The 121,896-nt window shown below is 32.8% G+C and overlaps 1 protein-coding gene, 1 long non-coding RNA gene and 1 pseudogene across 5 annotated transcripts; all 3 read left to right on the top strand.

Annotated features, from left to right (window-relative positions):
* Window positions 1-31,952: 31,952 nt before the first annotated feature.
* Window positions 31,953-119,534, top strand: TFPI (tissue factor pathway inhibitor). 4 transcript variants are annotated; one of them, XM_074215535.1, is made up of 9 exons: window positions 31,953-32,255; window positions 37,555-37,625; window positions 70,816-70,926; window positions 80,402-80,599; window positions 101,208-101,246; window positions 106,222-106,398; window positions 107,322-107,417; window positions 118,331-118,510; window positions 119,267-119,534. In XM_074215535.1, the coding sequence occupies exons 3-9, from the start codon at window positions 70,830-70,832 to the stop codon at window positions 119,362-119,364; spliced, it is 885 nt and encodes a 294-aa protein (XP_074071636.1). In that variant the 5' UTR covers window positions 31,953-32,255; window positions 37,555-37,625; window positions 70,816-70,829; the 3' UTR covers window positions 119,365-119,534. The 4 variants fall into 4 exon arrangements, with proteins under 4 accessions (XP_074071636.1, XP_074071635.1, XP_074071638.1 ...); XM_074215534.1 differs by lacking the exon at window positions 37,555-37,625 and having other exon boundaries at window positions 31,954-32,255; XM_074215536.1 differs by lacking the exons at window positions 31,953-32,255; window positions 37,555-37,625 and adding an exon at window positions 63,332-66,238.
* On the top strand, window positions 88,808-101,172 carry LOC141509282 (coxsackievirus and adenovirus receptor pseudogene; annotated as a pseudogene).
* LOC141507657 (uncharacterized) lies at window positions 112,602-117,313 on the top strand. The gene is made up of 3 exons (XR_012474223.1): window positions 112,602-115,955; window positions 116,064-116,088; window positions 117,261-117,313. It is a non-coding gene; the product is annotated as an uncharacterized LOC141507657 (long non-coding RNA).
* Window positions 119,535-121,896: the final 2,362 nt, after the last annotated feature.

Consider the following 121,896-nt stretch of genomic DNA (forward strand, 5'->3'; position numbering starts at 1 on the left):
ACTCCCCCCCCCAATTTAAAATGTATATGTAGAGAAAAATACTAAGTTAATATTGAATACTGATCAGAATAATGTGTTTAAATTATGTGACAGATAATGGAAATAACAATAGAAACTGAGGCAAAAGAGAGATTTTTATATAGGGTAAATATTTCCTCAGTAATTGGATTTTTACTAACATTTGATTTAACTGAATATAGAAAGAAACTATTATCTAATAGTTCACATTTCAGTGTATACATAATTTCTTTTTATGACTTCCTAGCAAAAGCTATGGGCATCTTAGTCAATTTACTTGCAGAGTTTCAAATTGTTTTTCAAAAAAGTCATGCAAATTCATAACACCAATAGCATTATTAGTGCACCTTTCTTCCCCAAATACTAAAATATTGAATATTTTCATATTTTTATATCCGTCAATTTTATGGATTGTTTTAATTTGCATTGCCCCTATAATTAGTGATTTGAATAATTACTTCATATGGTTATTTATAGTTTGAAATGCTTTTGAGAACATTTTTCCTTATATGCATACAACAAATTTCCTTTCTTTCTTTGGTTTATTAATTTTTAACAATGCAAAAACATTTTAACTTCATATAATCAAAATTATATATTATTTCTTTTCTCTTCATGTCTCATCTGATTAAGAATACATCTCTTACTAACACCTGTAAAATATTATGATCTACTCACATTTTTTTAAATGATAGGATTGAAAATATTAAGATTTGGAAATTTTGATTTTACTGTAGAATGCAGTATATATATTCTTTAATTAGACCTACTTTGCCACATAATTTTCCTATTTTCCAAACAGATTATATCAGAGGAACTTTTTCTTAAATAATTTATTTTATGATTTATAAAATGATGGATCCTTTGAGTTACATTTTTCTTAGTTTTGCTTTTCTAGTCTTTTCCATTAGTATACATTGCTTTTTAATCATTATCAAATGATTTGGGTTTATATTTTAAATATTTTAAATCTTTGATTTTGTGATAATTTTAATGAGTATGCTAATTGACACATCATTAAAACATAAAACAATTTTGATAATATTATGAAATTTATTACATTTACATTGCCCAGATTTGAGCATTGAATAATCCTGCATTTATTAAAACTATTATTTTTTTCCTAAGAATAATTTTTTATTTGAAATGAAATAAGTAGTTTGGGTGCTGATTCCCTAGGTTTTTCAAAATAAGCTATTATGCTGTCAGAAAAACTGAATGGTTTTATATCCTCTTTTCCTCTCTTTATTTCTTCTAATAATTCCCTTATTTTAGAGTAATTGGTAACATTTTTCAATTTATATTAAGTAATAACAGATAGAATGGAAAGCCTTGATTTTCATCTGTATTTATTGAAAAGGTTCATAAAATATCTCCATTAATTTTTAATACTTTCTATGATATTGCAAATATATCTCTCAAAGCAATTTTTTCATTTTTTTATTATGACTGCTATATTTTCTTTATTTTCTGCATCTATTGAGATTTTAATGGTTTTGTGTTTTAAATATGGTTATTTTAATTGTTTTGACAATACTGAGTCATTCTTGCACCTTTATGCAATTTAGACATAAGGAATAGTTTCTTGGATCAATTGATGCAAACTATGATATTGATCTATACTTCTCTGCTCCATGTTCACTCAGTTGGGGTATTAAAATATCCATCTGTTGCATAAAAGGATGCTAGTAGACTGCTCATATTCTCAGTTTTTCACAATGATTTGAGTAACATTTATATTAATAATTCTTTAAAGTTTTGGAATTTGTCTGAGTCCATTAGTTCTAATAGTGTTTTAGTCTATTAATTCCATTACAGTAAATTCTATGTTCTCTTCTTAAATTGGACTATTTTAAATCCCTATTTATTCTTCTATTTGGGCAATTTATATTTTTGAATAAATTATTCTATTTCTTAGCAAGTAGGTAGTAATAGATAGAGTTCTGGGAAGAGAGTAGGAAGATCTTAAGTCAAATATGACCATGGACACTCATTAGCTGTGTGTGACCTTGATCAAATCACCTAATTTTAGTTTCCTTATCTATAATAGAAGCTAACTTGCAGTGTCAAATCATATAATACTGAAAAAGTAACCACCATAAAAATGTTAGCAATTGTTTCTTATTATTGTTGTTACTGCTATTATTAATAATAATGGAGTTTCATTACTATTGCTTCATGCTCTCTTTTATTAGCAATAACCATATTACCAAATAACATATATATATATATATATATATATTTAGATATATAAATATGATTCTAATCATTCTTTTAAATTTTTTTTGTTTGTTTTTGATTTATTTATCCAAATACTATTTTTGATTTTCTGTTCAGTTCTTTTTAATCAGATTGGCTAAAGATTTAAAAATTTTAATATTTTTATTTAAGAATCAGCTTATTTCCTCATTTATTACTTCTATGGTATTTTTGCTTAAATTTGTCTATTCACCTTTTAATTGTCCATATCTCTTAGTTTTATTTTTGGTCTTTTTAATTTTAAAGTGTTCATGGAAATCATTGATCCTTGCTATTCCCTTAATATGTATTTCTAGGAATAGATATATTCCCCCTGAGGAATATTCTAGTCACATTAAAGAAAAGTTTATGATTTTATCATCATTTTATTTTACTTTATTATTTCTATGTATTGTTTTATAATCTCATTATTTATAAATTGGTATTTGGGTCTGTAGCTTTAATTTATGTTCCCTGTAATACTTACTATTTTTATTATTTTGCTGTATGTAAAGAATATCTTTAATGGTTCTACCTCTTGATATTTATTTGCAAAACTTTTGTTCCCTAATCCATGACCAGTTTTTGGAAAAGTTCCATGTGGTGGTCAAAAATTTTATATTCTTTAGTATCTCTAGTTAGAAGATGTCATAATTCATTTTATCTCTAGTTTTTCCAGTAATTTGTTCAGTTCCTTTCCCCCTTCTATTTATCTTTTTATTAGAATTAATTAAATCAGGGCAGCTAGGTGGAGCAGTGGATAAAGCACTGGCCCTGGAGTCAGGAGTACCTAGGTTCAAATCTGGTCTCAGACACTTCATAATTACCCAGCTGTGTGGCCTTGGGCAAGCCACTTAACCCCATTTGCCTTGTAAAAACCTAAAAAAAAAAAAAAAAAAAAAAAAAAAAAAAAAAAAAAAAAAAAAAAAAAAAAAAAAAAAAAAAAAAAAAAAAAAAAAAAAAAAGAATTAATTAAATCTGAGAAAAGGACAGTGAAATAGTCTATCCTATCTGTTACTGACCATGTATTCATTAGTTCAGTCAATTTTTCCTTTATGAATTTAGGTACTAAGACATTTGGAGCATATGAGTTTAATATTTCTGATGCTTTCATTTTATTTTATAGTGGGTTATCCCTGATTCACTGGGCACCAAAGCTATCTCAAATTCTTCCTATACTGGGAAATTTAAATTTATTTCACCATCTCTAGTCACCAGAAAATATATTATTGATCTCACCTGGATAGCAGTTCCCTTTCCTTTAGGTCTATACATACTGATTATCCCTATACATATGGATAACCTACAGTTTCCCTATTCTTTCATTTTCTTGCTAAGTCCTGCTGCTCTTTGCTGCATACCCTTACCTTCCATAACAATTCCTTCTCTACAAGGTCACAGGCCAAGATCTGCTGCTTGTTGCCACAGAATGGTGATCAATGGCAAGATATTCTGGAAGAGACTTCAAGAGCAGCAAGAAAAATTCTGAATAGATCCCAAAGCACAAGTTGGTGGGTTGAATGGTGCAAGAGTCTGGGTTATGGGCTAAGGGATGTATTTGACTGAGCACATTAGAGATTAGTATTCTCTGCTTTAAATTCGTAAGGTTTTTCCTTTGCTAGATTTCTTTATGTCTGAGCCTGTGGAGAGATTGGCAGTTGTTTGTTCTATCATGCACAGTTTCTCTATGGGATAATTTTGGAGAGCTAGTAAGAACTAGAGAAATTATCTAGTACAATATTTTTATTGACATGACTCAAAAGTAAATTCCATCTTCCATACTACACTGTATATGAAGTAAAAGCATCTTATGACTGTGCTTGAGGAGACCCATTTTTCAAAAATATTCTGAGGAAAATGTTTCTTTTTGAGAATTAAGGGAAGATTAACTAAAACCATTAAGAGACATACTGATCAATTCTTTTCTGGAAGACATTGAAAAAAGGAAATTCTATAGTATTGCCAGTAGTTTCCATTCTTATTCATTCTATTCCATTAACTGAGTCCATACTCCTAGTCAATTTTTCAGTTGTTTCAGTCATGTCCAACCCTTTGTTATTTCACTTGGGATTTTCTTGGCAAAAATATTGGAGTTGTGTGCCATTTCTTGGTGTATTTGTTTTATCAGACAATCAAAAGTTAAGGAACTTTGCCAGGCACACATAGACAAGAATATCTGAGGCTAAATTTGAACTAAGACCTTTCCTGACTCCAGATCCAATAATCTCTATCTTGTGCCACCAACTACCTCTAAGAGGTTGGCTTGTATGGCCTTTGAAATCCTTTCTAATTCTATGATTCTACAGGGAAGGAATCTTCCTTGAGTTCAACAAGTTTTACTTTGCTATTAATTGATATATAACAATCAAATAACATAAAAAATAGAAAAGTTGATATTATATAATCCTTTAAAATTTTTTCTATGTATCTGCTTACATTTTAAAGGTCCTTTGAGTTTTAAAATAGTAGGTACATCCATAATACATAGTACTTAAAGAAAGAAATATTTTAAAGGAAGGGATTAGGAGATTATCAGACTGGGAAAGGTCTTCAGAAAGTAGAATTTAAGCTGAGTTTTAAGGGAAGTCAGGGAAATTCATTATGCATGAGTCAGAATTTTCTGAGTCATATTCAAACTGCAAGATGGGTCTTTCTTGTTCTGTAACCATGATATATGACCCAGAACAAATAATTGTACTTAGCATTACTATAATGACATAACTTAAAATGCATTTCACTTGCATTAGACTCTACAGACATTATTTGTAATGTAGGTACATAAATAACTACCAGTTATAACTACCATTTATATGCAGGAAATTATTATTATAAGTCATTGAAACTAAAGTATAGAGCTATGAGAAAAGTTGTCACTTAAGAATCACACAATCTGAACTGATTTCAATCAGCAGGCTTCCCTTTAATAGCACTACCTATCAAATAGTGAGCTGCCAGAAAATAATAATCTATTTGTCCAGTTGTCTGGTCTATTTGAGATAGCTGCTAATCTTAAAAGGTAATCCTTTATCCAGAATTTGTATTCTGAGTAATAAGGAGATGATTTTTTTTTCTACTAGTCATACATAAATGCATTGTGGTAGGTCATAGTAGAATGATCCCTATACTTGAATCCATGAGTAATCTGAGCAGCACACTTGCCTCTGGTGCTTACTCACTGCGTGATCTTGACAAAGCATTTGTGATTCTCTGAAACTGCTTTTTTGAGAACAAATCATTACCAATTATGTCTCTTGAAAATGATATTAAAAGTTTAATACTGGTTTATCCTCTTCCTATTTTTATGGACTAAAGTTGCCTATCATCAGTAGTTCTGAAATGAAAAAATATAAATGAATGTTTAAACTTCCAATAAACATGTGGAAAATATTTGAAATGATTTATATTTCTTTTTCTTTTGTTTATTTTAACTTCCACTTACTGTAGCAATTATTTGAATAAAGACTGTCTTTTGTTGAAGACAGCATTATAGTGATCACAGCCAAAGAATCAACACTAAGTACTACTGTAAGACCAGTAGCTATCTGGTAGACTGCCACTTTAAAACCAACTTAAAGCATATTTCATTCTCTACTAGATAATTAGGACACACAAAATTGATAGAAATTTTCTCCCCCCCAAAAAATCTTTACATGGAAGAATTTTCTCCTCTTGCCTTCATGCCAATGGGATTGAATTTTTGTGTACTACCACATAACCTTGCATTTTAGTGCATGCAAAATGAACATCTGGTGTTCATCAACAAGTTGTTGTTGAGTCATAAAATACATAATTTTGGAATTGCATATTATGTTTGCATGCATATGTGCATGCAGATTAATCAATTATATATGTATGTGTATATATATATATATATATATATATATATATGTATGTATTCAGATTAATCAGCCAAATTCTGATAACTTCCAAATGTGATAATTCCTGGGGAGATAGGAAGGAGAGAATTAAAGATATATTAGAAAATAATTTAACTTGATTGAGTCTAAGGGTGTTTTCATAACTTAGTGGTCCTATTCAGTAAGAAGTAGGACTAGCCCTAGTAGGAAAGATGAGAACTTGAAAAACATGACTTCAACTTTGTTATTCTGTCTTCCTTTTTTTCCTTTCCTCACTCCCTTTTTTCCTTCCTTCCTTCCTTCCTTCCTTCCTTCCTCCCTTCCAGATTATTCAAAGAGAAAAAGAATAGTAACCAGTAGAGTGTTAGTAAATTCTTTTCATAGCAGTGAGTAATGGAAAAGCAAGTAGGTTAGTTTTACTTGAATTTAAAGGGTATTGGAGAAGAAAAATATGGATGCCTAGAATGGCAGATTGAACCAAATTATATAAAACTTTAAGAGCCTAGAAATCTGTACTTTATCAGAGAGGAAATAGAGATCCTTAAGTTTCTTCAGAAAAGGTGAGCTACTTCAACAAGTAAGATGTGCTTTAAGACTACTTTGGAAATCATGATTCTACTTTGAGGGACTGATACAGGACACAGATCAGACCTTCACTATCCCAATAACTTAAGGTAATAGGGAAGGACTGAGTTTGCTCTTACACATTGTGTCTCAGTTCTTTACTGTTTCAGGTCCAGGACTATGTGTTTATTTATGTTCTTTCCAGTAGGCAGAGTACAGATTCTTGCCTAACTCCACCAATACCTTTAACTCTTACTATTTCTTAGTCTAAGATATTTTGTAACTGTCTAATCATGTCATGGTCTAAACACTCTATTCTTATCTTTGGAAGATGAATTTCCAAATTTTCAACATTACATATTATCTATACCACTGCTATGCCCTACTACTACCTCTTGAAGAACATGGTTAAGAGTTTGTACCAATTACAACATGCTTTTTTCACTGCCTCTCCATACTTCAATTGCTACCATACACTAACAGCAATAGTTATGAGATTTTATTCTTTTCTAAGACCAATAATTAAAAATATCTGCCATCTATGACTGTTATAATACAACTTTGAGTTGAAGCTATAGAGGGAGATGTGAAGGTTTCATTCATGTCCAAATCACCAGGAACCAATATTTGTTCTTAGCTCTTTCCTTCTAATTACAACATTACCTGGACCAAGACTTAGAAAACTGTCATTCTTTGCCATTTAATCTTTCTCTATTGGCATATTGAAACAAGATACCAATTATCATTATACTTATTCAATGGTTTTAGAAAATTAGGAACTTAGGTGAGATATATATATATATATATATATATATATATATATATATATATATGGCATGCAAAGATATTGATACAGATGTGCATCAATTCCACAGGATTATGTCAATGATAGACTTTAAGAAAGAGTAGATTTAGGTGGAAATCATTTCAGAGAGGAAATTAAACTAATATAAGCAACATGTTTTGTTTTTTAAAACATTCATCTTAAAATGATCAAAAAGTTCCAATTTCATTAGGGAAAAGAACTAGAGAAGCAATGAAATATGTTTCCTCTTTCAGGGGTAATAGTGAAATGTAAATATGAGAGTAATTATGGAGCAATCACAAGGCGAGTAAATCCCACCAGAATCCAAATGCTTCAAAGTTCCTCTCAAAGGAACTCAACCAATTTATTTGAGTGTCCAAACGTGCTTTGAACACAAATTTAAATTCAACCCACTTCTCAAGATGTCATAGGCCTTCTGGAGTTAACAAATTTAAGTATTTGCTTGGAAACAGAGGTAATTATTTTCTAATGCCCTGAAGTTTTCTCCCATGCTGTTTCAATTTATGTTGCTTCTTGGATCATAGCCTTTAGAAAAGCAGAAGGTAAATATAGACAGAACTCTATAACTACCAGCTACTTTCTTTCCCTTTATTGAAAAAAAAAAACATGTTTCAGTGGAAAATTGAAATAAAGTGAATTATAAAAAATAGTATTTAACGGTTTAAAATTTCTAAATGGCTTCAAACATCAACATTCAATAATTTGAGAAATTAATGAAAAAAAAAAAGGTAAAAAAGGTCACACTACCTGTGCTAGAAACAAATGCATTAGAATTCATTAGGAAAAGCCAAAATAAAACTAAAACATAACAAAATGTAAGTAGAATATTAAGAATTCCAGTGATTCAAATTTTTTTTTCAGAACAGAGGTTGACTTATCATTCTATAATGAAGACTAGAATGAATTCTTCACTTCAATATTGAATTTATAGTTGATGAAGAAATCAACTACAGATATATATGTGAATTTTTAATGTCTATTAAAATGGAAGGAACTGTTTACCTATTTTTTTTTTTTAGGTTTTTGCAAGGCAAATGGGGTTAAGTGGCTTGCCCAAGGCCACACAGCTAGCTAATTATTAAGTGTCTGAGACCTGATTTGAACCCAGGTTACTTCTGACTCCAGGGCTGGTGCTTTATCCACTGTGCCACCTAGCTGCCCCTGTTTACCTATTTCTAAATGCCGAAGACTGGATTTCATAGAGAACAACTTAATATATTAATTTGATCAAAAGTGAGATAAACTTTGATATCCTCTGAAAGAAACTAAAAACTGCTTCTAAGTTATTTTAGTATTGCATATTATATCCAAACTATCTGATACATGATTGGTTCTGAAGTAATATGTTTGTGTGTGTGTGTGTGTGTGTGTGTGTCTTAAATCACTGTGGGTTATAAGGGTCATATTTCTGTTTGCTTGGCTTCACCTGATGGTTTTCTGGTATTTTGGGAAGCAAAAATGGCTCACTGACTTTTATTGGGCTGTTTGGGGATACTAGAGAATAATGGAATCAGATATCAAATAAAGCAAATTAAACTCCTAATAGGATATATAATTTCATGACTAAAATAACTGGACTACACACAAATTAATATGCACATGCATATGCATATATATGTGTGTACATCTCATTGTACAGGGTTTTTCAAAACCAGCAATAAATTATTTTAAAAAATTAGGGCACTACTGTTTGTAATAACAGGTATTATATTATCATGTTATATTATTACAACATGTTATATCATATTGTATGATGTTATATTATTATGTCATTTGATATTATTATATCACTTAATATTATTTATATATGCTCCATGTAATAAACATTTCTTTGTATCATATTCATTTAATTCTCATGAAATGTGAAACACTTTTCACATTTATCATACCAGGAATAATAAATTTCCCATGAATCTCCAAGAAGAAATCCTTTTATTTCCTCTTAGATATAGTAGTACTTCAAGTGAATCCAAAACCTCATTGATGCAGGCATGTACTTTATTGACACATATTAAAATTCATCTAAGCCTTTTCTTGCCGAATGATTCAGCCAATGTCCTCATAACAAAATTTTGGTAAACTCCAACCTATAATCTTTTAAGTATTTAATATTTAAAAGTACCAATTTAGTTCATGGACTTTTTATCTACTATCAATCCATCTTCCTACCTAATTTTTCCAACTCCTTTTTGGATCATCTATTTCTCACTATGCTGGCAAATGTTTAACAATCCGCTCTCCCCACCAAAAAATGCACCCATTACATAATTTTTAAGTTTAATCTGTATCATTAACATTTTCCAATAATTTCCTTAATTCTATACAATCAAGATAACAACATCCAATTTGTAACAATTACCAATTTCCATCATTTAAATAAATCCTTATACTGAAAATTTGACAACCAACTCTTACAAGCTGGATGAGCTAGCTATAAAGCACACCATTGCTTTTATGCCATTTCTTGCAAGTCAGGCAATATGTTGGTGCCTTCATATGCCCACTATATCTCCCACTATTGATATTTGATACTTGCAATTTCAGCTCTGTGGACAATAAGAATTTTCATTATTCCTAACTATATTGCAATTTGTAGAAATTCCTATTAAAGAAATGTGTTAAAACAAATGAGAATACTCATGATAAATTTAAATGGTATTGTACAATTTTTAAATGCACAAACATATGAAAGCAAAAAAAATAGAAAATATATGTTCACTGCCAATGTGCAAAACAATTTGAATGGTATAGTAGAGGTGAGAGAACATAAAAATTAGAATTTCTGTACTGTCATCAGGTAGAATCCCTACAGTTTATTCTCTTTCTCATCTTTGATGAATTTGGATAATGAATGTCCTCACATATTAATTCTAGTTCTTTTATTTGCCTTATTTTTCAGTTAATTGCTGAAACAGATTCCATTATGAAGTTTAAGCTATAATTAATAAAGTTAATAAATTTAAACAAATAATAATTTCTAAAAGCTGTCAAATTTTAAGATATTCAGGAATAGGGGTGGCTAGGTAGTGCAGTGGATAAAGCACCGGCCTTGGAGTCAGGAGTACTTGGGTTCAAATCCTGTCTCAGAACTTAATAATTACCTAGCTGTGTGGTCTTGGGCAAGCCACTTAACCCCATTTGTCTTGCAAAAATCTAAAAACAAACAAACAAATAAAAAAAGATATTCAGGAATAAAAATTTCAGGATCTTAAAGAACCTCTTTTTGTAAATCAGAAAATCATAATAACTCATATGTTTTGAAGTTGTAAATAATTTTCCTCACATCAAACCTATAAAGTAAGAATTTAAATTATTTATAATTTGGATTTCTAGTCAAACCTGGGAATTTTATATGAGACTTTTCTAATTGCTGGAGAGAATCTCAATGAAATTTTCTTTCTTCTTACTCTTTCCATCATTCAATCACACAAGAAAATATATGGTCATTCTCTGTAGTTATTAGGATTATCTCATTCAAAATGTCCCCAAAAGAAACCTTAAGTTCCATATTATTAGTTTCATTTTACAGATATGGAAATTGATTATCAGAAAGGTTTAAATGATCTGTCCAAGTTCACACAGGTACTACATGCATGAGGCATAAATCAAACCCTTCTCTTTTTGATTCTAGGCCTGGTACATCATGCGGGTGGGATCAGAATTACATGAACAAAGGTCCTCCTAGTGGTTAGTCAAGTTTTTTGGTTTGGTTTTGTTTTCCCCTTCAATATTTTGTTAAACTAGTCAAAACTGATTTTAGAGAGGAAGTGAAGAACTTCTTTCGTCTTTCCTATTCTATCTACACATTATACTGGTGTCCTAACCAGTCTTCCCCTTTCATTCTCAACTACTATACAATCTCCCCTTTATAATGCTTACAAAATAATCCTACAGAAACACAGATCTGTACTCAAATTTTTTCAGTGACTGCCAATGATGTCTTTAGAATAATTCAGATTCCACAGATTGGTCTTTTGTTTTTTTAGCTATTTAAGATATTTTTCTTTTTCTTTTTTTATCAAAATTTCATTTTTTCTAAATACATGTTATGACAATTTTTCAACATTCATCCATATGCATATGAATGTTTTGAAGTTACAAAATTTTCATCTACCCTTCCCACTCCCCTCCTCCCCTCCCCTCAGAGGCCAACAGTCCAGTTAATATTGTACATACACAATTGTATTAAACATGTTTACAATTACTCATTTTGATATGAGGAAATAAAATTAAGGGAAAGAAGTACATAAGAGAAATTTTTTAAAAAATGAATGTAATGTTCATCAAATTCTGAAGGGGTTTTGTGTTTTTGGGTTTTTTTTGTTTTTGTTTTTGTTTTTCTTCCTCTGGCAGAATGATCTTTAAAACCCTTATTAACTGATTCCAGTTTACAATATACTTTTTCCTATATTCCATATGGCTTCCATTCAAACATTCTATTTTTTTTTTTTTTTTGGTGGGGCAAGGGCAAGCCAACTAAGATGATTCAAAATATGTCCTTCCTGGAACCCACAAACAGGGATGTGTATAATAGAAAGTACCCTTGCTCTCAAGTTGATCCAATGATCCTTTGATTACAAGTCAGTTAGATTGCTCAATGGAAAGAGTGCAGTCAGGAAGATCTGAGTTCAAATTTGACCTTAGACATTTATTAGCAATGTGACCCTGAGAAAGTTATTTAACCTCTATTTGCCTTAATCCACTGGAGAAAGAAATGGCATTCCAAGCCCTTTGCCAAGAAATTGAACCATACTGTTTATGGGATCACAAAGAATCAGACATGACTAAATGAATTTTAAAAAAATCCTCTAATCATTTCCTGTTAGCTCATTTTGTAATGACAGAGAACATCAAAATTGGCTGTTGTACCAGAACTGAGTGCTTACTCAAGAATATCACTATACTAACTCTCAGAGCAGCAATAGGGTAGATAGAATCCCCATTTCCCAGGCATACACTGCACATGATATGCACCTAATTTTTTGGAATGGAATTGTTTATTTGAATACCTCCTTATCCCCATAAATGCTTACTTTCTTTCCACTAGCCTATTCCTCAGAAATTATTTTGTCTAGGCACCAGATCTTCTGAGAGGTTTTTTGTTTGTTTGTTTGTTTGTTTTTCTGTACAGTTGTTGTGAGGGCAGTTAGGTGATGCAAAGGAAAGTATGCTGGACCTAGAGTAAGTAGGACTTACCTTTCTGGATCAAATCTCAGGCACTTAGTAATCCTAGGCAAGTCACTTAACCTTGTTTGCCTCAATTTTTCCATTCAAAAAATGATCTGGAGGAGGAAATGAAAAAACCATTCCAGTATTTTTTAATAAGAAAACTCAAAGGGGTCAAACAGAATCAGACACAACTAAAAATGACTAAACAACAAAATTCTATGATGGAAAAAGCTTCATAGTGGTCTGTGGTCTGCTCTAGCAGATGTAAAGAGGGTATAATATGTAGGGAAGAGATATAAAATGTAATGGATTCTCTCTGTTCAAGGAAGAAAGTAATCTCAGAGTTCTGTTTCTTTTGAAATCATGTATAATTGCTACTACATGGATAATTGATGCTAGAATTTACCATTTCAATTCATTATAAGGAAAATAAAATGTCTTGCCAAGGAGGGCAACCAATCACACTAGTGGGTATATATTCCATAGGACATAATTGTGAAGTATGAAAATCACTTCTTCCAGTTCCTTTAGTCATAAGAATTGTGATTTTCTGATTCTTAGAGAATGAAATAGAAAGCATTAAAAATGAGACAGGAAAGGGAAAAGACCAATGTGCTTGAAGTCCAGAACCCTGGAGTCCTTGCTTTGTCAAAAAGAGATTAAGATAAATTGCATCACTTTGGAGATATCAATTCCCTCTCCTGATCACTAGATTTGGAGTCAGAGGATGCAGGTTAACATTTTGGCTCTACTACTTACTATCTGTGTGAATATAATCAAATCATTCAACTTTGCCAGGTTTTAATTCCTTCACCCAAAAAACAAGGGTGTTGGGCTACAGGATTTCTGAGCACCCTCTCAGATTTAAATCTGTGGTGTATAAAATATAGGGGTTTGTTGAGATCCTTTTCAACTTTAAAATTTTTATTAATACAAAAAACTTGAAAATGTTTACAAAATTCTGTCAACAGAGGGCAGTAGTTAACCATAAATAGCACTGTATGCTCGTTCATCAAATTATTAAAATTTTGTTAGCTGATGGGAAAAGAATGACAAAAAAAGAGGTTCCTCACCTCCACCATAAGGTCTTAGATCACACAATGCTTTTTTAATTTAAATTTATTTATTATTCTAATTATATGCCAAGATAGTTTTAAACATTCTTTGGGTGAGGAAATCTATCTTACACTAGAGAAAAATGAAAAGAAAGGGATAGGATGAGGGAGAATGGGGAGAGGGAAGGGGGAGGGAATAGGTGATAGAAGAGAGGGAAGATCAAGGGAGAGGGTACTCAGATGCAACACACTTTTGGACAGGACGAGGATGAAAGGAGAGAGAATAGAATAAATGAGAGTGGGGAGGAATAGAGCTAGTAATAGCAACTGTGGGAAAAATATTGAAGCAACTTCTCTGATGGACTTATGATAAAGAAAGCAACTCACCTCAGAGACAGAGCCATTGGAATCTGAACACAGACTGAAGTATATTTTTTTTTCCTCTCTCTCATTATTCTTGAGGTTTCTCATGTGCTGGGGCGGGGGGGAGTTATGTTTACTCTTATGTTTATTCTCATAACACTTTTAATTTTGATCACTGTATAGCATGGAAACAATGTAAAGACTATCAGACTGCCTTCTATGGGGGAGGATTGTAAAATTCAAAACCTTGCAAAAAATGATAGATAGAAACTACTATTGTATATAATTGGAAAACAAATAAAATGTTAACAGAAAAAAAAAGAGAAGTTTTTAGTACTTTGGACAAATTCACTTACCTTTGCAGTATCCTTTCCAGGGGGTACATGTTGACAATAAGGTTGGCACTCACTTTGCCAGAGCTAGTTCAGTATTTGGCTCCTAAGGAAAGTGTGGGAGAGAAGAGGTATTAGACTGTCTACCAAACTGAAGGTCTACAGATCCATTGTGTTGTCCTCATTGTTAAAAGCCTGTATAACCTAGACAGTCTACTAGTGCCATGTCAGGAAACCGAGTTGCTTCCATTTAAATTAGAAAGATTCTGAAGATCATTTGACAGGAGAAGATATCAGACACTGAGATCCTCTCTCAAGCTAAACTACCTACCATTCCAACATTACTGCAGAGAATGCAACTACAATGGGCTGGACATGTTAGAATGCCAGACACATGCTTGCCAAAAAAACCCTATTTTATGGAAAATGCACACAGGGCAAACTTTCACAAGGGGGTCAGAAGAAGCAATACTGAGGTATTCTGAAGGTCTCACTGAAGAACTTTAGAATTGATTATACAGCATGGGAGACACTGGCACAGGACCACCCAACATGGTGTGCTCTCATCCACAAGGAAGACAAAATTGAAACAATTCAAAGAAAATGCGACATATAAGTTTAGAGTACCCACCCCAGGTATACAACTGGACAATTTGTGTCCAAACTGTGGTAGAGCATTCTGAGTTCATATTAGTTTGATCAGCCACAGTAGGACACACTGTAATTTGTCTCAAAAATAGTGATTTCATATTGGCATTCTTCAGTAACGAAGGACAAGAATCAACCAACTTCATTCCTGAAGAGGACTAAAATGACATCATTGTGTTAGTATCAAAGTATAGTGTGTCCAACTGTGGTTGATCAGAACAATATGAGTTTTGAAAGCTCTTCCATAGGTTGGGCACAGAGAGTTCATATGAAGATTTGGATTGGAGTTATCTCCAAATTTGTGCATCTTGGGTTTCTTTTGACCTACTGCTATTCTGCTTTCTCCGTAGAACAAAGGACTTACTTTAAGGAAGATACCCCATGCTGAGTGTTCATGTTCCAGTATCTCCCATGCTCCCAAGCAATTCCAAATTTCTTCAGAAACCTTGAGAGTGTCCTAGTATCACTTCTTCTGACTTTTGACTTCTGATTTCTCTTATGAGGTTTCTTAGTAAAATAGACTTTTAGGCAAATAAATGTTTGATATTTGAACAATGTGGCCAGTCTAATGGAGTTGTGTTCCCTTCAGCAGAGTGTAAATGCTTGGCAGTTTATCTAGACAAATGACTTAGTTTTGGGTATCTTATCTTGAGTGATCTTCAAAATCTTTCTAAGATTATTCAAATAGAAGTTATTCACCTTCTTGGCATGGTGCTGACATACTATCAGCTTTCACAGGCTCACAACAATGTAGTCAGTATAATGGCTTTATAGACCTTCAGTTTGGTAGACAGTCTAATACTTTTCTCCCATGCTTTATTTTGGAATTTTCCAAACACTGAATTGGTCTGGCAATACATGCTTCAATCTCATCATCTATGTGGACATTCCTGAAAAGTATACTGTCAAAGTAAATGAATTTAACCACAGGATTTAAGATTTTTCTATTTGCTATAACCAGTATTTCCACATAAACATGGTGTGGTGCTTACTGGTGGAGAATCTCTTTATTTTTATATTGTTAGGTCAAAATTAGCAAAAGCAACAGATCTATTCTTAGTTGCATCTCAGTCTCAGAGGCTGCACTGAATGTATAGTCATCTACAAAGGAAAAGTTATGTAACAACTCTCCACTTTATTTTTGACTTTGTAAGCCTTTTTAAGTTAAATAATTTACATCAGTGAGGTAGCTGACCTTAATGCAATTTTTATCCTTATTGAAGGTGTCCAACAACATTACTGAAAACATCATGCTAAAAGCAAGGGGAGCAAACAAACAGCCATGCTTCACTCCATCGGTGAATAGGAAAGGCTGAGAGTTAACATCTATTATCCGGAAATCATGAAACTGTAATATCATATTAATGAAATTCTCCAAACAGGCAAATTTGGCTATGATTTTAAACAAGCTTATGAAGTAGCAAACACCATCTCAACTGTTCCTTGACCCTTTCCAGCTCTCGGGTTAATTATCATCCAGGTGAAGGAGCAATCTATTAAGGGAAATTCTGGCAAGAATCTTATCACCAATGACTAAGAGTGAGATCCTACTGTGACCATCATATGACCATCATATACCAATGGAGGTATTCTTGAGTTCCTGGAGGAACCAAAGAACCTGGAAAAGTTCTGTCAGGATTTGTATGAGTAGAGCATCTCCTACCTGGTAAATCTCAGTTGGGATAGGATCAGTATCAAGTGCTTTGCCACATGAGAGGAGTCTAATGGCATCCAATGCCTCTTCTTCAGTTGAACATTCAGCTAGAGAGGAATTGACTTCAACCCTGGGTATATGGTCAGTGACTTCAACATTGGTTGATAATAGTCTATGGAGAACATGATGAAAATGTTCAGTCCATCTGTCTAGGAACATATCCTTATCACTAATCAATGTCACTCCATCAGCACTGAGTTGTTGAGAGAATTATTCTCATTTTGTATTTGTCCAATTGATGATCTGAGAGATTTATTCTCATTTTGTCCTTGTCCAATTGTATTTTTTAAGGATTTGTTTTCTTGTTGCAGGGTATTAATTGTCTCTCCCAAGTTTTCCAGTTGATTTTTAAACTCCTTCCTCATTTCTTCAAGGAAGTCTTTCTGTGTTGAAGACCAGGTCATATTCTCCTCAGAGGTTCTAGGTCTCTCTGAGTTAGGGTCATTCCCTTCCAAGAATTTTTTTATGGATCCACCTTTTCGCTGACCCTTCTTCATTTTGCTAAGACCTTGAGTTGGGGAGGGGCTGGTTCACAGGGGCTTGATATCACTAGAGGCTTTGCTCACTGAGTGCAAGGTCTCTGACTGGCCAGTAGGAGGTGTTGATTGCTTTCTATGGAGTGTCTGTGACCTTGATTGAGCCTTTCTCCCTTAGCTTGAGGGGAGGAGTTGGAGCTAAAGAGTCCTTTTGCCTTCAATCAATGGTGGGCTTTGCCCTGGTCTGAGGTCAACAGCTGGGCTGTTTCTTCTGCTCACACACCTATGCCTGAGGCAGAAGTTCACTATTGTTTATTCCGGGAAGAGGCCTCAGCCACAATGGAGGCCTGGACTCAGAGTTCCTCAGACCAGAGGAGCCCAGGGATGGTGTGTCTGCAGCTATCCCCCCCAGCCCTGTTGGCAAGCTCCAGAGGGTCAGCGTGTCTCTGCTCCCTAGTTGACTCTAGCCCCACCACTGATCCAGCAGGTCTGGCTCTGGAGCCCTCAGACTCCCTGGCTCTACTTCAGCTGCTAATCTGGCTGATTGGGGTTGATCTGCCCTCTGGGCCCAGACTCACCCACCTGAATTCCTCCAGTGCTGCTGAGGGAGACAAATCCTGAGGTAGATGTTCTTTCTCCTCGTTTTTCTTTCTGGGTTTTATGGGTTGGATTTCTTTTAAGAGGTTTGTTTCATGTGATAGATGGGGAAATATCAGGAGACTTTAGAACTGTGCCTGTTGGGCAGCTAGGTGGCGTAGTGGATAAAGCACCAGTCCTGGAGTCAGGAGTACCTGGGTTCAAATCCGGTCTCAGACACTTAATAGTTACCTAACTGTGTAGCCTTGGGCAAGCCACTTAACCCTGTTTGCTTTGCAAAAACCTAAAAAAATAAAAATTAAAAAAAAATAGAACTGTGCCTATCTTCTTTCCACCATCTTGGCCCCGGAAGAGCACTGAGTTGTTGAGAAGTACCAAAGGTCTTTGGCCCATAAATAGTCCTCAGGGCATCATAAAAGTGCTTTTGATTGCTACTATCGGAGGTCTTACTCTTTCCTGAACATGGCTTCACCCTACAATGCTAATAATGCTAATGTAAATGGCAACATAGGATTCAAAAAATGTTTTTTTCTTACATGCTATGGAGTAGATCATACAAGTATAGTGAATTCTTTTTTTCACATAGGAACCTAGGGCCTAATCTAAGGCAAACCATTAAGCATCTATCAAACTCTTACTATATGACAAACACTGGAAATACAAATATATGCAGACAGAACAGCAGTACCTGCCTCAAGGAGCTTATATTCTAATGGAGTACTATAGCATTTAAGAGAAAGTTAAAAAGGGCAAAAGAGGGAGGGATTCACAAAGAGTCTGGATGGGCAAGAAAGTCTTGAGAGTGAGGAGCATAGTCTAGAGAAGAAAGAAGACATGGATTTCCTGGGTGTTTTCTTTAAATTTGAGATTCTCAGAAAAACTAGTCATTCATATGTCATCATGTTCCCAACATAAGAACAGTAGTAGTAGTAAACCTTAGATTATTTCATTAAAACTACTTTCCCTAAATAATGTTGCCTTTTCACCATGACAAAAAGGGTTCTAGAAAAATGAAAACCAAAATTTTAATTCAAAAACTACTGCCTACAATTCTGAATCTTCCTTTCTTTCCCCATCCCTCTCACCATAAGAACTTCTCTGTTTCACCTTTACCCTTCCATGCACATTCTTTTGGCTTCTGGAATTCCTTCTAATTGTAGATATAATTATGAAAATAATGATATAGTTATTTCTTTCCCACCTCTCATTCAGTATTTCCATCCTACCTGTTCTCATGCTTTAAGAAAGAAAGTAGATCTAATAATATACACATGTCTTAGTTGTTCCTCCAGAATTACTTTCATTTACAGAGAGAACTGTAGGGAAAGAATCCAAAGGAATAGAGATAGTCTAGTGTTGGAAAAATACTGGGTTTTAAATCAGATGATTTGGGTTTAGATCCTGTTTTTACTTTTGCATAATGGTGCTCTCTCTAAGCTTCAATTTCTTCATTTTCTAAATAAATGAATAGAATACATTATTTCTAAGTCCTTTCTAACTTTAATACAAAGAAAAATTCTCTATTTGTTAAATATCATGTGTTTTGAGCAAATACGAGATAGAAAAGACCTAGTAGTAAAAGGACATGCACTTTTTTTAAACCCAAGGCACGAGAATAGTTGGGATGGAAATACTGATTGAGTAGTGGAAAAAGAAATCACAAGCAAGATGGTTTCAGAAAAATCTTTGTAGACTTATATGAACTGATGCAAAGTAAAGTGAGCAGAATCAGGATAGCATTGTACACAGAAAATTGTAATGATGATCAACTGTGAAAGACATGGCTTACTCTGATGAATACAATGACAGCTACAAAGGATTCCCTGTGAAAAAAATGCAATTCATTTCCAGGAAGAAAAATGATGAATTCACAGTGCAGATAGAAGCATACCTTTCAACTTTATTTTTTTCCCAGCAAAGTTAATATGAAAATATGTTTCACATGATTTCCTGTGTATAACTGATATATTGCTCACTGTGTCAATGATTGGGGGAAGGTCAGAAGCAAGATAGAGAATTTGAAATTCATGTTTTAAATGTTAAAATAAATTAATAAATGAAAATAAAAGATTTATCTGGATGGAAATCAGGAAAATATTTTTGAATAGAAGTGTAGGCTATACTACTTATGTGGTTAGGTCTGACCTTGAACTTCTTCTATACCCATCCTAGATTTGCTAATTGGATATTTCTGTGACCATAAGCAAGTTGTTTCACCCCTTTCTAATACTCAACTTCAAAATGAAGAATTTGAGAAAGATAATTTTATTCAGGTATAGAAAATATAGGATATTGAGATATAGGGAAAAATGAACAAAGAAGTCAGTGTCAGGAGGCTGCCTGACACCCACAGCCTCTAAAGAGAGAGAGACCAAAAGCATCTTCTTCCATAAAAGAAAACAACAAAAACACCAGAATTTTATTAGTGAAGATTCCTTTGTCATTTTCTTTTTCTGTTATAAAATTACAATTACATTGTAAGATATTAAAAAGATGGAATATTGAATGTAAGAGAAATAACCTATCTCTAAATTTAAGTTCATATCAAAACCAAGTAACTAATTCTAGTTACTAAAGAATTTAAGTCATTTCTAAAACCATTTTGTCTAAAGAGGGAAAAAAAAGAATACAATTGAGAAGGTACTATTACTAATAGTAAATTCTGAACAAGTGCTTGCCATGTAAACCCACAGAATACTAGAAGTCTGCATGTTTCTATCAAAGGATAGGTAAGAAAGAGGAAAAGAAGAAAAAGAAAGAAAGAAACCACCTTCTTGGTGGAAACAACTGTTGAAAGGAATCAGTATATTTGAAAGGATGATAGTTAAGATAACATTTTTGGTTAACTGTTATAAATTATTAGGTTAATGAAGGCAGCAGTGAATGAATCTCAGCCAGTGAAGACATTTTGTAGCTATTTTTTGGAGTTGACTTCTATGTAGGGTGATTTTAGATTTTAAAAAATCAAAAAAATTATTGATAGATTCTGTCTGGAATTTTTCTCCCTTTTAAATTGAACAATTGAAATTCATAATTCAATATCTACTCTAACTAAATAATGATTACCCTGCTTTAAGAATTGTGAAGATATTTTCTTCTGTAAATTACTATAAAACCTTAAGGGAGAAGTGAAAATATAGTTTCAAGGAATCCACGAGCACATCAAACGTTGTCTCTCGTTTATTCCTCACTTGAAGATAACTTTAAATGTTAACCTTAGTATTTTTGTCATTTTTTAACTATCATTGGCAACAGGCATCAATTTGAATATTTATGTGCCCCTACTCAAACAAATATTTCCAGAAAATATTTTGGCAGTTCTCTGAATGAATGGAGAATAAATTAGAGATGGGGAAAAGTGGAGGGAACATAATTAGAAGACAATTGCAAAAGACTAGGTAGAGAATTTGATGGCAAGACAGAGGAGGATGGACTATGTGAATAAGTATTAGGGAAAGATGAGAGAGAGGTAAATCTAATTTATGAGACTTATGGGAATGTCATATGAAGATGAGCAAGGTGATCTTAAAGATATCCACCTGGATTACTAGAAGAATGATGACATCCTTAACAGAAAGAGGAAAGCTTGGAAGTAGAACAGGTTTAAAGAGACAATAACGAATTTAATCTTGTGCATATTAAGGTTCAGATACTTATGGAATATCTCCATGATTTAAAAGGCAATTAATGATTTGAGACTGAAACTCAGGGGGAAGGGGGGAGAGTATTTGAATTGGATATATAGATGTGTCACTCATCTGTACAAAGGTTATTTTATCACCTTTGTACCTGATATATAAATGAATAAAATGCATGATAAAATCATTTAAATGTATTTCATGGGCTAATCACTGAAGACACAATCCCTGCTCTCAAAGAACTTATTCTATAATGTAGGAAAAAAATAAAAAGAGAGTTCAGCTTCAGGAATAGCCTGATAGTGCTAAGACTACATTAGCAGGCAAATAACAGTGCCTAATAGGTAGAGAAGCAAGGCAGATGATAAAGAGTTAGGGAATATGCTCTTATCAAAGAAGTATAAAAAAGCATATTATTCTTCCCATATATATGTTCCATGATGTCTGGGTGACCTAGATTCAGTGGATTGGATAAAAGAAATAAGGAAAGGGTATTTTGGTTACAGATATTACCACGATCTGGACACCTCAGATGTGGGTCTGGGACAATCCAGGGAGAGAGCAAAGACATCATCATTAAGAGGAAGGGTATAGAGTGAGAAGAGAAAAAAGTCAGGAAGAAGCTTAGGGGAATTATCTACAGTTGAGAAATAGTAAAAGCAACTGAAAAGGAGTGGTCAGAAAGTTAGTTGTGAGAGAGTCAAGAGAAAACATATCTATTTGTTTGAAAGAAAAAAAGTTACAGAGAAGTAAATTAGTAAACAAACATTGTTCAAGCACCTACAATGTACAAGATATTATTTTAAGGACTCAAAATTGATGATGATTAAAAAGAGACCATGGGCATTAGTAGTTGAGATGGCAAAATGGTTTGCTAGGATTCTTGTTTAAAAAAAACTTCACCTTTCAATTGAGAGGTAGAAGGTAAGCTGATGGACTTGCAATCAAGAGATTGGGGTATGAATCCTATAAGAGGATCCATTAGCTATGAAAGTACATGAAAGTCATTTGAATTTTTTTGTTAGTTTTGTTCAGCTGTAAAATCTGTATTAAATGAAACAAAATAAAGCAAACAAAACAAAAACTTGCTACGTTGTCCAAAGAACCGTTACAAGGAAGTTATTGTATAAATGTAAATATTTTATTCTTGATATTCTTCTGAGTCAGTCCTTCAAGTATTGTGAAAGCCCTTATGGCTTCTCTTTTCTTATCTGTTCTATTTCAGTTCAAAAAGTATTCCTCATGTGACCAGTTTCCAGACTATCCTAGCTAGCTTTTGTTCCTAGACGTATTATGAATTTTGTCAATATTAAGACCTTTAAGGGGTTAGTCCATATCCCATTTATCTTTTTATCTTTCTAGCATAGTACCTAATATATTTTCAGTGAATATAATATAATAATAATTATAATAATAATAGCAATGATAATAGCTAATATCTTTCTAGAACTTTAAGGTTTACAAAGCACTTTACATATACCTAATTTGAGCCTCAGAACAATTCCATGACATAGAGGATGCTATTGCAATTTTATGGATGAGGAAACTGAGATTCAGAAAAATTTAATGATAAATTGGGTCACATAACTGTTAAATGTCTGAAGCAGGTTTATATTCAGGTCCCTCTGACTTAGCCTGATTGCTTATGCCACCAAACTATCTATGAATGTTTATCTTAAAATGTGATACTCTTAATTGTAAACAATGTCCCAGATATGGTCTGAGAATCATTGGAAATATCAGAACTACCACTTTCCTTGTTCTACATTAATATTTTTCTAGCAAAGCATTTTTTAAAGTCAACAATGCAAATAAAACTAATAATGTTACAAAGCCATATTGGTAAAGAACCATGCCTATCTCACAATACTATAAGGAAAGTAATTCAGAGTATCTATCAAAGCAGAGCAAATAGATTTGTTAATCCATCAATTGTTAATTTCAAATTTAAGAAATCTGAAAATATTATATTGAAGATGGTGGAGGATATAGTGAATTACCATAGTTCTCTCATGTTCACCATAGGAAAATTATGAAGCAAAACCTTAGGACAGATTCTGGAATAGAAGAACCAACAAAGTGGATTTGATAAGCAATCTTTTAGCACAGGAAATTCAGAGACTCCACAGGAGAGGTCCATTTTATGAGAGTGAAGGGGGAACTGCAGTCCAGGACAGGAAGTGTTCCAGTGGGCCAGCTGCAAACTCCACTTCAGCTAACCAGTGGGAAATCCTGAACCCCAGAATAGTGGAGTAAGAAAGTACCTACATCAGGATCTCCCATATGGGGAGCCAGAGAAATGAAGGACTCTTACTCCAAGTCACCCTGTGCTTCCTAAAGAATCACTTAGACTGCAAAATTAAACATGATACATTAAAATAGAAAGATCTCAAAGATTTCAAGAAGGATTTTCTTCTCATAAGGAGATCAGAATTAAATCAAATAATTAACCTCCAATATCAAGACCCAAGAGAAGCAGAAATAGGTTTAAAAAAAACCATTAGGTGTTCAACAGAGATAAACTGTGTACATTCCTACATGGGAAGAAAATATTTATAATTCTTAAAAATTATATCACTAATAGAATAGCTACAAAGAATATGGTAGGTTCTTGTGTTTCATTATCAAAGAAGATATTATCACTATGCTAGAGATGAGTTACAGTGTGACTGGCTATGACTGATCAGACCAATAGGAGCTCAGAATGCTCTATCACAGATAGGGCACAAATAGTCCAAGTAAATACCTGGGAGTCATTATTCTAAATTTACATATTTCACATTTTCTTTGAGCTGCTTCCATTCTGTCTTGCTCAGAGAGGGAAGGAATATACATACACAGGGATACAAGCATAAGATGAATTTGAGGGAAAGACATAAAAATAATTATGGGATTCAAAGAAAAAGTAGACTGGCTGCAGAAGGAAGGGGGTGATTACAAAACACTTTTCATACAAATAAAGTCAGATCCAAACAACTGGAAAAAATGTCAGATGCTCATGAATTGACTGAACTAATGGAATAAAAATGACAATTCTACCTAAATTAAATTATTTATTCAGGGCCACATCAATCAAACTAACAAAAACTATTTTACAGAGCTAGAAAAATTAGTTATAAAATTCATCTGGAGTAAAAAAAGTCAAGATTATCAAGATAATTAATGAAAAAAAAGGAAAAGGAAAGTGATCTAGCTGTACTAGATCTGAAGCTATATTATAAAGTGGCAGTCACAAAACTGTCTAGTACTGACTAAGAAAGAGTGGTAGATTAACAATATATTAGAAAAGTAAAGAAAAAATAGCAAGTGTCTATAATAATAATAAAAAAAGTTATGTCCAAGTCATAGATCAATTGATCCAATGCCCTTATTTTACATATGAAAAAATTAGACCCAGGAGGATAGAGAGACTGCCAAAGACACCCAGTCTATAGGCCCACCATACCAGATTGCCAATCCTATTTATGTTTTTAAAAACAGATATATATTGAAATAATTAAGGAACCTCAATTTTACCTGAATTATATATATATATATATATATTAGAAAATATAATCATATTGTACCAGTAACAATTGCGATTCGTCTAAAACGGCTATGCTAGCTTTAATAAATATGTTTAACTAAAAATGAATGCTAAAAATCTTCCCAATGTTTAATTGGTAAAAAAGAAATACTGTAAAAAAGCATAAAAAGAATATAATATTACCTTAAAATGCTCTTATTGAATAGAGACACATAAGCAAGTTATTTTATTCAATAAACTATATCCTATAAGTAATAGTAAAGTTTCTAAGAAACTATAGAATGAGCTTTCATAGAATTTATGATTCTAGAAGTTCATCATATCTACCCAAACAATTAAAACTGTTTCCAAATGGCAAGTTGAAATCTCAAAAAAATAACGTTCCATTATTTATCATATGTTAAAATTAAATAGTCAAATACTGTTACTAATTGCATAATCATCGTAAATAGGGTTTTTTGGTTTATTTCCCTTTTCCACAGAATATTTTGGCTAAAAGAGGCTAATGGCTCATCAAATATTTTCTTAGCATTAAGGACAAAATCAGGACTAGGATTTCTCAGCTTTCAGACTTTCAGAGTCTTTATTGTTTCACATTTATCAACTATCTATTAATTCACTTTTAAAAAATTGATTTCATGAAAATAAAAATACATTGAATAATTAAGAAAATAGTATTGTCCATAAAATTAACATATTGTATATTATAGCCATCAGAAAGAGAAAGGGTTTTTTTGTTTTGTTTTGTATTTTTAGGTTTTTGCAAGGCAAACAGGGTTAAGTGGCTTGCCCAAGGCCACACAGCTAGGTAATTATTAAGTGTCTGAGACAGGATTTGAACCCAGGTACTCCTGACTCCAGGGCCAGTGCTTTATCCACTATGCCACCTAGCTGCCCCAAGAAAAAGAATGTTTTGAAGGTTAGTCTTTTATTTTTTCCTTTTAATGACATTCTGAAAATATAGTAGTTTTATTTTAGGGTTAGTCTTTTAGAACAAGTATAAGTTCACTTGTGATTGCAGAATTCCTGAGTCTTCTCTAATTGCTTAACTAAGGATACACACATATACACACATTTATAAATGTATTTCTCATAAAAATGCACACATATTTATAACCCACATACATATATAATCTGAGATGGATTTTATTTTCTTTATTGCTTAATTTTGTTTTAAAACATTGATGCTCATGAGCGGTTGCATAGACCTATGAGCTCACCTGAGGCTGTATTAGCTCAGGAATACTGAGTTATAGTTCAACTAAAGTTGATTCTTGTCTGCATTAAATTTGGCATTAATATGACGATATTCATTGGAAGGGAAAAGAGTAGAGAAGAATCAAGCTGCATAAAGAAGAGTTAATGATCTCAGATCAGAAAAAATGAAGTAGAGGGACAACTAGGTGATACATTGGATAGAGCACAGGCCCTAGATTCAAGAAGACCTGAGTTCATATTTGACCACAGTCACTTAATAATTAGTTGTGCACTAAACCCCCATTGCCTAGCAAAAACCAAGAGAGGAAGAGAGATAAAATAAAGCACAGTAAAACTTCTATATTAGCATTGGAACAAGTCCATTTACCTTCATTCAAGGAAAGAAAAGGAATCTAAGCCTTAAAAACAAAACAAACAAAAAAGCAAACTTCCATAAAGGATGCTCCTTATATTCTCCTTTCTCTCCCCTTATCTTCTCCCATACATGCATACATAAAGGGAAATTGGAATGGAGGAGAGAATATACAATGGGCTTGTTTTCTTTAGCTGATAGTAGAAAAGTAAAAGGAGATCCAATAATAGTAGCCACAAGCTCCAGGATGAAAGAAAAAGTTTTTTTTTTCTTAGCCATAAAACAGCAAGATAAGAAATAGTGTTGGGGGATTTGTCCCTGGGAAAATTTGGCTTACCTCAGTTGACTTGAAAAACACAGAAAGGGATAAGAGGAGATTCTATCCCTGAGAAAAAAGTGTACATATTCTGATCTGCAGAGACAACACTTTTAGTGAATCTCTCCATGAGAGGCGTTCTTAATCTAAGAGCTGTGAACTTTTAAAAAATATGAACACAGTAAAGTTGTTCCTTCTTCACCCCAGGGTTAGGGACATATTGCCTGCATGATCTTGAAAATTTGCATAAAATTTTTTGATTCAGTCTGCATTTTTCTTTTTCTTTTATGTGATGTTTGCAATAATATATATATATATACATATATATATATATATATATATATATATATACACAACTATTAAGAATTTATCAGTTTCTAAATTTTTTTCTGTCTCATTTGCTTGCCTTCATGGGTTATCTGCTACTTCTGCAAAACTCCCCCCAAAATTACCATTTAATTACTGCCACGATGGGAAAAATTACAGTGTAGAAGGGAAAACTATAATTGATTTGCTTAAAAATCATATATTTTATGCTTTGAATAAGATCATTCTGTGAAGGCTTCTGTAGGGTTCAAAAGGGACTATGAAGTAGAAAGAAAAAACAGAGTTGGGAGACAGGAAAAGTGATGTTCATTCATTTAGTAAATGGCAAGTTTACTTGTTTACTTATGAGTCTGGCCTGAAGATGAGTGTACTTTATATTATTCTCTCTTCTATCTTTTTTTCTTAGTTTGTCTTTGGATATCTTCATTTCTTAGTTTATATTTCTCAGCACACTTAAATATCAGCAAATCAAGAGACTTTACTGTTCAATTTCATCCCAGCCATTCATTTAGTTTCATAATATTATACTGCTAAAGCTTTTAAAAATCTTGGTTCTGTCATCCCATGTATAATCTATTTCTTCAGTCTTTGTATTAAATGCACATTGCATGAAAATATCTTTTATGTTATCATAAGATCACAAACTTAAACCTGGAAGGAATGTTAGAAAACAGTATATAGGGGCAGCTAGGTGGCACAGTGGATAGAGCATGGGCCCTGGAGACAGGAGTACCTGAGTTCAAATGTGGCCCAGACACTTAATAATTACCTAGCTGTGTGACCTTGGGCAAGCCACTTAACCCCACTGCCTTGCAAAAACCTAAAACAAACAAACAAACAAAAATAGTATATAGTCCAATCTCCTCATTTTATAGATGAAGGATTAAAATTCAAAGAGATTAGAGAGGTAAGTGAATAGACAAACTGGGGTAGGAACTTAAGTCCTTTGACTTTGATTCCAATGCTCTTTCCACTTTACCATTCAAATTGTTAAAAACAAAACTTAGAAATTTAGGGCCAAGGACAGTACCCTGTAGAATATGCATAGACAATTTCATCATTTAGACCTAAATTGACCCATTAGTCAATATCCTTTCATTGCAGTTGTTCATTTTGCTATCATGCTATCTAGCTATATCTAGCTATACAAATATCTATCCACATTTCTCTGCCTTGTCCACAAGGTTTAAATGAGACTTTTTTCAAATCTCTTGTTGATATTCTAAGATACCTCTATTTTTAATATGGCAATTTTTATATAGGAGGGATATAATAAAATGTTTTTGGATGAGTAAACTATTTTTCAATTTAGCAATATTATTAGTAATAGAAATGAGACTAGATATGCAATCACTTAGGAATCTACTTTGATTCTGTTTTCATCTCTTAAATACTGGAAAGAAAAATGGATTTGGAGAGTCAAATTTAAGGCAAATCAAAAGTTCCAAAGTCTCAATTCCCTAAATTATAAAATGAAGAAGTTGACCTGGAGTTCCTTTCAGTACTAGAACCATGACTCTTAATTTTCACATGTTCATTGTTTAATTTTATCAAGAGTGATAACAAATATACTAATCTATTTTTTTTCTGGGATGTATCTTCCTTCTTATCTCATTTTCAAAATTAAAGCATCACTCTGGTTCACTGTTTTCTGCAACTTTTCTAATATTACTGATAAAATTTTTACAATTGTTATCATTAAGTTCTCTCAGCACTTGGATTATAATTAGCATATATAATATGAAATATATATATATATATATTTATAATATCTTAGGCTTTTTTAAAATAGAAAAGTGATGTCATGGGTTTCAGCAAGAAGTTTGTTGCATGTGCCTCTTACCAAAGTCAGTTGTTCAATTTTCAGTTTGAATATTTATATCTCAGGAATCAGCAATCACTAAAAGTCAGGACAAGATATATTTTTTTGATTATCTAGATCTAAAATATTAATAATGTAGAATTAACTTTAAAACATGTGTATAAATACATATATTTCACACATATGTATACATGTATAATGTTTTTCAAATATCTATATCTATAGGCACATCTATGAATCCTTGTTATCAGAAGAGTACCAAGGTCATCATGGAGTGATATCTTGACTTATATATGAATTGGATTTAAGCAAGGCAGAGTTTCACATGGTTGTTAGTCTCATTCTCTCTTCCAGAGTCATTGGAGTCAAAAAGTCAGGATGGCTCTGGATTCAGTGAATGACCTTGGCTTCTTTGATGTCTTGACCATACTCTAAGTGGTCCACAGCACCTGCTTCAACTGCCTTCATGGACATTGGAACACAATATTCACATCCGGCCATTCAACAAGGGAAGTCTTCACAAGCTTGGGGTAAAAGTTCCCTAAGACATTGATAGCTTTGAGACTTGTCAGTTTCTTCAGCCTGGTGTAAGTACATCTATTGAGAGGATTTTATCAGGGTGGACCACTGGGCATGCTCCATCTTCTTGGAGCTGGGTGGCAGGTAGGCACCAAAGGCACATGAGCAACCCTGTAAAGGGCTAAGCAAACCCTCACTTCAGAGGCAAGTGTCCTCCCTGAAAACAAGACTCATCTTTCCATATACCTGCTACCTTCTTAAATTTCTAGTGGCAGCAGTCAAAGAGGATTCCAATACTTCACCTCAGATGGACAAGATTGTCTTTTCCAGTCTTGGGACCATGAAATAGTAAAGTAATGGATACGATGGAAATTTAAGAGGGTGAAGAGAGAAGATGGTTTAAGTTATTATTTAAAACAACTGATTTTCCTCACTGATAGTATAGCAATAGATATGGGAGGCAGTGGAAAGGACACTGGATTTATAGTCAAATGTTCTAGGTTTGATTATTTATTGATCCAAATGGGTGCTAGACACTGTATTAGATGTCAGAGATAGATAAAATAATTCCTACTCACAAAGAGTTTACATACTAACTTGTGGGCAGCCAGGTGATGCAGTGAATAGAGTTCTGGCCTTGGAGTCAGGAAAATGGACATTCAAATATAGCCTCAGACACTTGACACTTATTAGCTATGTGACCCTGGGCAAGTCACTTAATACTGATAGCCTCACATCCAGGGCCATCTCCAGTCATCTTGATTCATTTTTGGTCATTGGACCCAGATGGCTCTGGAGGAGAAAGTGAGGCATAGCACCCCCTCACTCAAACCTACTTCATATGCTGTTCATGATGATATCTTCCTGATGTCATGGTTTTCTTCAAGAATAAAGGACAAAGAGGCAGCTAGGTGGCATAGTGGATAGAGCACTGGGCATGGAGTCAGGAGTACCTGAGTTCAAATCCAGCCTCAGATACTTAATAATTACTTAGCTGTGTGGTCTTGGGCAAGCCACTTAACCCCACTGCTTTGCAAAAGAAAAAAAAAAGAAAAAAAAAGAAAGGACAAACATAATAACTTGGGGGAGTCCAGAATGTTTGTGAAGCTCCAAAGAGATAATGGATGTAAAGCACTTTGAAAATTTTAAAGGGCTATATAAAATGCACTTAGTATGCATTTCTTTACCATCAATTTAAGAACTACTTAAACCTTCTCTGGCATTCCTACTGAGTTTGAGGAATATTCATAGAACAAAACTGAGAGTGTTGGTAAGAGCTTTAACATCTGGCTCTGGGGAGAGGGGAGTGGGGAAGGATGTAGTATATGACATGCTAGTAAATTTATTCTGTATTATTTTCACTTTCTTAAGTCTAGACAATCCTGTTGTGGGAATTTGCAGATTTCTAAGGTATAAATGATTACACTGAAAATCTGAATATTTAATAATGAGTTCTCACAAATTGGTTAGTGATAACTTCAGCACACCCTACGGAGAGACACATGGCTTCTGGTCCTCAGTTCCTTAATCTGTTAAATTATATGTGGGGTGTCTCTCTTATATTCCTTCTAACTCTAAATCTATGACTTTATCAAATGTGTGAGTACTTTTAAAAAGCTGAATAAAAGAGGTTTGGGGAAAATAATCTTTAAAAACTTTCTTAGATTATTTTATTTTTTCCTCAAGGATATGGTTTATTTCTCAATACATTCAATTTTGATCAGTGTATAGCATGGGAATAATGTAAAGATTATTAGAGTGCCTTCTGTGGGAGGGAAGGGAGGGTAGGGAAAAATGTGTAAAATTCAAAACCTTACCAAAAAAAATGATAGGAGGAAACTACTATTGTATATAATTGGAAAACAAATAAAATATTTATATGAATAAACTTTCTCAAGAAACAATGCAATTATAATGTATATCAGATATTTATTAACTGTATTATTGTGATGTTACAACATGAGAGTCAGTTTCCACAATAAAATGGACATCATAAAAACATTTTTTTCTCAGAAGATTACAGTAAGATAAAATATAACACTATAAGTAAAATATTTTGCTAATTTCAAGTGATTTATCAGTGTGAGCTACTATTCTTCTTATATGAGACTATTTTTCTTATATGAGAAACTGAGAAAAAAAATTCTTGTCCTCTCCCCATCTCAGGTTATTACATACACACCAAAAACAAAACAAAGCAAACAAATAAACAAACAAAAAAGAATGTTAAGAAGCCCTCATTTAAAAATGGTACAGAATGAAATCTGAATAGAAACTGTTTTCCTGTCCCATTTCCTCCATGCTAGAAAGGCGTCTTTTGAGGGTTTGGCAAAACAAATTAGCCTAAACTGCAGGCTGGGTTAGAATGAGCTAAACAGGAAGCTCTGCTATTCCCCAAAGTTGGTGATCACTGAAACAAACTGAGCAACACTTCTGTGCTCCAATAGACGGAAGCAACCTCTGACTGTAGAATCTAAAGTTCTTACCTCTCCCTTTCACCCAGATCACAAGATCAAATTGCATTTCTTTCACGATTTTCTAGTCCTCTAGCTCACTGACTTGGTGAAAAGGAAAGAAAAAAGTAAGAGATAAATCTTCTTTTTATGCCTGGAGGGTTAAACTAAACTCAACTCTGTTTTGAAAAAATCCTTTCCAAGAACTTTCTGCAGAAACTTTGCTGGTGAGTACTTGGTAATATTTTTTCCTTTTTATGAGAAATTCAGGGGTCGTTTTGTTTTGTTTTTCAAGGCAGGGGGTGGGGAGAGAGACTGAGACAGAGATAGGGAGAGGAAGAGGGACTTGTATTCTCAGGGATGAAAACTGATTCCTCCTTTATTCAAAATAAGCAGTCATTCAAATAAATATAAAGTCTAACTCTTAGCCCTTGAAAATTGAGGCTTCTATTCTTAAAGAAGTTGAGATTGTGCTCTTACTCTGAATCTTTTCTGTTCTTTTAAACATGGAGAAATGGTTGCCTGATAAAATGTTCAAAAATAGCAGCAATAAAAAAGTTCAGGAATTGTGATTTATTAATTTTTTCATGTTGTATAATTGTTTCTTCAGGAGAATAGTATTTCCCTTAAATAATGTCAGCCAGTACTTTGGAAGGAAAAATATTATTTTTTAGTTGATGGAGTCTTCTGGGTGGATGAAAGTGCTAATGGGAAACCTTTTCAACTTGTTGAATTTAGTATTATTTCAAAATTAAGTATAATGTTCAAAATGAATAGTTTGTGAACTAAAACCTCTAGGGATACTTGTTAATTTTTTCAAGAGACCCAAATATCTTTATTATGATCATTAACCAGTGATAAGGATGGTCTAGTCCTTAACTTTGTAGTCTTAAAACAGATCAAAAGAGAGTTAAGTGGCACAATTGAAATGGATAATCACAAAAGACCTGGGTTCCAGTCCTTCCTTTAACACATACAAGTGGACATATCACTTAATCAGTGCCCTAAGAAACTTCTTACTTAGGCAGCAAATATCGAGATCCATATCCTCTGAGGGCTTATTCAACATCACAATGAAAAAAAAAAATCACAGATATGGATTTTTTAAAGACATCATTTATAATTTACATCAGTCCTTTGCTTTGATGTGATAGCATATGAAACCATTCTGAGTTTTTAGAGCTAGATAGCTCAGCATAGATTCATATAATATTATATATTGTAAAAAAAAAAATTCCAGATCTCATAACTGAAACAAACAGCTTTCTGTTTTTGAGGACAGTTTATTCTAGTTAAAAATTTAGGAGGGGATAAAAAGCACAAAACAAAGTCACAGAACCAGTATAGTGTGGGAAAAAAAGAAGAATAGAGAAATGATAAGCAACAGACTCAATATGACTCAGTGCTCTGGAAATTAGTCACAAAATGACTTTGGATAATAGAGTATGATATGAACCTAAGCCTTTCTTCCTGAGAGTCTAAAGGGAGAACCAAGGAAGGAAGTAAACAAACCAGATAGTCATTTCTATAAGAAGTACACTGTATGTATGTCATAGGGGAATTCAAGGACCAGTACACCTTTGAAAATCATACAGAAGTTCTCAACTTCTAAACGTCTTTTTTACAATATTTCTACAAATCCTTCAAATGCCACAATGAAATAAGTATCTATTTCATTGCACAATTATATCTTACTCAAGTTTACAATAAAAATTCAAAATAATTGAAAAAAAATGGAAAAAATAGAGAAAAAGATTATCTTTCAGGGTCTATTATGTAAGACTACTTGAATGTTGACAGAGTTCATTCTATGGATGCAAACAGAAACCAGAAACATTTCGTTCTTATAATGGATAAGTATTTGACATTGTCTTGGTATTAAGTACTGTTATTTTTTTAATGCATCACTCTATTATGTTGTATATAATAAATATCAAAATATTAAGGATAAATCAGAATATCAAATTAACGAAGAAAGAAAATGAACCTAGAATTATTTCCTTTCTCAAAAACGTGTACCAAGTCTGACTTTGAATATTCAATATCCAATTAGCTGTATTGTGACATCTATTGTTGATTAAAAGAGTAAACCTTTAACTTACTATCTCATTAAGTAATTTAATTGGAAATCTCTTTTTGATAAAAATATATTGCATGAAAAATTTGTATGTAGATCTTATTCTACTAGAATTCAGAGACTGAAGTTACAAATTCTAGGACTGGAATCAGGCAAAATCCTTATCTTCCAATACCATTTTCAATGCTTTCTAGCCATGTGTGTGACATGAGGGTACCACTTAACTTTTCTAATACATGCACATTTTTCTTCACAAAATTTTTGTGACAAAAGCATTCTGCACAGTTTAAAATGATATATCAAGCAACTAATCAACAATTTATTAAGCACTTATTATGTTCCCTATTATATATATATATATATATATATATATATATATATACACACATAGATTTCTATTACACGGAAGGAAGGAAGGAAGGAAGGAAGGAAGGAAGGAAGGAAGGAAGGAAGGAAGGAAGGAAGGAAGGAAGGAAGGAAGGAAGAAAGAAAGAAAGAAAGAAGGAAGGAAGGAAGGAAGGAAGGAAGGAAGGAAGGAAGGAAGGAAGGAAGGAAGGAAAGAAAGAAAGAAAGAAAGAAAGAAAGAAAGAAAGAAAGAAAGAAAGAAAGAAAGAAAGAAAGAAAGAAAAGAAAGAAAGAAGAAAGAGAGAGAAAGAGAAATAGACCAGAATGTTTATATATAGGACATTTAGATGGTACAATAGATAATGTACACAACCTGAAATTCCAGAATTAAAATCTGACCTTACAGATTCATTAGCTGTGTTATCCTGGGCAAAAAACTTAACCTTTGTCTTAGTTTCCTCAGTTGTAAAAAGGGGACAATAAAAAGCACCTATTTCCCAAGATTTGGAGGATCAAATGAGATATTTTTTAACATTTTAAAAAAAATGTCTTCTTTTTCTTATAATTACCATAGTATCCCTCCCACTACCCCTCCCTCCCTGAGAGCCATCCCATGTGGCAAGCAGTTTTTTTTTAGAAAATAAAAATTCAACACAACTGCTCCATACATTGAAAAAAAGGTACCAAAACATGCACAATGTGTAAAATCCTTCAGAACTCTTCTTTTATGTTACATCTGATATATAATGTAACACACTATATTTAATGTTTAGTGTCACTGTTCTGTTCGTTTACATTGTAGTTGCATTGTGTATGTTATTTTCAAGATTTTGATTATTTCATTCTGCTTTAGTTCTTTCCATGCTGCTATTTATTCAATGCAAATATAATTTCTTATAGCACAAAGATATTCTATTACATTTGTGGGTCAAAATTTATTTAGTCAAACTCTAATCGATGGACTCTTTCCAATTTTTTAGATATATGAAAAAGTGCTGCTATAAATATTTTTGAGTAGATGAGAACCTTTTTTTTTCTTATCAGCTACTTCTTAAAGAATATCTGGTTCAAAGGGTATGGACTTTTTAATCACTTTATTTACATAATTCTAATTTCATTTGCAAAATTGTGTATCCTTTAATAATTCTCCCAATGTATTATTGTATATATGATTTCAAAATCCCTCCAATGTCCACTTGATATTTTATAACACATTTGCCAATTTATGAGGTATGAGGTAAAACCTTAGGATTGGTTTAATTAACATTTTCCTTTTATTTGGATAATTTTTATATGTTTTGTGAGTATTTTATTGTTTTGGGAGGAATTTCATAACCCCTGATCATTTATCTATTGAGTTGTGGCTAATAGTATATCACATACATTTCATTTTTTGCATGCCTTTACAAAAGGGATTTCTCTCTTTTCATTAGCTTTCTGTTTAGTCTAGACCCTCATACTGTTTTCATGACCCCTTTAATCATCTGGTATCTCTTTTTTAAAATTTTTCATATAATATATGCATATAAAGTATCGAAATTATATTCCTGGTCAAAGGTTGATTTTCTTAGCTCTTTGTGAGGAATGGAAAGTGTCCTTCTTTAGACTTGATAAAAGGAGTACTTGTCCTGCTCTTCTTATACTTTAACTCATGAAAGAATGCCTCCTTCCTTAGACAAGATAGTATTGTATAAGGATGATGCTCTTTGATGAAAATTTGTACAACTTATTAGAATGGCCTCCTGGGAGGTTTAAGATTTTGGACTATTCTTGTCAATAAATATATTTCCAATCCTTCCCCTGCCCCTTGCTGTTGTATTAATATCCCAATTTCCCTCTGCACAGGGTTGTCATCTTTATAAATGGATTCCACCATCTTTAGGCATTATCTTTGACAGATGACTTCCATAGATAGATTTGTAGTACATCCCAGAGAACAAAATTTCATGTCTCATGTAGTCTCTCCTTTTATTTTATCTCATGATTTTTAAGGTTTACAGAAGCTATCATGGGTCTCCCCTTCTAGGGTCTCCCTTCTAGGCACATTGCTTAAATGGATTCTTTTTCCATTGTGCCACATTTTCCAATACAGTGCCAGTTATTTCAGGTACTGAAGAAATTGTCCCAGGGCAGCTAGATGGCACAATGAATAGAGAACTGACTGTGAACTCAGGAGGTCTTAAATTCAAATCTGGCCTGAGACACTTCCTAGCTGCTTGACCTTGAGCAAGTCACTTAAGGGGGACTGAGTCACAGCCAGAGCCAACTCTAGTTAACCTGATCCATATCTAGCCTCTAATCCTGGGTGGCTCTGGAGGAGAAGGTGAGGCTGATGACTTAGCACAACATCCCCCTCACTCAAATTCAATTCATGTGCTTGTCATGGTATCACCTCCACGGTGTAATGATCTTCAAGAATGAAGGACAAGGAACAGCAGCAACAACAACCCATGGTAGGCACAGTCCCATCGCCATGTTCCTTGTTATGCAGTCCACTACTGATCTATAATTTTTTCCCTACATTTGCTTTGAAATCTCTCTGTGTCTAAGCTTTTCTTCTACTCCAGGGATCATCCCACTACCCCACTTTATAAGATATGCAGACTTTTCAAGTTTCAGTGCCTCCAGGGCTCATCCAATGTAAGTTCAGAGTCTGCTTTCCCTAGTTCTCTGGAAGCTCAGGGGTAGATGCAATTCAGACCTTTGCTTGGTTGGTACCTAAACCTTTCAGATTCAGCTGCCTTTGCTTCTGAACGGGTGTGGCCATGCTGACCTAAGCAAAATTCCACAGTCTGTAGCAAGTAGTTCCATAGCACTAGAAAATAGGAGGGGAAAATTGAAACTTGATCTGAGTCTCACAGGAAGTCAGACATTCCACAAAGCAAAAGGGGGGAAAGGTGTGTGTTCATGTAATTCTGTATCTTGTCCTTGTATACCAGTCTAGCACCTGATAGTATGGAAGACAGAAAAGGGCTGCTAAGTAGGTTCAGAATCAACAAGTTGGGTTGAGTGGGGTTTTAAAATTTTTCTTTTGGGTTCTAGGGATCCTAGATTATGGAAACAATCAAAGTTGTTATATCTTTGATCCATAATTTTTGTTTCAGAAAGGTCTGAGAGTTCATCTGCAATAGAGAAAATTTCTAGTCTGCCATCATGATGCTCACAAGACCTTGAGGTAATATTTGTAAAGTGATTAGCTGAATTCCTGTTAATATAGTAGGCATTCTAAAAAAAGACTTTTCTCCTTTATAGTAATATAGTAATATGGGGAGACAAGATACTAGCTACTAGGTTGTGGGGAATTAAGAAAGAATGTAGAAAGTGAGACTTGATCTGAGTCTCACAGGGAGTCAGACATTCCACAAAGCAAAAGGGGGAAAAGGACAGCATTCTAAGTCTATAGATGATGCAAGGCTGCCAGGGAATAGATCATCATATGTACAGTGGAACATTAGGATAATATGGCTAGATTACAGTGTTTGGAGGAGAGGGATGTTCAAAAGGACCAAAGAAGTAGCAAAAGGACATGTTTAGATATTTGGTTCAAGAAGTAATAAAACGTCACTGTAGTTTATAGATTAGATTTGAGGAAACTTTCTTTTGTGCTTGTGTTTGAACATAAAGTAGAATAATTTGAAGTAGGGTAACTAGGGAAGAAATTATTATAGTACTCTAGTAGAAAGGATGTTAACTAAGGTTGTGAATTTGTTAGTGGAAAAGGGTATTGTGGAGATAGAATTAATAAGATTTTTTTTTGTTTTTTTTGCAAGGCAATGAGGTTAAGTGACTTACCCAAGGTCACATAGCTAGGTAATTATTAAGTGTCAGAGGCCCTTTGATTTGCATTCAGGTCCCCCTGACTCCAGGGCTAGTGCTCTATTCACTACACCACCTAGCTGCCCCAAATTAAGAAGATTTTTAAAAGAACTTTATATTTGGAGAAAATGAGTAAGAATCAAGAATGATATTAAGTTTGAAGAATAGTAGTACACTTGCTGGTAACAAGAAAGTTTGGGTGAGGGATGGGTTTGAGGGCAAAGATAAAATAAATTTTGGTTATTTTGTACTCTATAGACAATTTATTATACAAATATAAAAAATACTGATATTTTAGTATTTTGGCTAAACCATTCTAGATGTTCTCTTCTATTCATTCACAATCTGCTCAAGTCATGGTAGGATTTTCTGAATCTTAAAATTTTTCATTTTTTGTGGTTACTTATGCTATACTTAACTTTCCGTTTGTTATCTTTCATTCTTACCACATGTCTAGTCTGTAACCCTTTCCAGTCACAGAGATTATTTACTTATTGCTTAACATACTAGGAAACTAAGTCTTAAAGGAGTTGAATTGTGTGCTGAAAGTCACATAGTCACTTAGTGGCAAAGTTAGAATTAGAATTCAGATCTCCTGACTCAAATTTCTTTGCTCTTTTTATCAGCATATTTTAAAGAAATATTTTTGTGATTGAAGTACAGCAAAGTACTTAAACCCAGTTCTCCCTGAATGTGTCTATCTACCCCACTTACTATACCACATCTATTCATATATTTTAGTACATATGTGTGCATATATAGTTGTGTTTGGATAAGTAGAAACAAAGATAATTCACCTTGATTTTGGTGGTGACTAATCTTAAGATTGTTTATTGACTGCAGTGGTAGTATTTTAATTCAAATTTTGCTCTTTTGCCCTTTAAAGACTTTAGTACTAGAAAGTTGTCTTTTCAATACAAACTATTCAACAACATCTTCAAAACTTTTTTCTCTCTAAATCCATATATAGAAATGATAGAATTCTGTAGTTTTCAATATTTGTATATAGGAAGCTTGCAAAGTCTTTCAAAATTCTTATAACTGCACAACCATGTAACCAACTATTTCTGCATTACTCTCCATATCTTTGAGAAAAAGAGAGTGGTATTCTTTCTGATCATCCTTCCTTAATTGCCATCACACTTTGTTTCTATTCATCTTCTCTACTGCTCTCCTCTTCACTGTCCTATATATTTCTGACTTTTACTAAGCCCTAAACTCAGCTCATGGAAGATAAAGCTTTGGGAAATACTGTAATAATAATGTAATACTGTAATATAATGTTACCTCTACTGAAACACAAGGAAGTCCTTAATTATATTCCTTTCCCTTCTCTCCTTTCAACCCAAAAGATTACACTAAAATATTGCCAATGTCTTACTTCTCTGTCACTATTATATTATGTTCCTCCCTTTTGTTGTTGTAGTATCTTCCACTGAATGGACAGTAGTTTTTGCCAAATCCACAGTTTCTGAAAAGAATATCCTAAAATGGTTATTTCTTCATATATTCTCTGATGTAAGATATCACAGGAAACAGAGAAGTACATCAGATTTTCCTGGATTCTGGAATACAAATGAGAAGAGGAAGCAGGGGACAAAGTAGAATTGGAAGAGACCATGACTAGTTTCCTAACTAGGAGGAGGAATGTGTCTCTGTCTGTGTATGTTTGTGTGTTTGTGTGTTTGTGTGTGTGTGTATGTATTTGTGTATTTTAAAAGGATACTTCCATATAATGAAGGCCCTCACACCTTACTGTGAAGCATGAAGTAGACAGAACAAGTTGCACAGGAGAAAAACTTGGGGTTATATTTTTGTGGGTACTAAATTAGAACTCCAAATAAATTGTGGAATGAGTACAAAAATGCTATAAATAGAATTCATAGAAACTCCTGAATTACAAAACTTTCCAATTGAAAGGGGTTAAAGAAGCTGACATGTCCAACTTATACATAACCAGTATTTACTCAAAAACATACCCATCTTTTTTTTTCAATAAACTCTATAAGAAGGAAATTACTATTTTTTTTGAGATAAGAATTGCACTTTTTGGATAACTTTAATTGCTAGGAAACTTGTACTTACCCCAAAAGATATATTTGCCACATTGCAATCTCATTTATTGTTTCTTATCCTTCCTTTTAAAGGCAAACAGCACAAATCTAAATTGTACTCTATGTGATGATACTTCTTAAAAATATGAAAATAGTTATTTGGTCCCTCTGAGTCTTTTCTTCTCTAGTCAGAATACTCCTCATTGATCATCATATGGAATATACTGTAATTCTCTCACCATTTTGCTTGTCCTCTTCAGAACAATTCCAGCTTGTCTGGGATTTACTAACAGCCAAGTTTGGTTTACCTATTTTCCCTTTTAGTCTAAGTGTTCTGTCTCCTTAAGGAGATTTAGAAGAGCATTAGATTGAAACAGAGTGGGAGAACCTGACACATAAGAAAATGTAGGAGATTTGGGGACCCTAAGTGTTATGGCATCCAAATGAGAGACTATTTGAAAGAGTCTGATGTTTTAACAGTGAACTAAATGCAGAGAAGCAAATAATTTAAATGATACATGAATTGGATAAGACAAAGTCCAACCACAGAATTTAATACTGCTGTAAAATATTGCACCCATGGAAAATACAATAAAGAATCCCTTTGGGGCAACTAGGTGGTGCATTAGATACAGAACAGGCCCTGGAATCCTGAGGATCTGAATTCAAAATAGGCCTCAGGCACTTAATAATTGCCTAGCTAAGTTATCTTGGGCAAGTCATTTAACCCCCATTGCCTTGCAAAAACAAAAACAAAAACAAAAGTCCCTTCATATCACTTGATAAGAGATTAAGTACTCTACAAAATAGCTCCAGGGCAAAACCTCATAGCCATACAAATGCTATGAAGTTCTTTGGTTGCCCATAGTAGAACTAGGGTAAATACCAGATGAATAAGAAAGAAATATAGGAGCTCTGAAAGAATGAGTCCCATGAAGCCTCCATTTCTATTTCAGTTTAACAATACAAGTCCAAGTATTTCCTCAACAATGTGTATATACTCATATAATATTATATAATATACTTATATAACATAATCCTCAATAATTAAAGGTATATTATATATATACATACACATATACATATATATACATATACATATATATGTATATATATGTATACCTAATAATATCCTGAGAGATTAAGTGATTGCTGAGAGTCACATCAAAAATAGATGTGAAGGGGTGTCTAGGTGGTGCACTGGATAGAGCACTGGCCCTGGAGTCTGGAGTACCTGAGTTCAGTCCGACCTCAGACACTTAATAATTACCTAACCATGTGGTCTTGGGCAAGCCACTTAACCCTTGCAAAAAAAACAAAACAACTAAAATGTATCTATCTATCTATCTATCTATCTATCTATGTGTGTGTGTGTGTGTGTGTGTGTGTGTGTGTGTGTGTGTGTGTGTGTGTGTGTATACATATATATGTGAAAAAGTGAGACAAAAAATACAAATTTCTTCTGTTTGACTTGAAAACCTGTTACAATCTATCCAACCCATCTTTCCAATTCAGGGCTCATTGCTTTCTTAATATTTTCTATATTCCAACCAAATTGTTCCAATAACTGTCTCCTGTATTTGACATTTCATTCCACATATCATACTGGCACTGGTGCTTGTTGAGTGAATGAACAAGAAAACATGGGAACTCATATCAAATATCTACCAAACTGTATTTACTATCATCTTCTTTCCTCATACTATAATAAATAGCTTCTCTATCACATCAAAGAATGAGTGTACATTCTCAACTGTGAGAGACAGAAGAACTATATTAGCAGGCAAACTTATACTACTGGAAGAACATCTTAGAAGAATATGGTGGAAGCTGAAAAATTCCAACTGAATAAAAATGAGAGTTACAATTTTGATTCTACTGCTAACTTATAGATTGTTTTACTTTCCTTTTCTTTGAAATAATTTTATTGCACAAAATATTCTCAAAGAAGTTCTTTCCAACTCTGAGTTTCTCAACTGATTCCAAGAATACCACAACCAAGTAAAGGATTCTGTTTCAAAACATGGTAGAAGCATTGCTAGACTTCTTCATATGAAGTTCACTTCAAACGTCATCAAATAAGACTTCCTTTTTTCTTTTCTCATTTTTTATATTTTGACACGTTGCCCAGATTCTACAGGAAAATTATAAAATTGTTTCAGAAAAATTTTGAGGAAGAGAGCAATAGGTACATTCTTAATAAGATTGATCCCAATAAAAGAGATATGAAAGAAATTCAGTTATTGCAGAAATAAAAGGTAGACCTGCAGTATTAAAACAATCTTCAGAAGACTTTATGTGCTTATGACAGTGATATTAATATTTAATATTAATTAGAATGAGTTTGAGTTAGAGTTCAGGTTAGAGAAGAGTATTCCAAGAAGTAAACTGTGCTTGGAATTGAGCTATCTGTAAACAGAAGACTTCCAGTTTCTTTTAGTCTAACTTTTTCATTTATTCATGTAGTGACTCCTTCTTACTTCTAGGGTAAAATAATCATTCTATTATACGAATTTTAAAGTTTTGCAATCTGATTACAACTTATATTTCTATTGATAATACATTTTATTCTTTCACAAACTCTCCCAATGAAACCAGTCTACTTTCTTTCCTCATATTATATAATTTTCTATCTCCCATCCACCTGTACCACCCACTCCCTGTGTTGTGTTTTCCCCAACTTACCCTTTCAGAAACCCCAGTCTGGATAAATGCAGTTTCCATTTTGTATCCTGGTTTTTCTCGTTCAAAATATCTTCTAGTAGAAGTTACAGAAATAATGTGGAGTATGAATTTAGTTCTTCCCCTAAAGGCTTGAGGGCAGCTAGGTATACTGGATCTGGAGTCAGGAAAATTCAGTCACTTACTAGTTATGTTATCCTGGGCAAGTCACTTAACCCTGTTTATCTCAGTTTCTTTACCTAACAAAAAAACCAAATTCACCCAGTAGGTTTGAAAGAAAACCCCAAATGGCGTCACAAAGAGTCAGACATGACTGAAAACACTGAATGACCACAACAATTAGCTACTAGATTGTCCAGATATTTATTGACCCTGTTGTTCACTCATATGCATCAAACACTCCATCTTATACCTCAGCCACCCAGGAAGCAGCCTCTGAAACTGACATTAGAAGTTTTACTTTTGAGTTCTGTATTAAATATGTATTCTCTTTAGTTTTGTTCTTAGAAATATGTTTCTCTCCAAAAGATATCCTATCCTTGGACACTATTTTCAAGATTTATTGCTCCTCTCATTTCTTCTTACTTAAGGCATTTCTCCTTCTCAAGCTAATACTGGACTTGGAGGAAAGGTGGGCATACTACTTACTCTATATTTCTCAAGCTAATTTCATCATTCTGTATCTTCTTCTGAAATGTTTACTCCATCTATTGATATTGGTAAAATAAAATAAAGTATCAATTGGGGAAAAAAGGTCATTTAGTCAAACTAAATTATTTCACAAATAGAGAAACTAAAAACCAACATTCATCCACATGCCATTTGCAACCTTTCCCCTTAGCAGAGACCAGTCTAGGTGAACATTGTACATATACATTTGTGTTTAACATCGTTTATAGATAAGTCATTTTCTGTATAAGGAATTAGGACTAAGGGAAATGAAAGAAAACCATGAGATAGGAAGCAAAAACATGAGGTTTTTTTTTTAAAAAAGGGAACATAGTGTTCATTCAGGGGTTTTGTGGTTCTGTTTTGTTTTTCTTCCTCTGGATGTGGATGGTGTTGTCTATAGCAGATCTCCCAGGGTTGTCCTAGATCTCTGAATTGTTGAGAGGAGCTACATCCATCAAAGTTGATCAATTCACAGTATTATTAATGTGTACAATATTCTTGGTTCTACCCTCTTTGATCAACAACAGTTCCTGTAATTTTTTCCATGGTTCTCTAGAAGTTGATCATTCATGATTTCTTATAGAACATTAGTACTCCATAGCCTTTCCCCAATTGATGGGCATCCCCCTCAATTTCTGAATCTTTACTACTAGAAAAAATGCTGCTATGAATATTTTGAAACTTGTGGGACTTTTCTCATTTTTTATGATTTCTTCTGTACATAGGCCTGGTGTTGGAATTGCTAGGTCAAAGGGTATAAATAGTTTTATTGCTCTTTGGCTATAGTTTCATATTGCTCTCCAGAATGATTGGATTAGTTCACAACTCCACCCACAATGCATTAATATCCCAATCCTCCCTACAAGCACTACAATATTTTCATTTTCCTTTTTTTGTCATCTTAGCCAGGACTAAATGGCTTCTTAAATCCATTGATGCTCTAAATCTATGATCATCTGAAATTAGATTGTCTTACTCCCAATTCCAATCTCATTCCATTGTTACATGTTTCCTCAATCCCCCAAAGTCTGAGGGACCTTCATTATGTACTTGTCTTATTATCTTCTTTTAGGTAACTACTCCCTTTTGATTTCACCCTTTTTGACTGACTGCCTGTTCTTCAAGATTACTGACCACATTCTCATTCCTGCTCTTGTCATACTCTTGTCATACTTGTCCTCTTCCATTTGCTTTGTTTCATCTATTGTTCCATACAGTATTTAAGAATATTAACCCTTAACTTTTAGAAGGTTACAAAACAAAATAGACATGCCTTTGTATAATAAGAAATGATTTTAGGTAGATAGATATACAATATGCAAATGTAACTTGGCAGGATCACACAGCTAGTTTGTCATCTGAGACCAGATTCAAACTACCCATCCTCCTGACTCCAAAGCCACTGCTCTATCCACTGAACCACAGAGCCTTCTCCATTTGTCCTCATTCATGTCTGGCCACTGAATCCATATGACTCTGGAGGAGAAAGTCAGGCTGGTGACTTAGCACAGCACCTCTTCACTCAAATTCAATTCACGTGATTTGCCATGGCATTATCTCTCTGATGTCATGGTCTTCTTTGAGAATGAATGACAGGGGCGGCTAGGTGGTGCAGTGCATAGTGAACTGGCCTTGGAGTCAGGAGTACCTGAGTTCAAATCTGGCCTCAGACACTTAATAATTACCTAGTTGTGTGGCCTTGGGCAAGCCACTTAACCCCACTGCCTTGCAAAATCTAAAAAAAAAAAAAAAAAAGGAGAATGAATGACAAATATTATATAACAAAAGTGGGATCATATGAGGAACAAAAAAAGGAGACTAAATAAATATTGAATAAATTAATACCCCATTATATTGTATTTTATATTTATATATGTATAGACAAGTCATCAACTCACTTCCATTTGTAGTCTTGAATTCACAAAACCAAGTCACAGGATAAGAGAGTAGAAATTTCATTCTCTCTTCTTTATAGATTACATAATAATGGGAAAATTCTGCATTTTATAATAATTCTATATCAGGTTCATTAAATTATTTGGGTTTTATTTTTTTACTTTTAATTGATTTTGGATATGACAATGGAAAATTCGATGACTTTTTTCCTGGGAAAAAGAAGAAAGTGTACTCCTATTATTGTCTGCCAGAAATGCTACCTTGTGTTTCACTGAATTAGAGATGCTTTATGAGAATAGAGAGTAGCCAAATAGGAGTTTTGAGTTTGGAAAGACAAAAGGTTGATTGAAAATGTAAGTAATTAACTGTTTAAATTAACAATTATTTTATTAAGTGGCTACTATATGCCAAGCAATGTGTTGGCCATTGGGAATACAAAAACAAAAACAAATGAATATCTGCCTTCAAAGAGCTCACATTCCTTTGCAAATAATGGATATTTGTAAAACCATGAAAACTATAATTGGGTCATCAATTTCTCAAACTAAGAGATAGCACTTTTCTTTTGAATAATAAATTTAAATTTAAAATCTGGAAAGGTCTTAGAAGACATTAGTCTAAATGCTTCCCTTTATAGTTGAGGAAGTTGAAATTCTTAAGACAGTTTTTCTGACTTTCCAGGGTTCTCACAAAAAGTGAATAGCAAAGTTAGGTCTTGAACACAAATCTATGATTACAAATCAATCCTCCTTGAAAGCAAAACTTAGAGGTATATCCATAGATTTATAAATGTAGAACCTATATTAGACTTTTTTCTATCAAGGGAAGGGAGAGGGAAGGGAGGGAGGAAAAAAATATAAAACTCAAAGCCTTGCCAAAAAATGATTGGTAAAAATTGTATGTAGTTTTGAAAAGCAAATAAATAAAATATTTAATTTTTTTTTAAAGTATATCCATGGCAAGTAGTAAACATAAAAAATGATATAATACAAAAAAAATAATGTTAAGAAGAATTTAGTCATAATTATGAATAAGACCTATTCACATATAAGAACTTAAGAGAAAGAACTGATAATGAACATCTTATTATAATAGCTCATATTCAGATAATATCTCATATTCGGATAATTCCCTGATAATTTTCCTCAAAATAGGGGCAGCTAGGTGGTGCAGTGGATAAAGCACTGGCCCAGGAGTCAGGAGTACCTGGGTTCAAATCTGGTCTCAGACACTTAATAATTACCTAGCTGTGTGGCCTTGGGCAAGCCACTTAACCCCATTTGCCTTGCAAAAAAAAATCTAAAAAATAAATTTTTCCTCAAAATACAGCATCTGTGGTGATGGTAGTTGTTGCTGTTCAGCCATCTCAGTCCCATCTAATTTTTGGTGACCCCATTTGGGATTCTCTTGGAAGGATCCTGGCATGATTTGTCAGTTCCTTCTCCAGCTCATTTTACAGATGAAGAAACTAAAGCAAACAGGGTTAAATGACTTGATCAGTTTCACACAGCTAAAACGTGTCTCAGGCCAGAATTGAAATCAGGAAGATGATCTTTTTGACACTAGACCTGGAGTTATATCTACTATATCTAGCAATATTACCTAATTGTCATACCTGTGGAAGAGGGAGCTCAAATATTTTTTATTGCAAATTTATGTATAAAGTAAATTAGGCAGAGAAAGTGCAAATGACTGGTCAATAATTACAGAACAAATTATAAGCTAATAAACTAATAAAAAGTTGAGTTTTGAAGCCATGTCTTCTAACCTCTTAGTTCACAAGCTCATTTCTTTATATTATGCTATCTCCCCCAAGGAAGAATCCCTACTATATGAAGAGCTATGAAGAAAGTGAGAACAAATTTAGGGATACATCTTTCTCCTTTAGAAGTTATAACTTGATAGATGTGGTATATAATTCATACATTGTCCCTTAGTGGTAACTGTCAGAGAGATTTCTGAGTTTAGTGGAAGATTACTTTCACTCAGGAGGGTCATTTTGGTGTTTCTGTTGCAATGGAAAGAAAAGGATAAAATGATGTGGCAACCAGGGATATACTGACATAAATCACTGCTGCCTTTCTCTTTTGGCCCATCAGAGGAACAACAGCAGTTAGGAATGGGACTAGGAGCTAATTAGAATAATGAGAAAGAGAGAGAGAGGGGGCTTATTTGGGACTCTCCTCTGAGGAGTGAGATAGCCCAGCCTAGTTAAAAAAACATTACTGAAGTTTCACTAAATTTATAAAGTATTATGGTGAATTTTAGGGACATAAAGTCAAAATAAAACAAAAAAAAAATGAAACAAATAACAGATCCTGAAGGAGCTTACATTCAACTGATAGATTTAAATGTAAATATGGAAGTAACAAATGGACCAGGAGGGTTCTCCTATAGAGAGTTCATGATCTAAGCACATAAACATGTTTCAGGAGGAAATTTTCTATAATGGGTACATGAGTTAAATCTTGAAGAAAGTTTGAATTCTAAAATTCACTTATATTGGAATTCTTCCATAATTTGGTATGGAGTAGCAATTAAAAAGAAAAATAAATTAAGTGATCATTAAATAATAATGATAAAAACTTAGAAACTCAAATCTACATAGACATTAAGGACCATAATATGTTCTTCCCAATTGTGAGTTAATGGTGTACTTTAATTATAGTTTGATTTCTGTTCTATTTTTATTTCTGTCCTAAAGACATTGTGTTAATTCTCTTAGAAATTCTCAAGTGCCAAACTCGTTTTAATAATATTTTCCTTTAGCTACTAAAAATATATATACAGTATCTAGACAACAAGAAAGAGTCAGAATTCAATTTAGTATGATGGGATTTATATTTGGAACTCATCTTTTCTATGCCATTTTAATAAATAAGAAAATTAGGTTTATTCTTCTTCTTTAGTCTTCTGAATCCAAAACCTAGTGGTTTTTAAAATATGCCAGATTTAATAAAAACTCATTAAATAAGTTCCATAGAATAATGTTTAATTATTGTTATAGTCACAAATGAAGATCACAGCTTCAAAAAGTCTTTCATTTAAATATTCCTTAAGGTCATACAATTCAAGTGAATAAGTATTTGTTCAGTATCAACAAAGGAACTAAAAAAATGAAGAAATGAAATAAATAGCAAGAGTTAAAATGATTAAATTTATATATATATATATATATATATATATATATGCATCTATATGTATACATATGAGAAATGAAAAATAATAGTAAAAAAACCCAAGTCAACATCTTGTTGAAGGAGACACAAAAATTTTTAAGAAAATCACACATGGGGCAGCTAGGTGGAGCAGTGGATAAAGCACTGGCCCTGGAGTCAGGAGTACCTGAGTTCAAATCTGGTCTCAGACACTAATTACCTAGCTGTGTGGCCTTGCAAAAAAAAAAAAGAAAGAAAGAAAAGAAAATCACATCTTTACAAACAGACTAGGCCAAATGGTAAAAGAGGTCCAAAAAAAAAAACAACAATGAAAAGAAAAATGCCTTAAAAATGAAGAATTGGTCAATAGAAAAAGACTCACAAAACTCTTTAAAAAAACTCCTTAAAAAGTAGAATTGAGTAAATGGAAGTTAATGATTCTATGAGAAGTCAAGAAACAATAAAACAAAACGAAAAGAATGAAAAAATGGAAGCCAATTTAAAATATCTCATTAGAAAAACATCTGATCTGGAGAACAGATCCAAGAGGGATAATTTAAACTTTATTCAACTAACTACCTGAACAAAAGCAGAGCCTAAACAGTGTCTTCCTAAAAATTATCAAGGAAATCCAGAGGGTAAAATATAGATTGAAATAATTCAACAATAATCTCCTGCAAAAAGATCTCAAAATGAAAACTTCCAGGAATATTCCAAATTCCCAAACTCCTAGGTCAAAAAGAAAAACCTAACAACAGAAGATTTAGTGGTTTCTTAATTTAAAAGATTGGGAGCCTTGTAAAGTAATATTACACAGGGCAAAGGAGTTAGGATTGAAACCTAGAATCCCTTACCTAGCAAAAGTCAGCCTAATTTTTTTGGGGGGGGGAATCAATAGTCAATGAAATAAAAGAATTTTAAACATTCTTTATGCAAAGAGCAGAACTGATTAAAATATTTGACTTTCATGTATAAGACTCAAGAGAAACATAAAAGGGTAAGCATGAAAGGGACTTAATAAAGTTAAGTTACTTACATTCCTACTTAGGAAGTTGATTCTGGTAACACATTAGGGCAGTAGGAAGAAGTATATACAGAGATAAGGAATAGGAATAAGTTGAGTGTGAATTGATGATATCTACAAAGCAAAAATTAAGGGGTGAGAGAGGACTATAAGGAGGAGAAAGGAAAAGAGAGGTAGAATAGGGTAAATTATTTCTCATAAAGGATACATGAAAGTTTTGACAGTGTAGGATAAAAGGGGAGAAGTGAGGAAGAGTGAGTGAACTGTACTGTCATCAGAATTGGCTCAAAGAGGGAATATCTTACACACTCAATTGGGCATAGAAATCTATTCCTTACCCTACAGAAAGTAGGAGAGGAAGGGGATAAAGAGAAGGGAGGGGGGGGGGTGATGATAGAAGAATGAGCAAATTAGTGGAGGGGGTGGTCAGAGACAAAACAACTTTTTGGGAGAGTCAGGGTGAAAGAAGAGGAGTGGGAAGTAGTATGGAAGAGATATAGTTAGCAATGGAAAACTAAGAAAAAAACTGGATCAAGATTTCTCTGAAAAAGGCTTCATTTCTCAACTTATAGAAAACTGAGTCAAATTCATAAAAAATAAGAGCCATTCCTCAATTGAAAAATGTTAAAATATGAACATTTTTCAGATGAAGTAATCAGAGCTATCTATAGCCTTATTTTAAAAAAAAATGCTCCAACTCACTATTGGTTGGAGAAATGCAAATTAACACAAATCTGAGGTATTACTTCATATCTATTAAATTGGCTAATACAAGAGAACAGGAGAATGACAAATGTGGGGAAATGAAGTACTAATGCATTGTTGGTAAAATTGTAAACTGATTCAACCATTCTTTAGAATATTTTAGAACCATAAAATCATGCATACCCATTGACCTAGGAATACCACTACTAAGTTTGTATCTCAAAAGAGATTTTTAAAAAAAGAAAAGTATCTATATGTACAAATACTTATAGCAACTCTTTTTTGGTGTCAAATAATTGGAAATTGAGGGGAATGTCCGTCAATTGGGCAATGACTGAATAAATTGTGGTATGTGATTATGATGGAATACTATTAAGCTACAAGAAATGATGTGCTCAAAAAAAACTAGAAAAACTTACATGTGCTAATGTAAAAAGTAAAATGTGATATGTATAAAGTGACAGCAATATTATAAGATATTCAGCTAATGAATTATTTAGTTTTTCTCAGCAATACAATGATTCAATACATCACTAAAGAATGTATGAAGAGAAATGCTATCCAACCACAGAGGAAGAATTGATGATGTCTGAATGCAGATTTAAGCATATATTTTTGCTTTATTTTTCTTGAAGGGTTTTCCTTTTGCTATATTTTCCTTCACAAAATGACTAATATGGAAATCTTTTGCATGACTAGACTCTACAAGACATATTAAATTGTTGTTCTCAAACAGGACCATGACTTCAGGGATGCGATGACATGACATGCAAGTGAATTGAATTTAAGTTAGAGAGGGCTGTGCCAAGTCACTAACCTCACTTTCTCCTAAGGACCAATCTGGCTGGGTCCAGTGATCAAATATCTATTTAATCACTGAACAGTTTTCCTCAATGAAAACATCCTGGTGAGTAAGAAAGGGGAAAGAATTTGAAACTTAAAGTTTTAAAAACCAGTGATAGAAATTGTACTTATATGATACTGAGGACAAAAAAATACTAAATAAGTTTTTTTTTAAAAGAGAAGAAAAAACAGAGACATGGAGAATGAGCTAATTATATTTTTATTGTCTCATCAGACTTGAGCAGTTAGGTGGCACAATGTTGGGAAGTTAAATGGCACAATGTTATCTCAGAAAGACTCAGACACATTAGTTCTGTGATCCTGGGCAATTTGTTTGCCTCTGTTTCCTCATCTATAAAATAAGCTGGAGAAGGAAATGATAAGACACTATAGTATGTGTCCAGAAAACCACAATTGGAGTCACAAAAGGCATGCATGATTGAAAATATTCAAGAACAACAACAACAACACTCTCCAATATATACAAAGAACTGATTCAGTTTTAGGAATAAGAAATCATTCCCCATTTGCTAGTCAAATGGTAGGAACAGACAGTAATAAATAGAAGAAATTCATTCTAGACAAAGCTATATTTTAAAAAATCATCGATAATTAAAAGATACGAATGAAACAACTCTGAAGTTCTACCTTTCATGCATCAGAATGGCAAAGTTGACAAAAAAGGAAAATTAACAATGGGAATGGTAAAGGATAAACATGCATATTAAAGTTCTGAATTGGTCCAACTATTCTGGAAAATTATGCATACCCTTTTGAGTAAGCAATGCACTCCTGGGACCATGCCCCAAAGAAATCTAAAAAATGGAAAAAGGGCCTATATATTCTAAAATAGTTATAGTAACTCTTCTCATTATTTAAAATTGGTTTATAAAAAGGTGTCCATCAGTTGTAGAATAGCTGAATTTAGTATATGAGAGATGAAAAAGTCTTGTTCTAAAAGAAATGACAAAAAAGAATATGTTCATTGAAATCTGAGACTTGAATGAATTGCTACATAGTAAAATAGAAGAATATGCATATTAATTTAACAAAAACAACTTTAAAAGACTAGTCTTCTTATCAGTGTAAAACAAGCCATGATTCCACAAGATTTCATGATGGAGCCTGCAATGCATCACTCATTCCTTTTCTGACTGATCCAGACTTTCTTTATTATGTCCTTGTGCTAGGTAACTTCATCACCCTCCCTCATTTATTGCCCCCCCCATTAGAAATGTAATCTTCTTGAGGGAAGCAACTGATTTTATTTATATTATCAACACTTAGCACAGTTCTTAGTACATACAAAGTGCTTAATAATTAAGTGTTTGGTGATTGTTCATTGATTTAGACAAATGTTGCATAATGATATGTGGTTCTAGGACATAGCCAATGCGAGAATTTGTTTTACTTGAATGTATCCATTTTTATACAATTTTTTTTCCTTTTTTTAATCCAGTGGAGGGTAAGAGAGAGAGAAAGCAGATTTCTGTTCATAAAAAAAGTAAAATTTAATCTAGAGAAAATAATAGTAAAATACTGTAACTGCAAACAATAGTAATCTGCATTTTTTGGGTTCTTTCAGTCTTTTGCAGAACTTTTCCCCCTCACAATAATCTATAAAGTTAGAAAAGTAAATATTAATATCTTCATTTTACAAATTAGTTAACTGAGGCCTGAGGTGAGCAGATGTTTTTCCTATAGATTTAAATTATGTGCTTTTTTTCTACTATATTATAGTCCTTTTTTTGGATATCCTTATCAATCAATCAGGTAAACCATTATTTATCACCTATCTCATGCCACATAATGGGAACACAAATATAGGAATGAGATATTCTTTGCCCTCTAGGAACTCTCTCTCTCTCTCTCTCTCTCTCTATATATATATATATATATATATATATATGTATATTCATGAATAATAAGTAGTTCAAAGCTTTAGAAATAAAACTACTCTTGATTCAGTAGTTCTACATAATTTCATTCCCAGGGGAAATTTCCTTGCTAATCAGCCAAGAACATGAGTTATTTATGTTTTATTGCTATTTTAAGCAATCTAATTTTATCCAAGAAGGAATGTACATTATGGGCTGGAGGGGAGAATTTGCAGAAACTCATATGTTCAATAAGGCAGCCATATAGATGTTAAAAAGCTAAACCTCAATCTCCTATCTATTAGCTGTGATAATAATATTGTCACTATCTACCTCCTGGGTATACATGAGGAAGTTCCATGTAAATAGCAAAGTGTCATGAAAATGCCAATCTTTGTGAATATTGTTATTACTGAGCCATCAGTTTGGGAACCATTGTGACTCTGCCAATGTTAAAGTCCTTAGGAAATTTCATATTGCTTAATTTCCTCTCCCCTCTCTCAAAAAATTAGATTTCTGGTAAAGAAAAAGTGGTTGGCTTAGAGAGTTGGCTGGCTCATCACAATACTGGCAAAACTCCTAGCAATCCAAAGTGTTGTTCCAATCTGCTTTGCTTTGGTGATCTGAAATCATCAAAGTTCACTTATTCATCAACTGCATCAGAATATGTAGCTTCATCCTCAAGCTTGTAAAGTCATTGGGACCAGTTGAACCTTTAACTTTAGGATAAGATGTTGCCTCTTTTATGGCAGAATTGGAAATTGCATGGGGAAATGCTGACTCAGGTATTTCAGTCCCAAACCCTCTTTGAATTTCAGTCTTTTCTTGTGTGAGGTAAGGGCATTGGATCACATAACTTCTATAATCTTTTCCATGCTATTCTGTTCTTGGATGATTAGCACGACATCTTAAAAGAGTGAAGGAAGAATTCAGGTCTAAAATTTTGGTGTCAAAATGTACACACAAGATACAACATGCTAATTTCTAAGAAGGCATGATTATTATGAATTGAAAGCAGGAAAAATAGAAAATAAATTGAGGACATGCAAGAATAAGGGCATATTTCTATTCTGCAGTTCTAGTCTAAGATACTACTTGTTGCTGTTATTATTGTTGCTGTTGACAATGCCTCTTATTAATTGAAGAGAGACAAGACTATAGGTAGGTTTAGTCATCCATATTTCCAAACAAGATTTAGAATAAAGAACGGTAAGGCCAAAGGTGTAAAACAAATCATTTAAAATATACAGATATTCTCTGGTACCTGAGGAAAGAAAGAGAAGGACTAAAGTTAAAGTCAGAATCAAGATATAAAATACAAGAAAAGATGGCATTAGTGTCTTTTTGTTTTTGTTCAGTTGTTTCAGTTGTATCTGACTCCTCTTGACTCCATTTAGGATTTTCTTGGAAAAGAAAGATGCCAAATGGTTTGTTATTTCCTTCTCCAACCAATGACCTGTTGACTCTCCAACTGATTATACATACCTGATTGATTAACTGAAACTTAGAGAATGAGGCAACCTTGAAATACAGAGATGGTATATGGAAAGTCTTTATGACTAGTGGCTAATCTGGATAGAGGTGATAGGAACATAGCTTGAGTAAAATAAAATTAAAAAAATAATACAGAGGGGTTATGAGGTATAGAAAAATTAAAAAGTTGATGATGTGTGATTTCTATTTTATTAATAAAGTAGAAGACAAAATCCTCTGGAGAGTATAAGGAGAAGGGGATGGTGTAGATGGTTTTAGGGAAAAAGGAAAAACTTCATGCAAACCTAAAAATTATCATAGAACTATAATAAGATATGATCTCAAAATTTATTCTGTTCAACATCTCAGCCTTCAGTTATTAATATTTGGCATAGTATCATAGATATAGGAGCTAAAGGAATCTCAGAGGACAGTTATTCAAACTAATTTATTTAACAGATGAAGAAATTGGGGTCTAGGATAAAAATGAAGTTTAAGAAACTTGTCCAAGATCACATTAGTACTAGTTAATGAAGGTAGGATTTAAGTCCAGGTCCTCGAACCCTGTAGACTCTATCGATTTTACATTAGTAGTAGAGTCAGGTTATGAACCCAGGTCTAATTACAATGATCTTTCCACAACACTGCTAATTCATAACATATCATCTGAAATAATATTTGTAAAGCATTTTTTCAAATTTTAAAGTGATGGAGATTGATCATTCTTATTATTATTAGTTGCTATTTTCATTAACTTCCACATTATTAGGTGGAACTCATTTAAACAATCTTTGTAAAGAGGACAGCACAAAAAGCCACGGAGTACATAGTGATCTCATGACTCATTCATTTTCCTTGTTAAACAGGTTTAATTGAAAACAGTTAATGCTAAGTTCATGTAAATTTTTCCAGGTTTTCTTCTGACAGCATCCTGCTCATCATTTCTTACAGCACAATAGAATTCCATCATAATCACATGCCACAATTTATTCAGACATTTCCTTTATCAGAGAAACTTTCAAATCTTTTTTATCTTTCTATGACCCTTTATTACATGTAATTTATATTGCATTATGGTCTGAGAAGTATGTCAATTTTTTTATAGTTATTATTGCTAACTTTATTTTCTTGCATTCAATGTCTCTCCAAACACTTAATGTATTCTACATCTCCTTTCAGTCTGTTCCACCTCAAAGTGTTTTACTTATTACCACTCCCTTACCCAATATGTCCTCCCTTCTATCACCTCCTTTTTTCTTATCCCCTTCCCCTCCTACTTTCCTTTAGGGTAAGATAGATTTCTATACTCAATAAGTTATGTATGTTTATTCCTTTACTGAGTCAATTCTGATAAGGACTCCTCCTAAACTTTCCCACTTTCCTCTTTACTGTAAAAAACCTTTTCTTCCTCTTTTATGTGAGACAATTTTCCTCATTCTATTTCTTCCTTTCCCTTAGAATATATTCCTCTCTCACTCTTAAATTTCTTTTAGATATTAATCCCTTCATATTCAATTCATTCCTGTGCCCTCTCTCTATATATAAATGCTCCTAAGATATCCTAATAAGGAGAAAGTTCTTATAAGTTAGCAGTATTCTCTTCCTATGGTAGAAATGTATATATAGTTCAACCTTATTAAATCCCTTATGATTTTTTCTGTCTTGTTTACTTTTTTATACTTCTCTTAAATTTTGTATTTGAATTTTGTATTTTTGTATTAGGTCAAATTTTCTGTTCAGCTCTGGTCTTTTCATGAGGAAAGTTTGAAAACCCCCTATTTCATTTAAACTCTATTTTTTCTCCCTGAAAGAGTGTGCTAAATTTTTCTGGTTTGGTTCCTTGATAAAATCCAAGATATTTTGACTTCCAGAACATTATATTCCAAGATTTCCAATCCTTTATTGAAGAAGTGACTAAAGTTGAATTGTTTCTTTTTGTATGCTCGCTATCTTTTCTCTTTGACTTTTTGGTTCTGGAATTTGGCTATAATATTACTAGGAGTCTTCATTTGTGGAATCTCTTTCTGGATTTTATCTGTGGAGTCTTTCCATTTACATTTTCCCCTATGATTCTAGAATATCAGAGGAGTTTTCCTTGGTAATTTCTTGAAAGTTGGTGTCTTGACTCTTTTTTTTTTAATTGTAGCTTTCAAGTAGTCCAATAATTTTCAAATTATTTCTTCTGGATCTATTTTCCAAGTCAGTTATTTTCCCAATGTGATAATTCACATTGTCTTCTATTTTTTCATTCTTTTGGCTTGTTTTATTATAAGTACTTTCTTCAGTGAATTTTTGTACCTCTTTTGTCATTTGACATACTCTGCTTTTTATAGTGTTATTTTCTCTGATATATTTTTGGATCTCCTTTAGCAAACTGTTGACTCATTTTTCTTGACTGTCTTGCATAACTCATTTTTCTTCCCATTTTTCCTCTGCCTCTCATACTTGATTTTCAAAACACTTTTTTGAGCTTTTTTATAATATGAGACCTATTCATATTTTCTTATAGCTTTGGATGTAGGAACTTTTGAATTTTTTATGTTTTGTACTTTGATCTTCCTTGACATTATAGTAATTTTCTATGATCAGAAGTTTTGGTTTTATTTTTATTTCTGTTTGTTCATTTTCCCAGCCTACTACTTAACTTTTAAATCTTTTAAAGTAGGGCTCTGTTTCCAGGGTAGAGAGTGCACTGTCCCAAGCTTCAGGGGTTTTTGTTCAGCTGTTTTTAAAGATACTTCTAGCAACCTGTAAGTTTTTAGATCTTCCAAAGAGGTATGATCTAAAGAGAGGTGCTTATTACTCTCCTGGCCTGTGCTTTGGTCTGTGGGTGACCACAAGCACTCCCTCCTGCCCGGGAACTGTGAGGAGCATCCCCTCTCCCCCTTGAGGTTGCAAACTCTTCAGTGCTAGTGCTCCTCCTTCTCTGGGGACAATGATACTAGAATGGACCTGGACCTGAATATGAACATAGCAAGGGAGTCTTGTTTTGATGCTAGCAAAGAGACCCTGTAAACTCCTTCTAATTGGTTGTTCAACTCCATTACAATCTATGGGCTGAATGCTCAGAAGCAGCTGCTGCAGCTGCATGTTCAATAGCTCCCAAGACCTGCTGTCTTTTTGGGACTCGGTCTGCATTGGGGCTGGGTCAGCATTGGGGCTGGGTCAGCATTGGCAAAGTGTGCTTTTCTCACTCAAGTGCAACAGACCTTTCCTTATGATCTTATTTTTTTAGGATTTTGCAAGGCAAATAGGGTTAAGTGGCTTGCCCAAGGCCACACAGCTAGGTAATTATTAAGTGTCTGAGGCTGGATTTGAATTCAAGTACTCCTGACTCCAGGGCTGGTGCTCTATCCACTACGCCACCTAGCCTCCCCTCCTTATGATCTTCTAAGTTGTCTTTGGCATCTCTGGGCTGAAAGGTCTGGAAGTCTGGAAACTTCCACTGTTGTCTGGTTTCCTGGGGCTGAGTCTGTTCTGGTCTGTGCTCCTCTCACACAAGTACAATAGACCTTTTCTGCTGGTCTTCCAGTATGGGCTTGAACATTATTTCACTCCATCTTTTTGTGGTTTCTGCACTCTAGAATTTGCTTAAAGTCATTAATAGAAGATATTTATTGTGGTTTGGGGGAAGTTCAGGCACCTGTCTTTACCCCATCATCTTGGTTCCATCTCCCCAAATTTTGAAAATTTAACAATAAAAGATTATAGTTCTGCCCAGGCAAAAGTATGCTACTTCATCTAGTCATCCAATTCCAATTAAAGTCTGACTTTTCTCAGATTGTACAGGTTCCCTCAAAAACATTCTCCTTTCCAAAGTTTGCCAAACTTGTCTTTTCCCTACATTTAAGATCTCTTGCTACTTCAGGAAGTTTTAAATATATAACTGTGTAAGTAATGATAAATGACCCTGACTGTCAAATACAACAAATTATTCATGCTTGCACATGCATCTAAAAGTATATTTTTAAACATTAATGTAAATATTTAATATTTAACTTGAAATGTCTGCAATAATTCCATTCATCTCAGGACTAACTTAAGTTATAGGCTCCTAGAGAGAAAATACTATGTTATACTTACCATATATAGTACCATACAATCAGTGAAGGAGGAAATACAGAAGGAAGAAGAGAAAGAAAAAAGAGAAGAGAAAGAAAGAGAAAAAAAGAGGGAGGAAACAGCTAAGAGTAGGAGAGAAGAGGGCTAATTTTTAATATGACAAAAAAGATGAGTTATTTCCTTTTTATCTGCCAGGATTGTATTTAGCAACATCTGGAACATTTTTAAACTTTAGAAGAAAAAGAAATCCTCTTGTCCACAGAACTAGACTCTTTGGTGTAATGAGTCATTGTGGTCTTTTTATTTAAGTTGTCACAGACCATGAAAATTAATTGTGATGATTAAAAAAGTCGATTATTCAATCTGAAAAACTTTTATACACCTCCCCCTTTATCTGAGGAGTTTAGAGACAGTGGTGTTTATTTAGTAGAAGAGTAATATAGTTAGACATACTTTAGAAAAATAGGTGTCAACTGTATAAAGGACAGTTTGGAGACCAGAGAGACTTGAGAGAAGTAGACTAATTGGTAGCTATTAAATAGTTTCTGCAACTGTTGATGAAATCTTGCCCTGAGATAGTGGCATGAATAGAAAGAAAGGGGAATTTTTTTTAAACAAGATATGTTGTAGAACTATGATGGATGGAGCTCCTCTCAGCTTGACCAAGTGATCAAGGACAATACTTAGAAACCTACTAAAGAAAATACCATCCACATTCAGAGAACAAAGGATTCTGAATGTAGAGCAAAGGCATACTATATTACTTTTTTTAAAACTTCTATTATATATCTTTCCTTTTTATCCTCATGTTTTTCCCCCTTAGTCCTAATTCCTATTTCACAACATGACTAATATGGAATTATGTTAAACACAATTGTACATGTATAACTTTTTCCAGATTGTTTGCTCCCTTAGGGAGGGAGAAGGGAAAGGAGGGTGGGAAAAATCATGGAACTCATAGACATGCAAAAATAAACAAACAAATGTTGAAAACTACTTTTGCATGTAATTGGAAAAATTAAATAAAATTTCAATAAAAATGATGTGTTGAAGAAAGAGAGTATGACATGGCTAATGAGTGAATATATAAGGTGGGGAGACCAGCATGAAAAGATGATTGTAAATCTGGATGACTTAAAGGAGCGTGTACTTCTGGACAGTATCAATGAAATTCAAAATAAGAGTGAATTTTGAGGTAAAGATGAGCTCTGTTTTTTTGCTGGTTAGTTTGCTCTGCTTATAGAATACGTAATTTTAAATGTCCAATAAGTGGTGATGTATGACTGAAACTCAAAAAAGAGATCAGTGCTAAGTATATTCTTATAGGAGTTTTCTTCAGAGAAATGATGTCTAAGTCTAAGGTGTTAAGAAGTGAATGAGAACTGAGCATCAAGTATAAATTACTGCTTCTAGGAGGTTAGCTGGAGTTTCATAAATACCTTACTTAGGAGGTAAAATAGCCAAAAGATAAAATATTAAAAGACAGTGTAGAGCTGAATTATTTGTACACAATCACATTGTGAAGAGGAGGATAGATAAGGGGTGGTGTGGGAGACTTTGGTAGGGGTAGAGGGAGTCATGATGATGACCTGGAGATTGTGGTAAAAAAAGTAGGGTCTACTCAACAGAAGAACTAGAAAGACAGGAATCCTGAAGTAAGTTAGAAGGAGGCGAAATTTTTGAGCAGGATAAGAATATATTTCATTTTGTTCATCCAGATGAAGTCATTCAACAGTTGAGTAGAGAGACAAGATCTCTGTTTATGAGAGAGAGAGAGAGAGAGAGAGAGAGAGATTAGATTAGATTTGAATTTGGGCCTCATCTGCCCTGAAAAATAGATGTATTTTTAGATTCTGGATCTTGTAAGTAGTCTAGTTAAGAGTAATTTTTTTTTAGGTTTTTGCAAGGCAAATGGGGTTAAGTGGCTTGCCCAAGGCCACACAACTAGGTAATTATTAAGTGTCTGAGACCAGATTTGAACCCAGGTACTCCTGACTCCAAGGCCGTTGCTTTATCCACTATGCCACCTAGCCGCCACAAGAGTGCTTCTTGAGATAAAGATTATAACCATAACTATAGCAAATATATTATAACCATAGTCTGACTGAGGTTGAGTGAAAATAAAGGTTATGGGATTTGAGGAGGCTGATGAACTGAACATTAGTAAGGTTTTTGGAAAACATTAACTTAAATACTGAAGTTACTGATTTTGAGGGTTCAGTTTGAATTAAGATAGACTAGGAGACAGGTACTAAACTACTTTAGTAAGGAATTACCTGGAAGTTGATCAATGATCTTGAAAAAGATATGAACTGGGTGATAAGGATGGACTGATAATGTAAAAGTATAATCTAGAAGAAATTTATAACTGCTTTTAGTCAATTGAAAAATCACAAGTAAATATAATTTATATACTTTGTTTAAAGTGTTGTATTTACTATGTGGCACCAGTATGTCTTTAAAGGGTAAGTTGCTTAAAATGCTGTGTCTGTCTTTGGAAACAGCAGAAGAACTAAAGCAAGAGCCTCAGATAATTTACATAATGAAAATCAATGCTAAGTATTTGAATTGGTTGCAATTCAATCCTCTAAATAAGGCTCAAATACTATAGGAATTTGCCCTTTTCAACTTCAGAGTCTTTATAAGAGCTCCTCTTGTGGTTTCCATTTCCTATTGAGAAGAAGCAATGTGAGCTCAAGTGATTATTAAAGCTCCAACCTTAGATTAGCCCATGTTTAGGTTTGTTTCATATATATATATATATATATATATGTATATATATATATATATACATATATAATATATATATATATATATATATAGTCAGGGTTTGGTTTTGAGAGAACTTCTCTGATCTAAGCCCAGGTTCAGGAGGTCAGGTGGACTGAGTAATACACTCACTTTCATGTGAAAATAACTGAGGTGTGAGCCAGAGGACAACTGCCCTAAGGCTTTTTAAAATGGATGTATCAACAAATGGGTGGGGAAGTATTTTTAACAATAGCCAAAATATCATGTTGTTTACATGCATGCTTTGAACTAGGACTTGGTTTAGAAAGATAAAAGAAAACATTTGTAGAATCTCAGACTCAACATTGAACTAACCAGGTTAATTATGAGGATTATGATAAATTATTCTAATAATAAATTGTGAACACATGACATATGGAAATATGTTAAACATGATTGTACAACATAGGTTGTACATTGTACAACGTATATCAGATTATTTGTTGTCACAGCAAAGAGGGAAAAGAAGAGAAGAAAGGTGATGGAATGTGGAACTCAAAGGATGAATGTTGCAAAAGGATTAACATTGAAAACTCTTTGCATGTATTTAGAAAAAAATAAAAGATTGGTTGAAAAAATTAATAAATTAAGAACAAAAATTAACATTGAAGGATGGAGGCTTTCTTAAATATCTTTCTTAATTATCTAATAACTAAATAACCTTTATTTTCAGAGAAGAAAAGAATAAAATAACATACATTCTATTTTCTAATTGTCAAAATTCTTCTGAAATGAGTTTTGCTTCATATGACCTAAATTAATAAGTTCCTATTAATAGTGTCCAAATAATGTTTCCTGTTAAGAGATTCATCGTACAAGCATGTTGTCACTGGCCTATAATTCCAGTTACTATGAAGACTGAAACTGGCAAATCTCTTGAGCCCCAAGGTTTTGAACTTCAGAGAATTAAATTGTTAGGATATCACCACTAAGTGTAGCATTAATATGATTATCCCCCCAACAAGTTGCCCAACAGATTTTCTAAGGAGGAGAAAACTAGCTTACATTTTATCCTGATCAAAGCTATTGTGTATATCAGAATGAGACCAGTCTAAGTATTCCAGTGAGGATTTGAGAACTCATCTACAAAACTGTTTTCTTCTTTTTCTTTAATTAAAAGCATCCTTTAAAAAGTCCTAAGGAATGATTCAATCAATGTCATTGCTATAAAAATTAAAACCTTGTCATGTAGAATAAACTTCTACTTATATAATATCTTTTAAAGTAAGACAGGACAATATATCCCATTTTTGTATTGATTTCATAGTAGACTTATTCTTATACCAAAAATAAGATCTGAGGGATGACTCAAAGACTTAGGAATGTGTAATTGTAGAGAATGTTAATAAAAAGAGAACAAAGATCTGTACTGACTTGCTTGAATTTGGAATGTGGCAGATGTACACTGTCAGACTGAGGTTCCCCTAGGGAAATGGTCCAAACATTTGCATTCCCACCATGTCTCTCTCTGCTCCACCCCTTTACATAATGGTCTTTTTCCCCAGAAGAAAAAGACATGTACTAACCTCTGAGATTGTTCCTCTTATTTTAGTGAAGTAATTCTAACTTTTCCAAGTAATTTGATGGGAAATATGGTTTAGCAGACATACCATTCTGTGGTCTGAGGTTTTTTTTTTCTTTTTATCTTTCTTGCTTGACTTTTTGGGAGTTTTCCATTTGTACAAACTATTCAAGAAATTAAATTTAAAAAATGCAAACTTTAGAATACAAAAATATCAAGGAAAATATTGCTATATCAAAGAAAAGAAAGTTATTTGTTTTAAATATTATTAAATTATTAGATATGTCAAAGAAAAGAAATAGTTATTTGTTTTAAATTTATTAAGAATCTATATATTGCTTCTCTTTTCCCCTTTTGAAATCTGAAGAATCACTTTTGTATTCAGATTTTTAGATTAAGATAAGAAATGAAAGAGATATTAGAAACAATCTATTTCAACCCTTCAATGGAGAGATGATGAAAGAAGTTAAATGGCCTGTCCAAATTTACAAGGTAGGAAACTTTAGAGGTAGGAGTTGAAACCAGGTCCACTAACTGTACATCAATGCTCTTTCCATTGTACCATCTATTTCTTTTGGTTATTTTGATCTGATGTTGACCCAAGGAAACTAAGTGATATATTAGATAGAATCTAGAGTTAGCATCAGTCTAAGATACTTACTAGATGTATAACCTTGGGAAAGTCCCTAATCTGCTCCTGACTCAATTTCTTCTTATATAAAAATGGGATAAGAATAGCATTGACCTCTCAGGTTTCTTATAAGGTTGAAATGATATAATATTTGTAGGTATTTTGTAAACCTTCAGATACCATATAAATGTTAGAGATTAATATTTTTTAAAAATAGTGTGCACCTCATAGAGAGTAGCTAGGTGGTGCAATAGAAAGAGTACTGATCTGGAAATCAGGAAATCTCATCTTTCTGTGGGCAAATCTGGTCACAGATGCTTACTAGCTGTGTGACCCTGGGCAAGTCACTTAACCCTATTTGCCTCACTTTCCTCATCTGCAAAATGAACTGAAGAAGGAAATGGCAAGCCACTCCAGTATCTTTGCCAAGAAAACCTCAAATAGGTTCATGAAGTCAGATACAACTGAATGACTTAACAACAATAATAGTGCACCTCAGACTAAATAGGCTTCCATGTTTCAGAAGGTAGGTGATGAGAGTAGGCCAGTTCTGAATGAAGAGAATTAAAACACACCAAAAGTATAATTAAAAAAATCTGGATTTTTACTCTTTTTCTTCCCAGAATTGTCTAGCTTCCATAATTGTAGCATTGCTAAAAAATTATATTAACTTTGAGCCACCATGAAATGCTCAAAATACTTTGGAATGAGAACAATAAGAGATAACATCTGGCATTTGTTTAGAACTTTGAAGTTTTCAAAGAATTGTAAATACATTAATTCTTTTGATCTTCACAAGAAATCTGTGAGATAGATTGCTATAGCTGTTATGATTCACAGTTTACAAATGAAAAACCTAATCATCAAAGACCCTAAGCCTGTGGTCACACAACAGTGACAGTAACAAAAGCACACTTTTGTTGCCAAGTCAAACAGGTTTTTCCCCCTATCATTCTCTTCCAGTTTAGATAATATAGAGTGAATATAAAGAATATCAAAAAGGAGGATTTGACTACACATATCTTTACGCTGGCATTCTATTTCACACAATTCATCTTTTGTATCACTGACAAAAGAGTCTTTCTGACGAAAAGTTCTGGGCATATCACTCAATAACCTCCAGTGGTTCAACATTTTCTACTGAGTAAAATACAAACAAACTCCTTAATTGGGCATCTTCAGTACTTTGGCTTCACCCTCCTTTTCTTCCATATTTTTTAGTTTTCTCTTTTTTTTATATACTCTGTGCTCCAGCCAGACTGGATTACTCATTTTATCTTGAACTTGTTCTGACCTCTCCTAATTTTATGCCCCTGTGAGTGATATTCCCTCTTCCTAGAACATTCTCTCCCTTGTGCCCTACCATTTCATCCATCCTGTTGACTACTTCAGGAGACAGCTCAAATGCCACCTGTTCCATGAAGCCTTCTCCAGGGTAGCCTTTGAAATCAGAATTATATGATTCTGTGATTTTCCTAATCTCTGAAATTAGAAATAGTGCTTTTTCTTCCTTGAAGCTTCCTAACCACTCTGACTTCTCCAATGTATCTCATTATTTTCCATCATAATTATTATAAAGCAGTGAGGGAATTATTTGGGACAAGAAGTAAAATTTATATGGCTGTATTCTGTGGCATTCTTAAGTGTGTGTGTGTGTGTGTGTGTGCTTCTACTGATATTAGGGTAATTCAGAGCATCTGACCCTGAACCTATGAAACCATATAATGAATAATTTCTCCATCTCTAATCAGTTCTTTTTTATTTGTGTGCTGGACTCCACAAATCTCCTATTTCCTCTCTCCCTTTTGCTATGTTTTTAATACTGTGGTTTACAAAAATGATATTAATCTAAAGAAATATGGAAAAGTTGTAATTCTTAAAGATCACATTTCAATGACTTTTAAAAGTATTGCAGCAGCTGTTGGTATGGGGAAAATCATACATTTCAAGTATAGACTTTCAAGTCAAGCCCCATGATGAAAGAGGGTCAGGGTAACAAAAGACAAAGAAAAGTGAATTCAAACCTAAAAACTAATAGCATCATCTGACAAAATGCTGCAGCAAAATCGTATTAATCAACAAAAAGTAAGTGTAGATCTGAGAGTGACCTGACAGCTTGAAATGCTGTAATTTATTCTTTTACAGTGTGGCAGAGATACATCTTGAGGTTGGATGGACATCAAGAAGACTATTAAAATTGGTTAAACAGAGAGAAGAGCCTGCTAACTATTGCTTTTAAGTTAAAAACAACAAAAAAAGCCATTTGCCATGTATAAGCCGACACAAAAAATGAACTTCTATAGATTGGAGAGAAGAATTTTAGTAATGAAATTCTCTTTTTTATTCAAGGTTATACCATAAAATTATTTTATATAGATCTAGGTATCTTTGTCAGAATGTAAAACATACTTCTCATCTCTCTTCACAGATATTTTTTTACTTCTATTAAGACAATGGAGATTGATGAATTGCGATATTTTGATACTAAAAAGCAAACTTGTTCCAGGATTACAGAAAGCCCTAAATGGAGATGGGATACTTTAGCATATTACCACACCACAGCATATAACACAAAAAGCTAAGGTAGAGTTAAACAAATTTGTCCAAAAGATAGAGATAAACAAATTTCAAATATTCGAAAATTCTGATTTAAGCCTAAATGCTTGTGAGCTACAGTCAAATCCAGTCCTTAAAAAATCAAGGTTATACCTTATATCCACTGGCATAAAAGTATGTTTTTTTTTATGAAGAATTAAAGAATGTGTGTCAAAATCTATAAAATCAATGCCAAATCATGTAAAACGAGTATATGTAATGAAAGAATTTGCTATAAATCTAAGTTTTTATTTTTAAGATGTAAAAAGTTGTAAGGTTTATTTTTGGGGGGAGAATAATATTTTGTAATGTAGTTATTTTGTAAATGTCTACTTATTATAATTGGCCATAAACTCCTTGGATATAGGATTTAATTTTCATTTTTTTCTCAGTGGTTAAAACAATACCTTCTATATAGTTTCTGTTTATTAAATGTTTATTAAATTATTAAATGCATTGAATCAGATTAACTTTATATTTTATGTAAGGAAAATAAAAAGTATTTTGAAGAACACACCAAGAAATATGGCATTTAGCAATTGTATATTTTGGTTTAAGCTTCAAACTTTGATATATTTCCATCCCCTAATTAAATATGCTATCAATCCATTAGTCAAAAAGAATCATTTATTATACTATGTGCTAGATTGTGCTAAATGCTGGAGATTCAAAGACTAATATATTGGAGAAAAAAAAGAAAGTCTGAAGGATTTTCAGAGTCTGAAGGAAGAAGAGAGGGGAAGATGAAGTCAAGGAATTTTGAGATTAAGACAAGTTGATATTGAGAATGTCTCTAGACTGGTTGACTTATGATTTATGCTGAATCTAAATCATTAATGATCTTCAAAGAAGAAAAAGTTGACAGTAGTAGAAAATTCTAAGGGCAAAAGTGCAGGGAGGACATGAAAACCTCACAAAAATGCATAAAAGTATAAGTATTATATATTTACACTTACATATAGATGTATATGTATTTGAATGTAGAGATATAGATATCCTCCATTGATAATAATAAAATAAAATTATACAATATTACAGAAAAAGAAACTAAAATCACTTTAGTCATTTTTCCTATGTACAATACATTTGTACAATGCATTAAAATTTCCAAAGTTCTTAACATATCTCATTTGAACCTCACTATACCTTGTATAGTTGACGCTATTATTATCCACATTTTACATATGAAGAGATTAAGGCTGAGAAGTGTCCAGAATCCACCAAGTAGCAAATATGCTTTTTTAAAAAAAATTATTTTATTTTATTTTTAATTTGTGAAATGAAATAAATATTTTCATGCATCATAACAAAGGGATAATTGCAGATGAACCTGTAAATATATTATGTACACATTTCTAGTCCTTCTAAATATATAATAAAGTTACCAAGTCAATTTCTTTTTGCTTCTTTCTTTCCTCCCTCCTCCTAGTGATAGCTACCATTAGACATACATTTACACACACACACAAATTATTTATATATATATAAATATATATATATATATACTATGTATATGTACATAAATATATATATACACAAATCATTCTATATACACATTTATTTTTATTATATGTGTATTATACTATAGTTAATTTCGGCATTTACGATAATCAAAATGATTTATTCACTCAGAACATAAAAAAGTTAAGAATTCAAAGGAAAATATTAAAAGAAGTATGAACAAAGAAGGTTCAACCATGCCACATTTCAAATGATATTACAAAGTGGTCATTCTAAAATTTGATACTGGTTGGAAATTGAAAAATTGATCAGTAGAACACATTAGCTACAACACTAACAGAAGCAAATGTATCAATAATAATAATAATAATAATAATAATAATAATAATAAATGATAAACCCCAAGACTTCAGCTACTGGGATAAGGATTCACTATTTGACAAAAACTGATGAGGAAATTGGACAGTGTTTGGAGCAAAATTAATATAAAATCATTTTGTATCAATATAATAAAATTTGTTTCAAATATTTTAATAAATTGATAAAGAATTCAGATTATATATATGATATATATGTAAATATATATTATAATATATCAACCACACTGAAGAAATAACTTTGAAAGCTGTAAGAATTAAGATCAATGGCATGATCATACACACCTCCAGGGGACTGATAATGGGACATTCTACCTCAGAAGTGAGAGAATTGATTATGAAGATGCAAAATGATTACCTGGCTGAGATGAGGACCCAGTTGAGAAAGTAACAGACTTGGCATTTCCTGATCTACACATGGATTGAATCCCCAACTCTTTCTCTAATAGCAAGTATTAATATCAAGGAGTATTGATTTTTTAATCTTCCCATCCCTAGTGATCAGCATTGGTGGAATTAGGTCCTTACCTAATGTCAATTCCATTGAAATCATATTCACCAAACCCTAGAATCTACTGAAGTCATATGCACATAGTAGCAATTTTTAAAATTTTGAATTGAAATAAGAGCCAGAGTTTGACCCTGTCTCTTGACTTCATTTTTCCTACTATACCAGATTGACTTCCATAAATCTCAAATTAAAATTCACTGATCCCCCTCTCCCTTCAATGGTATCAAATTCTCTAAATCAGGAAAAGCAACTAGACACTTGCTGATACTCAGAACTAATAATGTTTGCTACTATTTATTTGGGGTAGCTAGGTGTTACAGTGGATTGAGGGCCAGACCTAGATTCAGGAAGATGCATGACTCCCTTTTCTCAGTTTCCTTAGCTATAAAATGACCTAGAAAAGTAATGGTAAACCCCTTCATCATCTCTGCCAAGGAAAGTCTAAATGGGTTACAAAGAATCAGACATGACTGAAAATGACTGAACAATAATAACTAAATGCTTATTTAGTTATTTCTCTGAAGTGAACATTTTCAAACAAATCTTTTAAACTGTCAAAATCACTGTTGTCTGCCTAGAAAATGGAGAAACTTGCATGGACTCTCTGAGGAACAATACAATCAAAGCATTAATGTTATCTAATGAAAATTATCAAAGAAAAAGTGTTAACTAACATTTTCATTTACATTCCTCCTGGAACACTACATTGAAGGGTGTTGAAATTTAAAAATGCATAGACAAAGAGTGAGGATCAATCCTCTAAACAGCTTTTTATGGGACATCTATCTCAACTTGTGAAAGTCTTAGCTCATAATGGTTTCATTCTTTTATCTTTTTGATGATAATAGAATTGCTATTTAAAAATGAACTTGTATGCCCCTATATCCTTCAACTTCATTTTATATCTCCTTTGTCTTACCCTTGAATCCAAGGAGAGTCTACTTTTTTCCTTCTTAAGCACGTTACACTTAATTCAGAAATTTTATTTTTTTTAAATACAAGCATCCAGTGTCCCATTTTGCAACTTAAATCTGCACTTCATTGCAGCACTGAGGTGACAGCTTGTCACCTAACATCACCTTCACAACAAAATTGGTTTAAATAACTCAAGAAGCCACATGAAGGAACTGCTGAAGTGAAACTTGTCAGAATTCTGGGTATTTTCCTTTTGTGGTATGTTCCATGTCATTCATCATCTAGAAAATAGGATTAGAAAATAGCTAATAAGAACAGCACAAATGAAATGAGGATGAGAAAATGAATATATAAAGATCGGAAAAAAAATCAGAATACCTTGAAAATGAGAGCCAACATTAGAATTAAAAAAAAACTCGAAGATTGGGGGGAAAGTGGAGGAAATAGACAAAATTTAAGTTAAACAGAAAAAATAGCATAAAATGAAATAGCAAAAATAGTAAAAAAGTTTGAAATTAGAAATCAGTAATTAATATGCACACCATTTTCTCTTCTTTAATGAGAGCTGAAAAATGTTAACTAATTTTTATTGACTCTCAGGAATAATCTAAACCATAAAACATGCAAAAACAATCAACTGAATTCAAGTGATCATCATTTCAGTATTTTGGGTTATCTGAAGTGTTGTTATAGAAGGGTCAATAGACAACATTTCTAGAGAATTGGTTTCTAGTTGAGTTTTCCCAAAAACTAATTTACAACCTTAAAAAAAATATATCAAAACATGGGACAGCTAGGTGGCGCAGTGCATAGAGTACCGACCCTGGGGTCAGGAGGAACTGAGTTCAAATATGACCTCAGACACTTAATAATTGCCTAGCCATGTGACTGTGAGCAAGTCACTTACCCCCATTGTTACAAAAAAAACCCCAACAAAATCAAAATAAAAACAAAGGAAAAACAATTTTCATTTCTCTAGTTCTCAGTTTCTCAAATGTAAGATGAAAAGATTGGACTAAAGACCTTTCTGAGATTCCTTGATTGCTATAAGAGACATACTGATTGTACAATATAATTGAATATATTCTACATTGTATTTTGATATATATGTGAAAGAAAACTGAAATGTTTTGCTAAAATTATATGTGTAAGAATATTTAAAGATAGAATTAAATTGACTATGACTTGTTTACCTAGCATAAAAGCATGTACTGTGGACTTTTGATTTATTAAACATTTTAATTGAATATACATATAAAATATATAAATATATACATATATAAATATAACATACGTTTCAGAAATAATCACCAAGATGAAGAAAGAGCACATGCTCATTGTCATCCTCTTACTGCTGAATCAGTCTCTGGCTGCTAACTCTGAAGATGAAGATGATCAAGAAGATATTACAGGTAAAATTTTTATCTATATCAAGTTACTTAATATTTTTTTTTATTATCAAGTTCTAACTATTTACTCTTATTTAGTACATTCTTATTCCACTGCAGTAACAATGATATTCTGGTTCAATTTTGCCCATATCCATGGTACAAAGAAAATGACTTCTCAATTATGTTTCCTTTATTCAGTTTACCAATAAACTAATCCAAAATTCAAAGTCTGAGTTTGTGGAAGCCTAGCAGCTCTTTATTGGTCCTATAGTAACCTTCTATTAGGGCAGCTAGGTAATGCAGTAGATAAAGTGCTAGTCCTGGAGTCAAGAAGATTCATTTTCCTGAGTTCAAATATGACCTCAGACCTTTACCAATTGCGGTAAAGTATGGGTAAGTCATTTAACCCTGTTTTCCTCAGTTCCTCATCTGTAGAATGATCTAGAAAAGGCAATGACAAATCTCTCCAGTTTCTTTGTGAAGAAAACTCCAAACAAAGTCATAAGAGTCAGATTTGACTGAAACAACTCAATAATAATAACAAATTATGGACAATGTATAGCCAGGTGGCACAGAGGATAAAGGATGGGTCTGTAGTCAGGAAGACTCATCTTCAAGAATTAATTCAAATCTAACCTCACACAACTTTGTGACCCTGAGGCAAATCACAGGTTTGCCTCAGTTCAACATCTATAAAATGAGCTAGAGAAGGGAATGGAGAACTACTCTAGCATATTTGCTGAGAAAACACCAAAAGGAGGTCATCAATGTTTGGACATGACTGAACAACTGAGCATATTGTGAACAATTTAAAGGATAGTCTTAATAAGTGACAATTCAGTAAAGAATTGTGCTTGAAGAAGGGAAGACTCCAGTAAGATTCATTTCATACCAAGTCCTTGGATTCTGGGCAAGTCATACAATCTCTGTGTGCCTCTGTAGCCTATATGTGCCTCAGGGAATTTTCTAAGAATTTTCTACTAAGCAATTATCAAAAGAACTCAAGTGATAAGTCATTGTTATTTAAACAAGACTTTCCTCATTGAGGAAGAGAATGATTACAGATCTCTTTGCCTGTATTGGGGTTATCTAAAGCTTAGGAAGGAGAACTTCTCTTTTTCTTCTGACTTCTGATTTCTTTAGCTGCTTTCAAAAGTCTTTGTCTACTTTTAGGAAGACTAAGAAAAACTTATTACCACTTCACATGCCCTCTCTGGCACACCAAAATCAGAAGCAAACCGAAAACTCTATTTGCCCAAACTTTCACTAATTCTTCACTTATGTAGGTGAAAAAGTTGAGAGACATTTCTTTTTAATGAGGGTAATCTTTGGCAAATTCCATGGTTTGAACCCAGAGTTAAATATATACATATGAAAGGTAAGGAAGAAATCTTATTGTATATACAAAGAACCTTAGGAGAATTTTGTTGTTTTTTTATGTTCAAAAAACCCACTTGATTCAAATTTATCTAAGTATATGAGGAACTTTGGGAGTTAATATTGCCCTGGATATAGAAGTATCATGAGAGATTATTATAGCTATAAATATTTATTCAAAAGTCACTGTAATATAAAGTTATTAGAAAATATTACATTCAAGGGGAAGCTAGGTACATGGATAGAGCACCAACCTTGGAGTCAGGAGGACCTGAGTTCAAATGTGATCTCAGATACTTAACAATTACCTATATGACCTTGGGCAAGTCATTTAACCTCATTGCCTTGCAAAAAAGAAAAGAAAAGAGCACATTCAGAGCTAGAGTGGATTAGAGAAGTCATAATGTCTAAACTTTTCATTTCACCATAAAAGGAATTGAGATCAATGATGGGAGGTAAGCATGACAAGCTTTGTGCAAAGAGCATGGAATGCTGAGCAGAAGAACCTAATTTAAATTAGATTCAGTTTCTCAGTCTTTCATTTTACTGTGTGACTTTCAGGCTAGACACTAAATCACCCTGATTTTCAAATTCCCCTCTGCAATATGAAAGAATTCCCTTAAATGATTTTTAATGTTCTGTTTAGCTCTAGATTCTATAATTATCAATGTGTATGCTTTAATTTTAGGATAGACATTAATCAGTAAACATTTATTAAAAGATTCCAGACATTGTACTGGATACTAGATCTACAAAAACAGAACTCCTTTCCTCAAGTAACTTAGATTAGAAGAATGATGAGGTTTTTATTAATATTATATATATATATATATATATATACATAATATATATATTAAACTACTTTGCTACTTTATAAATGGATGTGTTTTTGCTTTAAAAAGGAGTAAAAACTGCAGGGTTACCCTTTTGATTACAATTAAACTTATGACATAATCTTCTATAGAGTACCTCATGCCTGTGGTACTATACTACCACCTCGTGGCCATGTACCAAAATAGCAGGTCCAAATAATTTCAAGAAATGATATAGTAAAAATATTTATGTGGTAAAAATTAATTTGGGATGTCGCAAAGCTTCTGCAATGAATAAAAATCAAACAGAAATTTCCACTAAAATATCATGCAGCATTTTTCTTTTGAACATCTCTAATGAACTTATGTATTATTATAAATTTTAGCAATCTGTACATGCTATCTTATTTACTTTCTAAAAATGAAAGTTCCATGCAGGAAGAAAATGTTTTATCTCCAGATCCCCACCTCAAACCCTAGGACCTAGCTCAATGCTTTACACACAACTTGATCCAAGTCCCTTTTACAATGCTTTTAAATGTAGAGGTACTCTATATATGTGTATGTGATATGTAAGAACACATGCATATGTATGTGTATGCATAACTTTACATATGTGTATATATCAATTTTTATTTAAATGCCAAGGATAAAGAGCTATTGTTTCTCACTAAGAAATATATATGCATAAATATATATGTATGTGCATATATATAGTACGAAATATTTTATACAATTTTATACATTTTTTATTTATATAATTTATACAATTTTTACCCATGAAAATGTTTGACAAAGTTTAGGATAAAATATTTATAGCATAGGGTGGCTAGGTGGCACAATGGATAGAACACCAGCCCTGGAGTCAGGAGGACCTGAGTTCAAATTCGGCCTCAGACATTTAATAATTACCTAGCTGTGTGGCCTTGGGCAAGCCACTTAGCCCCATTGCCTTGCAAAAAAAAAAAAAAAACTTAAAAAATATTTATAGTATTAGAAAAGATAAAGGAGAGTCAGATCATATAGGGGATGGAAAAAAAATCTTATTTAATACATTAGGTTAATTTTGTTGAATCTACAAATAATCTTTGGAGCACTTGGATTTTTCTGTGGCCAAAATACCACATAATTCATATTTACCAATGTATATGGAGAATCTTGGGAGTTGGTAATTCCCTAGATATAAGGATCATGTGAGACTATTATAGATATAATTATTTATATAAATAAAAATTCACTGTAGTATAAAATTATTAGAAAATTGTACTTTCAGAGCTAGAGTGGACTAGAGAAATCATAATGTCTAAACTTTTCATTTCACCATGAAAGGAAATGAGATCAAAAGAATTTAAATGATTTTTTAAAGATTCTACAATGTAAACACAGTGCAATACTCAACCGTTACTATCCCAGCTTCAGAAATAAGATAAGGGTCTTTCACCAACACTGATTCTGGACACAACTTTGTATTTGCTGGATTTTTGTCTTGGACTTTAAATTGAATCTCAGTATTCTATGAATTTTTTTAAATATCCATTAAGTCATAAATGGAGAGTGCAAATCTTTGGCCTGAAAAAGCTTTCAGGAATGTTTGGATAGGAAGTATTTATTTAAATTGCTGCAAATGAAAGGGGAAATTGGCTCTGTGTCAATTGCCAGCTGCTTTGCCATATCGACAATATATTTAGCTAAGCAAAATATATGCAAGAATCATCTAAAAGCTCAAAGGCACTTACTTTATTGACAGACTTTAAAAACATGTATAACTATATAAATAGAGGATTATATGAAATCCAAGGAAATTTAAGGAAAATTACATCTTATTTTGAAAGTTATTTTAGAGCTAAGAGGATATTTTGTTGCCTACTCCAAAGCAAGTTTTAAGAGTGTCAAGGTCATCCCTCTTGCTAAAGTGAGGGTATTCTTTATTACTAGTGTCAGTATGTGTTTCCCATGTAGATACATTTATTCACATGGTTCTGTCTAGGTGACTGACAAGGAGGCTCAAATACATAACTTTAAATTCCCATTTAGTCATCCTATTCCAAGGGAAACTTTGATTCCTATCCACTTGACTACCTCAACCAATATTGTTAGTCTACTGGAAATAAATTTTAGTTTCAAGCTTCTCGCCTGATCATTATCCCTTAACATGGAAAGAGTGTTCCATGATATAGAACCAAGGTATTGACTCCTATAAAATACTAGTCCTATGAAGATTATCACAAATAGTGAATATTTTTCTAAACAGATATCATAAAGAAATCAGAAAAGTTGTAAATGTTAGGCTACAACAGACATTACACAGAAAAAATGAGGTCTTCTACTGAAATTAAGATTCACTCAATCAAAAAAATTTACCCAAGGAAAAGTTGTCTGAAATATCTAGCAGTGTAAATCAGGGATAAGGAGAAGATTTAATGCCATATCCTCTACATGTAAGCTTCTTCCCAACATCTCTCTCTCCTTTCAAGCATCTCCCCCTAAAGAGATACTTGAATTATGTATATACTCTTTGAAAGCTGTAAACTTGGAGAAATATGCTTCCTTTTTTCCCAAGCTTATATGAACTCCAGCCTCCATTCAAGCATAGAACTCTGATTAATTCTCTGCCAGTGATAGTCTTACACAAATAGTGGAGTCTCAGTACACTAGAAATGATGTATTTATTCCTACACACACACACACACACACACACACACACACACACACACACACACACACAAACACAATTTTGTACCTAAAACAAAAATCAGTGTTCTAAAGCTCAAGTAATTATTTATTTTAGAATAAAAAATTTCCAATGTATGTGTTTCAATTAACAATATGGATTAGTTCTTTTTTTCCTGCATTCTCTTGAATTTTACAAGCTATTAGTTAGTTATTTTTTTATTTATCCTTCTAAATACTTCTGCCCCCAAAATTCAAAATAAAACTAAAAAATCATGAAAATAATGAAAAGAGAGAGGAATATTTTTAAATGATGAGAAAATTAGAAATAAACATCTGAAACTGGATGACAATGAGTAAGAAAAATTATGCAAAATTAGATATTGAATAGATATATACAGTTCCCAGGTGTGTGTATATATATATATATATATATATATACCAACTTATAACTATACATTTCTGCCTGTCTTTTACCATTATTAATTATCCTTATTAAAATTTACTTAGATTTGCACATTGTTTTAAGAGTCTACTACTATCATCAGCTAAGACTGAAACCATAAATAAATGGAAAATAGTATTCAATTTTGACCATGACTACTATTTGCTTAGCCTTCATTTGTATTGGAAATGGGTATTTAATTTAAAGAAATATTGAAATTTCCTTTTTGAAAGGTGTACCTTAGAGACTAATAATGACAATGACATGTACACATCACTTTTAGCATTTTACATCTTTTATCTCATTTTATGCCCTCTAAAAACCTGGGAGGCTGTTATTGGTAATATGATGATATTACAGATAAGGCAATAGTTCATAGAGGTTAAGTGATATCCATTGTCATCCAGAGTTATAACCAGAGCTAGAAAATATCAGAGGCAGACCTTGAATACAGAATTGTTGACTCTAAGATCTGTCTCATCTACAACTTGTGAAACATCTACAACTTAGTGAAACATTTTAAATAACATGTAACTATAATAAATAATGTGGAAAGAATGTGGTGCTCAATTTTTCCCCCCATTTTATGACAGATTCAATGGTACGATATTGTGACAAAATTGAGAAAGGCTCTGCAACTAAAGAGATTGCATTGGGATTTTACTGAAGGAATAGTGTAGTTAATTTTGAAGAATATGAGAATTCAAACTAATGGTTTTATAATACCTGTAGACATAATTACTGAAAGTCAAGTTTTCTCCTTTTCTTGCTATTCTCATGATTATGTTTGACATCCAAAATAAAGAACTATCAAACACAGTAGAATAGACCAAGTCTATTAAATAAGTTGTTTTCATATAAAGGGATGATATTTATTATAATAAAAGTCATTCTTGTATGTCTAGGGTTCCAAAACAAAGATGAAGAGAGGTGAAGAAAGGTACAGAGTTGCTCAATGCTACAAACATGAATCATATATAAGATAGGTAGCTTATTCTAACACAAAAAGAAATGTCAAATAGTTAATTATAGTTAAACATGAGTCATTGAAACAACTTATGACAACAGTTGACTGGAAATCTTGTTTCTAGATACTTAAGAATAGTTCATATTAATTAAGAATTAATCATTATATTATTAATTATAAAATTAATTATTATATTAAATAAGAATATTAAGAATGCTTAATATTTTTAAGAATATTAGTTTATAGAACTGCTATTTAGTCATTTTAAATTTCATTCATCTGGTCATTGTCTGATCAAGAAACATGCTTGGTTCAATCATCTTTCCAAGGTGGACCTTTCCAAATCATAAGTGTCCCTGCTCCAGGGATACCATTGTTATGACCTTGCTTGACCTTTAGATATTTCAGAGCTCATAAAGTACCATTGGATACATTTGCAGATGCTATTCATTGACCTGTGCTTAGGAAAGAATAAACAAAAATTGCAAAGGCATCCAGAGCTACAAGTCCAAATGACTGAGGGAATATTTGATCCAAAGTAAAGAATAACTGACTTTCTCTACTTCTCACTCAGATCATATCATACTACTGTGACCCAATCTACTCTTAAAAAATCCACAGAATCATCAATTCTTCTGCCTCAGCAACCAGTTTAGAGGGCTTTTCCCCATTTCTCACTGTCACAAGTAAGTCTCCAAAGTTCTCACATGGATGACTATGATATATATTAGACTATGTCATATAAAGTAAATTCCACATCATTTTTCTGTTATTCTGTTACTTTCCTATTTTTCATCATTCTTTAAGTCTTTATCAGCAGGATACATATTGGTCCCTACCTCTTTCCTTTGAAGAACCTGAAAATGTCTAACAAAAATTCAAAGAAATTTGAAGATCATCTCAGGTTAGATCCATTGAAAACCATAAATCCTGCTCTCTGTTATTTAAAAAAATTTGTTTGGTGGACCCAAGATAGCAGACCTGCTATCTCTCCCCCAAATCTCTCCAAAAACCTTTAAATAATGGCTTCAAACAAATCATAGGGCAGCATATCTCAGAAAAAAGATAAAGTAAAACAATTGTATAGCCCAGGACAACTTAAAAGGTAAAATAGGAAAGTCAGCAGGGAGACACAATCAATGGCAGTACTGTGGATTTCCAGACCTCTCAACCCCCAGTGGCCAAAGGCAACTTAGAAGGTCAGCAGGAAAGATCTTCTACACCATGTTGAGATTGGATGACAGTCATTGCAAGCCATGCTGGCACATTTCTGACCCCCAGCAAATCAGGAATGGACCTTGGAAGTCACTAGATCTACAGTGCCAGTGACTGTTTCTGGAGCACTCAGCTCACAAAAGGTTAAGGGGGTCAAGCAACTGGTCAGGACTTTATAGAGGTATCTTTACTAGCACTGAATTAGGACAGTTGTTTTGTCCAAATTCAGATCCAGGTCAAAGTCCTGGTGGCGGTCCTAGGGCAAGAAGGATCACTAGCATACCAGAGCTTGCAGTCCCAGAGAAGCAGGGACCCTCCTCAAGAGTTCCAAGGCAGAAAAAAATGTTTGTGGTCACTCACAGAACAGAGCAAAGATCAGGAGAGTAGTAAGCACCTCTCCTTAGATCATACCACCTTAGAAGGTGAAAACTTACAGGTCCCTAGAAGTATCTCTGAAAACAGCTGCACAAAACCCTTGAAGCTTGGAACAGTGCACTCTCCACCATGGAAGCAGAGCCCTATACTTTAACAGAACTAAAAGTTGAGTAATAGGCTTGGAAAATGGGCAAACAGAAAAAAAAAAATTTGAACATAGAAAGTGACTATGGTGATGAGGAAAATCAAAATACCCACTTGGAAGAAAACAAAGTCAAAGCTCTTAACCTAAAGTCTCTAAGAAAAATATGAATTGACCTCAGACCATAGAAGGGCTCAAAAAGGATTTGGAAAATCAAGTAAGAGAAGTAGAAGAAAAATTGGAAGGTGAAAAAGAAGACAATCATGAAAAATGAGTCAACATCTTGGAAAAGGAGATACAAAAAATACTGTAGAAAAAACACCTTCTAAAACAGATTAGGATAAACGGTAATAGAGGTACAAAAAGTCAATAATGTGAAAGATGCCTGAAAAAGCAGACTCAATCAAAAAGAAAAGAAGGTACAAAAGTTCATTGAAAAAAATGCTTCCTTAAAAATTAGAATTGAGCAAATGGAAAGTGATGACTTTATGAGAAATTAAGAAAAAGTAAAACAAAGCCAAGTATGACAAAATAGAAAAGTGAAATATCTCATTGGGATAAAAAAACTGACCTGGAAAAATAGATCTAGAAGAGATAACTTAAAAATTATTGAACTATCTCAAAGTCATGATCAAAAAATGAACCTAGACATTATCTTTCAAAATACTGGCAAGGAAAACTTCCCTGATGTTCTAGATATTCCCCAGAGGGGAAAATAAAAATTGAATCTGCGGATCACCTCTTGAAAGATATCTCAAAATGAAAAACTCCCAAGAATATCATAGTCAAATTCCAGAGCTCCCAGATCAGGAGAAAATATAGCAAGCACATAGAAAATAAGAAATTCAAGTACTGTGGAGCCACAATCAAGATAACACAGCTTTAAAAATGACAAAATTGTCAATTATCAGCTCAAGTCATCAAATATTGATTAATTCCGTCTTGTGAGAAGGACATGTTTCATTATAAGTATGTCTATTTAAATTAGTATCAATGCAAAGGATATTATTAAAAAAAACTTGGAATGACTTACATTAACTGCTGTAAAGTGAAATGAAGAGAAAAAGGATAACTTTCTTTATAGTAACAGTACTGTATGATGAACAATTGAATGACTTAGTTATTTTCAACAATAAAATGATCCAAAATAATTCTGAAAGACTTACAATGAAAAATGTTATCTACTTCCAGAGAAAGAAAAAAAATGAGTCTGAAGGCAGATCAAAGCATACTTTTTCTTTATTCTTGTGTGTTTTTAAATCTATTTTATTTCACAACCTGACTAATGTGAAAATAAGATTTTTGTAAGGGAGGAAGAAAAAGAAAATTTGAAACAAAAAATTAAATAAATTATAGAACTGTAATTAGGGAAAATAAATATTTTTTTAAAAGAACACAAATATGAAGTTTACAAAAGATACTAGAAGTGACTGAGAAAATATTGTCAAACAAAATTTCATGCTGTTATTTTTTTCTTCCTTCATTTTTTCAAGAGATGTATTTACCACCACCAAAACTTTTACGTTCAAGTTGTACCTACAAAGCTGATGAAGGACCATGTAAAGCCATGCTCAAGAGGTTTTTCTACAATTTTTACACTCAACGCTGTGAAGAATTTATATATGGAGGATGTGAAGGCAATGAAAACCGATTTGAAAGTCTGGAAGACTGCCAGAAACAGTGTTTAGCAGGTGAGTTCCTTGAAAAGAATATATCATTGGTTCATGAGATTATAATTTACAGGTAAAAGGAAATACAGAAATAGTGAGATCAACCTGTTCATTTTTTAAACCATTCCTGATGTTCCAAGAATCTTTATAATTCAATGTCAGTTTCCAATCATATCCTTTTTTCTATAAAAGGGGAAAACAAATATGCATTAATATAGCCTTTTTATTACTGAAACACTGATAGTGATATTTTCAACAAAAGTCCTTTATCTTGGAATAATGGATGGGGAAAATGAATTTGCTGAGTCAAATAATGTGTCTACAATATTGTGCCAATAAAAGCAGGGGTGTGTTTAGCTATCAAACATTCCTGGCACTGTGTGATCTGACTTGAGAGCACAATGTGGGTCTCCCATACTACCACAGGCATTTTCTTGGCTTCCAGAAAAGGGGCTCCTTCATTCCCATTCTAGGACTTTTAGAAGATATCTTTTAAGACCATATTAGAAGACTGCGGGAGCAGAAGAATGAATGGAGAAAACTGAGGAAAAAAAATCTTAGAGATTTGCAGACACAAAACTTCTGACCTCTGAGATTTAGAAGTTGATTTATAAGAACTGAATGGGCATAAACATTTTATTTTACATAGTACATATTTTCCTTCCCTTTCAAATAATGGAAATGAGAAATGCCACTAATGCATATATTCAATTTAAACTTTATTTCTGATATTGTTAATGCCTAACATGACTTTCATGGTTCAACTATTCATTTTTCACTTCATTCAGATTTTCATGCCAAGGTGAATTTCTATATCAAAATGAACATTTCTTTAGTCTTCAGATTCTTGGCTAGATGCCTCACTGTCTTATTCTTTACACTTCTCTTTTAGTGTTTTCATTTAGCAGCTTGCTTCTTTTCCTTTTTCCTGTTTGTTTTTTGCAAAACAATGAGGTTAAGTTACTTGCCCAAGGTCTCACAGCCAAGGAAACATTAAATGTCTGAGGTCAGATTTGAACTCAGATCCTCCTGACTTCAGAACCAGTGGTCTATCCACTGCACCACCTAGCTGCTCCTGCCTGCTTTATTTCCATAGATTTGTATTGCTCTGCGATAAACCATTTTTTCCTCCCTAACTTTGCCATTACACAAAAAAGATATTTGTTTTTTCTTTGAACTTAGTACAAATATTATAATTTAGTTAATCACTGGTAAATCACCATGAACAAATCACAAAAATATTAATATTTAAAGCTTATCATACCTCCTCATATAATTAAAATTAACTGAATATCACAAGTTTTTATTAATCATACACTATGTGTTATGCATAGGGATTTAAGCATAAAAGAAAATATATCCAACCCTCATGGAGTTTATAATTCTTTGGAAAAAAACAGCATACAAAATATATAGAAAAATATATCATTTAATTTTTCTAAGAAGGATACAGGACTAATATGAAGGATAGTTTGATAACAATAGCACACAGACTCTAGAGGGCACAATAGAAGGGCACCGAAGAGTACAATAAGAACAATGAAAAAGTCGAGTTTCATGACTTGATGTGAGGGTAGAGGAATTGGGGGTCAGAAAGGTAAAATTGTTTTAGTTAGCCTATACCTCAAATCACAAGGATTTTGAGTAGAGTAACCAGCAAAACAGTGGAATGCATCTTCCAAGAACAAAGGTAATAAATATAGGATTATCAGTCCTTATCAGTGACTGAAAATAAATGGTAAGCATATAAAGAATCGGAAGAGCAGATATCTAGTTCCTATACCTGACTGATGGTTAAGGCAAAGACTGGTAGAATCAATGCTGGGTCTAACCTAGTTATAAAAGAGTGAAGCATGACTGAGGTATTTATTTCTGACAAGGTCAGCTCTTTCCCATCCCTCTGTTGTTGAGTAGATCATTTTTCATGTATATGCATGAAATTGTTCATTCTATCCTAAATTCCTTCAAACACTCTCATCTTGTACAAATGTCTATATCTTCCAAGTACTAGGGCAATATTATAGGATAAAACAATCTTTCAGGAAAAAAAAATATTCTATTTTGATGTTTAGGGAATTAATGTTCCAGATAGTATAACTAGAAAATTACACAGTAATTAGAACTTGGAATATAAAATGTGTTTTATTTTCTCTCCAACTGGAACCATCTGAACAAGGTATAGTACTGAAAAAATGAATTTATGTAATGTTTACAAAATTAAATTATTATAAAAGCAAGGGATAAATTTTTCTTATGTTTTCTTATCCACAGTATCTTTCATAGAATAGATATTAACAAGTACTTATTGGATTAACTGGGATGTAATTCTTTTGAAGTTACAGATTATATTTACATCTTCCTCTTGTCCTGGTTCATAAGTATCTTTCAACAGGAACACACAATAACCCCAGTAACATTATAGTAAACTTTATCACCTAAATGAGCACAAAACAAATGGGCCTTTTTTGTTCACCTTTTCTTTTTCATAAAATGAAGTTTAAAAGAAGCGGTACAAATATCAAAACAATGTAAATATATTCTATAGACAATAAATGTGAATACCTAAGAGAAATAGGTTTTTGTTTCTAACTATGACTCCCCTCAAAACATTTAATCTTCTTTGTATTTTGTGTTGTCTTACCTATATTGATATTAAAATATTTATTTTAATGATGATAAATATTAAATTGGATTTCCAACATCCTATAAATTTCTCACGCAAAAGGTATGTTTATAATATTTATTTGCCCAGAAAAATACTAAAAAAATGATTAAGAATATAGCTTTTTGGTGCTCAACTGAAAATTCTGTATGTATTTGGATATCAGATATAAAATATGAAGGTTCATTTCTGGATCCTTTTATCTTTTCTTTTTCTATATTCTCCTTGGTAATTTTATTCTCTGCACATCCCTCTCCTTTCCTATTTGTTAAAATATCAATTCTAAAAAGAAAATTCATGAATCTAAATAGGCATTCTAATTCTTAGCTTATTACTTAAAATTCTCCTCAATCTTTCTCTAATATACCTTTCCAGACAGTTTCCATTATTCCTCATTATACACTCTAGTCAAATTGGACTTTTAATGTTCTTGAACTCAACTTGACATCCCTAGAAGGGTTGTATGCATTCATCCATTTACATAAGTCTAAACTATATTCTTTCTTCATCTTGATTTCTCAGACTTGATAATTTTTCAAAGCTCAAATCAGGTGCCATCCTGATTTTGAGACCTTCACTTATCTCCAGCCCACCATTTGACATGCTCAAATATCATTAAATCACTCTGTTTGACTTTCTTTAACACCTTCATGCCTTACCTGGTATGATTTTTTTTTTCTCCTATGTATTTGTTGTCTCTGAGCCACCTCCCATTTTCTACTATAAGCTATTTGATGAAAGAAGAAACTTTTTTTCTTAATTTTATAGATTTAGTTTTTAGATTACAAACATGTATACATTATTCCAACTTCATGAATAAACTCCTACAAAAATGGAAGATAAATTAAATAAATCTAATAATATTCTCTACATTTCATATCTATAGTGTGTCGATTTCCCTATTTGTAACAAAAATCCATAAATATATATCATACATATTAGATTGTTATTGTTGTTCAGTTGTATCTGACTTTTCATGACCTCATAAACTATAGCAGGTCTTTATTATCCATAAGGTTCTCTTGGAAAAGATACTGAAACACTGTCATTTTCTTCTCTTGGTTTAAAGAAAACAGGGGTTAAGAGATTTGCCCAGGGTCACACAGACAATGAATGTCTAAGGCCTGATTTTAACTTAGATCTTCTTGACTCCAGGTCCAACTCTCTAACCACAAAGCCATTTACCTTCCTCCAAACATTGTGTACATACATTAAAAATTCATAATATATTCTATATAATCCATCCACCCACGCACACATATATTATACATGAAGAGATTCCATATACATATACTTATACATATATCTATATGTATGTTTATGCCTTCTTTCAATTTTAATATATGTATGGTAGAAGTTAAGACATTTATCTTCCTAAAACATATTTATATTTAATACGAATCTGTGTGATATGTCCCCATGCAATTTTACTGTCTAGACAACCTCAGTGTGCTCTCTGCCCATTCTCTGGAGGGACTTATTTTCCTTCTTCAATTGTTAGAAGTAGCTACTTCTTCCAAATTATGAAGTTTTTCATCTTTCTTTTAACTTTGAAGAGTTAAAACCTAAACGATTAGATTATTATCACAGTAGATTAGTAGATTACTATCACAGCTCTTTTACAGCCATGTTATCCTTTCTTGGTATAATGGGCATAGAAGATGGCTAGGTATACAATGGTATTATTTTCACTATTCCTTACCATCATGGCAGTGCATAAATGACAGCAGATTGTTTGAAAGCAAACATAAGTATGAACCATCACTTTATCTAGGGCACACATTATACACTAGTTCTGTTCTTTTAATTATTTGGGGGAGCAGGGAGAGACTAGATTTGTGATTACTTTGGTTTCAAAAACTCTTGGTAAGAAAGTTTTCTTGTCCAGTATACAATAATAACCATTCTTATAACCATTCTTAGAGAGTTGCCTGAAGAAACTGAGAGGTTAAATTACTTGTTCTTGATCACACAACTACTATGTAACAGAGACAATATATTTTACTCAAATTTTCTTAATCCCAATCCAACCACCTAGTTACTGTCCAGTATTTCTTGAAGAGTGTTCCATGAGCACATTTGCTTTACTCTGCCCTTGGTAGGAAGTTCTCTAATATACGCCCATTTAAAAAAATAATTTCTGGTTTTTAGTTTTAAATAAATTATTTGTCATGTAGGGGAATGGTGACTTTATCAGTATGTTTTACTATTACAATGTTTTCTAAGGTTATTTTTTTTAAAAAAAAGGATAAGTGTTATATTTTGTCAAGTGTTATATAAAACAAGAGTAAGAGTTATATTTTGTCAAAGCATTTTTCTGAATCTATTGATATACTCACAAGGTTGTTCTTGTCTTTGTTAATATAATCTATTATGGGGGGCGGCTAGGTGGCACAGTGAATAGAGCACCGGCATTGGAGTCAGGAGTACCTGTGTTCAAATCCAACCTCAGACACTTAATAATGACCTAGCTGTGTGGCCTTGGACAAGCCACTTAACCCCATTGCCTTGAAAAAAAAATCTAAAAAAAAATATAATCTATTATGTTGGTGCTTTCCTAATTGCATTCCTGGTGCAACCTGATCATAGTGTGTAATTTTTTTTGATATATTTCTGTAGGGTCTTTACTCAGAATTTATTTAAAAAAAAATTTTCATTAGGAACATTTGAGGCTCTGTGGCTGAAGTTTCAAGACCATATTAACACAATAGAAGATATTTCATAATATATTTTCCTAATTTTATATTTTATATAATATTGGAATTTATACACTTTACATAATATTGGTTCTCTGTTTTCAGAAATCATGACTTTCAGAAAGAAATCTATAAGTTTTTCAGTTCTTCCAGGGTAGTATGATCTAAGGAGAGGGGTATTTACTACTTTCCTGCCCTGTTCTCTGGTTTGTGAGTGACCACAATATATAAATATATTTGTATAACATGATATGATAATATGATATAATAGAATATTATATAATATGGCATGACATAGCATGATATAGTATGATATGACATGTTATATAATATGATTGATATAATATGATATAAATATGATGTAATAATAAATATGATATAACATAATGATATGATATGGTATGGTATGGCATGGCATGGCATGGCATGATATGATATGATATAATTTTTCTTTGAATGTTTTATGGAATATGATAGTGAATTGTATATGATTTTTTTTCTTTTGAGAGTTGACTTATAGCTAAAATTTACTTACCCTTATATTTGGGCTGTTTATATTCTCTAAAATTTTTGTCCTGTTTATTTTAACTATTTTATATTTTTATGTATATTTATTTATTTAGGATGTTGATTGTATTGGAACATAATTGAGTGAAATATTTTCTAATACTTCACTTCATTTGCTATGAATGCCTTTTCATTTTTGACACTTTGCCTTCATTTTTCTAAAGCAAATTTTTTTTCTATTTTTTTCTTTGTATCTAGTTTTTTTTTTTTTGATCCTGACTTTCAGAGAGTCTAACAATTTTTAATGGATCTCTTCTAGATCTATTTTCCAGGTCAATTATTTTTCTAGTAAGATATTTCATGTTTTCTTCAAGTTTTGGGGTTTGTTTTTATTGTTTCTTAATTTCTCAAAAAGTAATTAGCATCTCAAACCATAGATACTAAGAGGGTTGAAGGAGATTACAAGGATCTCTTTGCTAACATTGGAGTAAGACTCTATGGCTTTGCCCATAGTCACATCCTGGGTGATAGTCCAAGGTCAAGGAGGAGAGCTAGCACAGGAGAGTTTATAGCTGCTGGAGAGTTGGGTCCTTGGTCACAGTTTCAGAGCAGAAAAGAATGCAGAAAAGAATGTCTTTTTTCGTTCAGTTCTATTTTTTGAAGAAATTATGTTCTTCCATACACTTTTTTAACCTCCTTTTCTGTTTGACCAATTCTGTTTTTTAAGGCATGCTTCTCCCCACTGGCTTTGGCACATCTTTTACCATTTAGGCCAGTCTTTTTTAAGATGTTATTTTCTTTTTTTTTCTCTTTTTGTTTAGGTTTTTGCAAGGCAAACGGGGTTAAGTGGCTTGCCCAAAGCCACACAGTTAGGTAATTATTAAGTGTCTGAGACCAGATTTGAACCCAGGTACTCCTGACTCCAGGGCCAGTGCTTTATCCACTATGCCACCTAGCCACCCCCTAAGGTGTTATTTTCTACAGCATATTTTTGTGGTGATTGTCTTACATCTCTCTCATTTCTCTTTCCATTTTTTTTCTTTTTCTCTTACTTGACTTTCAGATTTTTTTCTTTGAGTCCTTCCATGGTCTGAGACCAATTCATACTTTTCTTGGAGGCTTTGGATGTAGGAGTCTTGATGTTGTTTTCTTTTGAGTGTGTGTTTTGATTCTATCACCATAGTAACTTTCTATGGTCATATTTTTTTTCCTGTTCTTTGCTCATTTTCCTAGCCTGTTTCTTAACTTTTAACTCTTTAAATAGGGCTCTGCTTCCAGAGTGAATGGTACACTGTCCTAAGCTTTTGTATAACTGTTTTCAGAGATCATGACTCTCAGAGGGAGAGCTCTAAGTTTTCAGTTCTTCCAGGGTAGTATGATCTAAGGAGAGGGGTATTTACTACTTTCCTGCCCTGTTCTCTGGTCTGTGAGTGACCACAAACACTCTTTTCTGCCCTGGAACTGTAACCAGGGACCTGACTCTCCTGCAGTTATAAATTCAGGTGTGCTAGCTCTCCTCCTTGACCTGGAACTGTCACCTAGGATCTAACTTTGGGCAAAGCAATAGAGTCCTGTCTCAGTGCTAGCAAGGAGATCCCTGAAATCTCTTTCTGACCAGTTGTTCAATCACCTTAGCATCTATGGACTGAGCTCCAGAAGCAGTTACTGTAGCTGCTGCTTCAATAGCTCTCAAGTCCTTTTCCTGGTTTGCTGGTGCTGGGTCTTAACTGGGTCTGGTCCTGCACTAGTCTTTACTCCATGTTCACTCAAGTGGGACAGACCTTTCATCCTGATATACTAAGTTGCCTTTGGCTGGAAAATTATTTCATTCCATCCTTTTGTGTGTTCTGCTGCTCCACGTTTTTATGCTATTTTTTTTTTGCAAGGCAAATGGGGTTAAGTGGCTTGCCCAAGGCCACACAGCTAGGTAATTATTAAGTGTCTGAGGCTGTATTTGAACTCAGGTACTCCTGACTAGAGGGCCAGTGCTCTATCTACTGTGCCACCTAACTGTCCTTTATGCAATTTTTAAAAAGTTATTCATAGGGATTTTAGGGAGAACTCAGGGAAGTCACTGACTTCTCTGCCATTGTGGCTCTACCTTCCTTATGTTATGTTTCAAAAAATAGTTACAAGCTTTATTTATTTATCCAATGTGAGTTTTTTGTTTTAATTTTGTTATCTTCTTTAATGTTCAGGAGGAATTTGGCAGCATTTTTTGTATCAATTTTATATATATATATTATATATATAAGGTATATGTATTTAATATTATTATACACACACACAGACATACACACACATATATACATATATATATATATATATATATATATATATATATGTATATACATATCCAAGGACATGGTCATGGAAATAGATATGGTTACAGATATGGATATGGGTAGAGGTAGATGGTGTCTGTGAGAGTTTTCATATTGGAATTTCTTTTAGTTGGGGATTGATGATTTCTATCTAGTTTGGCTTTGAACTTTTGTTTAATAAGTCTACAGATTTCTTTCTTGATTTCTTGATATATGTTGTCTAGGCTTTTTTTAAAAATGGTATTCAAAGGACAGCTAGGTGGCTCAGTGGATAGAGCACTGGCCCTGGAGTCAGGAGTACCTCAGTTCAAATCTGGCCTCAGACACTTAATAATTACCTAGCTGTGTGGCCTTGATCAAGGCACTTAACCCCATTTGCCTTGCAAAAAAAAATGGTATTCAAGTTGATGATTCTTAAATCATTTCTTCTTGTGGGAATAAACTCAGAGCATTTCCAATAAATTCAGGGGTGAACAAGGATGCCTATTATCACATTACTATTCAATATAGTATTGGAAATGCTAGCACTAGCAATAAGAGAAGAAAAAGAATTTGAAGGAATCAAAATTGTCAATGAGTAAGCAAAATTTTCACTCTTTGCTGATGATATGATGGTATACCTAGAGAACCCAAGAAAACTATCTAAAAATCTCCTTGAAACAATTAACAAATTCAGCAAAGTAGCAGGATATAAATCATCATCATTTTATATATGAACAACAAAGCCCAAGAACAAGATATAGAAAGAGAAATTTCATTTAAAATAACTGTAGACAACAGTAAATCCATGGTACTCTACCTCCCAAGACAATCCCAAAAACTGTATGAACACAATTATAAAGCTCTCCTCATCCAAATAAAGTAAGATGTAAATAATTGGGAAAATGTCAAATGCTCATGGTTAGGTCCAGCTAATATAATAAAAATAACAATTCTACCCAAATTAAATACTTATTCAGCACCATACCAATCAATTACTTTACCAACACTATTACTAGTTTACAGAGCTAGAAAAAATAGAAGCAAAATTCATCTGGAGCAACAAAATTGAAAGAATAGCAAGGGAACTGATGAACAAAAAAGGAAGGGAATGTGGCCTAGCTCTGCCAGATCTTAAAATATACTATAAAGCAGCAGTCATCAAAACTGCCTGGTACTGGTTAAGAAATAAGAGTAGTGGATCAATGAATTAGGATAGGTTCAAAAGAAACTGCAGTAAATGACTATAGCAATCTACTATTTGACAAACTCAAAGACATCAGCCTCTGGGATAAGAACTCACTATTTGACAAAAATTGTTGGGAAAACTGGAAAATAGTATGTTTAAAAACTAGGCGAACATCCACATTGTACACCCTATACAAAAATAAGGTCAAAATGAGTACAGGATTTAGGCATAAAGAGCTATATTAAATTAATAGAGCAAAAATACTCTATCTGATCTATGTAAAAGAGATAAATTTATGACCAAGCAAGAATTAGAGAACATTATATACTGCAAAATGAATGATTTTGACAATATTAAGTTAGTTTTTGCACTAATAAAATCAATGAAGCTAAAATTAGAAGAAAAGCAGAGAGCTGGGAAACAATCTTCACAAGCAGGAGCTCTGATAAAGGTCTTTCATTTCTAAAGTGTATAGAGAATTGCATCAAATTTATAACGTCACAAGTCATTTCTCAATTGATAAATGGTCAAAGGATATGAACAGATGGCTTTCAAATGAAGAAATTAAAGCTTTATATAATCATGAAAAAATGCTCCAAATCACTATTGTTTAGACAAATGCAAATTAGAACAACAATGAGATATCATCTCACACCTATTAGACTAGCTTAGATGAGGAAAAAGGGAAGATGATCAATGTTGGAGAAGTTGTGGAAGGACTGGGACATTGATGCATTGCTGGTGGAATTGTGAATAGATCCAACCTTTTTGGAGAGCAATAGGAACTATGCCCAAAAAGCAATTAAATGGTTCATACTTTTTGACCCAGCAATTCCAATTCTAGGACTAATTCCAGAAGAAATTGTAAAAAATGGGGAAAAAATCCTACCTGTTTCAAAATATTCATAGCATTTTTGTAGTGGCAAAGAAATGGAAATTAAGGGGAGGTCCATCAATTGTGCAATGGCTAACCAAGTTATGGTACATGAATACTATGGAATATTATTGTTCTATAAGAAGCCATAAATGGTTGTACTCTAGAGAAGCATGAAATAACTTATGAGATCTGATGCTAGGAGAAGGGAGTAGAGTCAAGAGAACAATGTACACATTAACATCATTATGAGATGAAAAACCTTGATATATGCAACTCCTTGACAGTCCAGAGAGCTAGGACAACTGTATTAGACTGGTAATGAACTATGTTATTCCCAACCAAAGGAAGAAAAACAAAACAAAACAAAACACTTAAGAAAAAAACACCCCTACCAAATCTGATGAACACTTTATAAAATGTATCTCTTCTATATCTCTCTCTTAATCCTAATTCCTCATGCCAAAAAATTGCTGATTTGTAAATATGTTTAACAAAATATGTATCTAAAATGCTAACCTGACTGTTCTCTAATAAGGGGAGGAGGGTGGGAAGGAAGGGTGGGGGGGGAATTTTGTAACTTGGAAATATGCATGTAGAAATGGATGAAAATTTTAAAAATAAATAATTTTTTAAAAAATTATCTCTTCTTTACATTTAAATACATATTTGCATGCGTGTATAATATACTTATATGTATGGATGTTTGTACATATACACCTATGTATGTATGCCTTTATAAACAGATATTATTCTTTGAGTACTTGATGAATTTTATGGTAAAATGATTTTGTCATTTTCCCCTTTGGGGGATTTTATTTATGGTTTTAATTACTTTTCATTAATTCAATTTTATTTTGCATTTCATGTTTTATCTTATGGTATGATTTTCAGCATTTTCCTTTAATTACTCCCAGACAATTTAAATGCATTTCTACACTAAATTCTACTTTTTGTTGTCTATTGTCTTTTAAGAGGGAAATAATGACAACCCTGCCAACTTCTTCTACCTTATTTGTACATTTTTTCTACTTGTAAATTCCTATTATATAAGATGTGTCCCCCTGTTCTTCCTTTCCCTCTATATTCATTTCCATATCCCTTTCAATTTCTTTGTTCTTTTTCAAGGTCATTAAAAAAATAACTCATTTCAAAATCACTCTTGAGTTCCTCAATCTTATTTACCTATCTCCATTTCCCTGGACATCATTAGGGTTCTAAAGCTTGAGTCATTTCCCTCATTTGTAAGTAAATCAACAGCATTTATTAAGTTTATATTGTGCCTAGAAATTTTATGCTAAGTACTGTAGAATGACAATCCTTGCCTTCAAGGAGATTAAATTCTAATGAGGGAAGAAACACACAAAAGGAAGCTGAAAGTCAAAGAAGGCACCTAGGCCAAGGTATGATTGTGGAGAAAGTTCTGAGAATTAGAAGTGCAGTCTGTAGAGGAATGAATATAGGATCCTTAAACTTTTTCCTTAAAAGGAGGTTTGGGGCTGAAAAATTCATTAGAGGAAGAAGCTTCAAGAGTAAAGGATGTTTCTAATGTGAAAAGTTTAAATAGTTCCAGGGTGAAGTAGTTGCTATAGTATGGTAAAGAAAATTTGGAGAATCAATCAACAAGCCAGTACAGCCTGACTTGTTAGGATCCAAACTCCTCTTGGGGCAGTTAAGTGGTATTGTGAATAGATCACCATCCCTAGAGTCAGGAAAATCTGAGTTCAAATTTGAGCCCAGACACTTAACACTTACTTAGCTGTATGACCTTGGGCAAGTCATTTAACCTCATTTCCTAGTCAAAATAGTAATAAAAAAATAAAAAATAAAAAAATAAAAAATAAACTCTTCATCCATATATATATATATATATATATACACACATATATATGTATATATACTTCCTACTCACTCAATTTTATTCACCTTTTCATGTTTCTTTTGATTCCTGTGCTTTATTTCAAAATTTCTATTGAGTTCTGGCTTCCTCACTAGAAATGCTTCTTTCTTTATTAAAGATTAGTTTTTGTCCCACAAAATTAAACTTAGTAGTACTTGTAAAGAATTGGTGTTTACCAAACATTTTATCTTTTGGAATATTATATTCCTTATTGTTCCCTTGCAATTTTAAAACATTTTGAGATTATCCTCAAGTGTTTTTTGCCTCAGGTGACTACTGATATTATAATCTGCTCAACTGAGTGCTAAATGTCATGAGGAGCTCCAAATACCCTCTGATCTATGGATGGTAAAAAATTGCCTACTTTTGTATTCACAACAGTTAGCACACTACCCTTCACATTGTAAATGCTTAATAAACTAGAAGAGAAATTCAGGAAAGTATTTTAATTTAGCTGAATCATCTTTTGTTCAATTTTGAATGACCTACAGGTATCTTCTTATATTCCACTACTTAACATAAAATAACAAGGAATGAACTGTACCAAATCTTGTCTAGAATACTTCTCTTTTATAATGGCAGCTGCTAAATTTTTGTAAACCTCACTATAGTTCCTTGGTTATAAAACCCTTTAATTCTGGTTGCTTATAGAATTTTTTTTTCCTTTGACCTGGAACTTTTACCTATGGTATCTGTGAGAGTTTTCAATTTGGAATTTCTTCTAGATGAGTACTGGTCACTTCTGCATATTTTCACTTTGAACTTTTGTTTTGAATAATTCTATAGTTTTCTTTCATAGTTTCTTAAAATATAATATCTAGGCTTTTTTTTAATGGTAATAAGGTTGACAATTCTTAAATTATCTTTCCTTCCTGATTTAATTTCAGGTTTTTGATATGATGTCTTTTAAGTTCTTTGACTTTTTAAAATATTATTTGTTTCATGATATTATGGTTTTTTTGTCTATTATAAATTTTTTTGTTATAATTTTAAGAGGCATATTACTTTGGCATGGCTTTGAACCTACTGAACTAAGCTACTAATTCTCGTTCCAATTATTTCCTAAGCTTTTATTTATTTTTGAATTTTTTTTCTAACACTCTCATTTCATTTAAAATTTTTAAAAAATTACTGCTTATTCATTTTTTTATAAGAATGGTAACTGAGCTTATAGCTGTACTATTTTCTTCTGAATATCTTCCTTTACTTAATTGTCAATTTAGTGCTGTCTTCTTTGATATCATAGAGGGGACCTCAAACCAGAGAACTATAAAGTCTCAGTGTATACTTATTGGTCTGATATAAGAAACTGTCTTATTCCTATTCTCCTGGACTCATAAGTCTCCAAACCTTAGTTTGAATCTAGGCAACACATCTGTTAAATTGGCTCTACATATAACTCCAGTAAACAATTGTTGTATCCAGTTTATGTTTCTGAGCTGGAAGACTCTGCAATTGTTGAGCAATAGAGATATGTGCCTACTCTCTTTTCTGTGGTCCCTATCATGGTCCCTGGTTGGGCTAAGTTCTAGATCCTGCTCTTGGCTGACAGCAAAAGGATTGATGATTTACTCCTACTATACATTTTATATCCTTGTTACTTCTGAATTGGATAAATCATGAACTTTGACTGGAGAAAAATGACCCCCTATGATTTCTCCTTAAAGAAATTTCTTTACAGATCATCAGGTACTCTTCTTGTTGAAGATATTGTGGGGGTAAAATGGGTTTTTATCAATTCCTCCTATTTCACCATCTTTATTGGAATTTAAGACTCTGTTAGCAAAACAACAGTAACATACACCATCAATTTCCTCACATCAATCACATCAATTTTATTCATCATTCACATCAATTTCAGAGATTAAGAAGTTACCCTAAGTCTGAAATCTATAGTTATTTTGGTTGTTTATGATAGATGACCATGCAGTTGTCTCTAAGTTGTAGATAGGCATCAAAGAGCAAATCAGACATATCCATCTCTGACCACAGAAGATCCTGCCTTCCTCTAATCAGTATCCAGTATCCATTTCCCCATCCCTTCCCAAACACTCCCGGCCTCACTTAGGGAAGTTCAAGGTTTTAACTTGTCCCAGATCACAGTACAGTTGATCTTTTCTTCTCCTCATTCATTATTATTCTGTCAGAAATCCTTCCTTCCCTCCTTCCCTCCTTCCCTCCTTCCCTCCTTCCCTCCTTCTCTCCTTCCTTCCTTCCTTCCTTCCTTCCTTCCTTCCTTCCTTCCTTCCTTCCTTCCTTCCTTCCTTCCTTCCTTCCTTCCTTCCTTCCTTCCTTCTTTCCTCTTTCTTACCATTTTCTCTCTCCTTTTTTCTTTCTTTCTTCTGTTTCTGATTTCTCAGTTGGCATCTATTCCTCAGCTTTGACTTATTCTATTACTTCAAAGCAGCACCTCCTGGTGTGAAGTGATTCACCATTGCCTCATGAAAAGAAACTAAAAATCCACATGTCATTTAGATGTGACATGGTTATTATAAAAAATCCCCAAATCCCTCTCCAAAAAAAAAGTTTTTGATGCAAAATTTCTCAGCAATCATTTTAAAGTTGTGAAAACAACAATAAATTATCTGCTGTGAAAGAACTGACTGCAGCTCTCTCTAATATTAATCAGTTCCTTTCTTTTGTATTATTTTTAAATAAACCAAATTTGAGCTTTTATCTGAATGTCTGTTTTCTTTCAGGTCCTTAAAACTGCCCCAAATTGCTTTTCTTTGTCATCTATGCCATAGATTCTATGGTGAAGTCTTTTGTCCTGCCACTCAGAGTAAACAAAATGCCCTCAAAATAGTATCTTATATTGCATCTATAAATAGTACATATCTATATACAGGATATTATAGAATTTATAGTATCTATATACAGTAGTATAGTATACAGTGTCTATATGTAGTATCTTATGCAAATATTAAACATAGATTTTTTTTTCTTTCTGAAAAGTTCATGTTATATTACAGAATTATCAGCATATTTTCTACTAAATTTATAATTAAAAACTAAGTGACCTCTGTTGCAAAGGTCAACTTATTGTGGTTTAAATAAATGGAGTGTTACAAATGTGGTAGACTTTTATTCATCTTTTAAATAAAAAAAATCATAGCACAATGACATTCACATCTCAGCTACCATATTACATTTGGTCTGGAGAACTCTAATTTTTCCTTTGATTTAAAAAAAATTGATGGACTCTCCAATTTTTCTTTTGATCCAAGGAATCCAATTCCCAAGCTGGATTTCGTCAGGCAGATGCAATCAAAAATAGTTTAGAAAATCATTTCAGTAGCTTCCAGATGTGAGAAACAAATCCATTCAAAACACAGATTGTAGTTCAACTGAGGAGAACATAAAAGTCAAGTTGCGAATATAGGTCATACACTAGAACATCTCATTTCTTGAACCAGGAAATCTACAACCAACATATGTGACCACAGACTATTGCATTTCCTTTCTACACTGCCTCAAGCTACCCTGTTGATCTTCTGAACTGTCCTGAATGGATGTGAATCCTGAGAACAGACTGCAATATTTCAGTTGTCCATTCTCCCCCCCCAAAAAAAGGGCAGATTGAAGAAATGACATAATTTGAAAATGAATTATTTTATTATGGTTTGATCTTAACACAAATAAAAGTTTTTCTAAATGAGATGTTCTGTGGTTTTCAGTACAATGAGAGAACAGGACTTACTGTTCCATTTATTAACATCTGCTGTTTTGCTATTTGGGCAGGTGCAAATGCTATCCAAGACAGTAATCTCAGGATAAAGCTTCACTCTCTACCAGAAGCATTTTGATTGTTTGCTTGATTGTTTGTTTACTCTGGATTTACCAGTAATTTCATTGGTCTGGAAACTTCTACCATATATCTGGGACCTTTCTGCAACTGATGGTCTTAAAAATTGAAACAAAGAAAAATTTAAGTGATTTGACTCTTGGGACACAATTAGTAGGCACCACAGATGGGTCTTGAACCGTCTTCTCTACTCCAAAACTGACCCTATTTTTACTACATTGTTTTCTTGCCTCTACTTTTTTGCTTTAGGAGTACCAAAATATGAGTATGCTATTTGGTTAAAAGATGTGATTCAGGATTTGTTGCAGAACTTCAAATAAGATCCCCACCCAGTCCTTGAAAATGTCATTAAACACAGTTTATGGGAAGAAGGTATTGAAAAATATTTCAGGGTTTATTGAGGGAGAAAAAAGGAGTATGCTCTTTAGTGCTTCAATTATAGTAACAAGGATTGAAGTTTTATTTGATTTGAGAAATACAGTAACAAATATTGTCTGTGTGATAAAACCCTATTTGTTTTTTTTAAATGTTATCAACTCAGAGATTTTACTCACTTGAGTATGTCCCTGGCTAAGTCTCATTTTTGAAATATCTCTACTACTGTCAACTTATAAAGAGGTATACTGGCAAGATAATGGATTTAGATCTGTATATTTAAGATTTTAGCTATAGATGAGTCACTTAAATCTATCTGGACCTCCATCTGCAGTAGTATGGTACTATAATGTTGTTCAGTTGTTTCAGTTTGTCAGTCTGACTCTCTGTGAACTCAGTAATGGATTTTCTTGGGAAAAGACATTGGAATTGAGTCTGACATATTATTCTACTGCTCATGTTACTGATGAGGGACTGAGGCAAACTGAGGAACTGATACTGATGAGGAACTGAGGCAAACTATAAGTGACTTGTCTAGGATCACATAGTCAGTAAGTGTCTGAAACCCAATTTGAAGTCATGAAGATGAAACTTCCTGATTTTAAGTCTTTCTATTCACCATGCCACCTAGTTGTCCCACTAATTACAGATCACAACAATAGGGTGGTGCTAAGCAAGGTAAACAGCAGAAAAACAGGACTTCATCATTCTCTTCCTCTGCTCCACTCTTATGGTAATAAAGCTACCACTCCTTAGACTAGATTTTTTTCTGAACTGCTTCCTGAGATCTGGACCTCTACAAGTAGTTTTGTTCTGAAACCAAGACTGAGGTAAAAATGAAAATAAAACAGTGAAAAAGTTCACCTGAAAAACCAATTTACCAAGGTTCAACTTGATCAGTCCCTGCTGATTAATTCATTTCTTATTGAGAGGAATTCCAGAATAAGTTTTCTCTTTCCTTCTTGGGAAATAAATCAGTAATGAATCAAAAAACTGAATCATTAATTCTTTTTTTAGTTTAGAAACTCCAAGGATGTCACAGAAAAAATGTCTATTTAAAGTTTCTCTTTCAGATGAAACACTCCCCCAAACATTCCCAGTCTACATACAAGAAAGGAAATACATAAATTATCAATGTAAATTGTTTAAGAACATTGTGTCTTGAGGCAAAATAAACAGAACAAACAATAAAAAAAGATATTTATATCAATCAATGAATGTTTATTAAATTCTCACTGTGTCAAGAACTTGCTAAGTTGTGAGTATACAAAGAGGTAAAAGACAAAGAGCTAACATTCCTGCACTCAAGGAAAGATCTGAAAGGACTAGTTTATTTTACAATCAATGATCTCAAATTAGGTGATGCATCAATAAATATAGCAGATCTACAATTATCAGATATGGGCACATATTAATGCAAAATGCAAAAACTCCCTGGTATTGCAGCCAAAAAGATCCAATTTTTCCATGCTTCTTAAACCTTTAGGGATAACATGTTACATTGATGGTCATTAGAGATTGGTAGTGATTTTAAACTAATATGTTAATCAGAAGAAAGTTCACTTCCTTTAAACTATTCATGGCTAAGAGTGCCCGTCTCAGAAAAATTTCCTTTTGTATTAGCATATCCCAACCCAGCCATTATTTCTATATGCAATGCCACTCCAGAGATCTTTGGCACATACAGCTGTAATGTCAGAAACAAGAGTTGGTGTTGAGGGTGAATGTAGTTCCACCTTCAAACACTTGGTACAATTGCTGGAGCTATCATAAGAACTTTGGGTGCCCTGCTGCTGCTGGTTCTTCAATTTTTTTGCTGCTGTAAAAAGCACAAGGAGGAAAAATATGAAAAAGAAGTTCATCATGATATCAGAGCAGATGTTCCTCCTCCAAAGATCTACTTTGGTAGGAATCATTCATCTCTGGGTTCAATGTCACCTTCCAACATAGAAGCCTATACCAAAGTTCAGTATTACCAAGTACCAAGTGAAGACTTTGATTGTTCTTCACAGAGCCCAAGGAAAGTAACAACATCTAATCTAAGTAGAATGGGAGCTGTTCCTGTGATGATATCAGTACAAAGTAAAGATAGATCAATAGTACAGATCTCAAACTTTCTTTCTTCACACTTTTTTCTTCTCTGTAAATTGGAAAAAAACTGCTTATCTAAAATCTTTTGAAGACATAAAATAATGTGACGAACTAATTTAAAAAAAAAGATAATCTTCTAAAAACATTCTTTGAAACAAGAGTTTGAAGCCTACCTCAGACACTTAAAAACTGTGAGCAAGTAATTTAGCCTGTTTTTGCTTATTTCCTCATCTGTTTACAGGGTTGTCTGGAAAAAATGCTAGGAATCTAAAGTGCCTTGTAAATTTTATAGTATTAAATAAACACTAGCTATTGTTATTATAAAGAATAGATTAGATATAATCTCCTATGAGAGGTGGGGACATAAGTGAATTTCCAAATGAAAGAGAATTTTTCCTTTTTTCAGTTGATACTTTATTTTTCCAAATACATGTGATGAAAGTTTTTCAACATTCATCCATATGCATATGTATATTTTTAAGTTACAATTTACTGTCATTTAAGTTACAAATTTACTCTCAAAAAGACTCTCATAGAGTCTTTAACTTTTACTTGTCCAGTTCTGTTTTTTTTTTTAATTTTACTTAAGGCATTTGGGTTAAGTGACTTCCCAAGGTCACATAGCTAAGCAATTATTAAGAGTGTAAGGCCAGATTTGGACTCAGGTCCTCCTGATTTCAGCCTGTGCTCTATCTACTGTGCCACCTAGCTGCCTCCAGTTCTATTTTTCAAGGAATTATTTTCTTCCGTTAACTTTTGCATCTCTTTTTCCATTTGGTCAATCCTATTTTTAAAGAATTCTTTTCTTTGTCCTCTTGCTTAAATAGAATTTTTAAAGGATTTATTTTCTTCAGTCAATTTTTGTGCTTCCTTTTGAAAATTGCTACATTTTTCCCCATTTTTTCTACTTGATTTTTAAAACCCTTTTGAGCTCTTTCAAAGTTTTCTCTCACTCAAATCCAATTCTTATGCCTGTCATGACATCACCTCCCTGATGAGGTCTTCTCTGAAAATGAAGGACAAAACATTAAAAAACATAAATTCATTTTCCCTTCTGGACCATCACATGTAGTACTTTTTCTGTTGTCATCTTCAGAGAGGGTGTTTTGCTTTTGCCTACCTTTGAAGTAGCTTTCTATCATCATGTCTTTTCTCTGATTTGGGGCTCTGCTGTCCCAAGCTTCTTGTGTTGGAGGAGGGGTCCACTTGCAGACCTTCTGCATTGGAAAAGCTAGTGGATAGCTCACTGGGCTGGGACCATCCAACCCAGTCAAACCAGTTGAACAAGGTGTCTGGGGTCCTGTGTTGGAGCCCACCTAGCTGGTCCACTGTACTGTTGATCTGCTGAGACAGTATCCAGGGTCCTCTGCCATAAATGTCTGCTGCTTTTGAGAGTCTCAGTCTGGCCTCCTCTGCACCTTGCCTGCACTAGGTCCCTGGGCTGTATTTCACTCTGCTCTGCTCCACTGAGTCATGCTTCCCTTCCTTCCTAGAGAGACCAAGTTTTTCTGAAGTCCTTTACAGATCTCTTAAAGTTAAAAATGATCTGTTTAGAGGTTTGTTTAGCATTTTTTCTGAGAGGACTGGGAGAGCCTAGGGAAGCTCCTGGCTTCTCTCCATCATCTTGGCTCCACCATACTAATTCATTATTTTTAAAGTTCAGTCTTGTCTAGAAAGGGCAGTATAGCATATACTATACAGGAGCAATAGGATAAAGCGGGTCTCATAATTCTATCCAGAAGAATGGAAAAGTCATTTAGCCTAAAATCCAAGAATTGAGACTCAATCTCAGTTTTATCAGCAACTAGTTGAGTACACTTTGGTGAGTCATTTAGTTTTTATGACATAACAACTGTTTATCTGGAAATCAAGTTTTATAACTTGACAGGTTCTCATTTATTTTCTAGTTCTGGAATTTTGGTTTGTATGTTATTATTTGACTATATTATATTTGAGAGTATGTTCAGTTTAGTTCTGTGCTCTTACACAGTCACTATTACATCTATAATCTAATCTGTTTAATCACAAATAATCTTTGGAGGATCAATTTCCAATTTTCCTTTTAAAATTGACCTTGGCTACCTTATTAGCTTGTAATAAGAATAAAATGGGAGGACAAATTTGAAACATAAACAATTGTTTACTAACATAAGGTATTAAATTATTTAAAATTAATAGCAATATATTTGTATTACAACCTAATTTGTACATTTGCTTTATTTTGTAGAATATGCAGGGAAGATTGTAAAGACAAAATTTCCACAAGGTAAATTAACTTTTTTGACTTATTAATATGTTTTACATAGTAACTATCTATCTGAATGTACCTTTAAGAAAAGATAATTGTTATTCCAAATAACATTTGACCTTGAAATGAGGGCAGAAGCTCAAAACTGAAATAAGTGCAAGGCATTTGATTACAGATTTTTAAAAAATTAAAGACTTAGAGGAGACCTGGTTTCAAATTCTGCCTCAAAAACCTATCAGTTTCTAGTCCTGTGACTTTGTATAAGTCACTTAATCCCATTGCCACCTAAACACACACACACACAAAACAACAGCAAAATCTATCAGTTTGGGGTTTTTTTTTGTTTGTTTGTTTGTTTTAGGTTTTTGCAAGGCAAATGGGGTTAAGTGGCTTGCCCAAGGCCACACAGGTAATCATTAAGTGTCTGAGGCAGGATTTGAACTCAGGTACTCCTGACTCCAGGACCAGTGCTCTATCCACTGCGTCACCTAGCCACCCCCTGCACCACCTAGCCATACCCAAAAACTATCAGTTTTGCTTATGGTTTTTTAGTCATATATGACTTTCTGTGATCCCCCCCCCATGGGATTTTCTTGACAGAGATTCTGGAGTAGTTTGCCATTTCATTATCCAGTACATTTTACAGTTGAGAAACTGAGGTAAACAAGATCAAGTGACTTATTCAAGGTCACACAATTAATAAGTATTTGAGACTAGATGTGAACTCAGAAAGATGAGTTTTTCTAGTTCCCAGCCAATGATGCAGCTACTGTGCCACCCAATGCCCAATTTTCTAATTATGAGTAAATCACTATCTCTGAGTCTTTTGAGCCTGTTTCCTCAACTGTAAAATTAGGATACTAATCATACCTTTTAGTAGTTTAGTACTAGTAGTTTCTTCATTTAAGGATCAATTAAGATTATTTAAAGTAATTTGCAAATATTTAAGCACCATATATATGCTAAATATTGTCCAACCCTCTCTGATAAACTCTAGAAAAGCACTATTATTTTCAGAATCAAATATAAATTATAATTTCAAATGTGATCTTTAAAACTATTTTAACAATAACTACATTAATATATATTTAAATATGTTAATTTTAAAATATATTAATTATATTAACATAATTATAATGTATAATGCATAGAATATTAGTATATAATAGTTAATAACTATATTATTATTAACTTGTGTTTTATTATATGCTTACATCTTATTTCTAAATATTCTTCAATCCAATGACACTGGAATCTTTATTATTTCTCAAGCCTACACTCCATTTCCCAGCTCTGGTAACTTTCAGTGCACATTTCTCCTTCCTGGAATTCTCTCACTCCATATCTCTGATTACCATTTTTTTAGTTTCCTTTTTAAAAACTTTAAAAGATAGAAGATGTATATGTCACCTTAGAGGTAACAGGGTACAGCTGCAGTTGATTAAGAGTCATGATCTGACTTGTACTTTAGGAAGGTCATTTTGATAGCCAAGTGTAGTTTGAACTAAAATGGAGAGATTTGAGGCAGAGACACTAAACAATAGACTATTACAGTAGTCTGGCAATGAGGTAATTAGGAATCGCACCAGGGTAACAAGAGGAACAACATTAGAGGAAAGAAGAGGGCATTTAGTAGAGTTATTATTATGGACTTAGCAATTTATTGCATATGTGAGGGTTAGGAGAGTAGCAAGAGTCAGTATTTGAGGATGACAGCTAACTTTGTGAGCCTCATCGTCAGCAGAATGGTGGCACCCTCATTATTAATAAGGAATTCTATTCCACCTATCCTTGGTCATACACTTAGATTAAAGGGAGAAGAAATGTAGAAATAAGGAAGATGGGAGGTTGGGAAGAAAAAAAGTTTGGGACATACTGAATTTAATATATCTATAAGGAGGTACAGAGTTAGATGGTAGCATAGAAAGAGTATGTCAGATGAACTCTCCCAATATTTCTTTCCAAAGAACTTTAAAATGAAAATGAAACTATCTATATTAAACACATATGCATCAAATGGTATTACCATCCAAATTCTTAAAACAAAAATTAAATGAATTACAGAAGGAAATAGAGAATAAAATTACTAGTAGTGGTTACAACTTATTCCTCTCAGAACTAGGCCACTTTAACCATAAACTAAATAGGAAAGAAGTTAAGGAGAAGAATCAAAATTTAGAAAATTGAGATATCATAGAACTCCAGAGAAAAATAAATGGAAATAAATGGGTATATGCCTATTTCTCTGCTGTACATGACTCATTTATATAAAAGACCATAAACCATAAAAATCTCACAAATGCATAAAAGTAGAATTATTAAATGTACTCTTTTCTGATCATAATACAATAAAAATATTCAATATTATAGGAGGAGAGAATAACATTAATTGGAAACTAAATAATCTGAAATTAAGGAATGAGTGGGTCAAATAACAAATCAGAGAAATATCAAAAATTTCATTAAAGAGAATGACAACAGACTCAATAAAGCAAAATTTTTAATTTACAAAGTAGTGTTTATTTAAAACAAGAGCAATCATTATGCATAATTGAGATTAAACTAGAAACCTTTTCAATAAAACCAGAGGTGAAACAATCATGCCTATTGTCACTATTATTATTCAATACCATACTAAAAAATTCTATCTGTAGCCATAATAGAAAAAAAAGAAAAATGAAAGAAAAAGAATATGCAATGAGAAAACAATACTATGAGTCTTTACAAATGATATGATGGTAAATTTAGAGAACCCTAGAGAATCAATTAAAAAAATTAAATAATTTTCAAATTTAGCAAAGCTTCAGATAAACCCAGATAAATCATCATTATTTCTATATCTTATCATAAATAATAATAGGAAGAGAAAGAAAGAGAAATTCCATTTAAAATTAAAATAATAAATACTTGGGAATCTACCAATCAAGACACATCCAGGAACTATACAAATAAAGTTGAATAAACTATAAAACACTTTCCAAATGAATAAAGACAAGTCTAAACAATTAGAGAAATATTAAATGCTTATGGATTAACCAAGTCAATATAATACAAATAATTAACTTGCTTATTTGTTGCCATATTAATTATACTATCAAAAATTATTTTGTAGAGATAAAAAACACAATTAACAACTCATCTGGAAGAGCAAAATTTCAAAAATATTAAGGGAATCAATGAAGGATTGATTCACACAAAAATGTGAAGGAAGATGAATAGCAATACCAGGTTTCAAAATATATTAAAAAGACAAAAGGGGAAGAAAAAGAAAAAAAGAAAGGATGAAAGAAGAGGGAGTGAAAAAAGGAAAGAGAAGAAGAGGTAGAAAAGAAAGAAGAGGGGAGAAAGGGTGAGAAAGAGAGAAATAAACATATACCAAAAGAATCAATGCAATCATATAGTGACTAAAACCAAAGATATTTTTAATAAGATAAAGTTTGTATTGAGATAAAACCAGAAATTCAAATTCCTTGGCTATTGCATTAAGAATTAATAGACCTGACCTGGTTTGGATTATAAAGTGAATACCTTTGCATTTAGCTATTGCTCAGCACCTGGGACTTCTACCTGGTGCTCTGTCAGGTAACAGGACAATAAAGGTACATATATGTAGGAAAATGCCACACTTGGCATAACCTTAGTTTTTATCAGTTAAATATAATTATGAAAAGTCCTTCTTGTTCTGACTCTTGTTCATTACTTCCACAGTTCTCTTGATAAAAATATCAGATGCACTATTGTTTTATAAGGAGCAATTTCCTCCCACTTTATCCTTTCGATTGTAAACTGCTCTTGATATGCTAATACAGCCAATAATTTAAGTATATTCACAAATTATCAAAGTAATAAAGGAAAAATGTTTCTGGGTCATGCATTCAGTAATATTTCCCAAGGAAAAACTTGCCTATATTTTCCTCAGTCACTTCACCTTAACATTATATATCTTAGGGGTAATTTTCATGATATAAAATGTGGCAAAATCCTACCAAGATTTCTAATGAAAAAAGGGACAGAATGAAGAGTTCAAGAATGGAATGTGAAGGGGGACAATCAGCCAGATAGTATTTTATTTGGAACTTTTCTTCCACTAATATATTCTCTTCTATCAGTGTTGGGAAATTACATGGTAGAATATTTTAAACCTATGTCAATATAAGCTTAAATAGTTTATTTATTAAATCATTAAACATTTTTTTTCAGACCAAAGACAAATTGATTTTAGATAAGAAGTTTGAAACTTGTTTTGGCAATTGGCAAAATTGTGTTGGTAATTGAAATTCATTTCGGCAGTCTAAATTCACATATAAATGAATATTCTTAATAACTATATGTATATACATAAACATAAATGTGTTTCATATATATATATATATAAAACTATGGATATCCTTATGTATTTATGAATCCACACTCATTTGTTTGTGTCTGTGTATGTGAATCTACATTTGGAATAAACCTTAGAGATAGTAAAAGAGATACAATTGAAATCTGAATACTCATTTCTTTGTCACTTAATCCCAGAGTGATCTGGAACACATTATTTCATTTCTCTGCATTTTAGAGCCATCATCTATAAAAGTAAGACAAGTGGAATAGATGAGACCTGTGGGGGCCACTAAAGGTCTAAATCTACACTGTCTCATTTTACAGATTCAAAAACTGAAGCACAGAAGTGTTAATGATCAGGTTACATAGATATTTTGGTAACAGCTAAAATTGGAAACTAAGTTATCTGAAGCTTTATCCAATGTTGTTCTACCAGTTGTCTCCAAATCTGATGATGCTATCCCAAAAGAGAGGATTGCTTGAAGTTCACCAGAGCCAAATTTCAGAAATGGATATTCAAAGTTAATTATATTTTCAACTTTGAAATTTTATTTTTTTCCACATTTATTGTAGATTGAAATGTTCTTGCTATTTTGAATCCTAAGTCAAACTAGAAATGTTATTACATATAAATTCAATGCTTTTATGATCATCATCATTATTCTAGAAAAGCCTGAAATCTGTCTTTTGGAACAAGATTCAGGAGTTTGTCGAGGATTACTTACCAGGTATTTCTATAATAGTCAATCAAAACAGTGTGAACCTTTCAAGTTTGGCGGGTGCCTAGGCAATGCAAACAACTTTGAATCTTTGGAAGAATGCAAGAATATCTGTGAGGATGAATGTAAGTTGGTTTTATATTTTTGCTCTATTTTTTTAAACATATTGAAACAATGTGGCAGAAATCAAAGAATACTTTGTAGGACTCCTCATCTGTGGTTTAGCTATGCCAATAAATTTTAATCTATAGCTTATCTTGACCAAATTAGACCCTATCAAAAAATCTTCAGTGGATCTATATTACTTTTAGGAGCAAATTCAAATTCTTCATTCTGGCATTTAAAAAATCTTTACAATATGACTCCCTCTTATCTTCCCAAGTTAATTTCATATTACTTCATTTCACGCAGTATTTATTCTACTAAAAATAACCTGATATTTATTCCTTATATATTCCTTCTGCCTTTGATCAGGTGGTTTCCCATATCTCCCTCTTTTTCTTTAATTTTTAAAATTCACAGCTTCCATCTAAGTAAAATACAGGTACCACTTCTAACAAAAGGTCTTTCTAAATTCTCCCTATTGGTTCCTTCCTTGCATATATATTCCTTTACTTTGTATATTTTGTCCCCTACATAAAATGTAAAATCTTTGAGCTTATGTCTGATAGTATGATAAAGTGCTAGCACAGTGGCTTGAACAAAATAACCACTTATTAAATATTTGTTGAATTGTTCTCATGATATTTTCAAGTTATTGATGATTATTAAGTTAGATGAAACCCTGTTAACAGAAGTTCATAATATAACTTTATTAATATAGAGGTAAAATGAACCTAGAAAGTTAACTAATTTAACTAGTCCTCATTTTACCCATGTGGTAATTCATTCACAGAAAATTTAAGTGATTTGTCCTGAGATTTTAAGTATTTAAAAAAAAAAACTTGATGGTTACTAATCATTACTGCTATGAGTTTCTTGTCTTAAAATGATGATTAATAGGCTGAGATGATGATTAACTTTTTATTCATGTGTGGAATTTTCCTAGTGGATACAGCACAAGTAGACCCTGGTGAAAAAGTAATTGTTCCAGCAAACAATACCTCCTCAACAGCCAAGCCAACTGAAGTTTGGAAATTTTTTGGTAAGAATCTGCTACTGAGTTTTCTACTAGTACCAGAAAATATAAAAGTAAAAGAATTTCAAAATAGAATAATAGATGGCTAAGGAAATTGCTTTCAATAAATACATGCAATTATTTATCTCTTTCAAATAGCCTACTATTTTTGTATTCACTAAAGTGAGGACTTAACACTGGTCAAACTTAATAATGAATTTTAGATGAAAGATTTTAGTGTAAATCAGTTCTTGTATTTTCTTTCCAATTGGATTATGAAATTCCGTTTTCAATTTTGTATTAGTGTTTCTAAACCTATATTATCTCCTTAAATAATTCTGTCCCTTTTAAAAACTATTCATAATGAAGTCAGGGGGCTCCCAATATCCACCTCCCTTTTAGCCTCCCTTGATTGAAAATTTTAAAAAATGAATCATCTACCTCTGGTGAATATTTTGGGATACTTTGTGTTTACACTTTGCTTTGGGACATCTTTACTAGCTAGAAGCAAAAAGAAAAGAAGTTATGTCCCACCCTAAAAAGGAATAGAAAACAGGTGAAGAGAGAAGGAGAGGTCTTATTCTTTTTCTTGTTTCTCTCTTGGGTTCTGAATTATTCAGACCTGTACTAGCTAACTGCCTTTCCCTAATAATAAACAGATAATTAGTAGATTAATCCTAGAAAATATATAAGGCATTCCAAATAGGTATAAGTTTATTACCAAATAGGATAATATATAGCTCTGTTTAGAATTTAGAACTTTTGCACAAAATATTTAAGTAGATCTTTAAGTCGTACCCAGGCATTCAGCCCTGTTAAATAATATTTTAACTTTTTTTCAAAAGTATTTTGCTATTTTGTTTCTCAGGGAGCAATAATTTACCAATAAGATTGATTTTTTTGACCAATCAAAAATAGATAAGAACTCCCACCATTCAAACCAATCAATAGAAAAATTACCATACACAAGCACACACACACACACACACACACATATATATATATATATATATATATATTATATGTATATTATATATACATCATATACATATAAGGCTGTCAGTTTTTACAAAAATCATCCTTTGCTGATCTCCTAACATTTATGAAATGGTTAAGCTTTAGATCAAAGTGAGAAGGCATTTGTACCATGTTCATGTTTTAATTGGTTATTAAGAATATAGTTATATAGAACTATCATTTAACTTTGAAATTAATGATATTTTATTATTTCTCACTTACCAGTCTGTCAACATTACTATGCTGCTTGTGTCGATACTACTTGGTTCTATCCCTATCCTTAAATTCTATTCCTGCTCCCCCATTATTTTTGCTCCCTGCTAAATGCTTGCATACTTGATTCTTCTAAATTTCTACTTCCACTGTTCAAATTCATACCTTCGTTATTCTCATACTTAGATGGCTATAATTTTATCCTGTCTGACCTCCTTAATTTTAATCTTTCCCTTTCCAATTCATCCTGGACATGCCCATATGAATGATCATAAACACTGATTTCATCCTTCCGTTAAAAATCCTTCAATGATTCCTTAATTTCAGGTGTAAAAAGACTTTATTTGGCTTTCAAGTTGCTTCCTAATCTGACTCCATAACTTATTTTTAAAAAAGCACTTCATTTCTGACTTTTTTGACTTATCTGTGATCCAGTTCCTTCACAGACTTATGAATATCATATACATTGCTATCTCCATGCCTTCATTCATACTATTCTAATCAAGTGGAATGTCATTCTCTATCTATTCCCAATTCAAATCCTGACCATTCTTTCAACATATAATTCCATATCTACTTCCATTAATTCTTCCTTCACTCTCTTATCTGCTATTTTATAAAATGAATGATTCATTCCCTAGTATCTACTGTATAATCCTATAATATAGTGTTTTTACTTGCTATTCTTGATATGGTTGTTAATTTTGTCTCTCTAATTAGAATGAGAGTTTCTTGCTGGCAGAAACTTCTTTTTTCTTTAACCATGTCCTCTGCATTCACAGAGTAGGCATTAAGCAAATCGATTCATTTTATGATCCACAGCTGTAAAAAAAACATCAAATGATGGTTGGAAGAATGCTGATCACTTTTATCAAGCCTTTCTGATGGCCTTCTGCAGTTGCATACAATTATTCTCCTTAGGAATTATATAAATTAATATATTTTGAAGGAATCTAAGGGACAGAAATCCCTTTATTTGATTCAAGACCTTCTCTGGAATTTCCTCATGCTGTCTTTTCTTGAGCATCTTCACCGAAAGGGAAGTCACTACCTCATGAGGATCCCAACTAAATTGCAGAGACATCTCTACTCAGTAGAACAATTGGATGGTAGTTTATGGACACACAAAAATTCATGCTTTCACTACTTTAACCTTAATAGAGCAAAATGAATGTATTTCTAGTATTGTCTCATTAATAAAGTTTGGATACTTGCAAATGTGTGAAGATATTTCATTCATTTGTGACCCGTATTAGTCAAGTATATACACTGAATTAACAATGATTCCATAAAACTAGGTAGAGGTGGAACAGGATATTTATAATGATTGTTTGAATGGTAGGAGGAGTATTTGAGTAAGAATATCCACAATCTCGTTTTGACTCTGATAATTGTTAACCATATAATTAAGTACCTGTTGCTTAATAATTTTAAACTTTGATTTATCTATCTTTACAATGACGATTATTAATAATACCTGCTTTTTCTGCCTTAAAAAGTTGTTGTAAACAAAATACTTTATAAGAATATTTGTAAAAAGCATTGAAATTATTTTCTCATTTGATCTTCTCAATTTGATCTCCCTAAGAAATAGCAGTGATTATTATACCCAATTTTCAGTTGAACAAACTGAGCTGAAAAAGGTTAAGTCTTGCTCAGGGCCACAAAATAAGAACCTGAAATTTGGACACAGGTCTTGACAATGAGTTCAGAGATCTCCTTAAAAATCAAACTACTTCTCTAAATGAAAGACATTTTACTATTGTTTTGTTGTTGTTACTATTAAGAAATTAAGAAAAAATGCCTCATACAAATAATTTGGAAATAAATTAATTGGGAAGTGATCTTATTTGGAAATCAGCATAGTATATACAGTGATGAAAATGTATGTTGTTTCTATGTACATATTCATAAGCATTCATTCAAAATCCATAAATGAGATAGTATAATAATGTTCTAGCCTTCACCTACTTCTCAACCCCTTGCAATCCTGGTTTCTACCTCATCACTTAAGTGAAACTGCTCTCCCTAAAGTTACCACTGTTTTAATTGCCAGATCTAACAGTCTTTCTCAACCTTCAATCCTTCTTATCTATCTACTGCATTTGACACTGGTGATGACCTTTTCCTCCTAGATACTCTCTCTTCTCTGAATATTTATGATACTAATGTCTCTTGATTCTCCTCTCATCTCTGGTCTCTCCTCAGTCTCCTTTGCTGTCTTATCAGTTGTGATCATTAGAAAAATTCTGAGACACAGTTTCTGAGTAATTTAATAATTTTATTAATAAGGCTAGCACGTTGGTTTCTGGATGAGGAAGTAGAAAAAGAGAAGAACATTGGTCCCCATATAATAAATAATTATTAAATACAAAAAAGAAATTTTCATTTATCCCACATCTACATCACATGCCACTTTCACTGTGGATTTGTCCAAAATTAGACTTTCTTTTCCTTTCCTCTACACTTTAAGTAAACTCATCAGCTCCCATGAATTTAATTTTTATCTCCATGTAGAAAACTTACAATTCTGTGCATTCAATCAAATGCTTAAGTCTTAAGATAACAGTTTTATTGGAAATTTCACAGTGAATTTCCTGGAATTATCCCAAACTCAACATGTCCAAAAGCCTCGTCTTTCCCAAAAATCTTTACATCTTCTAAATTTCTCTATTTCTGTGAAGATTCCAGTTTCCCAGGTTCATACTTCAGCATAGCTTCTAATTCCCCATTCTACCTCAGCTACACATTTTAACCAAGGCACAAATTTTGCAGTATCTACCTCTACAGCATTTATCATGTCTCACTCCTCTCTAATCTCACAGTTGACATGTAAATTTAAGCAACTACAGTGATTAGCAGACTGGATTTGGAGTCAGAACAGATTTGAGTTTGAATCCTGCCTCACTTACCCTGTGATCTTCGACAAATTGCTTAACTTCTCAGCCTAGGTTTTTTAATACATATAATGGTGATGATAGTAATAATCATCTTCATCTCAGAATTGTTGTGAATATCAAATAAGGTAAATAAATGAAAGTCCTTGCTTTGTACAAAGCACAGAAGATACAAGAGAAAAATAAGTCATTTCTTACACTCAAGGATTTCATGTTATTGTAGAGTTTTATGAAATTAAAAGTATAATAAAAATGCTAGCTATTATTCATATCTTCTTTGCCTTTTGCCTATATTATTGCAAAATATTATTTAGCTTTCTAAACTGGTCTCTTTGTCCCAAGTTGTTAATTACTCCATCAACATCCCTACACATTGCAGTCAAATTAATCTTCCTTAAGTGAAGATCTAACCATATGACTTTCCTAGTCAATCAACCTCAATCTCCTCTTTAAAATAAAATATAAACTTCTTTGTCTAGCTTTTAAGGGATTTCACAACTTAATTCAATCTGTCTTTCCAGGTTGTATTAATATCACTTCTCCCACATTCTACAAGCTAGCTAAACTATGTGTCTTTTCCTCATAAAGAATACCCTACTTCCTTTCTCCAAGTCTTTGTATTGCTCATTCCACTTGCTTAGAGTGCATTGAGAGATTCCTTTCTTCTCCCACTTAATAGCATACTCTCTTAGATGCAACATTAGCAAAAGCCTTTTCTGGTCCCTCCCTCTAACTACTACTAGTGACTTCCCTTCCAAATTACCAGCTTTGTATTTTTGTGTAAATGCACAAATACATACAAATAAATTCTGTTAACAAAGACAGCAAATAACATACCTATATGTATATCTATATATGCGTGTGCATAGCTACATTCATATGCATATTAATTAATATGTACATATTAATATAAGTAATATATAATGCTATAATTATGTTGATTAAGAATGAAGCCATATAATTTATATTTGTATATATTATATAATGCACACACACATATATATATATATAGATTTACACATGGATGTTTATATGTGCAAATAAATACATAAATTTATATACTATATAAAATATAGAAATTATGCATAAGATGATTATATATAATCACTAATAATATAACAAAACAATATAAATAATATATGAACACATTATCTATATACATATATATAGGTATACATATAAAAGTTTATGTATTTATTTTTTTCTCCAAAAGAATTCAAACTCATCTAGGCTACAAATTATTTCTTTTCTTGTACTTCTATTCCTAGGGCCTATCACAATTCAGGAACATGAGTTGAGGGAGTGGCAGGTGAAGTAGAGCTGAGCCTTAACTCTGGTTGTAAAGAGTTGAGGTTTAGGTGCTCAACCCTGCACAAACAGAGGTGAGACTTATCTCTGCCTCACGGGTTGCCCCCCAACAAGTCCCTGAAAGTGCTTGGAATAAAGTAGGCACTTGACAACTGCTTGTTTGTTGACCAATCAATTCAAATTGATCAATCAAGGCCACTGATTACTAATAGGCATGATTGACCAATGTCCTTTTCTAGAAATGTGTGATTTATTCTGAGAGGAATATTTCCATCTGAGTCTGTAAACTAGTTCTCAACTGTATTTGGAGGTAAATATTTCTCTGTGTGTGTGTGTGTGTGTGTGTGCTTGTGTGCCTAAATCAACTGGTGTTCTTACCAAGGAAGAATAATTTCGAATCATGATTTTTCTTTTTTTATTCATCACAGGTGTAAAATCCTCAATTTTAATCAGTGATTTTACTCAAATAGTATTATTTTTCTTTGAGTGGATTACCTATTATGAAATGTAAACCCAAATTCATTTCCTAAGGATACTAATTGAGAAGCAAAGTTATGAAATGGATAGAAAGGAAAGCTGGGCAAGGGAAATCAGGAAGATCTGTCTTTGACGCTACTGAATAAGTGATTGTGAATAATTCACTTAAAGTCTTAGTTTCCAAGCCATCACAATGTTTTTATAAGTTGCCAATTTGTGTTAGTAGAATAAATTACACATTGTGATTTCTGTAAACTGATGGAATCATAGGCCTAAACTAAACCAAATTAAAAGGAAAAAACTTGAAACAATCAATTTTTAAGTTTTTAATTAACTAATTACCGGACTAGAAAGGTTATTTGCTGATTGTTTTTCCATACTACAAATGTTAGCCATTATTTTGGTCATTATCATCCCTTACATCATTTAAACAGCCTCCTAAAATCTACCACAAAAGTGGACTTCAATTTTTTTCCAACTAACAGGATCCCTAAAAGATTTTTTTTTAAAGATTATACCAAAAAATAATGTTTCTGTGTGCTTCATTATCATCCACTGAAGTAGATACAAAAATTTGGGACCTTAGCTGTGCCTCTCTATAGGTGAGTCTGGAATCCTCTCATCAAGGCAGATTGGAAAAAAATTCTCATTCACACTAAGCAAAATTGTTCTGCTGAGCAAGAAACACAGGAATAATTTCAAACTGAAAGTCATCAGCTTTCTGAAAGGAAGCTGTGCTTTGAATTGATTTTTTTTATCATTTTAAACAAGTTCAGGAAAAAAATGTTGATTTTTACCAATAGGTGAAATGGTCAGTTGAGAAAAGCTATTCTTCTATCATGTAGGGAAGAAAACATTTGAAAATTTCTACCTTAAGGTTTTGAGTTTTTTCCATTTATAATGCTTTCCTTTCCTTAGGACCAAAACAGGAACTGAAGACAATTCCTAAATAATCATATTGACTAGGAATATTATTCCAGCATTCTCTCTATTGGTCAGAATTGTGATCTTTATCAGTAAGGATGTTTCATATAGATAATCTTATCAGTTTCTCTATTCCTAATTGAATTTAAATATTCTCTCCTCAGTGGGAAAGAATTTCCACAGGCCTAATTTGTGACAGTTTTGCAAAGAGTTGAGATTTAGCCAACTGTTTAGAATTTCATCTCCATTCTAGTTAAGTGTTTTAATAGGTACAGAAATGATTCCCTCAGAATATCTGTGGACTGCCATAAAAAGTTTTAGCTTTCTGAATTACTGTTTTGCAAATTACCTAAATATAAGTAATAACTATTATTATTTTATCAAATGATAACTAGAATAGTTCCCAGAATATTAGAAGAGCAAGAAAAAAATGTTAGTTCCTGATTAAACTAATTTTTCTTTCCCTTATCTATATCCTTTGACATATGACTTTATGTGGGAAGATGGAAAAAGCAAGAATGTGCAACATATTTATTGTATGATTGGAAATGATATTATTGCATCATTTATTATATGATATCTAAATCAAGTTGACCATTATTTGTCAAATCAAAGTTGATTTAATTTAAATTGATTTTTGTGATATTAAATTTCGGTCAGTGCAAATTAGCAATTAAATTCTTATTTATAGTTAAAATAACAAGAGTTGGGGAGGCTAGGTGGCACAGTGGATAAAGCACCAGCCCTGGAGTCAGGAGTACCTGGGTTCAAATCCAGTCTCAGACACTTAATAATTACCTAGCTGTGTGGCCTTGGGCAAGCCACTTGACCCCATTTGCCTTGCCAAATACCTAAAAACAAAAAAAAATAAAAATAAATAAAAATAAAATAACAAGAGTGACAGCATGCTGTAGCAGATAGATAATCTTGGAGTAGAACAACCTGGGTTATACAAGTCCTGATTTTGATATAGACTGACTATGGGACCCTGGCCAGATCATTTTATTTCTTGGTGCCCCAAAAAGATTAATGAGATTATACATTTCAAAGAGTTATTGTATATTTGTACAGTGTCTTCTTATTTGAATTTCCTCATACCTATGAAATTATAGCTTAATCATTTCCTCCTCTTCTTTCTCTTCTCCCTCTTCTTCTCTCTCTTTTCCTCCTCCTTCTCCTCCTCCTCTCCCTCTTCCTTCTCCCCTTCCTCCTCTTCCTTTTCCTCCTCCTCCACTTCTTTCTCCTTCTTTTCTTCTTCCTCTTTCAACTCCTTCTACTCTATCAATTACTACTATCAAATAACCACTACCACCACCACCACTACTATCATTACTACTATTATTTCTAATACTTTTACAATATTATACAGTGTGCAATAATGGGCATAAAAACCTTCTACATAATTGAACTGTTTTGAATATTATGTTCCAGGTTTTTTCTTTTTTGTTAGATAATTGCTGTTATAGTTGGTAAAATGTTTCCACATCTAGAATTTTAAACTTTTTGCTATGTTATGAGCTGCCAGAAACCCGAAACCATCTTGTACTTGTCTGTATCTTCCTTGGTCCTAGCACCATGCTCTATTTATCAGACACCTTAGAAATGTTGATTGAATTTATTGAACTTTATTAGCAAAGCTTCTTCAGAGAGAAGTTAATGAGCATGATGCTATCCTAAAGAAGATAAACCATTTGATTGTTAACTTCCTTGGGGAACAAAGCAAAACCAGGTTAGTGCCTTTTTATTGTATGTTAAGATTCCAATAAATGTTACAATAGAAACCAAATTCACACATAAGTGGAATATAAAGACCTTTCTGTGTTTTCTTTCTTTGTAGATACCATGGTGTTGATGTTAAAGAGGTAAGTTCATGTATTCCTCTACAACCAAGCTAATGTCCTAAACATTTAACAAAAAAAAGTTTCTCATCAAAAAAGAAAAAAAGATAAAACAAAAAAACTTCAACAAACTCCAAATAGTGTTTCATATCTAAGATGTTTATTATCAGAAAGTCATTGACAATCCTCTACAAAACACATAGGATAATTTCATATTTAAATTATCTGAAGGAGCCTCTTAATGTAATCCTACTAATATAGTCATAATATACAAATGGAAGGGGAAATAAGATATGAGTTGGTGGTGGTACTAATTAGACGATTGCCCTTATAAAGCCTATTGTATTATATATTTGGAAAAGGAGCTCTGCACACCAATGAAACCACAGCTCCTTAAAGCATATATTTCAAATTTTTTTTTAGGTTTTTGTAAGGCAAATGGGGTCAAGTGGCTTGCCCAAGGCCACACAGCTAGGTAATTATTGAGTGTCTGAGATCGGATTTGAACCCAGGTACTCCTGACTCCAGGGCCAGCACTTTATCCACTACGCCACCTAGCCGCCCCTCAAATTGTTTCTTAATTAAACTCAGGAGTGCCTTTTACTCTCAAATTCTATAGATTTCAAATATAAGTGGTGATTCCTTACATATTTACATTGAAAGAATTTGTTGTAATGTGGCCATTTCCCCCTATTTCTGCCCACATAATAATTTCCCTTCTTTTTTATACAAAATTTCGCAGAAGAGCATAGGGGTACATAATAAATTAGCTTTAATTACAAGTACTATAATTGTAATTAAAAATATACATTCACATATCACATGTCTGATTTTTACAAGCTATGTGACTGGTCAACTTGACTAAATCCTCTAAGCTTTGCTTTTCTAATCTGTGTAATGGGGATAAATGGTAACACATATCTCACAGGGCTATTCCTAGAATCAAGTGAGTTATGGTATCCCAAAGTCTTGCTGCAGTAATAAACTGTACTTAGTACTTAAAACTGCATTAAGATTTTTGGACTCTGAGTACATGTATTATGTTATACAAAAATATGGGGTTTTGTATTTTAAAAAACCTACCAAAGTGATTCTAATTATTATTAAAAAACATATACATTTTTATCAAGGGAAGGTTGGGAAACATTTGCAAACCAATTTCAGAGTTGTCTCATTTTTTTTCTTTTCTTTTGCAGCCTAATGTCTTGGGGTTTTCTCCCCAACAGGCAGCCGCTTGCTTTCTGAACCTCTTTGGCTATTGGACACTCAAGTTCTATGTCTCATCATTACTGACAACTTGAGAAAGTTTCTTTATTTGCATTTGCTATGCTGTAACTCACCATGGGGAGACCCCTGAAGTTTCCCCACCTTCCATCCTGTCTGTGCAGCTTGTTCCCTTGACTTTTGATGAACATTTTTGCTCTCTTCAGAGAAAGTTACTTGTTTCCTCTCAAGTAAAGATTTTTCAAGAGACTGAACTGCTGTCATTATATTCCTCTCTTAATGGAGTTTTATTCTTTGACACATTTGCTCTTCTGATTCTGAAGAAGGTCCATATTCCTTCACAGATCCAGGAGTTCTGATGGCAGCAGCTTTGGCACTACCTTCTCTTCTGACAAACATCTAACCATTATCCAGACTTAAAATTTCAGTCCCTTTCTATGTCCTTTGATGAAGACTAAAAAAGCAAACCTTATTGCACATTACTCCTTGCTTACTTTTACAAACCTCCAACACCATTCAGAATTTTCTTAAACAGATTAAAATGTTTGTGGCATATCCTAAATACAGACTTTAGTCATTATTCTGTCTTCTTGTTTTGAACAGTAGTATATCACTTCAGTTTTGTATATCAAAAATTACTTTTGTGAATGAGAAAGAGCAGGGATAATAATTTTTCGCTAACTTTTTGTTGTGTGACCTTTAATAAATTATTTTAGTGGTGATTTGCATTCATATTGACCAGTATTTTGCTTAGGAAGTATAATCATAGCACTATATTTTATAATTTCATTCCTTATTGTATGTTCTTAAAATGGAAAACCTTGTTTTGAAGAATACTTTGAGATTGTTAGAAGCTTTTTATAGATATTGAATTTATTTCAGTGTTCTAAAATTCAGCTCATCTCCATCATAAATGAATCTTTTTAGGTTATTCATATACATTCTATAAAAAAGTCTAAGCAATGTGTGATCTTTCAATAAATTTCTTCTAATGAAAATGTTGATTACATATCACTAATTATTATTTTTTTAACATTCTTAGAATTCTTTGGTCCTTCTTGGTGTCTGACTCCTGCAGATAGAGGACTTTGCAGGGCCAATGAGAAGAGATTTTATTTTAATTCTGCCATTGGAAAATGTCGTTCTTTTAGCTACAGTGGATGTGGTGGAAATGAAAACAATTTCATTTCTAAAAAGTCATGTCTCAAGACGTGTAAAAAAGGTATGAAAATTTCTTTCTAAGACAAATTGAAAATGCCCCCAAAATAGTGCATATGTTATAAGCAGAGTTTAAGTGAGAAAACTAAGAAAGAACTAAACTTTTTGAAAAAATTTTACTACATGAATAGACATAAAGTAAAATAAAAACTTGGAGTTTTTTTTTTAAAACTACCTTCTGTTCTATTCCTATCTAAGGAAATATCTAACATGATGACTAATTGGGACAATTGCCCCATATATGTCACAGGAATATGTGTGAAAAAACATGGAGCTTGCAAATGTCAATTAGTCGGGTTTTTTAAAAATAGTTTTCTAATAACTTCTGGCTTTTAAAAATTTAAGTTAAGTAAATATACAAAAGTTTATTCTCAAATTTTAACTATATATATGTATATATATACGTATATATATATATATTTATATAAAAATTTCTCTTTGGAAGAGAAGAAAGTACAAAAGTCCATAAAACTTTTTCTCATCTTTATAGCATGTCATGTTTAATTAATTCAGGATAATGCCTTTGAAGTCATTTTTCTTCATATGTGGACACAGTAAGTGGTAGTCATACATTTGGAAATCCAGTTATTCATCTCTCTAATAATAATAGATGACTTATATTAATAATGAATGATTAATGATTGGTTACCCTAGATCATCATTAGATAATTCAAACTGTCTGATATGTAGGGAGTTTTTGGTATTTTAACTTAATGTTGACAAGTCCTATAATAAATGCTATTTATTTTTGTTCATATAGGTTTTAATAGACGGGCTAAAAGTGGATTAATCAAAACCAAACGGAAAAGAAAGAAACAGCCAATGAGGATAATATATGAAGAAATCATTGTTGAATAAATACCTTTGTAAACTAACCTGAAACTGAAGGCAACCCACCACGACATTTTGCTTGCAAAATGTAGAGTGGATAGCAATTTAGACAAATTTACCTAACGAGTTAATTCCTTGATTAGAATCTAGAAATTTGGTTTTAAATCATCCCTCAATAAATGACTTTGTGAAATAAATACTGTGTATCTAGGAACCTTATTTTTCATCAGACATTTTTTCTTCCCTGTTTGGTCAACAAAGTTATTCAGAGGCTAATTAACCATGTTTCATTATCTTGTCCTTTCACTTTTCATATCCTACTCTTATTGTACCACATTACTCTGTATCCCAGCATGTAAAATTCAAAGTGATCTGTTTTATTTCATTAATAATCCTTTTCTGGAACAATTTTCAACTTTTAGTCATTATCATCTACTCTCTTTTAGACTTTAATTGGGTTATTTCTAATGTCAAGCAATAAAATATTAAGGTTCCCTGAGATCTAAATTTTGCTGTCAATTAATTGCCTTTTATTCTTTGCCTCAAGGGATTAGCCTGCTGTCTTGTACATCTGAACATAGCCAGTGGTGATAGATTTTACCAAATGTACCTGTCCTCATGTGCTTTTTTTAAAATTTTAGTATAATTTTTTAAAGAGAATCAACATCCAAAATTATCTTCATTGAAGCTGTGGTTAGGGTACAGAACTAATCTGAATAATTTATTCAATATTCAAATCTGCACAAATTCACCAAACAGAACAAGTTATATCAAAATGGTAACCTTTGTTCTCCATGTCAAGGAAACAGATATTTGCTGAAAGAAGGTGAGATTACAAAAGTTAAGAAAATGTTATATTAACATTTTTGTTTTTTTGGTTCTGTAGAGTTCAATCTTACTTACATCATCAAAATTTCAGGTTCCTGTTGACATTCATTCATTGAGTTTCTTAGATCTTGGCAAAATATTTCATTTTATTTATATTCAGTATGATATTGTATATGTTGCAACTAAAACCTACCAGAACTGAATAAAAAATTTAACAAAATCCTCTAATTCGCTTTTCATTCTCAGATTTCTTTCTCTATATAAATGATTCCAAATCAAAATCTCCAGAATTTACTTTTTTCTTACTCTTCATTGAAATTTTCCAGTTAGCTGTGAGTTGTATCATTATTACTATAATAAAACCATTTTTGCAAATGATTCTATTTTCCTCCTAATTGATAATACATTTTAATTTCTCCTTGCTATTTCTAAAACAATCATTATTACAGTTACCCAGTCAATTATTTCTTTTTCATCACTTGTACTGAATTGATCTTCTATTCTTAGTGTTGTTTATAACACTTCTTCCAGGATTGTCCTTGATCTGAATTGCTTAGAAGAGTTGCATCCATCAAAGATGATCAATCTCATAATATTAGTGTTAAAGTGTACAATGTTCTCTTGCTTCTGCTCCCTTCTCTCAGCAGCAGTTCCCATGATTCTTTCCATGCTTCTCTAGAACCTGATCATATATGATTTTTTTATAGAACAATGGTACTCCACAAAATTCATAACTTATTCTGCCATAGACCAATAGATAGGCATTTCCTCAATTTCTAGTTCTTTGCCACTATAAAAACAGTTGCTATGAGTATTTTGGAACATGTAGTACTTTTCCCATTTTTTAATGATTTCTTCTGGATATAGGTCTAGTATTGGTATTGCTGATCAAAGAGTATGATCAGTTTTATTGTCCTTTGAGCATAGCTCCATATTGCTCTCCAGAATGGTAGGATTAGTTCACAACTCCTCCCACAATGTATTAATGTCCCAGTCCTCCTACAACCTCTCCAACTTTGTTCATTTTCCCTTTTAGTCATACTAGTCAGCTAGAGGGGGTGAGGTGGTTTCTCATAGCTGTTTTAATTTGCATTTTTCTAATCAGTAATGATTTGGAACAGTTTTTTTCATTTGATTATATATAGTTTTAATTTCTTAATTTGATAACTGCCTATTCACATTCACATCTTTTGACCATTTGTCAATTGGGAATAACTTGGAACCATTTAAATTTGATTCAATTATCTATCTGTTTTAGAAATGAGATTTTTATCAGAACCCTTAACTGTGAAAATTGTTTCCCACATTTCTGTTTTGCTTCTGATCTTGGCAGTATTGGTTTTATTACTGCAAAACCCTTTTTTAAAATTAATATAGAAAGGGGTGGCTAGGTGGCACAATGGATAGAGCACTAGCCCTGGAGTCAGGAGTATCTGTGTTCAAATCCAGCCTCAGACACTTAATAATTACCTAGCTGTGTGGCCTAGGGCAAGCCACTAAACCCCATTACCTTGCAAAATCCTAAAATAAAAATGAATCATAAATTAATATAGACAAAGTCATTCACTTTGCAATTAATAATGTATTCTATTTCTTGTTTGATCATAAATTTCTCCTCATTCCATAGATAATTTCTTGAACTGCTAATTGGTCTATAGTATCACCCTTTTAGGACTAAATCTTGTATCAATAATGTGGATCTATACTGTTTTTCAAGTTTTCCCAATAATT

The sequence above is a fragment of the Macrotis lagotis genome, chromosome 1 (genome assembly GCF_037893015.1).
Source record: "Macrotis lagotis isolate mMagLag1 chromosome 1, bilby.v1.9.chrom.fasta, whole genome shotgun sequence".
Taxonomy (NCBI): domain Eukaryota; kingdom Metazoa; phylum Chordata; class Mammalia; order Peramelemorphia; family Peramelidae; genus Macrotis; species Macrotis lagotis.

Coding starts and splice junctions, on each gene's coding strand:
- TFPI (XM_074215535.1), top strand. CDS start 70,830: ATGAAGAAAGAGCACATGCTCATTGTCATCCTCTTACTGCTGAATCAG. Junction 70,927..80,401: donor TGATCAAGAAGATATTACAG/GTAAAATTTTTA, acceptor CATTTTTTCAAG/AGATGTATTTACCACCACCA. Junction 101,247..106,221: donor AAAGACAAAATTTCCACAAG/GTAAATTAACTT, acceptor TCATTATTCTAG/AAAAGCCTGAAATCTGTCTT.